Source organism: Thunnus albacares, chromosome 10 (genome assembly GCF_914725855.1).
Source record: "Thunnus albacares chromosome 10, fThuAlb1.1, whole genome shotgun sequence".
Lineage (NCBI taxonomy): Eukaryota > Metazoa > Chordata > Actinopteri > Scombriformes > Scombridae > Thunnus > Thunnus albacares.
The window spans coordinates 24,137,645-24,281,823 of record NC_058115.1 but is presented as its reverse complement, the minus strand read 5'-3'; the positions used below and the strand labels follow the sequence as shown (position 1 = coordinate 24,281,823).

The window sequence follows — 144,179 nt, the reverse complement described above, 5'->3', positions numbered from 1 at the left end:
TTATACATGTATATACTGTATATGTTTAAGGAAATTAGTTCTTGGTGATAGACCTATAGAGTAGGTGTCCCACCATGAATGTTTGTTTTATTGTGTGAGTTTTTATCAGAGTGTATATCATGTATTTTTAAGTCTATTAATTTCCTGCATGACCCACATCTGTTTCAATGCCATGCCAAAGTATTTCATTAAAATGAATTGGTGGTTGTGTAGATGTGCTTTCTTCTTAATTAAGAATTACACATTATGACAACAGATACCAAACTAATGATTAAATTAAGAACACAACGTTTAACCTTTACTGCACTATTCTTTCCCAAACACTTTTTTACATCTTTTTTACATTCTCATCTATCTTAATTTTAGCCATGATGTGTTTATTTTAAAAATCACAATCAGTGTAGTTTGCCTCTAGTTTAATAAAGTTTGACTGACTGACTGAATGTCTTGTTTAATGATGAACTAGTGCAGTGTCTGTTCAGAACGGGCTGATTGCTTGGCTTCCAGCTGCTAATTCAAAGCATAGAAAAATGAACACAGTTGATGTGAGGTGTGAATGAGTATATACACCAACAACATGAAAGAACTAACATTATATTATATACAGATGTTATAAATAATTAATACTCTGACAGTATCAGAGTATTATATATCGCTACATTCTTGGATCATATGAGACAAACTGGTTTTGAACTGCCCGTTGGAAGTATTTACTTTGTTTTAGGCACATAACTACAGTCATTATGTATTGTGTTCTGAGCGCTTCCAAAACGCGGGTGACCTACACTCCACCATGTACCTGAACGCCTCCTGTGTAGACACAACAGTTGACTCACTGCTGCTACTGCTGCTGCTAAATGTGCTGCTCACGCTGTGTTTGCTCAAAAGATTTGTACTTTGTCTGTAGAGGCACTTTACAATAGCCACGGTCTTGGAACATATGAGACAAACTGGTTTTGAACTGCCTGTGGAAGTATTTCCTTTGTTTTACGCGCGTAACAGTCATTGTGTATTAAGCAATTTAATGGTAATGATGATAATCCCTGATAATGTGAAGACCGCAAATATTTGGTTTCAATCACTGCTAAGTCTTATGGCTGTACCGGTTACTACCACTCCAAAATACTAAAATTGCCAACAACAGGATCTGGGCCTCACTCGGCTATGTGACCCTCTTCCTGTGTCGCTATTGATGCACTGAGTTCAGTGTTGGTTTCAGTTCATTTAGATTAACAAATAGATGCAGACAGAAACTAAACCAAAAGTTGCTTCAAACAGTAGCATGCTATTCTCATACGTCCATATCTCTACTCTCATCTCCTGGTGTCTGCTCTCTAATATGTGACAGACTTCACTAATCTTTTAAGCAGCCTGGATAGTTAGCATATCTGGATAGATAGCATCACAAACTTCTTTAACACATTATGACAGAATAATTAAAGTTATATGTTAACAGTAACCTGCTACATTGATGGTCAGTTGTCCATGTTGAAACATCCCAGCTCATACTGTTGATACTTGTCATAGGCCTATGTATATTTGGTTGTTGTTCAGGTGTGGGCGTGTTTATTTGTGCTTTAGAACTCACGGCTTTGTTCTTGTTACTGCCGCCCCCCTCTTCTCTAGCTCCCTCGACCACTGCTGCTCTCTGTTGCTCCCTCCCTCACTCTCTCTCTCTCTCTCTCTCTTTCTCTGTTGTTGCTGCTGTTTTTCCTGCTTTGCCAGATTTGGTGTGAATGCGGCCTAACCCCGTGTCTAGACAGCAAGTGTGTCAGACATGTTTTTCATGCGCATGTAATCTATGCAGCTGTCTGCACCAGCATTCATTTATGCTTCAAGTCTATTTTCCTCCATTTTACACGCATCACCTGAACGCCTCCATTGCACTCGCTGCTTCTGCTGCTCATGCTACGTTTACTGTGTAGACACAGGGTGAAGCTGGACCTCTGGTCTTTGGGGTTTTTGATAGGAACACCAGGTTGTGTCACAGTCCAGACTCAATGAGCTAGACAAAGACAGAGGAACAAAACACAGGATTATAAGTAATTTGACCCATATGTTTTTCATAACTAAAATAGTCCTCCTCCACTCAAAAATGTATTTTACTTATTGTTACAGTTGGATGTTTGAACTTCACTGTGCAAAATTATTTATGTGCAGAATTTGATACTAGAAAGTTTGATACTAGAAAGTTTGATACTAGAAAGCTGTCAGAGGGAGAGTTTCTCTGTGATTAATTAAGAGGAAAGTTTCTCTGTGCTCACCGAAAAAAAACTTTCCACTTTCAGTTGATGAATGTGAAAACAGCCACCGGTGAGTCAAACCAATCAGCTTCCTATGAGGATTCTTGCATGATTTCATGATCTGGCAAATCCAGCTGCCTTGCAAGGTAAGACAGTTATAAGCAGTGATAGACAGATGGTTCATCCTATCAACTGCCAAGTACTTTTTCAAAGTGCCTGCCCTTTTCCAAACAGTTTCCAGGGACGATGGTTCTGTGTACAAACCATCTGGCACGCAAGGTTATGTTCCTGTAAGTAGGGAGATGCATGTCTGTTGATTTGTATGTGAGTAACAGGACTTTGTAGTCAACCCTTAAGGAGACAGGGAGCCAGTGCGCTGAAAAAAGAATTGGTGTTATATGTTCGTGTATTCGCACTCTCATCTGGCAGCACTGTTCTGAATGTACTGGAGCCTCTGGATGCTCCTGCCAGGGATCCCTGTTAAGAGTGCAATGCTGTAGTGCAGTCTTGAGGAGATAAAGGTCAGGACAAGTTTCTCTGCATCTTACGGGGTTAGAGAGGGGCAGAGTTTAGAGAGATTTCTGAGATGGTAGAAATAAGTTTTGCACAGACGTCTTAAATGGTCATCAAAAGTCAGCTGAGGGTCAGACCTAACACCCAGATTAGTGACTGAGGAGGAAAGGGGGATGTCCTGGCTGTCAGGTGAGATGATGTATGGGGGATGACTGAATCTGGTGTGGAGAGCCAATAAGGAGAGCTGCAATTTTGCTGCTTTTTAACTGGAGGAAAATTCTGCTCATCCAGTCTTTATCTCCTTAAGACAGGTGCTGAGGCATTACATTGCTGCAGAGGGGCTTGGGGCTGTTTTGATGTACAGCTGGGTATCATCAGCATAGCAATGGAAAGACATCCTGTGTCTGATCATGAGTCGTCCAAGGGGGAGCATGTAGAGAGTAAACAGGATGGGGCCGAGAACCGATCTTTGTGGAACACCACAGGTGACAGGGAGCGGTCTAGACCTGCATCCTCCCTGTGAAACATACTCAGTCCTACCAGAAAGGTGACCAAACAAGTGTTGACAAGATATCTATCTTCTCCCTAAATGCCCTTGTTTGAGCGTCGTCTGTAGGTACTCTATTCATTATATGGTGATTTTGTGATTTGGTTTTTCCACAATTAGTTACTGCTAACCAAGCTACCCATTACACTAGCTGGAATTTTTAAATGTGGGAGTTGTAATCATCGTGATAATGTTGTGAAAACCAATCATTTTTAAGATGGGAGTGCATCTTACACATATCAAATGAGACGCTTTGCCAATTGCAACACTACACATGTTGTTTATTGACTGGAGTGCCCCTGTGGTTGTTTCTATGTAGGATGAACATAAAGAGGACTAAAAGACAGAATTGCTGAACAGAAAAATGCAGAAAATAAGCACAAAAAATGTTGATTATGCTATGGCTTCACATTATGTGCGAATGTGACATGGCAACCCCAATACACTGAGAGTCATGGTGTTAGAAGTCATTGAAAAAGACACTATAGGAGGCAACCCACCTAAAATACTACTCCAACACAAGACGTTTTGCACTGTACACCTGAAAGCAACTAAATACACTGGTCTCAATGATTTTTCTCATTTTTTGTGAATGTTACTTCAGGAATATATATATATATATATATATATATATATATATATATATAAATTCACACTCACACACACACACAGTGAATTTGTGTGTGAATTTTACATATATATATATATATATATATATATATGTACATAGAGAGAGAGAGAGAGAGAGAGACAGAGAGATTGGTGAATTTATCATGTGTACATATGGATTAAGTCAACTTTGACTTGGTAGCCACATATATATCTTCTTTTTAACATTTAGGTTTACCCTCCCACCCCACCCCTCTCCTCTCTCTCCCTCCTTCCCTTCCTTTCATCTCCCTTCCCTCCCCTTTCTGTTCCCTCCTTCCCTCTGCTGTCTATTGATCATGCATCACTTCCTTGTTTTTGGCTTGCACATTTATAGAGAACTATCCTCCCACTCAACTCATTACTGTAATACACTATAGGTGTGTAAGCTACTGCTGACAATGACCCTGATAAAGGTCGACCCTATGTGGGTCACAACACATATCCCAGACTATATCCCACCCATGTAATGAGCTCTTCACAAGATGGAATAAGCACAGTACACCTGAAGTATCCAAAGAGTACCTGTATGTGACCACCACAAAGACCCAGCAGAGCTTCTACTCCATTGTCTTCATGTGACAGGAAGTGCAATTTGAATCTAGATTCTGTGTTAACCAATCACATGCATTTCTCAATGTGACATTCAGTGTCGTGGCCAAGTTACATCACCTCCTTTACTCAGTGAAATACCAGAAAGGTTCCTAACAAGAGACAATGTGAAGATGATCGTGTTATGGGCAACACTGCTTGTTCTTCATCAAGGATGTAAGTGCCATCTAATTCTGTGCATTCTCTATACCATTAAGAATTTGCAGTTTGACAAGATGTTTGGAGGTTCATATATTGTCTTTTTGCATAATACATTGTGCACATTATACAGTAACTGTTATTTACAATGTGTATTGTATATTTTCATTTAATTCAGATACGCTGATTCCGGTGATCACGGTTCAACTTGGTGAACCTGCAAACTTGACATGTGCTATATCTCATGAGGATTTCAGCTTTAAAAATCTCTACTGGTACAAGCAGAGTGCCGGTGATACTCTGAAATTAATTGTGAAAGTGTTTAAATCTACAAAACCTGAGTATGGACCACATTTTTCTCACTCAAGAGTGGTGGTACATAAAGATAAGAATTTTAAAAGCCTGACCATTCTGAAGACAACCCGAGAAGACGAGGGAATGTACCATTGTTCTATCATGGAGTGGACCAACACAGAATGGAGTGGGACATATTTGTTAGTAAAAGGTAATAATGTGATTTATCTTATTTTAACTTTAAATTGTCACCAAACTTCACAATTTCATTACAATACTTAAATTTATATTTGAGATATACTTCAATACCAGTTTTCAAAATGTGTGTGGGGGTCTCAAGTTTTTAACATAGTTTTGCATTGCATAGGAAACACTGAAAGGACATCAAACTATACTGTTGTTCAGTGGCCGACAGTATCTGATCCAGTCCGTCCAGGAGTGTCTGTGACTTTCCAGTGTTCAGTCCTCTCTGAATACAAGAACAAGACGTGTCCAGGAGTACATAGTGTTTACTGGTTCAGAGCCGGATCAGATGCATCTCACCCAGACCTCATCTACACTGATGGAAGTAGCCGTGATGAATGTAGAAATAAATCTGACATGAATTTGTCTCCAAAGAGCTGTGTCTATCGCTTCTCTAAAAACGTCAGCTCCTCTGATGATGGGACTTATCACTGTGCTGTGGCCACATGTGGAGAGATATTATTTGGAAATGGAACTAAACTGGAACTTGGTATGATTTAGTGTTCAATAATGAAAGTAATGCTCAAAGTATGTTGATAACATCATGATTGATAAGTCTTTCCCGTTGGTTTGTTTTCTAGTGCAAACAACACATTCACTATTTATTGGAATAGTGATGTTAATAGTCTGTTTGGCCATTTCTGTTGTTGCAAATGTCGTCCTCATCTGCAACCGAAGTCTGAGAGTACGTGAACAATATAAAGGTAAGTGTTGTAACAAACTAAATGCTTCTGTTAGATTAAAAATATGTTCATTAGATGTGTAACATTTTTATTAATTTATGCATTTTATGTACAAGTTTGGACAAACCTTTACATTATAGGTTCTTGGGTAAAATCATGTCATATATATATATATATATATATATATATATATATATATATATTATTAATGAACTGTTGAACAATTGCAGCAACCTGCATTCAAAACATTTATATCTCCATAGAGAATGTTGATCATTAATTTAAGCCTGTGACTATATTTTATCGGAATTATTAAATACCCTTTGGATATTTTTTTTACAAAATTATTCTTTAAAAAGCCAGATTAAGTTCCTTTATCAACCAAAATATTTATTCTTATGATTTAATTTACCTTTAGGAATGGAAAACATGAATTCAGAAGCTCGACATGACAATTTGCGCCAACGTGATATTGTGAGTTATTACTCCATTAAAGACACTGTATGTTTATATCACATTATATATACATACATGTATATATACATATATATACATAACTATTTCATTTGTTGCACAGACTGAAGCTGATGACAAAATGAACTACGCTGCACTGAATTTCTCGGAAAGAAAAGCAACAAGAGGAAGAAAGAAGAAAGAGTTTTCAGAGGACAGTGTGTACTCTCAAGTTAAATGTTGATGATACTGAGCACTTGATTCTGTTTGTGATTGTTTTGTTGTATATTTTTTTATCTTAACGAATCACCAAATATTAGAGCTTACTCAGTTGCTTTATTATTGATAAAATTAGGACTATCACAGCCTATAATATCTTTTCGTTGCATTCTTCACATATAATTACATATTTGGTTTTATATTAATACAAAATTTTGTGTCTGAAAAATGTTTGTCTTAATCTGAAATGACTTGCAAATTGCTGCAATAAAAACATTCTTAAAATGGCTGAAACCTACTATAAAATGACTTAAAGATCATTTAATACAGGTACTAATACCACAACTCTATTAACATTATGTTTCTCTGCTGTTAAAAGGTTAGTGACCTCAGTAAATGTTGTAAACACAACACTAAAAATGACAGATAGTTTCAGTTATTATGAAACACAAAACACTGATTCATCTATAAGTCAAACTGCTGTCCTCACAAGTCAATTTTGTTATTTTGTCATATTACAAACATTTATATATTTTAAGGACCATATAAACTGTGTGAGAATTGAAATTTGTTTTTAAGATGGAGACTGATCCATCTATCCATCCATAAGACCGAGTGGCTGAGGTAAGGTAGGTTTTACCCAAGCTTTTATTTACCACTGCAGCCCTGCGTGTAATACACCCATTGGCTTGGATGTAGCGTGTGGTAGAATCCACTACGCAAGACCATGAGTATACAAACTGAATCACTATAGAGATGTGGAGATTTTTGACTGGGGCAAAAACCCCAAATTAGCAGAAGAGGAAGGTGGAGGATGAAAATGAAAATGAAGGACGAAAGAATAAAATGAAGACATTTAATGCCAAATGGCGATCAGGTCATGAGTGGCTTGTATTTAATCTAGAAAAAAACATAATGTACTGTCAGGACTGCCGGATCTACAGGACTGGAAATACAAGATGAACTATTTTGTGATTGGGACAAATGATTTCAAGTTGGAGGCTGTAAAAGAGATTTATTATGCTATATCTTTCATTTCTTATCTTACTGATACTTTTAAATTGTTTGAATTTATAACAGATATATATTTATAAATGGCTCTCGTAATCTGAAAATCAAGAAAAAACATTTTGGCTGGTAACTTTAAAGTCTAGTAGCCGTATTGGCTGGTGATCAAAAAGTTAATTTCAAGCTTTGGTTAGGGTTAGTTCTCTCATATTGCGGATCGGATTTCGTCTCGAACACAGAAAGATGTATCTGAATTGGCATTTCGAGTAAAGAACAAAAAAAAGTAGTGAAATCCTACAACTGTAGTTTGTTGACGTAGCCTCCAGAGCTGGCTGAAGTCTGCCATGAGGCAGCTTCCAGGGGCCTTAAAGAGACAGGAACTAAAACGGCCCGTTTCAGACAGAGTCTGAACTGAGGGGCTGCATAAAGAGCCACTATAAGATAAAAAAAAGAGTTTTTTTAAACTGTAAATCATGCAAAGATATTCCAGTGGAGCCTAGATTAAAAATATAAATGAAAATATATCCCTGTTTACCTCCACTGTAATTGCAACTTTAGTTTACAATCACATATGACATATAAATATTAAAATAGAGATTATAACTAAATACAGGTAAAAGAAATCACATTCCTTCAGGTCTTTATTTGAGTTCAGGTGGTCAGAGGTCAAAGGTCACTAAATCTGATATTAATTACATATCATTACATCTGCCATTTTGTCATCAACCAAATATTGACAAGTAGGTTTTATCCTCTCCTTAAAAGCCCTTGTAGGAGCATTATCTATAGGTACTCTTTTCACTATAGGGTGTGTTTATTTAGTTTATTTAGTTTTTCTACAATCAGTTTAATGCTAACCAAGCTAGCCATTAAGCTAGCTGTCTGAGGCTGTGTAACTAATACAACATTCAAAGCAACTGTTACCTGTTACTTTACTGACCAACTGTTACCTACTTTAGCTTCTCTTTCGACTCAAACCTGATTTTATTTTTATTTTTGGTCACTTGAGGGCAGTGGAAACATGTTGCAAACACAACATTGATGTATCATCAAATATTAAAGCTACTATGAGGAACTTTCATTTTGTGTTGATTTTAGCAGCCCCTGTGGACAAAAGTGGTAGTGTTTTCCCAGAATGAAGACTGCATTACCCATAAGCACCACCACCTTGTGTCGTAAAAACACGTGTATTTGTTTTGGAAGCGAGTGAAAGAAAAACGCTACTAAGTTTTAATACTATTTTACTTTTTTCAAACACTTCTGTTTGCGTGATGCATTATGATGAAATAATGTATCTATCTGTGGCCATGTAAGATTAATAATTTTAATATGAAGATGGTGAAGCAAGTAAACTTTGTTTGAGTACTGTTCATATGCCTACGATACATGTAAGGCTGCATTCATTCCTTCCCTTAGGGCTGTGTGTGGGTGTAGGTGTGTTTATTTGTGCTTTAGAACGTAACCCCTGTGAAACAATCAGAAAATACAATTTACAAGTTAAACTTTCATTTAGCAGACGCTTTTATCTAGTCAGGAGAGAACAACATGAGTAAGTGTTATAAAGCTAAGTTTGAGTCCAATAGGACGTAGGTGCCAACAGGCAGTACACAGAGCGCAGATCAAGCAGAGTTTGGTAACTCGTTCCAGCACCGGGGAACTACAGATGAGAAGAGTCTGGCTAATGACTTGTTGTGTTGGTGGGACCAAGTACCTTTTATTGGCAGAGCATAGTGAGCAGGAGGGAGTGTAGACCTGAATGAGGGAGCTCAGGTAGGCAGGAGCTGTTTTAGTTGCTGTTTTGTAAGTAAGTGTCAGGGTTTTGAATTTAATGCATGCAGCAACTTGGAGTCGGTGGATGGATATGAACAGCGGGGTGACGTGTTGTTTTGGGCTGGTTGAAGACCAGACATGCCACCGCATTCTGGATCATCTGCAGAGGTTTGAACGTGCATGCGGGAAGGCCTGCCAGTAAGGAGATGCATTAGTCAATGCGTGATATTACGAGAGCCTGTGCCAGAAGTCGTGCTGCATGCTCAGACAGATAGGATCTGATCTTCCTGATGTTGTACAGGGCAAATTAACACAACAGAGCAAGTAAGGCCATGTGGACCTTAAAGGTTAGTTCGTCATCGATCATGACACCCAAGTTTAGGGCAGACTTTGTGGGCATGAGTTGCGTTGATTTGAGCTGGATACTGATGTCTTGTTGTATAGAGGGACTGGCTGAGATGACAAGGAGCTCGGTCTTAGAGAGGTTAAGTTGAAGGTGGCATTCTTTCACTCATGCCGATATATCAGCAAGGCATGAGGAGATCTGAGCCAAGACTGTGTGGTCTTCTGGCGGGAATAACAGAAAGAGCTGGGTATCGTCAGCATAGCAATGGTATGAGAAACCATGGGAACAGATTATTGCACCAAGTGAGGTGGTGAATATTGAGGAGAAAAGGGGGCCGAGAAATGACCCTTGAGGAACCCCTGTTGATAAGCTGTGGACACTTCTCCCCTCCAAGATACTTTAAAGTATCTCCCTGAGAGGTAGGACATGAAAAAGCATAGGACAGATCCTGAAATACTAAGCTCAGGGAGTGCGCAGAGGAGGATTTGGTGGTTGACCACATCAAAGGCAGCTGACAGATCTAGCAGCAATAGAGCTGAGGACTGACCAGCAGCTCTAGCTGAACGCAGTGATTCCGTAACCGACAGGAATGCAGTCTTGGCAGAGTGACCCCGCTTTAAGCCAGACTGACTTGGATCGCACAGGTTGTTCTCAGGAAGGAAATCAGAGACTTGTTTAAAGACACTCAAGTATTTTTGATAGGAAGGGCAGGAGTGAAACCGGTCTGTAGTTTTCAACCTGGGATGGGTTGAATGTAGGTTTTTTGAGTAGTGGGGTGACCCAAGCTTGCTTAAATGCATCAGGGAACACACCAATTGTAATTGAGGAGTTGATGATATGTGTGAATGTGGAATTAAGTGTGGAGGAAATTGTCTGTAGAAGGTTGGATGGTATTGGGTCCAGTGGACAGGTAGTGGGACAGGAGTCCAGCAGACGTTTGGAGACTTCCTCCTCGGTCAGAGTGGAGAATGAGGAGAGTGTGTCCCTGTTAGCTGGCAGCTGCAGTTTGAGTTGGTCAGGCTCAGAGAACTGGTTACTGATGGCAGAGACCTTATCAGTAAAAAATCAGGCAAACATGTCTGCAGTGAGCAGAGTGGAGGGTGGAAGAGGAGGCGGATTGAGAAGTGAGTTAAAAGCAGAGAGCATTTTCCGAGTGTCTGTGGTGCCACAGATTTTATTCTGATAGTAAGTGGTCTTAGCAGTTTTTAAACTGGAGGAGAATGACGCTAGAAATAATGTTTTATTTCTCTCATTCACTGCTTTGTTCTCAATGCACCGCCGCTCGCTCTCTTCATTCACTCTCTAGCTCGCTCAATCACTGCCTCTCTCCCTCTCTCTCTCTCTCTCTCTCTCTCTCTCTCTCTCTCTCTCTCACTCTCACTCTGTCGTGCTCTCAGCTCACTGAGAGTCTGTTTGAGTGAGTGGAGGGGTTTCAGTGTTTCAGGCTTTTCTCCACATTTCAGCACACAGATTGGTCCATAATAAAAACCGCAGAGAGCACAAAAGCCTCAAATTGCACATCTTTAATTATCAGAAGTGCTCACACACAGAGTGCCCCACAATCACAAACCAACTTTCATGTATTTTGCTTCTTTTACTTCTATAGTATTTCGTGTCTATAACATAATCTGCTGAAATGTCCATCAAAATAGACTACAGCTATTAATATGACTCAGGTCTGAAATGTTTTAGATTAATGACTGAATCTAGCAATAATGTTGTTCAGGTTTTGCTGAAAGTATCCTGGGTTTCGCAGAAACATCAGCACTGATATTCTTTTTGTTGCCAACAGCTGGCTGTGTGTCACAGCTGGCTGCAGCATCACACAGCAGCTAAAACGATAAGTGCGTCTCCAAACTGAGAAAGAGGCTGTGAGCATTTACACATGTGGCACAGCAGTGGTAACTTCATTAACACCTCATTGGCCAGGATCTTACTGTAATTAATGGTCTATGTTCAAATTTCATTTCTCACTCCTGTCTTCAACCACTGTTGGAAGTGTGTTTAGCTCGCTGCAGAGCTGTGCACCTACATGCATAGTAAGGGCAGAGGCTGGACATGCCGACCAAAGATAAAAAGCACTACAAGATGAGAGCAGCAATAGAAGAGTCCCCAAAATTAATCAAAACAAAAATATTTGAGATTATTATTAAAATGACTGAGTGAATGGTGAAGAATGAGAGGTGAAATATGCTTCACAAAGAACAGGATAAGATCAATGTGACAGGAAGTTTGTCTTTGAATATAGATTCTGTGTTAACCAATCACATGTATTTCTCTGTGTGACATTCAGTGTCGTGGCCACGTTACATCACCTCCTTTACTCAGTGAAATACCAGAAAGGTTCCTAACAAGAGACAATGTCAAGATGATTGTGTTATGGGTATCACTGCTTGTTCTTCATCAAGTATGTAAGTGCCATCTAATTCTGTGCATTCTCTATACAATTAAGAATTTCCATTTCAACAAGATATTTGGAGGTTCATATATCATCTTTTTGCATAATGTATTTGGTACATTATACAATAATTGTTATTTACAATGTGTATTCTATATTTTCATTTCATTCAGATACGCTGGTTCCAGTGATCACAGTTCAACTTGGTGAACCTGCAAACTTGACATGTGCTTTCCCTAATGATGAGACCAGCAATAAAAAACTCCACTGGTACAAGCAGAGTGCTGGTGATACTCTGAAATTAATTGTGAAACTGTTTAAATCTGCAAAACCTGATTATGGATCAGAGTTTTCTCTCTCAAGAGTGGAGGTACATAAAGATAAGAATTTTCGTAAGCTGACCATTTTGAGGACAACCCAAGAAGACGAGGGAATGTACCATTGCGCTGTCATAGAGTGGATGAATATTGAATGGAGTGCGACATATTTGTTAGTAAAAGGTAATACTGTGATCTATTTTACTTTAATTTTAAAGTGTCACTAAATTTCCCATTTTCATTACAAAACTTTAATTTATGTTTCACATATACTTCAATACCAGTTTTCAAAATGTGTGTGGAGGTCTCTAATTTTTAACGTAGTTTTGCATTGCATAGGAAACACTGAAAGGACATCAAACTATACTGTTGTTCAGTGGCCGACAGTATCTGATCCAGTCCGTCCAGGAGACTCTGTGACTCTTCAGTGTTCAATCCTCTCTGACTCTGAGAACAAGACGTGTCCAGGAGTACACAGTGTTTACTGGTACAAAGCCAGGTCAGATGCATCTCATCCAGACTTCATCTACACTGATGGAAGTAGCCGTGATGAATGTAGAAATAAAACTGGCATTCACTCGTCTCCAAAGAGCTGTGTCTATCGCTTCTCTAAAAACATCAGCTCTTCTGATGATGGGACTTATTACTGTGCTGTGGCCACATGTGGAGAGATATTATTTGGAAATGGAACTAAACTGGAACTTGGTATGATTTAGTGTTCAATAATGAAAGTATTACTCAAATTATGTTGATAACATCATGATTGATAAGTCTCTTTAAGGAAAACTGATACATCTTTCTTTTTGTGTGTTTGTTTTCTAGTGCAAACAACACAGTCACTATTTATCGGAATAGTGATATTAATAGTCTGCTTGACCATTTCTGTTGCTGCAAATGTCGTCTTCATCTGCAATCGAAGTCTAAGAGTATGTGAACAATATAAAGGTAAGTGTTGTAACAAACTAAACGCTTATGTTACATTGAAATCATGTTCAGACAAATCTTTACAGTGTAGGTTCTTGGGTAAAATCATGTCATATTGTATATTATTAATAAACTTTTGAACAATAGCAGCAACATGCATTCAAAAGACAAACATTTAAGTCTTCATAGAGGTTGTTTTTCCTTTGTGTACCTCATTAAACTCTTTGACTATATTTTATCTGAATAATCAAAGAAAATGTCCACATTTACGATTTTTACTTTATGGCTATACTCTTACTAAAAAGTCAGATTGAGTTCCTTTATCTATCAAATACTTATTTTTATGATTTCATTCATCTTTAGGAATGGAAAGCACTATTTCAGAAGCTCGTTATGACAACTTGCGTCAACAGGTACATGATATTGTGAGTGGCAACACAAAATTAAATGTATTGTTATTCCATTAAAGGCACCGTATATACATCACTTTATATATATAACCATTTTATTTGCTACACAGACTGAAGCTGAAGACAAAATGAGCTACGCTGCACTGAATTTCTCAGAGAGAAAAGCAACAAGAGGAAGAAAGAAGAAAGAGTTTTCAGAGGACTGTGTGTACTCTCAAGTTAAATGATGATATTGTTGATAATATTGAGCACTTGCATCTGTTTGTGATTGTTTTGTTTTATTTTTTATCTTGGCTTAATATTAAATATTGAACCTTGCTCAGAAAATCACTTTATTGTTGACACAATCATTGTCTATAACATATTTTTGTCGCCTTTCTTACATATCATCTTTATTATATCAGTTTTATCTTTGGTCTTTAATTGTGTTAACACAAAATTTTGTGTTTGAAAACTGTTTGTTGTGTCAATCTGAAATTACTTACTGCTGCAATAAAAATTCTAAAACTAAATGGCTGAAATGCTTTTCATGTGCAATGCTTTACAAAACAGAAGACAATCTACTCTTTTCCCTTTAAAACATGTACCAGATCAAAAGTTAATGTTGAAATTAAGAACTCAGGGTTTCATATTTGAGTCAAATTAAGCAATTAATACTATTTGTACATTTCAGTTTAAGACATTTTAATACAGTTTATGGACCTGCAGACATCCTCCCTGCTTAATAGCCCTAAGAGTTTTCCATTTTAGCCTCTTAGCTAGTTGTTTTTGTTTTTGGCCCACAAATTCTTTGGAAAAAAGAATGAAGAGTGAAGTGTTTGAAGAGAGTTTTTAGCTTTTACTTTTTGTTTAAATAGTTTAATATTTTGTTATATTTTTATTTCTTAATCATGATAATACTTCAGTGAGTTACAGTCAGGGGTTACTTCTGCATTTAAGAGTTTCTCACATCAGATATATATGTGTGTGTATGTTAAAATATATGCTGATATGTTTCCCACACATGTTGAGGAACATAGTCGCCTCAGATCTGAGCAGCCACCTCTGGAGGTTTAGAAATGGCCCACTCAGACTTCATGTCCTCAAACTTTCCCACAACAGAAAAAAAAACTCAATATCAGGCTAACATCTTTTAGTCAGACATTCCTGTTTGACCGTCACAGCACATTTAGACTCATCGTGTCTGGATGAGGTGAATGCATCTGTCACTATTTCTCTTTTCCTGAATAAAGCCCTGCCTCCCACTCGCAGCCTCTTAAAGCACATCCCACATCACACCAATGGTCTATGCAACCATAGAGGCTGCAGTCTGTCCAGAATGTTCATACCATGACAAACCTCCTGTCTGGTTAACATGAAATTCTATTTTGGCCTCGAAGTATGAGGCTGATGAAATATTGCCTAACCTAAATGTTTGACCCCAGTCATCTATTGCTTTATTCCTCCTTTCTGTCAGTAAGCTGAAGCCTTGCTTTAGAAATGTTTAAAATTTCTGATTGACTTTACGCTGTAGTCCACTGATAGGCGATACAATTCTCTATGCTAACTTTATAAAATTCAGTTTCCTTTATGAAATCATCATCTTGGTCATGATGTATAGTTTTTACTCATTGTCATGCTGACAAAGCAAAAGTCGCCTGTTGGTTGCTTAGGTTTCCTAAGATGTTTACTCAGTTGCTTAGTTTTTCTGACCTACTGATCTGGTTCATCAGTAGTTCTCCTCCTTTGCTGTGAATAGCCTGGACAAAGTCTCTGCACATTAAAATTTAACAGGTCTATTACACTGTGGGACCTTAACGAGCCTGTAACCTGGAGCTTACCATAACCTGGACTTTTGAGAACCTGTAAGGACATGGTTCCTGATTTTGCCTTGCGTTCCCTCTGTGTTTTCTATGAAAAACTGAAAAGTCACTGAAACACTGTATTCTTATTGAATGCAACACAAGCGAGCGTCAGCAACAAAATCATTTTGATTGCTTTATTTTCTATTGGACTGTCCTGGCCGCGAGCGACGCAGTGCTGCGCAGCACGATGTGTCTCGCCATTTTGAGTTGAACTTTTGTCGGATGCCCTGTTTGTATTTACTACCTGTAGCTTGCGTTGAAAGCGTGTCATGGAGGGAGAACAGCTGATTCATTAGGTTGAAATGAGGAGTTATCTCTATGCTACCTCCTCATTTTACTACAAAAGCCTAAATAAGGTGGAAGCGGGCTCTCCACCACCATCATCAAAACATCAAATATCTTTTTGAAGAATGGTGTTCCTCAGCCTTGGCACTGATTCTACAAGTCTCTGAACTCTTCTGGAGGGATGAACGTCATTCTTCAAAAAGATATTCCCTCATTTGGTGTTTTGATGAAGGTGGTGGAGAGCGCTGTCTGACACATCTGTTCAAAATAAATCTCCCATAGGTGTTCAATTGGGTTGAGATCTGGTGACTGCAAAGGTCATAGCATGTGATTCACATCATTATCATACTCATCAAACCATTCAGTGACCCCTCGTGCCCTATGAGTTGGGACATTGTCATCCTGGAAGAGACCACTCCCATCAGGATAGAAATGTTTCATCATTGGACAAAGGTAATCACTCAGAACTTTGTATTGATTTGCAGTGACCCTTCCCTCCAAGGAGACAAGTGGACCCAAACCATGCCAGCAAAATGCCCCCCAAAGCATAACAGAGCCACCAGATCCGCTCACTGTAGGGGTCAAGCATTCAGGCCTGCACAGGTTTTTCCTTTAATTTGTCACCCATCTGTATGTGCATAACAGATAATTGTGAAAAATAAAGCAAGATTAAAATAGAAACAAGTTTAAACACAAATTAAAACCCAAGAAATCAGACAGAAATAAAAACAGGCCTTTTTTTCCATGAACAGGGCACAACCAACATGCCACAGAGGGAGGATCTGAGGGGCCTAGTGGTGCTGTAGGGGGTGAGTAGTTCTGATATATATATAGGGGCAAAACCATAGAGGGATTTATAGACAATAAAAAGAATTGTGAAGGTTATCCTGTAATGAACAGGAAGCCAATGTGAGGATGCAAGGATAGGGGTGATGTGGTCTTGTTTCTTGGACCTTGTTAATAACCGGGTAGCAGCGTTTTGGATTAGTTGTAAGTGGGAAATGGTAGCCTGAGAGATGCCTAGGTAGAGGGAATTATAGCAGTCCAGCCTGGATGATATTAGTGCATGAATGACTATCTAGGTCAAAGAGTGACAGGAAATGCCTAATTTTGGAGATGGTTCTAAATTGGAAGAAGTTGGACCTAACAAAGGAATATACCTGTTTGTTGAAATTTAGGTCACTATGAAGTGTAACACTCAGTTTTTTAGCATGTGGTCTGACGTAGCCGGAGAGGTGATTGAGGTTCTGGGCAATAACAGCGGTATGATGTGGGGGGCCAAAGAGGATGATCTCGGTCCTGTCCTCATTTAACTGAAGGAAGTTATGAGCCAACCAGTCATTAATGTCTTGGAGACAGTTTTGTAATTGAGTTACATCAGCCTGATTTTGGTAATTGAGGGGGAGGTAGATTTTAGTATCATCTGTGTGACAGTGAAAAGAGATGCTATGGTAAATGGACTGCACTTATATAGCGCTTTTCTAGTCTTCCAACCACTCAAAGCACTTTTACACTACAAGCCACATTCACCCATTCAAACATACATTTATACTCCAACCTGCACATCAGTAGGAAGTCTAATCATTCACACACACACTCACACACCAATGGTACAGCCATCGGGAGCGATCTGGGGGTCAGTATCTTGCCCAAGGACACTTTGACATGTGGACTGGAGGAGCCGGGAATCGACCTGCCAATCTTCCGATTGATGGACGACCTGCTCTACCTTCTGAGCCACATCCTATGATTCTTCCCAGTGGGAGCATGTCAAGACAGAAAAGAAATTGACCTGAAACTGAACCCTGTGGAACCCCCTATGAAATATTTGCAGGTGCGGAGGATGAGCTGCCAATGAAAACAGTGAATTGTCCAATCAAGGGCAGATCCAGAAATGGTGACCCAGCATATCAAGCGAGCCAGGAGAATCGTTTGGTCAACAGTGTCAAAAGCTGCACTGCAATCTAGAAGAATTAAGATTTACTGGCAACCGTGGCACAGAGGAGGTCAATTGTCACTCTTAGAAGACCTGTCTCTGTGCTGTGGTGTTTGTGGAATCCTGACTGGAATTTCTCAAAAATATTGTTTTGGTTTAAAAAGGACAGAATCTAATTAAAAACAATCTTTTCTAAAACCTTAGATTAAAAAGAAAGCTTAGAAATTGGCCTAAAATTATCAAGACCAAGCTTCTTAAGGAGTGGCTGAACTACGGCATGTTTAAAACAAGACAGGACTGTACCTGTGGCTAGAGAACTGTTAAAAATCATCTATGCTAGGACCAACTGCTGCAAATGACTGTTTTAGGAGCTATGCGACAAAGCAGGAGTAAAGAGACACGGTGGAAATTATTAAAAGCAGGAGGGTCCTCAATAGCCAGTGCAAAATCTTTGATAGCATTCGAAATATTTGACCTAATGCTGTCAATTTTGTTTAGAAAGAAGTCCTTAAACTGTTCACAGCTGATTTGAGAGGAATATGTAGTGCAGCAAGCAGAGGGGTTAACTACAGAGTTTATGATGATAAACATAATACTGGAGTTATGACTACTATTGGTGATAATATCTGAGAGGTATTTTGCCTTGGCATGTTTAACAGAGGACTGGTACTTGATGAGAAGCTCCTCATAGATTTCATAGGAGACATGCAATTAAGCAATATTACACAAGAGGGTGTGCTTTACCGTCATTGTTGGCAGGACAGTGATGCGGTCAGGAACGAGGCACTTGCGCAGAGTTCGAGGGAACTCATGAGTTGAGGATGTCATGGGTTGCAGGAGTATGATGCGGTCGCTGATCACAACACAGGGCTGGTGATGTGGCTCCGGATGTGATCGTGTAGAGCTGATGGGGGCTTTAGGTTTAGCCCCTAGCCAGAGCCAGGGATCCTCAGGGACGGTGACCGGAGCAGGAACAGCGGGAACGGCTGGAGCAGCAAAAGGCAGAGTAGAAGCTGTGGCCAGAGAAGTAGCAGCATTGGCAGGATAGGGAGTGGTGACAGTCAGCTCTTCAGCACTGGTGGTGGTGGCTTATGCAGGGCTCGGTTCAACTTCTGACCCTAATAACTTAAAGTCCAGGTGTCTGATGGGTAAAATCTTTTATCCAGTTAAAAGATGTTGTTAAAAATGACCAAGATCTAACAAGTGTATCATCAAAAAGTGTCTTAAAACTAGAATGTAGGTGCAATATTCACTCTCTTTTAGCTCTGTTTTTCATCTTCACCAACTCCTGAGGGAAATATCTGGCTCTTTTGCTGCTTAATGCTCCACTGTTCACCAGCTAGTCGCTAACTGTCTCTATTTGTCATTTGGTGCTGAGCATGTAGTCCACAGTGGGTTTTTAGTGCATTTTTGCAGAACACAGACACCTGCTGCTGCAGAAAATGGTGCTATGAGAACAGTGAGAGTGAACCAAAACTGAAAAGTTACAAGTCAGACAGTTAAACAATGACTTGAAACTCACTATAAAGCCCCAAGAAGCTGATGTTCAAAGAAGGTTCATCAGTACGAGTGACACCTCTCACATTACACATTGTTATTTGACACAAGATCGATTATAGCATCTTTAATGTTGATCTGTACTAATGATACTTGTTTCATCATATATGCGGGGCAACCTTACTACTTTAACATTTTACTCTTGTAAAAAAAAAAAAAGAATCCAGTTTCCTTGTTTCTTTACTACGTCATCTTTACAATATGTTTGGTTTGATGCTTGTTTATGGTATCTTGTCTTTTTCTGATTTGTAATCAATATCATGAAATATCTTTTCTGATACTGTTTTTTCACATTTTCACAGTTTGTTCCAGTAAAATCCTCACAGACCACTATTACCTTCAACCACTGTTGGAAGTGTGTTTAGCTCACTGCAGAGCTGTGCACCTACACGTAGAGTGAGGACAGAAGCTGGACATGCCGACCAAAGATGAAAAGCACTACAAGATGAGAGCAGTAATGGAAGAGTTCCCAAAATTCATAAAATCAAAAATCTTTGAGATTATTATTAAAATGACTAAGTGAATGGTGAAGAATGAGATGTGAAATATGCTTCACAAAGAACAGGATAAGATCAATGTGACAGGAAGTTTGTCTTTGAATCTAGATTCTGTGTTAACCAATCACATGCATTTCTCTGTGTGACATTCAGTATCGTGGCCACGTTACATCACCTCCTTTACTCAGTGAAATACCAGAAAGGTTCCTAACAAGAGACAATGTGAAGATGATCGTGTTATGGGTAACACTGCTTGTTCTTCATCAAGGATGTAAGTATCATCTAATTCTGTGCATTCTGTATACAACTAAGAATTTGCATGCCAACAAGATGTTTGGAGGTTCATATATCATCTTTTTGCCTAATACATTTTGTATATTATGCAATAATTGTTATTTACAATGTCATGTATTCTATATTTTCACTTAATTCAGATACGCTGATTCCAGTGATCACAGTTCAACTTGGTGAACCTGCAAACTTGACATGTGCTTTCCCTAATGATGAGTTCAGCTTAAAACATCTCTACTGGTACAAGCAGAGTGCCGGTGATACTCTGAAATTAATCCTGAAAGTGATTAAATCTAGAACACCTGAGTATGCACCAGAGTTTTCTTCCACAAAATTGGACACAAATATTGATAAGAATTTTAGTAACCTGACCATTTTGAGGACAACCCAAGAAGACGAGGGAATGTACCATTGTGGAATCACAGAGTGGACGAATACTACATGGAAAGGGACATATTTGTTAGTAAAAGGTAATAATGTGATCTATTTTACTTTAACTTTAAAGTGTCACTAAATTTCCCAATTTCATTACAAAACTTTAATTTATGTTTCACATATACTTCAATACCAGTTTTCAGTGTGTGTGAAGGTCTCTAATTATTAACGTAGTTTTGCATTGCATAGGAAACACTGAAAGGACATCAAACTATACTGTTGTTCAGTGGCCGACAGTATCTGATCCAGTCCGTCCAGGAGACTCTGTGACTCTCCAGTGTTCAGTCCTCTCTGACTCTGAGAACAAGACGTGTCCTGGCGTACACAGTGTTTACTGGTTCAGAGCCGGGTCAGATGCATCTCACCCAGACCTCATCTACACTGATGGAAGTAGCCGTGATGAATGTAGAAAGAAAACTGGCATTCACTCATCTCCAAAGAGCTGTGTCTATCGCTTCTCTAAAAACGTCATCTCCTCTGATGCTGGGACTTATTACTGTGCTGTGGCCACATGTGGAGAGATATTATTTGGAAATGGAACTAAACTGGAACTTGGTATGATTTAGTGCTCAATAATTAAAGTAATACTCAAATTATGTTGATAACATCAACATTGATAAGTCTTTCTTGTGTGTTTGTTTTCTAGTGCAAACAACACATTCACTATTTATTGGAATAGTGATATTAATAGTCTGCTTGGCCATTTCTGTTGTTGCAAATGTCGTCTTCATCTACAACCGGCGTCTAAGAGTATGTGAACAATATAAAGGTAAGCGTTGTAACAAACTAAATGCTCCTTTTATATTGAAAACATATATATGACATATTAATTTGTTTATGCATTTTATGGACAAGTTTGGACAAACCTTTATAGTATAGGTTCTTGGGTAAAATCATGTCATATTGTATATTATTAATAAACTTTTGAACAGTAGCAGCAACATGCATTCAAAAGACAAACATTTAAGTCTTCATAGAGGTTGTTTTTCCTTTGTGTACCTCATTAAATTCAGCATCTGTCTATATTTTATCTGAATAATCAAAGACAATGTCTACTTGTATGATTTTTATTTTATGATACTATACTCTTACTAAAAAGTCAGGTTAAGTTCCTTTATCTATCAAATACTTATTTTTATGATTTCATGCATTTTTAGGAATGGAAAGCACTATTTCAGAAGCTCGACATAACAACTTGCGCCAACAGGAACATGATATTGTGAGTGACAAAACAAAATGAAATGTATTGTTATTCCATTAAAGGCACCGTATATATCTCACTTTATATATAACCATTTTATTTGCTGCACAGACTGAAGCTGAAGACAAAATGAACTACGCTGCACTGAATTTCTCAGAAAGAAAAGCAACGAGAGGAAGAAAGAAGAAAGAGTTTTCAGAGGACAGTGTGTACTCTCAAGTTAAATGTTGATATCTTGCCTAAATATCATATATGAAACCTCAATAAATCACTTAATTGTTGACGCAATTAGGACTATCATAGTCTATAACATTTCTGTCGCCTTTCTTACATATCATCTTTATCATCTTTATTATATCAATATTATCTTTGGTCTTTAATCGTATTAACACAAAATTTTGTGTTTGAAAACTGCTTGTTGTCTCAATCTGAAATTATTTACTGTTGCAATAAAAATTCTTAAACTTAATGGCTCAAATGTTTTTCATGTATAATACTAACTTTTGAGTGTGAAACACATTCACTTTGGCAAAATGAAAAATTAAGTAAACTTATACATAGCAACATACAGAATATAATATAAATACTGTAGAATAAAATAGAGTATCACCTGGATCTTGATGTGTGTTTAAAAGAAGTAAACTTAACAAAACAGAACACAAACTACTCTTTTCCCATGTACCAGATCAAAAGTCATGGTTTCATATTTGAGTCAAATTAATCAATTAATACTATTTGTAAATTTCAGTTTAAGACATTTTAACACTGTTTATGGACCTGCAGACATCCTCCCTGCTTAACAGCTCTCAGAGAGTACTCCATTTTAGCCTCTTTAGGTAATTGTTCTCCAGAGATGATGAGCTACAAAAGGTCAAAAGATTGCTGTAGTGTTTTGTTGAAATTAGAGTAAAATCACCAGCATGAACCTCCTCCTCCTCCTACAGTCAACCAACTGGGCGTGGATCCAATGAGCAGTCAATCCATGTGCAGGTTAAAGGGAACATATTATGCTTTTTCAGATTTTATGTTATTTATATACTGTTATGATGTTGGATATCTGTGTTAACCATCGTCAAAGTTCCAAACTTGAGGTTAAATGAGGGGCTGCATAAAGAGCCAGTACTGGATAAAAAGGAGTTTTTTTGAACTGTAAATCATGCAAAGATGTTTTAGTGGAGCCCAGATTAAAAATATAGACCTGGAAATGTGTATAATATATCCCTGTTTGCCTCCACTGTAATTGCAACTTTAGTTTACAATCAGATATGACATATGAATATTAAAATAGAGTATAACTAAATACAAGTACAAGGAACCACATTCCTCTAGGTGTTTGTTTGAGTTCAGGTGGTCAGAGGTCAAAGGTCACTAAATCTGACATTAACTGTACTAAGGAAAATACACTGCAGGGTTAATGGTAAACAGGAAATAAACTTTAGCCTGGACATATATGTAGGTTCATTTACACATAATGACAGAATGATTAAAGTTACTTCTGTCCTTCTGTATTTACCAGTAACCTGCTACATTTTTGGTTAGTTGTCAAGTTGAAACATCCAGCATTCGGTCCATTAACACCACCTGGGGCTCATATGCTTGTACTCACATCTTTGCACTGACTTCATATGTAATTGCGCCGCTCAAAAAAAATTGCTTTGTGTTCTTACTAAACACACCATGATATCTGTCATTTTGTCATCAACCAAATATTGACAAGTATACTTCATCTTCTCCTTAAATGCCCTTGTGGGAGCATTATCTATAGTGTTTGCACCTACATCACGGTTTGGTCAGTAACCCAGATACATGGCTATGATGGAGGTACTGGGATGTAAACAACAGAATGGATGGCATGCTGAATGTTCAATTTAAGCCAATTTTAAGATGTCTAAACCACGGAAAAGTTCAGGAAGATGTGTGGAAGCTGCCAAAACTTACAGAGAAGGACTGAGTCAGCAGGAAAGGGGGAGATATTTCGAGAAACTAAGGTTAATAGGTGGTGAAGATCCGTACAAGCTGGCACCTTCATCTTGGAATGATGACTCGACAACTCTGCCTTCTATTTCTTACACTGACATAGTGAACTACCTCATTTTTTTGCCAAGCCCAACACAGCTGCAGACCTTAAATGTTACAAAGGTTTGAAGGCCTACAACCAGATGGTGTGTGAATGGGTGAGAGAGGCCAGTATCAGCGCATCAGTGACATGCATTGTGAGCCAAGGTAGTTGGTGCAATAACATTACTAGATAAACCGATCTTTACATTTTGGAAATTTAAATATCTAAGATTTTTAGGATTTCGAGTCTAATAGTCTACTAGTACAAATTTTTGGATCAAAATGCGAATCTGTCATAAATATATAACAAATTAAAACCTCCTTCTTCAACCAATTTATTAAATAAGTAAATTGATGAGAAAGTAGCTTGTTATTCTTAAGTTCATATTTGGTTGTCTTGTCTTTTATTCAGATACTCCATTCTCAACGAATACAAGAAAAACCCCTGAAACCCTGGATAATTGCTGAAAAGTCAGGTAGGATTCTTGGAGCCCACTGTACGTGTATGGCTGGCCGGGGGGAGATTGACTCCACTGCAGCCAAGAGTGACTGTGCTGCCAATGTCCAGTCACTGGAGAAAGAAAGTGCTAGCTGTTCTACTCTTAAAGTAAGAAAACCACAACATTCACACAGTGATGAATTAGCATCATTATTCAACACTCTTAGTGCAACTAGCTCAAAGTCTGCTATTTTGTCCCTGATTGAGCCTCATTCAGATCATTTTGTTCCCAAACCAATTGGTGAAAACTTTTGTCTGGTGTTGACTGAATTGCGAAACGAGGAAGCAGTTCACATGGACTATAACAATGTATTGTCTATTTACTACAAGGGATATCAAGCATCTTCTAAACTGTGGTTTCAATTTTGTACTGGTTGAATTACAGCATCTAAAATGAAAACTGCATGTTGCACTTATCCAAACCAGCCAGCCCAGAGCTTGATCAAAAGTGTATGCTCTCCCAAATCATACAAATTTACATCAAAAGCCACTACCTGGTGATATACTCATGAGAAATTTGCATTTGATATGTTTACCAACATAAAAAATCTCATAAAAATGTCAAAGTGCACAAAACAGGTTTGTTTATAAATCCAAGTGTGACATTCTTGAGTGCTTCCCCAGATGGCCTTGTTTCTTGTGATCGTTGTGGTGTCAGTGTACTTGAAATTAAATGTTCATTCTGTGTAAAAAGTGACAAGTTAGACAGTGTTACTGGATTTTACATGGAGAGGGATGGTGAAGGGAAACTGACACTAAATAGAAACCACCAGTATTTCTACCAGGTGCAAACTCAGTTTGGAGTGTGCAGAGTGAATCTGCCTATTCTGTTGTTTGGACAGAGAAAGATCTGCATGTTGAGAACATTTTATTGGATGAAGAGTTCTGGGACATGATATGTCAGAAAAGCAAGCACATTTTTGCCACAGCTATTATACCAGAGCTAGTTGGCAAAGTCTTCACCAGGCTTTAATCTACTGTGGCTAACGTGTCCCCACAACTTGACGTATCTGTCCCTGTTGATTCAGATGGTTCTGATGATGCCAGTGTGCAAGAAAAATAACTGTTACTGTGGCCAGGTTGAGTTTGGTCGGATGATTTTGTGTGACAATGCAAAATGTCATATTCAGTGGTTTCACTGTTCATGTTTTAATTTTGAGGTTGCACCAAAAGGAAAATGGTATGGTCCCAACTGCCATAGGCCCTCTCAGTTTCTGCCAAAAAAGGATCAAGAAACATATCGAGTAAAAAAACCTCAGTTATGCTATTTTCAGTAAACCAATGTGTAGCTTCATACATTTTTATTGACATGTCTTCATTTACATCTGTGGTGTACAGCCTAATTTGGTGCTGAAGTGCTTAGGGACAAGTTCCTGGACTGTGGTTGATTAATTGGCTTGGTGTAGCCAATCACAGTCCAGAAATTTGTCTTCAAGCACTTCAGGCACTTCATTTAAATTGGGCTGAAAGATTCATTTAAATATTTTATTTACTTCCAAATTTGTTCCTTTTGAAAATGTAATGTGTGTGTTTTTTAAAAACAATATTCATAACTGTTTTTGTTATAATTTTATCTCATAATTACCTGCATACATTTTTTTGGTACAGTTCAGAATGCTATTCTGACTCATCAAGATGGATACGAAACTATCTGTCGTTATTCAAGTGCTCTGGTATAGTATTCTCTTTTAATAAATTTGTGTTGTTCTGATGAGAATGGCATACTGTGTGTATTATACCACACAACAACACTATTTACAATGACTTTAAAATGATTTAGTTCATCTGCGTAGCCTAAAACATGACACTTCAGTTAAAATCAACAACTGATGGGCAAAGGTTCACCAGAGCAAAACAGACAAGTCCAATCTTGTCAATGGTACAAAAACTGCCATCCTTGCACATATTTCTGGCTCACACTACCAATCACACACTCCACATGAATCCTAACGTGAGCAATTTTTCTTGTGGTTTCTGAGTCAACTGGCGCCAACTGCGACTTCCCACGACTAAAAGCCTTTGATTTTTACCTGAGCCACTATACAACCTAAAGTGTCCTGAATATCAAAGCCACGGTCAACGAGAACTAAATTACCAGGAACAATGTTGTCCAAACAGCCACGGTTTTCTGTTATGTACTTATCATTGACTCTTCCTCACCATGCACTTGATATGTAAGAGACTGTGCCCTGTGGTGTAATACCAATCAAAAATTTAACTGTGCTGTAACTACGGTGCTTGGAGGAAGACCATGTTTCTGCTCTGGCTATAAGGTTAGATGGACAATCTATAAAAACCTCAAAGCAGTCAATAATAGCAACACATTTTTTCCCAAAATGTTTTCTGAATTGCATTGGCATGGCTTTTTGCAACTGTTCTCTCTCTGGCCATATAACAAGTGGCTTCATACAAATAAACATGACATCAATGACATCAGTGAATACTCTAGAAGCAATGGCTATTGACACGTTGAATGCATAAGACAGGAAAGTTGTAGAAACATTAAGCCTTAGTAACATCAGTGTCAACATCGGCACCTTCAATTTATCAAGTGACTTCTTCACAGGGAGGTAGGGACTAAGGTATGTAAAGAGTGCTAACAAAATCTGGTATATAGGTAGACCAGTGGAAAATGAAACCTTTTTATCTTTACCCACAAATACACTCTGGTCATAGGAAGAGGACAAATGTTCCACATCATTAACTGAATGTTACTCGTTCTCAGATTTTGAAGTTCACTGGTCATAGAATCAATAACATCACCAGTCATTTCAGTTTGAGTCCCTATACTGCACACATTGTCACTGATATAATATTTGTGGTAGAATCGCCAGCAGCTGGTACGTCCATATGAAGCAGGGACTAGGCAGCATCGGCCTTAATATTCTGCTGGTTTCGATTCACACAACGCTTGTAGCATGATGTCAGTGTTTCTTTAGGTGGTTGTGGATCTTGCTCTCATCAACAGTTAGCACCCAATCTCGGTCATTCTTCTCATACAAGTCAGACTTTTTACCTGGACTACTATAATGAGAAATATAGCAAGCTACATTTGATGAAAATTTTACAATAACTATAGAAGTCTCGTACTACTGTAGTAGGCTATGAAATGAGATCAGAATTGGACATTCAGCCAAGAACGCAAGAAACAGCAGCCTAATATCAATATGCTTGTATACTATTTCACCACAAAATTAGTTAAGAGTCGCTGTTATTAACATTTCACCCACCTGACAAGAAATGTGCAGAATAAACTCGAATGTCGTCAAGATTCTTGCCCTGAAAATCCTAGTTCAGTTTGGCTAACCACAAACACCTCCTTTGCTCTGACAATTTTTTGCACTTTTCTCCCTGATTTGTAATAACTTTTGGCAATCTGAAGTACTTCAAATGTTTTTCCCAGTCCAACCAATTAGTACAGCCAAAAACATGGTAATAATTGACTATTTTGAGCAACAATAATCAGGAACAGTTGTGATTTCAGTTGCATTGTTCACATTCAGTATCTCCAAAATGGCTGACTTCGGATTGATGATGTGCTGTGGAAGCGCCCTAGAGGTACTCTTTTCACTATAGGGTAATTTTGTGTGATTATGTATTTATTTAGTTTTTCTACGATCAATTTACTGTTAACCAAGCTAGCCATTAAGCTAGCTGTCTGAGGCTGTGTTGCTAATACAACATTCAAAGCAACTGTTTCTTTACGGACTAACTGTTACTTACTTTAGCTTCTCTTTCTACTCAGACCTTAAATAACTGATTTTATTTTTATTTTTGGCCACTTCAGGCCAGTGGAAACAAGTTGTGAACACAACAGTGACGTATCATCACGTATTAAAGTTACTACAAGGAACTTTCATTTTTGTTAATTTTAGCGGCCCCTGTGGACAAAAGCGGTAGTGTTTCCCCAGAATGAAGACTGCATTTCCCATCAGCAACACCACTTTGTGTCATAAAAACTCAGCTAGTGCGTGTATTTGTTTTGGAAGTGTGTGAAAGAGCGATGCTACTTATTTTTAATACTATTTTTCTTTCACAAACACTTCTGTTTGCAGGATGCATAGAGATGAGGTAATGTATGTATTTGTGGCTGTGTAACATGAATGATTGCAATATGATGATGGTGAAACAAAGTAAACTTCGTTTTAGTACCATTCATACACCTCAGTTACATGTAAGGCTGCATTCACCACCAAATCCAGCAATGAACCATCTTCCCAGCAGGATTGTGAGGACGTGTGGGCGTGTTTATTTGTGCTTTAGAACCTAACCTCTGTGAAACCAGTGGCAAGCATTTAGAATAACTGTATAGAAATAGCCAATCTTCTCGCTGATGGTCTCATTTGCTTATGTAGGTCATATAGAGGCATCAGAGGCATCATGAGACTGTTTCGTTACCAGTTAAAGGTGTCTTCGTAGTAACTTTAATTTGATATGATGAACTTGTTAGCTAGTTGCTTATTTACATTCTCATTATTATTCCTTTGGAGTCATGTTTCGGGACACCTGGTGAATGTAAATCCGATATTAACTCCCTTTTAGCTCTGTCTTTCATCTCGTCCAACTCCTGAGGGAAATACCTGGCTCTTTTGCTGCTAAATGCTCTACTATGTTCACCACATAGTCCCTAACTGTATCTGTTTATCATTTGGTGCTGAGCAGGTAGAATACAGGTTTTTTGGCGCTATGAGAATTGTGAGAATGAACCAAAACTGAAAAGTTGCAAGTCAGACAGCTAAACAACTCGTTATACAACCCCGTAAAGACGAGGTTCATCAATACGAGTGACGCCTCTCACATCACACGTTATTTGACACAGTATCGATTATAGCCTTTTTAATGTTGAACTGTACTGATGATACTTTGTTTCATCATATATGCGGGACAACGTGACTAGTATAACATTTTACTTTTGTGAATCCAGTTTCCTTGTTTCTGTACTAGTTTGTCTTTACAATATGTTTGGTCTGACACTTGTTTATGGTATCTTGTCTTTTTCTGATTTGTAATCAATATCATCAGATATCTTTTCTGATACTGTTTTTTCACATTTTCACAGTTTGTTCCAGTAAAATCCTCACATGCTACTCCTGTCTTCAACCACTGTTAGAAGTGTGTTTAGCTCGCTGCAGAGCTGTGCACCTACACGCAGAGAGAGGACAGAAGCTGGACATGCCGACCGAAGATAAAAAGCACTACATGATGAGAGCAGTAATGGAAGAGTTCCCAAAATTCATTAAATCAAAAATGTTTGAAATTATTATTAAAATGACTGAGTGAATAGTGAAGAATGAGAGGTGAAATATGCTTCACAAAGACCAAGATAAGACCAATGTGACAGGAAGTGCACTTTGAATCTGTGACAACCAATCACATGCATTTCTCTGTGTGACATTCAGTGTCGTGGCCACGTCACATCACCTCCTTTACTCAGTGAAATACCAGAAAGGTTCCTAACAAGAGACAATGTCAAGATGATCGTGTTATGGGTAACACTGCTTGTTCTTCATCAAGGATGTAAGTGCCATCTAATTCTGTGCATTCTCTATACAACTAAGAATTTGCATGCTGACAAGATGTTTGGAGGTTCATATATTATCTTTTTGCCTAATACATTTTGTACATCATACAATAATTGTTATTTACAATGTGTATTCTATATTTTCATTTCATTCAGATACGCTGATTTCAGTGATCACGGTTCAACATGGTCAACCTGCAACTTTGACATGTGCTTTAACTAATAATGAGTTCAGCAATAAAGAACTCTACTGGTACAAGCAGAGTGCCGGTGATACTCTGAAATTAATTGTGAAACTGATTAAATCTGCAACACCTGAGTATGCACCAGAGTTTAATTCCACAAGATTGAAAGTACGTAAAGATAAGAATTTTGTTAACCTGACCATTTTGAGGACAACCCAAGAAGACGAGGGAATGTACCATTGTGGAATCAAAGAGTGGACTAATCCTGAATGGAGTGGGACATATTTATTAGTTAAAGGTAATACATTGATCTATCTTACTATCTATCTTTAAAGTGTCACTAAATTTCCTAATTTCATTACAAAACTTATATATATATTTATATATATTTCAATGACTGTTTTCAAAATGTGTGTGGAGTTCTCTAATTTTTAACGTAGTTTTGCATTGCATAGGAAACACTGAAAGGACATCAAACTATACTGTTGTTCAGTGGCCGACAGTGTCTGATCCAGTCCGTCCAGGAGACTCTGTGACTCTCCAGTGTTCAATCCTCTCTGACTACAAGAACAAGACGTGTCCTGGAGTACACAGTGTTTACTGGTTCAGGGGAAATGCATCTCACCCAGACTTCATCTACACTGATGGAAGCCGTGATGAATGTAGAAATAAAACTGGCATTCACTCGTCTCCAAGGAGCTGTGTCTATCGCTTCTCTAAAAACGTCAGCTCCTCTGATGCTGGGACTTATTACTGTGCTGTGGCCACATGTGGAGAGATATTATTTGGAAATGGAACTAAACTGGAACTTGGTATGATTTAGTGGTCAATAATGAAAGTATTACTCAAATTATGTTGATAACATCATGATTGATCAGTCTCCTTAAGAAACATTTTATAAATCTTTCTTTGTGTGTGTTTGTTTTTCTAGTGCAAACAACACATTCACTATTTATTGGAATGGTGATATTAATAGTCTGCTTGACCATTTCTGTTGTTGCAAATGTCGTCTTCATCTGCAACCGAAGTCTAAGAGTACGTGAACAATATAAAGGTAAGTGTTGTAACAAACTAAATTCTTCTGTTACATTGAAAACACGTTCTGATGTATGACATATTAATTTTTTTTTTTTTTTTTTTTTGCATTTTATGTACAAGTTTGGACAAACCTTTACAGCATAGGTTTTTGGGTAAAATTATTAATGAACTGTTGAACAATAGCAGCAACATGCATTCAAAAGACAAACATTTAAGACTTCATAGAGGTTGTTTTTCCTTTGTGTACCTCATTTAACTCTCTGACTATATTTTATGTGAATCAAATCAAATTATTTTTTTTAATTTCATGATATTATACTCTCACTAAAAAGTCAGATTAAGTTCCTTTAACTATCATATACTTATTTTTATGATTTAATTCATTTGTAGGAATGGAAAGCACTATTTCAGAAGCTCGACATGCCAACTCACGTCAGCCGGTACACGATATTGTGAGTGGAAAAAAAAAGAAATGTATTGTTATTCCATTAGGGTTGCACTAGGGTTGTATGTCACTTTATATATATATAACTATTTTATTTGCTGCACAGACTGAAGTTGATGACAGAATGAACTACGCTGCACTGAATTTCTCAGAAAGAAAAGCAACAAGAGGAAGAAAGAAGAAAAAGTTTTCAGAGGACTGTGTGTACTCTCAAGTTAAATGATGATACTGTTGATAATATTGAGCACTTGCATCTGTTTGTGATTGTTTGGTTTTATTTTATATCTTGGCTAAATATTAAATATTAACCTTGCGCAAAAAAATCACTTTATTGTTGACACAATTAGGACTATCATAGTCTATAACATCTTTTTGCCTTTCTTACATATAATTTTTATCATCTTTATCGTATCAATTTTGTCTTTGGTCTTTAATTGTGTTAAGACAAAATTTTGTGTTTGAAAACTACTCGTGGTCTCAATCTGAAATTTTTACTGCTGCAATAAAAACTCTGAAACTAAATGGCTCAAATGCTTTTCATGTATAATATTAACTGCGTTTTGAGTCTGAAACACATTCACTTTGGCAACATGACCGAACCAACAGCATTGGCTCTGAGGCTCTATATGTACTACAGATATTGTCACATTTTAATAAAAATAAATGTAATAATATAAACAGATCAGTTTACTTAATTAAATGTCCTACTATCCTCTGAAGTTTGTACTCCTGAGTCAATGAGAGTGCTGTGACAAAATAATCTCAACTCAAAGCTCCACTAACACTTTTTTTCTCACAAAAAATAACATCATTGACAGACAGATGCAGTAAATTATGATATTCAGTCTGTAATGCAGCTATAATAAAAACCCAATCTGTTATGCAGTTTAATAAAATAAAACAGAATTTAAGACATACTGATCTGTTCATTTTAATACATTTGTATTTATTGAAATGTGGTGATATCTATAGCTACATATAGACCCAGCAGTGCTGGAGTGAGTTTTGAAGTGGGGGGGACATCCAGTTTTAAAAGATGAAATAGTCATGGTTGGACCAATGCTATCTCAGCCATATCTCTAATGTAGCCTTCTCACCTCGTAAATGGTCACATAGTTTAAAAATGAACGTTACACAACAGCACTGCAGTGTGTCTCAAGGATAAAACATGAGACGCTACTTCTTCTGAAAAGAAGTTGGAAAAGGGGCTGTGATGAGCCCTGCTAATCCGACGTGTCATTCATAAAAAGGCAATATCGAGTTATGACCGACTAGTCTGATGTGTGTAGAGGTGTGTGTGGTTATTCTGCAGAAGCCTGGGGCCTGATGCATAAAACTGTGTATATTCATGACTAAAACTGTGTGTATGCGCTAGGGTTGTGTGGAGAGCCAAGTATTTGTATTTGTATATATTTGTTGAGGCAGCAAATTTATATTTATATTTGCATTCGAATAAAAATGGAAATAAGTGTAAAAATCCAGTTTTTGTTTTTATTATGCTTTTAATTTTAGGATATTAAAGTGTAAAAATAAGTGTTTATGAATGAACTATCTTACTTAGGAGGTCCCCACCTCAGGTCTCGAACCAGAGCGTGCAAGATCATAGGCGACTGCTCTGACTACTGAGCTAAAACCAAGTGCATCACCAACATGCAGACAGACCTATACACCCATAACACAGAGACAGTATAGCATGTTATGTGTAGAGAACAACTTCAAAGGCAATTCTTGGTTTGCACTTTTCATTTATTGCCTATTTTTTACAGCCTAACTTTAAAGACAGGAGAAGGGGAACAACAGGTTATGGGGAGTCCCTTGGGAGCACTTCGCTTGTGTCAGTAGTTCAGCTTTATTTCTCGGGAACACCCCCAACTCTGGGAGCGATGTCCAAATAAGGAAATGTGCGTCATGTAGCAGGTGGATGTGACTCCCCTAGTTGAGACCTGCTGATAGACGTAACAGCAGAGCAGAGGAGAGAGACTGAGATAGTGATGTAACTGATCTGCACGCTGGTATTTGACATGGTTTTTTTCTTCTTCCTGAAAACTAATGATTTTTAAAATATTTGTACAAAATTAATGTTTGTGAAAAACCCACTATTTGCGCTTTGCTGAATAATGTATTTGTATTAGGGCACATCCTTAGTATGTATAAAGCAGAAATATGCATACGTATTATTTTCATCAGATTTAAAAAGCTGTGCATACACATGGTTTTGTTTTATTTATTCATTGAGGAGCTGGGCACACAAGCACAAGCCTCATTTCCACTCCCACAGTGAGCCATAAATGGATGAAGACGCGCACTGAACCAACTGTTTTCATATCAACACAATGCCTGCTTCAACAGTCTGTACAGCTGTCAGTGATACAAACAGGAAATGAAAAGTGCCGTTTCACCGATTGTGTTGCATCGGCAAGGTTTTCCAACAGCAGAACGGCTGTCATTATGTGCGACCACTGTTTTTACAGACTTTCCCCCAACAGAAAAGAAAAAAACTCTCAATGTCAGGCTAACATCTTTCAGTCATCTTTCCAATTTGAGTGTCACAGCAAATTTAGACTCATGGTGTCTGGATCAGGTGAACCCGTCTGTCTATTTCTTTTTTCCTGCTGTTAACAGCCCGAACAATGCCCTGCCTCCCACTCGTAGCTTCATCAATCACATCTCACTCCCCACCTTTGGCCTATGCAACCACAGTGGCTGCGCTCCTTCCAACCTGCTCACACCATAACAAACCTCCTGTTTGGTTTCCATGAAATTCTATTTTGGCCTCAAAGTGTAAGGCTGATGAAATATTGCGTAACGTAAATGTTCAACCCTAATCATCTATCGCTAACTTTAGAAATGTTAAAAATGTACTTAAACACCGTAGTCAACTGCTGGGCTATGCAATTCTCAATGCTAACTTTAGAAAATTCAGTTTACTGTAGGAAATTATCATCTTGGTCGTGACCTGGACTTTTAGGAACCTGTAAGGACATGGACAAAACCGAAAGGTCACGATGGGATTTTTTTTCAGTTAAAGTTACCGTAGCAGGTTGTGACCACAATGCAAGTGTACATTTTAAAATAACATTTTTAATATGTTTTTCTTACATTATTCAGAATTTGACAGATTATTCATGATCGATCTGACAAGAAATAATAATAATTAAAACTGCAAACAGTGACGAACAGGCCCTTGCACCCGTCGGAGTGAGTAGCAACCATGGTTTCAATACTGGAGGTCTATTGACTCAGCTCTGAATTTTCAGGATTATCGGACACTGTGTGAATTGGTAAAATATTATTTCTTGTGTGCAGTATGTGGTGCTTGAGATGACATATTGGTAACTGTGTATACATTTGAGGAACTATGTGTCACTTAGGCTTCACTTCCTGTTGCCCGTAGGCAATACTACATAAGTGAAATATTAATGAAGCAATGCATTTACCAGAGGACAACTGACATGGATATACATTTTAATGAATATCAGACATTGTATGTAAGAGATAACTATCAGTTTCTGTGTCCACTATGTGGTGCTAGAGAACACCCAATAATTATATGTCATGTTGTTGTATATCATGTGTATACCACACCATATAAATTTCCTGTAATGTACCGGCCCACCATACCAAGGGCAATCCATGAAAATGAAAAAACTTTGCAATTTAGCATCGTAAAGGTCTTTAGATATCACCTACCAAATTTGAAATTGCTCGGATTAATCTCTAGGAGGAGTTCATTAAAGTACAATGCCTGTAAATGGCTTCACTTTGCGGAAAAAATGTGAAGTAGATTCGAAATGTCTGACTTCCTGTTGGACTTAAGGTATGGCTCCAAGAGGCTGTTTTTAAGTCAGGAGATTGTACATCAGCGTGCGCAATTTCATACATCTATGTCAAATTTAAAGGTGGGAGCTTTGACTTTGAAATTTTCTAGGGGGCACCCTCAAGCCATTTTGCCACACACAACCCCAAGATCTGTATCAGATATCAAGTTACTCCACATCTGATGAATGTGCAAAGATTAGTGAGTTTTTGAGCACCCCTAAAACCACAAAAATCCTACAAGTAATTAGGGGGCACTATAGAACCAATGTGCCACGTGATACTAATTGAAATATTTACTAGTTCAAACATAGGTGCAAAGTTTCATGAGTTTTTGCAAATCCTAAGGCCTCAAACATGTTCAGTTGGGAGAAAAAAATTGAAAAAATATGTATTATGTCAGAACATTGAGAGCAATGAATCCACCAAATTTTATGAACATCAAAGAAACTTTGTTCCAAAACGGCCTAGCGCTTGGGGGTGGAGCCCACTGGCCACACCCAAGCCCAATCACTAGTGAACTTAGCAATGTCTCCCAGTTCTCTGGTGTGTGCCAATTTTCATGAGTTTTCAAGTATCCCAAGGCCCCCAAAAATGGTATGTGTGCCGTAAAGCGTTTCATCTGATTTCTTGAGGAATCTGACCTGGTGGCAGGCATTTAGAATAACTGTATAGAAATAGCCAGTCTTCTTGCTGATGGTCTCATTTGCTCATGTAGGTCATAAAGAAGAATCAGAGGCATCATGAGACTGTTTCATAACCAGTTAAAGGTTTCCTCGTAGTAACTTTAAGTTGATATGATGAACTTGTTAGCTAGTTGCTTATTTACAGATCCAGCAGTTATGGAGCAACATTATTATTCATTTGGAGTCATGTTTCTGGATATCTGGTGAATATAAGTCCAATATTGACTCTTTTAGCTCTATTTATCATTTCAACCAACTCTTGAGGGAAATATTTGGCTCTTTTGCTGCTAAATGCTCCACTATGTTCACCAGCTAGTTGCTAACTGTGCCTGTTTGTCATTTGGTGCTGAGCAGGTAGTACACAGTGGGTATTTAGCGCTTTTTTTGGCGCTATGAGAACAGTGAGATCGAACCAAAAGTTGCAAATCAGACAGCTAAACAATGACCTAAAACTTGTTATGAAGCCCCATAAAGCCAAGATTCACAGAAGGTTCATCAGTACGAGTGATGCCTCTCACATTACACATTGTTATTTGACACAGTATAAATTTTATATGTTGATGTGTAGATGCAGAGTAAGGGTCTCTGGCACAACTTCACTTCCAAGGTGCGCGGAGAAAGGAAAGAAGTCTAGAGGATGAGAATTCAAGCAACAGTTGTTCTTCATACTACATATGTTGATCTGTTCTAATGATACTTTGTTTCATCATATGTGCGGGACAATGTGACTTGTGTAACATTTTACTTTTGTGAATCCAGTTTCCTTGTTTCTGTACTAATTCGTCTTAACAATATGTTTGGTCTGACACTTGTTCATGGTGTCTTGTCTTTTTCTGATTTGTAATCAATATCATCAAATATCTTTTCTGATACTGTATTTTCACATTTTCACAGTTTGTTCCAGTAAAATCCTCACAGGCTACTCCTGTTTTCAACCACTGTTAAAAGTGTGTTTAGCTCGCTGCAGAGTTTTTCACCTACATGCAGAGAAAGGACAGAAGCTGGACATGCTGACCAAAGATGAAAAGCACTACAAGATGAGAGCATTAATAGAAGAGTTCCCAAAATTCATAAAATCAAAAATCTTTGAGATTATCATTAAAATGACTGAGTGAATAGTGAAGAATGAGAGGTGAAATATGCTTCACAAAGACCAGAATGAGACCAATGTGACAGGAAGTGCACTTTGAATCTGTAATAACCAATCACATGCATTTCTCAGTGTGACATTCAGTGTCGTGGCCACGTCACATCACCTCCTTTACTCAGTGAAATACCAGAAAGGTTCCTAACAACAGACATTGTGAAGATGATCGTGTTATGGGTAACACTGCTTGTTCTTCATCAAGGATGTAAGTACCATCTAATTCTGTGCATTCTCTATACAACTAAGAATTTGCATGCTGACAAGATGTTTGGAGGTTCATATATCAGCTTTTTGCATAGTACATTTTCTACATCATACAATAATTGTTATTTACAATGTGTATTCTATATTTTCATTTCATTCAGATACGCTGATTCCAGTGATCACGGTTCAACTTGGTCAACCTGCAAGCTTGACATGTTTATCTAATGATGGGCTCAGCAGTAAACAACTCTACTGGTACAAGCAGAGTGCCGGTGATACTCTGAAATTAATTGTGAAACTGATTAAATCTGCAACACCTGAGTATGCACCAGAGTTTAATTCCACAAGATTGAAAGTACGTAAAGATAAGAATTTTGTTAACCTGACCATTTTGAGGACAACCCAAGAAGACGAGGGAATGTACCATTGTGCAGTCATGGAGTGGATTGATCTTGAATGGAGCGGGACATATTTATTAGTTAAAGGTAATACTGTGATCTATCTTACTTTAACTTTAATGTGTCACTAAATTTCCTTATTTCATTACAAAACTTATATATATATATATTTCAATAACTGTTTTCAAAATGTGTGTGGAAGTCTCTCATTTTTAACGTAGTTTTGCATTGCATAGGAAACACTGAAAGGACATCAAACTATACTGTTGTTCAGTGGCCGACAGTATCTGATCCAGTCCGTCCAGGAGACTCTGTGACTCTCCAGTGTTCAGTCCTCTCTGACTACAAGAACAAGACGTGTCCAGGAGTACACAGTGTTTACTGGTTCAGAGCCGGATCAGATGCATCTCATCCAGACTTCATCTACACTGATGGAAGTCGTGATGAATGTAGAAAGAAAACTGGCATTCACTCGTCTCCAAAGAGCTGTGTCTATCGCTTCTCTAAAAACGTCAGCTCCTCTGATGATGGGACTTATTACTGTGCTGTGGCCACATGTGGAGAGATATTATTTGGAAATGGAACTAAACTGGAACATGGTATGATTTAGTGCTCAATAATGAAAGTAATACTCAAATTATGTTGATAACATCATGATTGATAAGTCTCTTTAATCTTTGATACATCTTTCTTTTTGTGTGTGTTTGTTTTCTAGTGCAAACAACACATTCACTATTTATTGGAATAGTGATAATAATAGTCTGCTTGGCCATTTCTGTTGTTGCAATTGTCGTCCTCGTCTGCAACCGAAGTCTAAGAGTACGTGAACAAAATAAAGGTAAGTGTTGTAACAAACTAAATGCTTCTTTTATACTGAAAACATGTTCTGATGTATGACATATTCATTTATTTATACATTTTATGTACAAGTTCAGACAAACTTTTACAATATATGTTCTTGGGTAAAATTACGTCTTATTGTATATTATTAATGAACTTTTGAACAACAGCAGCAACATGCATTCAAAAGACAAACATTTAAATCTTCATAGAGGTTGTTTTTCCTTTGTGTACCTCATTTAACTCTCTGACTATATTTTATATGAATAATCAAAGAAAATGTCCATCCTAACAATTTTTTTATCACATACTCTTACTAAGAAGTCCGATTAAGTTTCTTTATCTAATCAAATGTTTATTGTTATGATTTCATTCATTTTTAGGAATGGAAAGCACTATTTCAGAAGCTCGACATGACAACTTGCGCCAACAAAGACATGATATTGTGAGTGAAAAAACAAAATGAAATGTATTGTTATTCCATTAAAGGCATTATATATATATATGTCAATTTATATATATAACCATTGTATTTGCTGCACAGACTGAAGCTGAAGACAAAATGAACTACACTGCAATGAATTTCCCAGAAAGAAAAGCAACGAGAAGAAGAAAGAAGAAAGAGTTTTCAGACGACAGTGTGTACTCTACGGTTGAGTATCGTCTGAATTTTATCGATTCTGATGCCGTTTCTGCTTAACGATTCCCAGTTTCTATTCCAATGTGGTAAAAAACAAAAGAGGTCAAATGTTTAAATAACAAAAATATCTTCATTCTTTTAAGCGTTTACTATGACTTTTATTGTTTCATTAAAATAAGTAATTTCAAAGTCTTTTTAACTGAACTTTCTGCTTTTGTCCGGATGACGTTCTGTCTCATCTTTCCCTCAATGACATAGTGTGCTGTCACTTTTGTCGGAGGTCTGCAGACACAGACATGTCACATGTGCGCACTAGTGAACAGGGTTGCAGTGTGATAATTTTCCAGAGTTGTTAAATCCAGTCTGTGAGTATAACAAACCGCTGTGCAGTGTTTTTCTGATCAGCCTTTAAATGCAATAATCTGTTCCCCCCACTAGACTGCTGGATTGTATTTCATTGATCACACCAACACAGCACTGTTTTCAGTCTGAATGCAGCTGAGGACTTCCTTTATGTTGCTGAACAACAAGAAAAAGTTGAAAAAGAAAAGTGACACCTTATTGACAACAGGAAACAGAAACTTACAAACATACATAGACAGTGTGTCACAGCTTGGTATCCCTGGCTCTACTGGAGGTGCTGGCTGATGACACACTCAGGCTGGGAGACCGACGCCGTGCTGCCTTAAATATTTGGTCAGATATGATGTGCAACCTGACTTACGGCTAATTAGCTTCCCACATGCATTGTACTTTGCCTTTTCATTGAAGTGAAGACACACTTTACAGCGTTTACCGCGGTCCATCTTTCTCTCAATATTGTTGTGATGTTAGCCATGCATGCTCATATGTAAACAAACAAGCTGTTGCGTTGATGCATAACGGAGATAGGTCCTTGCAGATATGTAACGTGTTTGGGAACTGATAAGTAGAATCGAAATCGAAAATTTCTTAATGATTCATTGGGAATCTAAATTTTGGAACCAGTTCTCGATGCCCAACCCTAGTGTACTCATGAGTTAAATGTTGATACTGTTGATAATATTGAGCACTTGCATCTGTTTGTGGTTGTTTTGTTTTGTTTTGTTTTTATCTTGGCTAAATATTAAATATTAACCCTTACTTAAAAAAATCACTTAATTGTTGACAAACTTAGGACAGTCATAGTCTATCACATATTATTGTTGCCTTTCATACATATCAGCTATATCATGTCAATTTTATCTTTTTTCTTTAATTGTATTAACACAAAATTTTGTGTTTGAAAACTGTTTGTTGTCTCAATCTGAATTTATTTACTGTTGCAATAAAAATTCTTAAACTAAATGGCTCAAATTCTTTCTATGTGTAATACTAACTGTGTTTTGAGAATGAAACACATTCACTTTGGCAAAATGAAAAAATAAGTAAACTTGGCACCAAACAGAATAAAATAACATAAATACTGTGGAATGAAATAGCAGAGTCTCATCTGGATCCTGATGTCTGAAGAAAACTTAACAAAACAGAACACAAACTACTCTTTTCCCTTTAGAACATGTACCAGATCAAGTGTTACTGTGGAAATTAAGAAGTCATGGTTTCATATTTGAGTCAAATTGATCAATTCATACTATTTGGACATTTCAGTTTTAGACATTTTAATACAGTTCATGGACCTACAGACATCCTCCCTGCTTAATAGCCCTAAGAGAGTACTCCATTGTAGCTTCTTTAGCTCATTGTTTTGGTTTTTGGCCCACAAATTCTTTGGCAAACAGAATGAAGAGTAAAGTGTCTGAAGAGAATTTTTAGCTTTTACTTTTTGTTTAAGTAGTTGAATATTTTATTTTAGATTTTTATTTCTGAATCATGATAATACTCTACTTCAGTGATTTACAGCCAGGGCATACCTCTGCAGGTAAGTGTTTCTCACATCAGATACATGTGTATGTGTAGGTTCCCTATACATGTTGAGGAACCTGACCGCCTCAGATCTAAGCAGCCACCTCTGGAGGTTTAGAAATGGTCCACTCATACTTCATGTCCTCAAACTTTCCAACAATTGCAAGAAAAATACTCCGAATGTCAGGCTAACATCTTTCAGTCAGACATTCTTGTTTGGCCGCCCCGCCACATTTAGCTCTTCGTGTCTGAATGCACTGAACCTGTCTGTCACTATTTCTTCTTTCCTGCAGAGAACAGCCTGAACAAAGCCCTGCCTCCCACTCATAGCCTCGTCAAGCAGCTTATTCTGCCATTGACTCTTGTTTGGTGTTTGGTGGATTGGATGATTGAAGTTTGAAGAAACAAGACAATACTGGCAATTTCACAATTTATTCATTTAACAGACAGGAGCCTCAGTAGCGTGTGGAAGAACCATACACAGCCAAGACAGCCTGGCACCTCCTCCTCATGCTGGTCACCAGCCTGGTCACACACTGCTGTAGGATGGCATCCCATTCTTCTACCAGCATTTGTCGCAAGTCAGCCAACGTGGTTGTGTTGGTCACTCTGGCACGAACAGCACACCCAAGCTGATCCCACAAGTGTTCAATGGGGTTGAGGTCAAGACTGCTGGCAGGCCATTTCATCTTCTCCACTCCCAAAGTCTGGAGGTAGTCTCTGATAAATCTCGCTCTGTGGGGGCAAGCGTTGTCATCATGGAGGATAGAGTTTGGTCCCAGACTGTGGAGATATGGGATTGCCACTGGTTGCAGAATCTCATCTCGATATCTCTCTGCATTGAGATTGCCTCCAATGATGACAAGCCTCGTTTTGTCCATTGAGGGAAAGCCCCACACCATCACACTGCCTCCACCAAAAGATGTTACTTTATCACCTCAGAGCCGGATCAAATGCATCTCATCCAGACTTCATCTACACTGATGGAAGTCGTGATGAATGTAGAAATAAAACTGGCATTCACTCGTCTCCAAATGATGTTTGTCATGTAAGGCTGACTTCCTGTTGTCAGTAGGTGGCGCTATGATTATGACTCAATATTGACATGTAGTTGTGTTCAGGCCTGGACTCTTATCAAGCATGAGAAATCTGGGGCAGACTGGACAATGTAAAGTGGAGATACAACAACTTCCTTTTTAATGCCCCAAACATATTTTTGGCAAAATTTACCGGCCCACCACACCAAGGGCATTCCATGAAAATGAAAAAGCTTTGCAATTTAGCATCGTAAAGGTCTTTAGATATCACCTACCAAATTTGAAATTGCTCGGATTAATCTCTAGGAGGAGTTCATTAAAGTACAATGCCTGTAAATGGCTTCACTTTGCGGAAAAAATGTGAAGTAGATTTGAAATGTCTGACTTCCTGTTGGACTTAAGGTATGGCTCCAAGAGGCTGTTTTTAAGTCAGGAGATTGTACATCAGCGTGCGCAATTTCATACATCTATGTCAAATTTAAAGGTGGGAGCTTTGACTTTGAAATTTTCTAGGGGGCACCCTCAAGCCATTTTGTCACACCCAACCCCAAGATCTGTATCAGATATCAAGTTACTCCACATCTGATGAATGTGCAAAGATTAGTGAGTTTTTGAGTACGCCTAAAACCACAAAAATCCTAAAAGCAATTAGGGGACACTATAGAACCAACATGCCACGTGATACTAATTGAAATATTTACTAGTTCAAACATAGGTGCAAAGATTCATGAGTTTTTGCAAATCCTAAGGCCTCAAACGTGTTCAGTTGGGAGAAAAAAATTGAAAAAATATGTATCATGTCAGAGCATTGAGAGTAATGAACCCACCAAATTTTATGAACATCAAAGAAACTTTGTTCCAAAATGGCCTAGCGCTTGGGGGTGGAGCCCACTGGCCACACCCAAGCCCAATCACTAGAGAACTTTGCAATTTCTCCCAGTTCTGAGGTGTGTGCCAATTTTCATGAGTTTTCAAGAATCCCAAGGCCCCCAAAAATGGTATGTGTGCTGATTTCTTGAGGAATCTGACCTGGTGGCAGGCGTTTAGAATAACTGTATAGAAATAGCCAGTCTTCTTGTTGATGGTCTCATTTGCTCATGTAGGTCATAAAGAAGCATCAGAGGCATCATGAGACTGTTTCATAACCAGTTAAAGGTTTCCTCGTAGTAACTCTAAGTTGATATGATGAACTTCTTCGCTAGTTGCTTATTTACATTCTCATTATTGTTCATTTGGATTCATGTTTCTGGATATCTGGTGAATATAAGTCCAATATTGACTCTTTTAGCTCTATTTATCATTTCAACCAACTCCTGAGGGAAATATTTGGCTCTTTTGCTGCTAAATGCTCCACTATGTTCACCAGCTAGTTGCTAACTGTGTCTGTTTGACATTTGATGCTGAGCAGGTAGTACACAGTGGGTATTTAGCGCTTTTTTTTTTGGCGCTGTCAGAACAGTGAGATCAAACCAAAAGTTGCAAATCAGACAGCTAAACAATGACCTAAAACTTATTATGAAGCCCCATAAAACCAAGATTCACAGAAGGTTCATCAGTACGAGTGATGCCTCTCACATTACACATTGTTATTTGACACAGTATAAATTTTATATGTTGATCTGTAGATGCAGAGCAAGGGTCTGGCACAACTTCACTTACTTCCAAGGTTCGCGGAGAAAGGAAAGAAGTCTAGAGGATGAGAACTCAAGCAACACTTGTAGTATGAAGAACAACTTTATTAGATGACTGACGCGTCGGTCATCTAATAAAGTATACTAATAAAGTTGTTCTTCATACTACATATGTTGATGATGATGATACTTTGTTTCATCATACATGCGGGACAACGTGACTCGTGTAACATTTTACTTTTGTGAATCCAGTTTCCTTGTTTCTGTACTAGTTTGTCTTGACAATATGTTTGGTCTGACACTTGTTTATGGTATCTTGTCTTTTTCTGATTTGTAATCAATATCATCAAATATCTTCTCTGATACTGTATTTTCACATTTTCACAGTTTATTCCAGTAAAATTCTCACAGGCTACTCCTGTTTTCAACCACTGTTAAAAGTGTGTTTAGCTCACTGCAGAGCTGTGCACCTACACGCAGAGTGAGGACAGAAGCTGGACATGCTGACCAAAGATGAAAAGCACTACAAGATGAGAGCATTAATAGAAGAGTTCCCAAAATTCATAAAATCAAAAATCTTTGAGATTATCATTAAAATGACTGAGTGAATGGTGAAGAATGAGAGGTGAAATATGCTTCACAAAGACCAGAATGAGACCAATGTGACAGGAAGTGCACTTTGAATCTGTAATAACCAATCACATGCATTTCTCAGTGTGACATTCAGTGTCGTGGCCACGTCACATCACCTCCTTTACTCAGTGAAATACCAGAAAGGTTCCTAACAACAGACACTGTGAAAATGATCGTGTTATGGGTAACACTGCTTGTTCTTCATCAAGGATGTAAGTACCATCTAATTCTGTGTATTCTCTATACAACTAAGAATTTGCATGCTGACAAGATGTTTGGAGGTTCATATATCATCTTTTTGCATAATACATTTTCCACATCATACAATAATTGTTATTTACAATGTGTATTCTATATTTTCATTTCATTCAGATACGCTGATTCCAGTGATCACGGTTCAACATGGTCAACCTGCAAACTTGACATGTTTATCTAATGATGAGCTCAACAGTAAACAACTCTACTGGTACAAGCAGAGTGCCGGTGATACTCTGAAATTAATTGTGAAACTGATTAAATCTGCAACACCTGAGTATGCACCAGAGTTTAATTCCACAAGATTGAAGGTACGTAAAGATAAGAATTTTGTTAACCTGACCATTTTGAGGACAACCCAAGAAGACGAGGGAATGTACCATTGTGCAGTCATGGACTGGTTTGATCCTGAATGGAGCGGGACATATTTATTAGTTAAAGGTAATACTGTGATCTATCTTACTTTAACTTTAAAGTGTCACTAAATTTCCTAATTTCATTACAAAACTTATATACATATATATATTTATATATATTTCAATAACTGTTTTCAAAATGTGTGTGGAGGTCTCTAATTTTTAACGTAGTTTTGCATTGCATAGGAAACACTGAAAGGACATCAAACTATACTGTTGTTCAGTGGCCGACAGTGTCTGATCCAGTCCGTCCAGGAGACTCTGTGACTCTCCAGTGTTCAGTCCTCTCTGAATACAAGAACAAGACGTGTCCAGGAGTACACAGTGTTTACTGGTACAGAGCCGGATCAGATGCATCTCACCCAGACTTCATCTACACTGATGGAAGTCGTGATGAATGTAGAAAGAAAACTGGCATTCACTCGTCTCCAAAGAGCTGTGTCTATCGCTTCTCTAAAAACGTCAGCTCCTCTGATGATGGGACTTATTACTGTGCTGTGGCCACATGTGGAGAGATATTATTTGGAAATGGAACTAAACTGGAACTTGGTATGATTTAGTGTTCAATAATGAAAGTAATACTTAAATTATGTTGATAACATCATGATTGATAAGTCTCTTTAATCTTTGATACATCTTTCTTTTTGTGTGTGTTTGTTTTCTAGTGCAAACAACACATTCACTATTTATTGGAATAGTGATATTAATAGTCTGCTTGACCATTTCTGTTGTTGCAATTGTCGTCCTCATCTGCAACCGAAGTCTAAGAGTACGTGAACAAAATAAAGGTAAGTGTTGAAACAAACTAAATGCTACCTTTATGTTGAAAACATGTTCTGATGTATGACATATTCATTTATTTATACATTTTATGTACAAGTTTGGACAAACCTTTACAGTATATGTTCTTGGGTAGAATCACGTCTTATTGTATATTATTTATGAACTTTTGAACAACAGCAACATGCATTCAAAAGACAAACATTTAAGTCTTCATAGAGGTTGTTTTTCCTTTGTGTACCTCATTTAACTCTCTGACTATATTTTATATGAATAATCAAAGAAAATGTCCACTTTTACGATTTTTATTTTATGACATTATACTTAATATTATATATTAAGAAGTCAGATTAAGTTTCTTTATCTAATCAAATGTTTATTGTTATGATTTCATTAATTTTTAGGAATGGAAAGCACTATTTCAGAAGCTCGACATGACAACTTGCGCCAACAAAGACATGATATTGTGAGTGAAAAAACAAAATGAAATGTATTGTTATTTCATTAAAGGCACCGTATATATATCACTTTATATATATAACCATTGTATTTGCTGCACAGATTGAAGCTGAAGACAAAATGAACACTGCAACAAATTTCCCAGAAAGAAAAGCAACGAGAAGAAGAAAGAAGAAAGAGTTTTCAGACGACAGTGTGTACTCTACGGTTGAGTATCGTCTGAATTTTATCGATTCTGATTCCGTTTCTGATTAACGATTCCCAGTTTCTAGTCCAATGTGGTAAAAAAATGAAATGTTTAAATAACAAAAATATCTTCATTCTTTTAAGCGTTTACTATGACTTTTATTGTTTCATTAAAATAAGTCAGTTCAAAGACATGCCACATGTGCGCACTGCTGAATAGGGTTGCAGCGTGATAACTTTCCAGAGTTGTTAAATCCAGTCTGTGAGTATAACAAACCGCTGTGCAGTGTTTTTCTGATCAGCCTTTAAACGCAATAATCTGTTCCCCCCACTAGACTGCTGGATTGTATTTCATTGATCACACCAACACAGCACTGTTTTCAGTCTGAATGCAGCTGAGGACTTCCTTTATGTTGCTGAACAACAAGAAAAAGTTGAAAAAGAAAAGTGACACCTTAATGACAACAGGAAACAGAAACTTACATACATACATAGACAGTGTGTCGCAGCTTGGTATCCCTGGCTCTACTGGAGGTGCTGGCTGATGACACACTCGGGCTGGGAGACCGGTGCCATGCTGCCTTAAATATTTGGTCAGATTTGATGTGCAACCTGACTTACAGCTAATTAGCTTCCCACATGCATTGTACTTTGCCTTTTCATTTTCTTAAATAAAGTGAAGACACACTTTAGAGCGTTTACCGTGGTCCATCTTTCTCTCAATATTGTTGTGATGTTAGCCATGCATGCTCATATGTAAACAAACAAGCTGTTGCGTTGATGCATAACGGAGATAGGTCCTTGCAGATATGTAACGTGTTTGGGAACTGATAAGTGGAATCGAAATTAAAATTTCTTAATGATTCATTAGGAATCTAAATTTTGGAACCAGTTCTCGATGCCCAACCCTAGTGTACTCATGAGTTAAATGTTGATACTGTTGATAATATTGAGCACTTGCATCTGTTTGTGGTTGTTTTATTTTGTTTTGTTTTTATCTTGGCTAAATATTACATATTAATCCTTACTCAAAAAAATCACTTAATTGTTGACAAACTTAGGACAATCATAGTCTATCACATATTATTGTTGCCTTTCTTACATATCAGCTATTTCATGTCAATTTTATCTTTTTCTTTAATTGTATTAACACAACATTTTGTTTGAAAACTGCTTGTTGTCTCAATCTGAAATTATTTACTGTTGCAATAAAAATTCTTAAACTAAATGGCTCAAATTCTTTCTATGTGTAATACTAACTGTGTTTTGAGAATGAAACACATTCACTTTGGCAAAATGAAAAAATAAGTAAACTTGGCACCAAACAGAATAAAATAACATAAATACTGTAGAATGAAATAGCAGAGTCTCATCTGGATCCTGATGTCTGAAGAAAACTTAACAAAACAGAACACAAACTATTCTTTTCCCTTTAGAACATGTACCAGATCAAGTGTTACTGTGGAAATTAAGAAGTCATGGTTTCATATTTGAGTCAAATTGATCAATTCATACTATTTGGACATTTCAGTTTTAGACATTTTAATACAGTTTATGGACCTACAGACATCCTCCCCGCTTAATAGCCCTAAGAGAGTACTCCATTGTAGCTTCTTTAGCTCATTGTTTTGGTTTTTGGCCCACAAATTCTTTGGCAAACAGAATGAAGAGTAAAGTGTCTGAAGAGAGTTTTTAGCTTTTACTTTTTGTTTAAGTAGTTGAATATTTTATTTTAGATTTTTATTTCTGAATCATGATAATACTCTACTTCAGCGATTTACAGCCAGGGCATACCTCTGCAGGTAAGTGTTTCTCACATCAGATACATGTGTATGTGTAGGTTCCCTATACATGTTGAGGAACCTGACCACCTCAGATCTAAGCAGCCACCTCTGGAGGTTTAGAAATGGTCCACTCATACTTCATGTCCTCAAACTTTCCAACAACTGAAAAAAAAATACTCCGAATGTCAAGCTAACATCTTTCAGTCAGACATTCTTGTTTGACCGCCCCGCCACAGTTAGCTCTTCGTGTCTGAATGCACTGAACCTGTCTGTCACTATTTCTTCATTCCTGCAGAGAACAGCCTGAACAAAGCCCTGCCTCCCACTCATAGCCTCGTCAAGCAGCTTATTCTGCCATTGACTCTTGTTTGGTGTTTGGTGGATTGGATGATTGAAGTTTGAAGAAACAAGACAATACTGGCAATTTCACAGTTTATTCATTTAACAGACAGGAGCCTCAGTAGCGTGTGGAAGAACCATACACAGCCACGACAGCCTGGCACCTCCTCCTCATGCTGGTCACCAGCCTGGTCACACACTGCTGTGGGATGGCATCTCATTCTTCAACCATCATTTGTCGCAAGTCAGCCAACGTGGTTGTGTTGGTCACTCTGGCACGAACAGCACACCCAAGCTGATCCCACAAGTGTTCAATGGGGTTGAGGTCAAGACTGCTGGCAGGCCATTACATCTTCTCCACTCCCAAAGTCTGGAGGTAGTCTCTGATAAATCTCGCTCTGTGGGGGCAAGCGTTGTCATCATGGAGGATAGAGTTTGGTCCCAGACTGTGGAGATATGGGATTGCCACTGGTTGCGGAATCTCATCTCGATATACCTCTGCATTGAGATTGCCTCCAATGACGACAAGCCTCGTTTTTCCAGTGAGGGAGATGCCGCCCCACACCATCACACTGCCCCCACCAAAAGATGTTCCTCTATCACCTCAGAGCCGGATCAAATGCATCTCATCCAGACTTCATCTACACTGATGGAAGTCGTGATGAATGTAGAAATAAAACTGGCATTCACTCGTCTCCAAAGAGCTGTGTCTATCGCTTCTCTAAAAACATCAGCTCCTCTGATGATGGGACTTATCATTGTGCTGTGGCCACATGTGGAGAGATATTATTTGGAAATGGAACTAAACTGGAACTTGGTATGATTTAGTGGTCAATAATGAAAGTAATACTCAAATTGTGTTGATAACATCATGATTGATTAGTCTCTTTAAGAGACATTGATACATCTTCCTTTTTGTGTGTGTTTGTTTTCTAGTGCAAACAACACATTGACTATTAGAGAAATATGCATACGTATTATTTTCATCAGATTTAACAAGCTGTGCGTACATATGGTTTTGTTTTATTTATTCATTGAGGAGCTGAGCACACATGCACAAGCCTCATTTCCACTCCCACAGTGAGCCTTAAATGGATGAAGACGCACACTGAACCAACTGTTTTCATATCAACATGATGCCTGCTTCAACAGTCTGTACAGCTGTCAGTGATACAAACGGGAAAAGAAAAGTGCCGTTTCACCGATTGTGTTGCATCGGAGAGGTTTTCCAACAGCAGAACGGCTGTCATTACGTGCGAACACTGTTTTTACAGACTTTCCCCCAACAGAAAAAGAAAAAAACTCTCAATGTCAGGCTAACATCTTTCAGTCATCTTTCCTATTTGAGTGTCACAGCAAATTTAGACTCATGGTGTCTGGATCAGGTGAAAATGTTCAACCCTAATCATCTATCACTAACTTTAGAAATGTTAAAAATGTACTTAAACACCGTAGTCCACTGCTAGGCTATACAATTCTCAATGCTAACTTTAGAAGATTCAGTTTACTGTAGGAAATTATCATCTTGGTCGTGACCTGGACTTTTAGGAACCTGTAAGGACATGGACAAAACCGAAAGGTCACGGTGGGATTTTTTTTCAGTTAAAGTTACCGATTGTGACCACAATGCAAGTGTACATTTTAAAATAACATTTTTAATATGTTTTTCTTACATTATTCAGAATTTGACAGATTATTCATGATCAATCTGACAAGAAATAATAATAATTAAAACTGCAAGCAGTGACGAACGGGCCCTTGCACCCGTCAGAGTGAGTAGCAGCCATGGTTTCAATACTGGAGGTCTGTTGACTCAGCTCTGAATTTTCAGGATTATCGGACACTGTGTGAATTGGTAAAATATTATTTCTTTTGTGCAGTATGTGGTGCTTGAGTTGACATATTGGTAACTGTGTATACATTTGAGGAACAATGTGTCACTTAGGCTTCACTTCCTGTTGCCTGTAGGCAATACTACACAAGTGAAATATTAATGAAGTAATACATTTATCAGAGGACAACTGACATGGATATACATTTTCATGAATATCGGACATTGCATGTAAGAGATAACTATCAGTTTCTGTGTCCACTATGTGGTGCTAGAGAACACCCACTAATTATATGTCATGTTGTTGTATATCATGTGTAGACCACACCATATAAATTTCCTGTAAATCGGATGATGTTTGTCATGTAAGACTGACTTCCTGTTGTCAGTAGGTGGCGCTATGATTATGATTCAATATTGACATGTAGTTGTGTTCAGGCCTGGACTCTTATCAAGCATGAGAAATCTGGGGCAGACTGGACAATATAAAGTCCAGATACAACAACTTCCTTTTTAATGCCCCAAACATGTTTTTGGCAAAATTTACCGGCCCTCCACACTAAGGGCACTCCATGAAAGTTAAAAAGGCTTTGCAATTTAGCATCGTAAAGCTCTTTAGATATCACTTACCATTGCTCGGATTAATCTCTAGGAGGAGTTCATTAAAGTACAATGCCTGTAAATGGCTTCACTTTGCGGAAAAAATGTGAAGTAGATTCGAAATGTCTGACTTCCTGTTGGACTTAAGGTATGGCTCCAAGAGGCTGTTTTTAAGTCAGGAGATTTTACATCAGCGTGCGCAATTTCATACATCTATGTCAAATTTAAAGGTGGGAGCTTTGACTTTGAAATTTTCTAGGGGGCACCCTCAAGCCATTTTGCCACACCCAACCCCAAGATCTGTATCAGATATCAAGTTACACCACATCTGATGAATGTGCAAAGATTAGTGAGTTTTTGAGTACCCCTAAAACCACAAAAATCCTAAAAGTAATTAGGGGGCACTATAGAACCAACGTGCCACGTGATACTAATTGAAATATTTACTAGTTCAAACATAGGTGCAAAGATTCATGAGTTTTTGCAAATCCTAAGGCCTCAAACGTGTTCAGTTGGGAGAGAAAATTTGAAAAAATATGTATTATGTCAGAACATTGAGAACAATGAACCCACCAAATTTTATGAACATCGAAGAAACTTTGTTCCAAAATGGCCTAGCGCTTGGGGGTGGAGCCCACTGGCCACACCCAAGCCCAATCACTAGAGAACTTTCTGAGGTGTGTGCCAATTTTCATGAGTTTTAAAGTATCCAAGGCCCCCAAAAATGGTATGTGTGCCGTAAAGCGTTTCATCTGATTTCTTGAGGAACCTGACCTGGTGGCAGGCATTTAGAATAACTGTATAGAAATAGCCAGTCTTCTTGCTGATGGTCTCATTTGCTCATGTAGGTCATAAAGAAGCATCAGAGGCATCATGAGACTGTTTCATAACCAAAGGTTTCCTCGTAGTAACTTTAAGTTGATATGATGAACTTGTTAGCTAGTTGCTTATTTACAGATCCAGCAGTTATGGAGCAACATTATTATTCATTTGGAGTCATGTTTCTGGATATCTGGTGAATATAAGTCCAATATTGACTCTTTTAGCTCTATTTATCATTTCAACCAACTCTTGAGGGAAATATTTGGTTCTTTTGCTGCTAAATGCTCCACTATGTTCACCATATAGTTGCTAACTGTGCCTGTTTGTCATTTGGTGCTGAGCAGGTGGTACACAGTGGATATTACATACTACATATGTTGATCTGTTCCAATCATCATACATGTGGGACAACGTGACTTGTGTAACATTTTACTTTTGTGAATCCAGTTTCCTTGTTTCTGTACTAGTTCGTCTTTACAATATGTTTGGCCTGACACTTGTTTATGGTATCTTGTCTTTTTCTGATTTGTAATCAATATCATCAAATATCTTTTCTGATACTGTATTTTCACATCTTCACCGTTTGTTCCAGTAAAATCCTCACAGGCCACTCCTGTCTTCAACCACTGTTAAAAGTGTGTTTAGCTCACTGCAGAGCTGTGCACCTACACGCAGAGTGAGGACAGAAGCTGGACATGCTGACCAAAGATGAAAAGCACTACAAGATGAGAGCAGTATTAAAAGAGTTCCCAAAATTCATTAAAAAAAAAATCTTTGAGATTATCATTAAAATGACTGAGTGAATGGTGAAGAATGAGAGGTGAAATATGCTTCACAAAGACCAGAATGAGACCAATGTGACAGGAAGTGCACTTTGAATCTGTAATAACCAATCACATGCATTTCTCTGTGTGACATTCAGTGTCGTGACCACGTCACATCACCTCCTTTACTCAGTGAAATACCAGAAAGGTTCCTAACAAGAGACATTGTGAAGATGATCGTGTTATGGGTAACACTGCTTGTTCTTCATCAAGGATGTAAGTATCATCTAATTCTGTGCATTCTCTATACAACTAAGAATTTGCATGCCAACAAGATGTTTGGAGTTTCATATATCAGCTTTTTGCATAATACATTTTCTACATCATACAATAATTGTTATTTACAATGTGAATTCTATATTTTCATTTCATTCAGATACGCTGGTTCCAGTGATCACGGTTCAACATGGTCAACCTGCAACTTTGACATGTGCTTTATCTAATAATGAGTTCAGCAAAAAAGAACTCTACTGGTACAAGCAGAGTGCCGGTGATACTCTGAAATTAATTGTGAAAGTGATTAGATCTGCAAATCCTGAGTATGGATCAGAGTTTTCTTCCACAAGATTGAAGGTACGTAAAGATAAGAATTTTGTTAACCTGACCATTTTGAGGACAACCCAAGAAGACAAGGGAATGTACCATTGTGGAATCACAGAGTGGACTAATCCACTCATTCATTCATACTGGCTTGTACCAGTAGAGTTCTTTTTTGCTGAACTCATTATTAGATAAAGCACATGTCAAAGTTGCAGGTTGACCATGTTGAACCGTGATCACTGGAACCAGCGTATCTGAATGAAATGAAAATATAGAATTCACATTGTAAATAACAATTATTGTATGATGTAGAAAATGTATTATGCAAAAAGCTGATATGTGAAACTCCAAACATCTTGTTGGCATGCAAATTCTTAGTTGTATAGAGAATGCACAGAATTAGATGATACTTACATCCTTGATGAAGAACAAGCAGTGTTACCCATAACACGATCATCTTCCTTGTTTCTGTACTAGTTCGTCTTTACAGTATGTTTGGTCTGACACTTGTTTATGGTGTCTTGTCTTTTTCTGATTTGTAATCAATATCATCAAATATCTTTTCTGATACTGTATTTTCACAGTTTCACAGTTTGTTCCAGTAAAATCCTCACAGGCTACTCCTGTTTTCAACCACTGTTAAAAGTGTGTTTAGCTCGCTGCAGAGTTTTGCACCTACACGCAGAGTGAGGACAGAAGCTGGACATGCTGACCAAAGATGAAAAGCACTACAAGATGAGAGCATTAATAGAAGAGTTCCCAAAATTCATAAAATCAAAAATCTTTGAGATTATCATTAAAATGACTGAGTGAATGGTGAAGAATGAGAGGTGAAATATGCTTCACAAAGACCAGAATGAGACCAATGTGACAGGAAGTGCACTTTGAATCTGTGACAACCAATCACATGCATTTCTCAGTGTGACATTCAGTGTCGTGGCCACGTCACATCACCTCCTTTACTCAGTGAAATACCAGAAAGGTTCCTAACAAGAGACAATGTGAAGATGATCGTGTTATGGGTAACACTGCTTGTTCTTCATCAAGGATGTAAGTACCATCTAATTCTGTGCATTCTGTATACAACTAAGAATTTGCATGCTGACAAGATGTTTGGAGGTTCATATATCAGCTTTTTGCATAATGCATTTGGTACATCATACAATAATTGTTATTTACAATGTGTATTCTATATTTTCATTTCATTCAGATACGTTGATTCCAGTGATCACGGTTCAACATGGTCAACCTGCAAACTTGACATGTTTATCTAATGATGAGCTCAACAGTAAACAACTCTACTGGTACAAGCAGAGTGCCGGTGATACTCTGAAATTAATTGTGAAACTGATTAAATCTGCAACACCTGAGTATGCACCAGAGTTTAATTCCACAAGATTGAAGGTACGTAAAGATAAGAATTTTGTTAACCTGACCATTTTGAGGACAACCCAAGAAGACGACGGAATGTACCATTGTGCAGTCATGGAGTGGATTGATCTTGAATGGAGCGGGACATATTTAATGGTTAAAGGTAATACTGTGATCTATCTTACTTTAACTTCAATGTGTCACTAAATTTCCTAATTTCATTACAAAACTTATATATATATATATATATATATATATATATATATATATATATATATATATATATATATATTTCAATAACTGTTTTCAAAATGTGTGTGGAGGTCTCTAATTTTTTAACATAGTTTTGCATTGCATAGGAAACACTGAAAGGACGTCAAACTATACTGTTGTTCAGTGGCCGACAGTGTCTGATCCAGTCCGTCCAGGAGTGTCTGTGACTCTCCAGTGTTCAATCCTCTCTGACTACAAGAACAAGACGTGTCCAGGAGTACACAGTGTTTACTGGTTCAGAGCCGGATCAGATGCATCTCACCCAGACTTCATCTACACTGATGGAAGTCCTGATGAATGTAGAAATAAAACTGGCATTCACTCGTCTCCAAAGAGCTGTGTCTATCGCTTCTCTAAAAACGTCAGCTCCTCTGATGATGGGACTTATTACTGTGCTGTGGCCACATGTGGAGAGATATTATTTGGAAATGGAACTAAACTGGAACTTGGTATGATTTAGTGCTCAATAATGAAAGTAATACTTAAATTATGTTGATAACATCATGATTGATAAGTCTCTTTAATCTTTGATACATCTTTCTTTTTGTGTGTGTTTGTTTTCTAGTGCAAACAACACATTCACTATTTATTGGAATAGTGATATTAATAGTCTGCTTGACCATTTCTGTTGTTGCAATTGTCATCCTCGTCTGCAACCGAAGTCTAAGAGTACGTGAACAATATAAAGGTAAGTGTTGTAACAAATTAAATGCTTCTTTTATACTGAAAACATGCTCTGATGTATGACATCTTCATTTATTTATGCATTTTATGGACAAGTTCAGACAAACTTTTACAGTAGTAATGTTCTTGGGTAAAATTACGTCTTATTGTATATCATTAATGAACTTTTGAACAACAGCAGCGACATACATTCAAAAGACAAACATTTAAGTCTTCATAGAAGTTGTTTTTCCTTTGAGTACCTCATTTAACTCTCTGACTATATTTTATATGAATAATCATTTTTATGACATTATATTCTTACTAAGAAGTCAGTTAAGTTCCTTTATGTAATCAATTGTTTATTGTTATGATTTCATTCATTTTTAGGAATGGAAAGCACTATTTCAGAAGCTCGACATGACAACTTGCGCCAACAAACACATGATATTGTGAGTGAAAAAACAAAATGAAATGTATTGTTATTCCACTAAAGGCATTATATATATATGTCAGTTTATATATATAACCATTGTATTTGCTGCACAGACTGAAGCTGAAGACAAAATTAACTACACTGCAATGAATTTCCCAGAAAGAAAAGCAACGAGAAGAAGAAAGAAGAAAGAGTTTTCAGACAACAGTGTGTACTCTACGGTTGAGTATCGCCTGAATTTTATCGATTCTGATTCCATTTCTGCTTAACGATTCCCAGTTTCTATTCCAATGTGGTAAAAAAAAAGAGGTCAAATGTTTAAATAACAAAAATATCTTCATTCTTTTAAGCGTTTACTATGACTTTTATTGTTTCATTTAAATAAGTCATTTCAAGGTCTTTTTAACTGAACTTTCTGCTTTTGTCCGGAAGACGTTCCGTCTCATCTTTCCTTCAATGACATAGTGTGCTGTCACTTTTTTGGAGGTCTGCAGACACAGACATGCCACATGTGCGCACTAGTGAACAGGTTTGTGGTGTGATCATTTTCCAGAGTTGTTAAATCCAGTCTGTGAGTATAACAAACCGCTGTGCAGTGTTTTTCTGATCAGCCTTTAAACACAATAATCTGTTCCCCCCACTAGACTGCTGGATTGTATTTCATTGATCACACCAACACAGCACTGTTTTCAGTCTGAATGCAGCTGAGGACTTCCTTTATGTTGCTGAACAACAAGAAAAAGTTGAAAAAGAAAAGTGACACTTTATTGACAACAGGAAACAGAAACTTACAAACATACATAGACAGTGTGTCGCAGCTCGGTATCCCTGGCTCTACTGGAGGTGCTGGCTGATGTCACACTCGGGCTGGGAGACCGGCGCCATGCTGCCTTAAATATTTGGTCAGATTTGATGTGCAACCTGACTTACAGCTAATTAGCCTCCCACATGCATTGTACTTTGCCTTTTCATTTTCTTAAATAAAGTGAAGACACACTTTACAGCGTTTACTGCGGTCCATCTTTCTCTCAATATTGTTGTGATAGCCATGCATGCTCATATGTAAACAAACAAGCTGTTGCGTTGATGCATAACGGAGATAGGTCCTTGTAGATATGTAACGTGTTTGGGAACTGATAAGTGGAATCGAAATTAAAATTTCTTAATGATTCATTGGGAATCTAAATTTTGGAACCAGTTCTCGATGCCCAACCCTAGTGTACTCATGAGTTAAATGTTGATACTGTTGATAATATTGAGCACTTGCATCTGTTTGTGGTTGTTTTGTTTTGTTTTTATCTTGGCTAAATATTAAATATTAACCCTTACTTAAAAAAATCACTTAATTGTTGACAAACTTAGGACAGTCATAGTCTATCACATATTATTGTTGCCTTTCTTACATATCAGCTATATCGTGTCAATTTTATCTTTTTTCTTTAATTGTATTAACACAAAATTTTGTTTGAAAACTGCTTGTTGTCTCAATCTGAATTTATTTACTGTTGCAATAAAAATTCTTAAACTAAATGGCTCAAATTCTTTCTATGTGTAATACTAACTGTGTTTTGAGAATGAAAGAGATTCACTTTGGCAAAATGAAAAAATAAGTAAACTTGGCACCAAACAGAATAAAATAATATAAATACTGTAGAATGAAATAGCAGAGTCTCATCTGGATCCTGATGTCTGAAGAAAACTTAACAAAACAGAACACAAACTACTCTTTTCCCTTTAGAACATGTACCAGATCAAGTGTTACTGTGGAAATTAAGAAGTCATGGTTTCATATTTGAGTCAAATTGATCAATTCATACTATTTGGACATTTCAGTTTAAGACATTTTAATACAGTTTATGGACCTACAGACATCCTCCCTGCTTAATAGCCCTAAGAGAGTACTCCATTGTAGCTTCTTTAGCTCATTGTTTTGGTTTTTGGCCCACAAATTCTTTGGCAAACAGAATGAAGAGTAAAGTGTCTGAAGAGAGTTTTTAGCTATTACTTTTTGTTTAAGTAGTTGAATATTTTATTTTAGATTTTTATTTCTGAATCATGATAATACTCTACTTCAGTGATTTACAGCCAGGGCATACCTCTGCAGGTAAGTGTTTCTCACATCAGATACATGTGTATGTGTAGGTTCCCTATACATGTTGAGGAACCTGACCGCCTCAGATCTAAGCAGCCACCTCTGGAGGTTTAGAAATGGTCCACTCATACTTCATGTCCTCAAACTTTCCAACAATTGAAAAAAAATACTCCGAATGTCAAGCTAACATCTTTCAGTCAGACAGTCTTGTTTGACCGCCCCGCCAAATTTAGCTCTTCGTGTCTGAATTCACTGAACCTGTCTGTCACTATTTCTTCTTTCCTGCTGAGAACAGCCTGAACAAAGCCCTGCCTCCCACTCGTAGCCTCGTCAAGCAGCTTATTCTACCATTGACTCTTGTTTGGTGTTTGTTGGATTGGATGATTGAAGCTTGAAGAAACAAGACATATTGGCAATTTAACAATTTATTCATTTAACAGACAGGAGCCTCAGTAGCGTGTGGAAGAACCATACACAGCCACGACAGCCTGGCACTTCCTCCTCATGCTGGTCACCAGCCTGGTCACACACTGCTGTGGGATGGCATCTCATTCTTCAACCAGCATTTGTCGCAAGTCAGCCAACGTGGTTGTGTTGGTCACTCTGGCACGAACAGCACACCCAAGCTGATCCCACAAGTGTTCAATGGGGTTGAGGTCAAGACTGTTGGCAGGCCATTACATCTTCTCCACTCCCAAAGTCTGGAGGTAGTCTCTGATAAATCTCGCTCTGTGGGGGCAAGCGTTGTCATCATGGAGGATAGAGTTTGGTCCCAGACTGTGGAGATATGGGATTGCCACTGGTTGCAGAATCTCATCTCGATATCTCTCTGCATTGAGATTGCCTCCAATGATGACAAGCCTCGTTTTTCCAGTGAGGGAGATGCCGCCCCACACCATCACACTGCCTCCACCAAAAGATGTTACTCTATCACCTCAGAGCCGGATCAAATGCATCTCATCCAGACTTCATCTACACTGATGGAAGTCCTGATGAATGTAGAAATAAAACTGGCATTTACTCGTCTCCAAAGAGCTGTGTCTATCGCTTCTCTAAAAACATCAGCTCCTCTGATGCTGGGACTTATCACTGTGCTGTGGCCACATGTGGAGAGATATTACTTGGAAATGGAACTAAACTGGAACTTGGTATGATTTAGTGGTCAATAATGAAAGTAATACTCAAATTGTGTTGATAACATCATGATTGATTAGTCTCTTTAAGAGACATTGATACATCTTCCTTTTTGTGTGTGTTTGTTTTCTAGTGCAAACAACACATTCACTATTAGAGAAATATGCATACGTAATATTTTCATCAGATTTAAAAAGCTGTGCGTACACATGGTTTTGTTTTATTTATTCATTGAGGAGCTGAGCACACATGCACAAGCCTCATTTCCACTCCCACAGTGAGCCATAAATGGATGAAGACGCACACTGAACCAACTGTTTTCATATCAACATGATGACTGCTTCAACAGTCTGTACAGCTGTCAGTGATACAAACGGGAAATGAAAAGTGCCGTTATGAATCTTTAGTCATGAATCTACACAGAGTTTTATGCATCAGGCCCCAGTCTTCTGCAGAATAACCACACACACCTCTACACACATCAGACTAGTCGGTTATAACTCGATATTGCCTTTTCATGAATGACACGTCGGGTTAGCAGGGCTCATCACAGCCCCTTTTCCAACTTCTTTTCAGAAGAAGTAGCGTCTCATGTTTTATCCTTGAGACACACTGCAGTGCTGTTGTGTAACGTTCATTTTTACACTATGTGACCATTTACGAGGTGAGAAGGCTACATTAGAGTTATGGCCGAAATAGAATTGGTCCAACCATGACTTTTTCATCTTTTAAAACTGGATGTTCCCCCCACTTCAAAACTCACTCCAGCACTGCTGGGTCTATATGTAGCTATAGATATCACCACATTTCAATAAATACAAATGTATTAAAATAAACAGATCAGTATATCTTAAATTCTGTTTTATTTTATTAAACTGCATTACAGATTGGGTTTTTATTATAGCTGCATTACAGACTGAATATCATAATTTACTGCATCTGTCTGTCAATGATGTTATTTTTTGTGAGAAAAAAAATGTTAGTGGAGCTTTGAGTTGAGATTATTTTGTCACAGCACTCTCATTGACTCAGGAGTACAAACTTCAGAGGATAGTAGGACGTTTAATAAAGTAAACTGTTTATATATATATCTATATATATCTGTATCTGTATATTATTACAGTTATTTTTATTGAAATGTGACAATATCTGTAGTACATATAGAGCCTCGGAGCCAACACTGTTGGTGCAGTCATGCAAAGTGAATGTGTGTCAGACTCAAAACACAGTTAATATTATACATGAAAAGCATTTGAGCCATTTAGTTTCAGAGTTTTTATTGCAGCAGTAAAAATTTCAGATTGAGACAACGAGTAGTTTTCAAACACAAAATTTTGTCTTAACACAATTAAAGACCAAAGATAAAATTGATACGATAAAGATGATAAAAATTATATGTAAGAAAGGCAAAAATATGTTATAGACTATGATAGTCCTAATTGTGTCAACAATATAGTGATTTTTTTGCGCAAGATTAATATTTAATATTTAGCCAAGATAAAAAATAAAACCAAAAGATCACAAACAGATGCAAGTGCTCAATATTATCAACAGTATCATCATTTAACTTGAGAGTACACACAGTCCTCTGAAAACTCTTTCTTCTTTCTTCCTCTTGTTGCTTTTCTTTCTGAGAAATTCAGTGCAGCGTAGTTCATTCTGTCATCAACTTTAGTCTGTGCAGCAAATAAAATAGTTATATATATATAAAGTGACATACAACCCTAGTGCAACCCTAATGGAATAACAATACATTTCTTTTTTTTTTTACACTCACAATATCATGTACCGGCTGACGCGAGTTGGCATGTCGAGCTTCTGAAATAGTGCTTTCCATTCCTACAAATGAATTAAATCATAAAAATAAGTATTTGATAGTTAAAGGAACTTAAACTGACTTTTTAGTGAGAGTATAATATCATGAAATTAAAAAAAATAATTTTCTTTGATTCACATAAAATATAGTCAGAGAGTTAAATGAGGTACACAAAGGAAAAACAACCTCTATGAAGTCTTAAATGTTTGTCTTTTGAATGCATGTTGCTGCTATTGTTCAACAGTTCATTAATAATTTTACCCAAAAACCTATGCTGTAAAGGTTTGTCCAAACTTGTACATAAAATGCAAAAAAAAAAAAATAAATGAATTATGTCATACATCAGAACGTGTTTTCAATGTAACAGAAGCATTTAATTTGTTACAACACTTACCTTTATATTGTTCATGTACTCTTAGACTTCGGTTGCAGATGAAGACGACATTTGCAGCAACAGAAATGGTCAAGCAGACTGTTAATATCACTATTAAAATAAATAGTGAATGTGTTGTTTGCACTAGAAAACAAACACACACAAAGAAAGATGTATAAATGTTTCTTAAAGAGACTTATCAATCATGATGTTATTGACATAATTTGAGTAATACTTTCATTATTGAAAAATCATACCAAGTTCCAGTTTAGTTCCATTTCCAAATAATATCTCTCCACATGTGGCCACAGCACAGTAATAAGTCCCATCATCAGAGACGAGTGAATGCCAGTTTTCTTTCTACATTCATCACGACTTCCATCAGTGTAGATGAGGTCTGGATGAGATGCATCTGATCCGGCCCTGAACCAGTAAACACTGTGTCCTCCTGGACACGTCTTGTTCTTGTAATCAGAGAGGATTGAACACTGGAGAGTCACAGAGTCTCCTGGACGGACTGGATCAGATACTGTCGGCCACTGAACAACAGTATAGTTTGATGTCCTTTCAGTGTTTCCTATGCAATGCAAAACACTTTTAAAAATTAGAGACCTCCACACACATTTTGAAAACAGTTATTGAAATATATATATATATATATATATATATATATATATATAAGTTTTGTAATGAAATTAGGAAATTTAGTGACACATTGAAGTTAAAGTAAGATAGATCACAGTATTACCTTTAACCATTAAATATGTCCCGCTCCATTCAAGATCAATCCACTCCATGACTGCACAATGGTACATTCCGTCGTCTTCTTGGGTTGTCCTCAAAATGGTCAGGTTAACAAAATTCTTATCTTTACGTACCTGCAATCTTGTGGAATTAAACTCTGGTGCATACTCAGGTGTTGCAGATTTAATCAGTTTCACAATTAATTTCAGAGTATCACCGGCACTCTGCTTGTACCAGTAGAGTTGTTTACTGTTGAGCTCATCATTAGATAAACATGTCAAGTTTGCAGGTTGACCATGTTGAACCGTGATCACTGGAATCAACGTATCTGAATGAAATGAAAATATAGAATACACATTGTAAATAACAATTATTGTATGATGTACCAAATGCATTATGCAAAAAGCTGATATATGAACCTCCAAACATCTTGTCAGCATGCAAATTCTTAGTTGTATACAGAATGCACAGAATTAGATGGTACTTACATCCTTGATGAAGAACAAGCAGTGTTACCCATAACACGATCATCTTCACATTGTCTCTTGTTAGGAACCTTTCTGGTATTTCACTGAGTAAAGGAGGTGATGTGACGTGGCCACGACACTGAATGTCACACTGAGAAATGCATGTGATTGGTTGTCACAGATTCAAAGTGCACTTCCTGTCACATTGGTCTCATTCTGGTCTTTGTGAAGCATATTTCACCTCTCATTCTTCACCATTCACTCAGTCATTTTAATGATAATCTCAAAGATTTTTGATTTTATGAATTTTGGGAACTCTTCTATTAATGCTCTCATCTTGTAGTGCTTTTCATCTTTGGTCAGCATGTCCAGCTTCTGTCCTCACTCTGCGTGTAGGTGCAAAACTCTGCAGCGAGCTAAACACACTTTTAACAGTGGTTGAAAACAGGAGTAGCCTGTGAGGATTTTACTGGAACAAACTGTGAAACTGTGAAAATACAGTATCAGAAAAGATATTTGATGATATTGATTACAAATCAGAAAAAGACAAGACACCATAAACAAGTGTCAGACCAAACATACTGTAAAGACGAACTAGTACAGAAACAAGGAAACTGGATTCACAAAAGTAAAATGTTACACAAGTCACGTTGTCCCGCACGTATGATGAAACAAAGTATCATTAGAACAGATCAACATATGTAGTATGAAGAACAACCGTTGCTTGAGTTCTCATCTTCTAGACTTCTACTCTGACTATATGTATTATTTTCATCAGATTTAAAAAGCTGTGCGTACACATGGTTTTGTTTTATTTATTCATTGAGGAGCTGGGCACACATGCACAAGCCTCATTTCCACTCCCACAGTGAGCCATAAATGGTGAAGACGTGCACTGAACCAGCTGTTTTCATATCAACATGATGCCTGCTTCAACAGTCTGTACAGCTGTCAGTGATACAAACGGGAAATGAAAAGTGCCGTTTCACTGATTGTGTTGCATCGGCGAGGTTTTCCAACAGCAGAATGGCTGTCATTATGTGCGACCACTGTTTTTACAGACTTTCCCCCAACAGAAAAGAAAAAAACTCTCAATGTCAGGCTAACATCTTTCAGTCATCTTTCCTATTTGAGTGTCACAGCAAATTTAGACTCATGGTGTCTGGATCAGGTGAACCCGTCTGTCTATTTCTTTTTTCCTGCTGTTAACAGCCCGAACAAAGCCCTGCCTCCCTCTCTTAGCTTCATCAATCATATCTCACTCCCCACCTTTGGCCTATGCAACCACAGTGGCTGCGCTCCTTCCAACCTGCTCACACCATAACAAACCTCCTGTTTGGTTTCCATGAAATTCTATTTTGGCCTCAAAGTGTAAGGCTGATGAAATATTGCCTAACGTAAATGTTCAACCCTAATCATCTATCGCTAACTTTAGAAATGTTAAAAATGTACTTAAACACCGTAGTCCACTGCTAGGCTATACAATTCTCAATGCTAACTTTAGAAAATTCAGTTTACTGTAGGAAATTATCATCTTGGTCGTGACCTGGACTTTTAGGAACCTGTAAGGACATGGACAAAACAGAAAGGTCACGGTGGGATTTTTTTCAGTTAAAGTTACCGGTTGTGACCACAATGCAAGTGTACATTTTAAAATAACATTTTTAATATGTTTTTCTTACATTATTCAGAATTTGACAGATTATTCATGATCGATCTGACAAGAAATAATAATAATTAAAACTGCAAGCAGTCACGAACAGTCCCTTGCACCCGTCGGAGTGAGTAGCAGCCATGGTTTCAATACTGGAGGTCTGTTGACTCAGCTCTGAATTTTCAGGATTATCGGACACTGTGTGAATTGGTAAAATATTATTTCTTTTGTACAGTATGTGGTGCTTGAGATGACATATTGGTAACTGTGTATACATTTGAGGAACAATGTGTCACTTAGGCTTCACTTCCTGTTGCCTGTAGACAATACTACATAAGTGAAATATTAAAGAAGCAATACATTTATCAGAGGACAACTGACATGGATATACATTTTCATGAATATCGGACATTGCATGTAAGAGATAACTATCAGTTTCTGTGTCCACTATGTGGTGCTAGAGAACACCCACTAATTATATGTCATGTTGTTGTACATCATGTTTAGACCACACCATATAAATTTCCTGTAAATCGGATGATGTTTGTCATGTAAGGCTGACTTCCTGTTGTCAGTAGGTGGTGCTATGACTATGATTCAATATTGACATGCAGTTGTGTTCAGGCCTGGACTCTTATCAAGTATGAGAAATCTGGGGCAGACTGGACAACGTAAAGTCCAGATACAACAACTTCCTTTTTAATGCCCCAAACATGTTTTTGGCAAAATGTACCGGCCCACCACACCAAGGGCACTCCATGAAAATGAAAAAACTTTGCAATTTAGCATCGTAAAGGTCTTTAGATATCACCTACCAAATTTGAAATTGCTCGGATTAATCTCTAGGAGGAGTTGATTAAAGCACAATGCCTGTAAATGGCTTCACTTTGCGGAAAAAATGTGAAGTAGATTCGAAATGTCTGACTTCCTGTTGGACTTAAGGTATGGCTCCAAGAGGCTGTTTTTAAGTCAGGAGATTTTACATCAGCGTGCGCAATTTCATACATCTATGTCAAATTTAAAGGTGGGAGCTTTGACTTTGAAATTTTCTAGGGGGCACCCTCAAGCCATTTTGCCACACACAACCCCAAGATCTGTATCAGATATCAAGTTACACCACATCTGATGAATGTGCAAAGATTAGTGAGTTTTTGAGCACCCCTAAAACCACAAAAATCCTACAAGTAATTAGGGGGCACTATAGAACCAATGTGCCACGTGATACTAATTGAAATATTTACTAGTTCAAACATAGGTGCAAAGTTTCATGAGTTTTTGCAAATCCTAAGGCCTCAAACATGTTCAGTTGGGAGAAAAAATTTGAAAAAATATGTATTATGTCAGAACATTGAGAGCAATGAACCCACCAAATTTTATGAACATCAAAGAAACTTTGTTCCAAAATGGCCTAGTGCTTGGGGGTGGAGCCCACTGGCCACACCCAAGCCCAATCACAAGAAAACTTTGCAATGTCTCCCAGTTCTGAGGTGTGTGCCAATTTTCATGAGTTTTCAAGTATCCCAAGGCCCCCAAAAATGGTATGTGTGCCATAAAGCGTTTCATCTGATTTCTTGAGGAATCTGACCTGGTGGCAGGCATTTAGAATAACTGTATAGAAATAGCCAGTCTTCTTGCTGATGGTCTCATTTGCTCATGTAGGTCATAAAGAGGCATCAGAGGCATCATGAGACTGTTTCATAACCAGTTAAAGGATATCTGGTGAATATAAGTCCAATATCGACTCTTTTAGCTCTATTTATCATTTCAACCAACTCCTGAAGGAAATATTTGGCTCTTTTGCTGCTAAATGCTCCACTATGTTCACCAGCTAGTTGCTAACTGTGCCTGTTTGTCATTTGGTGCTGAGCAGGTAGTACACAGTGGGTATTTAGCGCTTTTTTTTGGCGCTGTGAGAACAGTGAGATTGAACCAAAAGTTGCAAATCAGACAGCTAAACAATGACCTAAAACTTGTTATGAAGCCTCATAAAGCCAAGATTCACAGAAGGTTCATCAGTACGCGTGATGCCTCTCACATTACACATTGTTATTTGACACAGTATAAATTTTATATGTTGATCTGTAGATTCAGAGTAAGGGTCTCTGGCACAACTTCACTTACTTCCAAGGTGCGCAGAGAAAGGAAAGAGGTCTAGAGGATGAGAACTCAAGCAACACTTGTAGTATGAAGAACAACTTTATTAGTTGACCGACGCGTCAGTCAATTAATAAAGTTGTTCTTCATACTACATATGTTGATCTGTTCTAATGATACTTTGTTTCATCATACATGCGGGACAACGTGACTTGTGTAACATTTTACTTTTGTGAATCCAGTTTCCTTGTTTCTGTACTAGTTCGTCTTGACAATATGTTTGGCCTGACACTTGTTTATGGTATCTTGTCTTTTTCTGATTTGTAATCAATATCATCAAATATCTTTTTTGATACTGTATTTTCACATCTTCACAGTTTGTTCCAGTAAAATCCTCACAGGCTACTCCTGTTTTCAACCACTGTTGGAAGAGTGTTTAGCTCACTGCAGAGCTGTGCACCTACACGCAGAGTGAGGACAGAAGCTGGAAATGCTGACCAAAGATGAAAAGCACTACAAGATGAGAGCAGTAATAAAAGAGTTCCCAAAATTCATTAAATCAAAAATCTTTGAGATAATAATTAAAATGACTGAGTGAATGGTGAAGAATGAGAGGTGAAATATGCTTCACAAAGACCAGAATGAGACCAATGTGACAGGAAGTGCACTTTGAATCTGTAATAACCAATCACATGCATTTCTCTGTGTGACATTCAGTGTCGTGGCCACGTCACATCACCTCCTTTACTCAGTGAAATACCAGAAAGGTTCCTAACAAGAGACATTGTGAAGATGATCGTGTTATGGGTAACACTGCTTGTTCTTCATCAAGGATGTAAGTACCATCTAATTCTGTGCATTCTCTATACAACTAAGAATTTCCATGCTGACAAGATGTTTGGAGGTTGATATATCAGCTTTTTGCATAATACATTTTCTACATTATACAATAATTGTTATTTACAATGTGTTTTCTATATTTTCATTTCATTCAGATACGCTGGTTCCAGTGATCACGGTTCAACTTGGTCAACCTGCAACTTTGACATGTGCTTTATCTAATAATGAGTTCAGCCATAAAGAACTCTACTGGTACAAGCAGAGTGCCAGTGATACTCTGAAATTAATTGTGAAAGTGATTAGATCTGCAAATCCTGAGTATGGATCAGAGTTTTCTTCCACAAGATTGAAGGTACGTAAAGATAAGAATATTGTTAACCTGACCATTTTGAAGACAACCCAAGAAGACGAGGGAATGTACCATTGTGGAATCACAGAGTGGACTAATCCTGAATGGAGCGGAACATATTTATTAGTTAAAGGTAATACTGTGATCTATCTTACTTTAACTTTAAAGTGTCACTAAATTTCCTAATTTCATTACAAAACTTATCTATATAGATTTCAATAACTGTTTTCAAAATGTGTGTGAAGGTCTCTCATTTTTAACGTAGTTTTGCATTGCGTAGGAAACACTGAAAGGACATCAAACTATACTGTTGTTCAGTGGCCGACAGTATCTGATCCAGTCCGTCCAGGAGACTCTGTGACTCTCCAGTGTTCAGTCCTCTCTGACTACAAGAACAAGACATCCTCTGATGCTGGGACTTATTACTGTGCTGTGGCCACATGTGGAGAGATATTATTTGGAAATGGAACTAAACTGGAACTTGGTATGATTTAGTGTTCAATAATGAAAGTATTACTCAAATTATGTTGATACCATCATGACTGATAAGTCTCCTTAAGAAACATTTATACATCTTTCTTTGTGTGTGTTTGTTTTTCTACTGCAAACAACGCATTCACTATTTATTGGAATAGTGATATTAATAGTCTGCTTGGCCATTTCTGTTGTTGCAATTGTCGTCCTCGTCTGCAGCCGAAGTCTAAGAGTACATGAACAATATAAAGGTAAGTGTTGTAACAAATTAAATGCTTCTTTTATACTGAAAACATGTTCTGATGTATGACATATTAATTTATTTATGCATTTTATGGACAAGTTCAGACAAACTTTTACAATATATGTTCTTGGGTAAAATTACGTCTTATTGTATATTATAAATGAACTTTTGAACAACAGCAGCAACATGCATTCAAAAGACAAACATTTAAGTCTTCATAGAGGTTGTTTTTCCTTTGTGTACCTCATTTAACTCTCTGACTATATTTTATATGAATAATCAAAGAAAATGTCCATCCTAACAATTTTTTTATGACATACTCTTACTAAGAAGTCAGATTAAGTTTCTTTATCTAATCAAAGGTTTATTGTTATGAATTCATTCATTTTTAGGAATGGAAAGCACTATTTCAGAAGCTCGACATGACAACTTGCGCCAACAAACACATGATATTGTGAGTGAAAAAACAAAATGAAATGTATTGTTATTCCATTAAAGGCATTATATATATATGTCAATTTATATATATAACCATTGTATTTGCTGCACAGACTGAAGCTGAAGACAAAATGAACTACACTGCAATGAATTTCCCAGAAAGAAAAGCAACGAGAAGAAGAAAGAAGAAAGAGTTTTCAGACGACAGTGTGTACTCTATGGTTGAGTATCGTCTGAATTTTATTGATTCTGATTCTGTTTCTGCTTAACGATTCCCAGTTTCTATTCCAATGTGGTAAAAAAAAAGAGGTCAAATGTTTAAATAACAAAAATATCTTCATTCTTTTAAGCGTTTATTATGACTTTTATTGTTTCATTAAAATAAGTCATTTCAAAGTCTTTTTAACTGAACTTTCTGCTTTTGTCCGGAAGACGTTCTGTCTCATCTTTCCCTCAATGACATAGTGTGCTGTCACTTTTTCGGAGGTCTGCAGAAACAGACATGCCACATGTGCGCACTAGTGAACAGGGTTGTGGTGTGATAATTTTCTAGAGTTGTTAAATCCAGCCTGTGAGTATAACAAACCGCTGTGCAGTGTTTTTCTGATCAGCCTTTAAACACAATAATCTGTTCCCCCCACTAGACTGCTGGATTGTATTTCATTGATCACACCAACACAGCACTGTTTTCAGTCTGAATGCAGCTGAGGACTTCCTTTATGTTGCTGAACAACAAGAAAAACTTGAAAAAGAAAAGTGACACCTTAATGACAACAGGAAACAGAAACTTACAAACATACATAGACACTGTGTCACAGCCTTGTATCCCTGGCTCTACTGGAGGTGCTGGCTGATGACACACTCGGGCTGGGAGACCGACGCCGTGCTGCCTTAAATATTTGGTCAGATTTGATGTGCAATCTGACTTACAGCTAATTAGCTTCTCACATGCATTGTACTTTGCCTTTTCATTTTCTTAAATAAAGTGAAGACACACTTTAGAGCGTTTACCGCGGTCCATCTTTCTCTCAATATTGTTGTGATGTTAGCCATGCATGCTCATATGTAAACAAAAAAGCTGTTGCGTTGATGCATAATGGAGATAGGTCCTTGTAGATATGTAAAGTGTTTGGGAACTGATAAGAGGAATCAAAATTAAAATTTCTTAATGATTCATTGGGAATCTAAATTTTGAAAACCAGTTCTCGATGCCCAACCTTAGTGTACTCATGAGTTAAATGTTGATACTGTTGATAATATTGAGCACTTGCATCTGTTTATCTGTTTGTGGTTGTTTTGTTTTGTTTTGTTTTTATCTTGGCTAAATATTAAATATTAACCCTTACTTAAAAAAATCACTTAATTGTTGACAAACTTAGGACAGTCATAGTCTATCACATATTATTGTTGCCTTTCTTACATATCAGCTATATCGTGTCAATTTTATCTTTTTTCTTTAATTGTATTAACACAAAATTTTGTTTGAAAACTGCTTGTTGTCTCAATCTGAAATTATTTACTGTTGCAATAAAAATTCTTAAACTAAATGGCTCAAATTCTGTCTATGTGTAATACTAACTGTGTTTTGAGAATGAAAGAGATTCACTTTGGCAAAATGAAAAAATAAGTAAACTTGGCACCAAACAGAATAAAATAACATAAATACTGTAGAATGAAATAGCAGAGTCTCATCTGGATCCTGATGTCTGAAGAAAACTTAACAAAACAGAACACAAACTACTCTTTTCCCTTTAGAACATGTACCAGATCAAGTGTTACTGTGGAAATTAAGAAGTCATGGTTTCATATTTGAGTCAAATTGATCAATTCATACTATTTGGACATTTCAGTTTAAGACATTTTAATACAGTTTATGGACCTACAGACATCCTCCCTGCTTAATAGCCCTAAGAGAGTACTCCATTGTAGCTTCTTTAGCTCATTGTTTTGGTTTTTGGCCCACAAATTCTTTGGCAAACAGAATGAAGAGTAAAGTGTCTGAAGAGAGTTTTTAGCTTTTACTTTTTGTTTAAGTAGTTGAATATTTTATTTTAGATTTTTATTTCTGAATCATGATAATACTCTACCTCAGTGATTTACAGCCAGGGCATACCTCTGCAGGTAAGTGTTTCTCACATCAGATATATGTGTATGTGTAGGTTCCCTATACATGTTGAGGAACCTGACCGCCTCAGATCTAAGCAGCCACCTCTGGAGGTTTAGAAATGGTCCACTCATACTTCATGTCCTCAAACTTTCCAACAATTGAAAAAAAAATACTCTGAATGTCAAGCTAACATCTTTCAGTCAGACATTCTTGTTTGACCGCCCCGCCACATTTAGCTCTTCGTGTCTGAATGCACTGAACCTGTCTGTCACTATTTCTTCTTTCCTGCTGAGAACAGCCTGAACAAAGCCCTGCCTCCCACTCATAGCCTCGTCAAGCAGCTTATTCTACCATTGACTCTTGTTTGGTGTTTGGTGGATTGGATGATTGAAGCTTGAAGAAACAAGACATATTGGCAATTTAACAATTTATTCATTTAACAGACAGGAGCCTCAGTAGCGTGTGGAAGAACCATACACAGCCACGAAAGCCTGGCACTTCCTCCTCATGCTGGTCACCAGCCTGGTCACACACTGCTGTGGGATGGCATCTCATTCTTCAACCAGCATTTGTCGCAAGTCAGCCAACGTGGTTGTGTTGGTCACTCTGGCACAAACAGCACACCCAAGTTGATCCCACAAGTGTTCAATGGGGTTGAGGTCAAGACTGCTGGCAGGCCATTCCATCCTCTCCACTCCCAAATTCTGGAGGTAGTCTCTGATAAATCTCGCTCTGTGGGGGCAAGCGTTGTCATCATGGAGGATAGAGTTTGGTCCGAGACTGTGGAGATATGGGATTGCCACTGGTTGCAGAATCTCATCTCGATATCTCTCTGCATTGAGATTGCCTCCAATGACGACAAGCCTTGTTTTTCCAGTGAGGGAGATGCCGCCCCACACCATCACACTGCCTCCACCAAAAGATGTTACTCTATCACCTCAGAGCCGGATCAAATGCATCTCATCCAGACTTCATCTACACTGATGGAAGTCGTGATGAATGTAGAAAGAAAACTGGCATTCACTCGTCTCCAAAGAGCTGTGTCTATCGCTTCTCTAAAAACATCAGCTCCTCTGATGATGGGACTTATCACTGTGCTGTGGCCACATGTGGAGAGATATTATTTGGAAATGGAAATAAACTGGAACTTGGTATGATTTAGTGGTCAATAATGAAAGTAATACTCAAATTGTGTTGATAACATCACGATTGATTAGTCCCCTTAAGAGACATTGATACATCTTCCTTTTTGTGTGTGTTTGTTTTCTAGTGCAAACAACACATTGACTATTAGAGAAATATGCATACGTATTATTTTCATCAGATTTAAAAAGCTGTGCGTACACATGGTTTTGTTTTATTTATTCATTGAGGAGCTGAGCACACATGCACAAGCCTCATTTCCACTCCCACAGTGAGCCATAAATGGATGAAGACGCACACTGAACCAACTGTTTTCATATCAACATGATGCCTGCTTCAACAGTCTGTACAGCTGTCAGTGATACAAATGAAAAGTGCCGTTTCACCGATTGTGTTGCATCGGCGAGGTTTTCCAACAGCAGAACGGCTGTCATTACGTGCGACCACTGTTTTTACAGACTTTCCCCCAACAGAGAAAGAAAAAAACTCTCAATGTCAGGCTAACATCTTTCAGTCATCGTTCCAATTTGAGTGTCCCAGCAAATTTAGACTCATGGTGTCTGGATCAGGTGAACCCGTCTGTCTATTTCTTTTTTCCTGCTGTTAACAGCCCGAACAAAGCCCTGCCTCCCACTCGTAGCTTCATCAATCACATCTCACTCCCCACCTTTGGCATATGCAACCACAGTGGCTGCACTCCTTCCAACCTGCTCACACCATAACAAACCTCCTGTTTGGTTTCCATGAAATTCTATTTTGGCCTAAAAGTGTAAGGCTGATGAAATATTGCCTAACGTAAATGTTCAACCCTAATCATCTATCGCTAACTTTAGAAATGTTAAAAATGTACTTAAACACCGTAGTCCACTGCTAGGCTATACAATTCTCAATGCTAACTTTAGAAAATTCAGTTTACTGTATGAAATTATCATCTTGGTCATGACCTGGACTTTTAGGAACCTGTAAGGACATGGACAAAACCGAAAGGTCACGATGGGATTTTTTTTCAGTTAAAGTTACCGTAACGGGTTGTGACCACAATGCAAGTGTACATTTTAAAATAACATTTTTAATATGTTTTTCTTACATTATTCAGAATTTGACAGATTATTCATGATCGATCTGACAAGAAATAATAATAATTAAAACTGCAAGCAGTGACGAATGGGCCCTTGCACCCGTCGGAGTGAGTAGCAGCCATGGTTTCAATACTGGAGGTCTGTCGACTCAGCTCTGAATTTTCAGGATTATCAGACACTGTGTGAATTGGTAAAATATTATTTCTTGTGTGCAGTATGTGGTGCTTGAGATGACATATTGGTAACTGGGTATACATTTGAGGAACATTACATTGTACATTTGTGTCACTTAGGCTTCACTTCCTGTTGCCCGTAGGCAATACTACACAAGTGAAATATTAATGAAGCAATACATTTATCAGAGGGCAACTGGCATGGATATACATTTTCATGAATATTGGACATTGCATGTAAGAGATAAATATAAGTTTCTGTGTCCTCTATGTGGTGCTAGAGAACACCCACTAATTATATGTCATGTTGTTGTATATCATGTGTAGACCACACCATATACATTTCCTGTAAATCGGATGATGTTTGTCATGTAAGGCTGACTTCCTGTTGTCAGTAGGTGGCGCTATGATTATGACTCAATATTGACATGTAGTTGTGTTCAGGCCTGGACTCTTATCAAGCATGAGAAATCTGGAGCAGACTGGACAATGTAAAGTCGAGATACAACAACTTCCTTTTTGATGCCCCAAACACGTTTTTGGCAAAATGTACCGGCCCACCACACCAAGGGCACTCCATGAAAATGAAAAAGCTTTGCAATTTAGCATCGTAAAGGTCTTTAGATATCACCTACCAAATTTGAAATTGCTCGGATTAATCTCTAGGAGGAGTTGATTAAAGTACAATGCCTGTAAATGGCTTCACTTTGCGGAAAAAATGTGAAGTAGATTCGAAATGTCTGACTTCCTGTTGGACTTAAGGTATGGCTCCAAGAGGCTGTTTTTAAGTCAGGAGATTTTACATCAGCGTGCGCAATTTCATACATCTATGTCAAATTTAAAGGTGGGAGCTTTGACTTTGAAATTTTCTAGGGGGCACCCTCAAGCCATTTTGCCACACCCAACCCCAAGATCTGTATCAGATATCAAGTTACTCCACATCTGATGAATGTGCAAAGATTAGTGAGTTTTTGAGTACCCCTAAAACCACAAAAATCCTAAAAGCAATTAGGGGACACTATAGAACCAACATGCCACGTGATACTAATTGAAATATTTACTAGTTCAAACATAGGTGCAAAGATTCATGAGTTTTTGCAAATCCTAAGGCCTCAAACGTGTTCAGTTGGGAGAAAAAAATTGAAAAAATATGTATTATGTCAGAACATTGAGAGCAATGAACCCACCAAATTTTATAAACATCAAAGAAACTTTGTTCCAAAATGGCCTAGCGCTTGGGGGTGGAGCCCACTGGCCACACCCAAGCCCAATCACAAGAAAACTTTGCAATTTCTCCCAGTTCTGAGGTGTGTGCCAATTTTCATGAGTTTTCAAGTATCCCAAGGCCCCCAAAAATGGTATGTGTGCCGTAAAGCGTTTCATCTGATTTCTTGAGGAATCTGACCTGGTGACAGGCATTTAGAATAACTGTATAGAAATAGCCAGTCTTCTTGCTGATGGTCTCATTTGCTCATGTAGGTCATAAAGAAGCATCAGAGGCATCATGAGACTGTTTCATAACCAGTTAAAGGTTTCCTCGTAGTAACTTTAAGTTGATATGATGAACTTGTTAGCTAGTTGCTTATTTACAGATCCAGCAGTTATAGAGCAACATTATTATTCATTTGGAGTCATGTTTCTGGATATCTGGTGAATATAAGTCCAATATCGACTCTTTAAGCTCTATTTATCATTTCAACCAACTCCTGAGGGAAATATTTGGCTCTTTTGCTGCTAAATGCTCCACTATGTTCACCAGCTAGTTGCTAACTGTGCCTGTTTGTCATTTGGTGCTGAGCAGGTAGTACACAGTGGGTATTTAGCGCTTTTTTTTGGCGCTGTGAGAACAGTGAGATTGAACCAAAAGTTGCAAATCAGACAGCTAAACAATGACCTAAAACTTGTTATGAAGCCCCATAAAGCCAAGATTCACAGAAGGTTCATCAGTACGAGTGATGCCTCTCACGTTACACATTGTTATTTGACACAGTATAAATTTTATATGTTGATCTGTAGATGCAGAGTAAGGGTCTCTGGCACAACTTCACTTCCAAGGTGCGCGGAGAAAGGAAAGAGGTCTAGAGGATGAGAACTCAAGCAACACTTGTAGTATGAAGAACAACTTTATTAGATGGCCGACGCGTCGGTCATCTAATAAAGTATACTAATAAAGTTGTTCTTCATACTACATATGTTGATGATGATGATACTTTGTTTCATCATACATGCGGGACAACGTGACTCGTGTAACATTTTAATTTTGTGAATCCAGTTTCCTTGTTTCTGTACTAGTTCATCTTGACAATATGTTTGGTCTGACACTTGTTTATGGTATCTTGTCTTTTTCTGATTTGTAATCAATATCATCAAATATCTTTTCTGATACTGTATTTTCACAGTTTCACAGTTTGTTCCAGTAAAATCCTCACAGGCTACTCCTGTTTTCAACCACTGTTAAAAGTGTGTTTAGCTCGCCGCAGAGTTTTGCACCTACACGCAGAGTGAGGACAGAAGCTGGACATGCTGACCAAAGGTGAAAAGCACTACAAGATGAGAGCATTAATAGAAGAGTTCCCAAAATTCATTAAATCAAAAATCTTTGAGATTATCACTAAAATGACTGAGTGAATGGTGAAGAATGAGAGGTGAAATATGCTTCACAAAGACCAGAATGAGACCAATGTGACAGGAAGTGCACTTTGAATCTGTAATAACCAATCACATGCATTTCTCAGTGTGACATTCAGTGTCGTGGCCACGTCACATCACCTCCTTTACTCAGTGAAATACCAGAAAGGTTCCTAACAACAGACACTGTGAAAATGATCGTGTTATGGGTAACACTGCTTGTTCTTCATCAAGGATGTAAGTACCATCTAATTCTGTGTATTCTCTATACAACTAAGAATTTGCATGCTGACAAGATGTTTGGAGGTTCATATATCATCTTTTTGCATAATACATTTTCCACATCATACAATAATTGTTATTTACAATGTGTATTCTATATTTTCATTTCATTCAGATACGCTGATTCCAGTGATCACGGTTCAACTTGGTGAACCTGCAACTTTGACATGTTTATCTAATGATGAGCTCAACAATAAACAACTCTACTGGTACAAGCAGAGTGCCGGTGATACTCTGAAATTAATTGTGAAACTGATTAAATCTGCAACACCAGAGTATGCACCAGAGTTTAATTCCACAAGATTGAAGATACGTAAAGATAAGAATTTTGTTAACCTGACCATTTTGAGGACAACCCAAGAAGACGAGGGAATGTACCATTGTTCTATCATGGACTGGTTTGATCCTGAATGGAGCGGGACATATTTATTAGTTAAAGGTAATACTGTGATCTATCTTACTTTAACTTTAAAGTGTCACTAAATTTCCTAATTTCATTACAAAACTTATATATATATATATTTATATATATTTCAATAACTGTTTTCAAAATGTGTGTGAAGGTCTCTAATTTTTAACATAGTTTTGCATTGCATAGGAAACACTGAAAGGACATCAAACTATACTGTTGTTCAGTGGCCGACAGTGTCTGATCCAGTCCGTCCAGGAGACTCTGTGACTCTCCAGTGTTCAATCCTCTCTGACTACAAGAACAAGACGTGTCCAGGAGTACACAGTGTTTACTGGTTCAGAGCCGGATCAGATGCATCTCACCCAGACTTCATCTACACTGATGGAAGTCGTGATGAATGTAGAAAGAAAACTGGCATTCACTCGTCTCCAAAGAGCTGTGTCTATCGCTTCTCTAAAAACGTCAGCTCCTCTGATGATGGGACTTATTACTGTGCTGTGGCCACATGTGGAGAGATATTATTTGGAAATGGAACTAAACTGGAACTTGGTATGATTTAGTGCTCAATAATGAAAGTAATACTCAAATTATGTTGATAACATCAACATTGATAAGTCTCTTTAATCTTTGATACATCTTTCTTTTTGTGTGTGTTTGTTTTCTAGTGCAAACAACACATTCACTATTTATTGGAATAGTGATATTAATAGTCTGCTTGGCCATTTCTGTTGTTGCAATTGTCGTCCTCATCTGCAACCGAAGTCTAAGAGTACGTGAACAATATAAAGGTAAGTGTTGAAACAAACTAAATGCTTCCTTTATGTTGAAAACATGTTCTGATGTATGACATATTCATTTATTTATACATTTTATGTACAAGTTTGGACAAACCTTTACAGTATATGTTCTTGGGTAAAATCACGTCTTATTGTATATTATTAATGAACTTTTGAACAATAGCAGCAACATGCATTCAAAAGACAAACATTTAAGTCTTCATAGAGGTTGTTTTTCCTTTGTGTACCTCATTTAACTCTCTGACTATATTTTATATGAATAATCAAAGAAAATGTCCATCCTAACGATTTTTTTTATGACATTATACTCTTATTAAGAAGTCAGATTAAGTTTCTTTATCTAATCAAATGTTTATTGTTATGATTTCATTCATTTGTAGGAATGGAAAGCACTATTTCAGAAGCCCGACATGACAACTTGCGCCAACAAACATATGATATTGTGAGTGAAAAAACAAAATGAAATGTATTGTTATTTCATTAAAGGCACCGTATATATATCACTTTATATATATAACCATTGTATTTGCTGCACAGACTGAAGCTGAAGACAAAATGAACACTGCAACGAATTTCCCAGAAAGAAAAGCAACGAGAAGAAGAAAGAAGAAAGAGTTTTCAGACGACAGTGTGTACTCTACGGTTGAGTATCGTCTGAATTTTATCGATTCTGATGCCGTTTCTGCTTAACGATTCCCAGTTTCTATTCCAATGTGGTGAGAAAAAAAGAGGTCAAATGTTTAAATAACAAAAATATCTTCATTCTTTTAAGCGTTTATTATGACTTTTATTGTTTCATTAAAATAAGTCATTTCAAAGTCTTTTTAACTGAACTTTCTGCTTTTGTCCGGAAGACGTTCTGTCTCATCTTCCTCTCAATGACATAGTGTGCTGTCACTTTTTTGGAGGTCTGCAGACACAGACATGTCACATGTGCACACTAGTGAACAGGGTTGCAGCGTGATAACTTTCCAGAGTTGTTAAATCCAGTCTGTGAGTATAACAAACCGCTGTGCAGTGTTTTTCTGATCAGCCTTTAAACACAATAATCTGTTCCCCCCACTAGACTGCTGGATTGTATTTCATTGATCACACCAACACAGCATTGTTTTCAGTCTGAATGCAGCTGAGGACTTCCTTTATGTTGCTGAACAACAAGAAAAAGTTGAAAAAGAAAAGTGACACCTTAATGACAACAGGAAACAGAAACTTACAAACATACATAGACAGTGTGTCGCAGCTTGGTATCCCTGGCTCTACTGGAGGTGCTGGCTGATGACACACTCGGGCTGGGAGACCGGCGCCGTGCTGCCTTAAATATTTGGTCAGATTTGATGTGCAATCTGATTTACACCTAATTAGCCTCCCACATGCATTGTACTTTGCCTTTTCATTGAAGTGAAGACACACTTTACAGCGTTTACCGCGGTCCATCTTTCTCTCAATATTGTTGTGATGTTAGCCATGCATGCTCATATGTAAACAAACAAGCTGTTGCATTGATGCATAACGGAGACAGGTCCTTGTAGATATGTAACGTGTTTGGGAACTGATAAGTGGAATCGAAATTAAAATTTCTTAATGATTCACTGGGAATCTAAATTTTGGAACCAGTTCTCAATGCCCAACCCTAGTGTACTCATGAGTTAAATGTTGATACTGTTGATAATATTGAGCACTTGCATCTGTTTATCTGTTTGTGGTTGTTTTGTTTTGTTTTGTTTTTATCTTGGCTAAATATTAAATATTAACCCTTACTTAAAAAAATCACTTAATTGTTGACAAACTTAGGACAGTCATAGTCTATCACATATTATTGTTGCCTTTCTTACATATCAGCTATATCCTGTCAATTTTATCTTTTTTCTTTAATTGTATTAACACAAAAATTTTGTGTTTGAAAACTGCTTGTTGTCTCAATCTGAAATTATTTACTGTTGCAATAAAAATTCTTAAACTAAATGGCTCAAATTCTGTCTATGTGTAATACTAACTGTGTTTTGAGAATGAAAGAGATTCACTTTGGCAAAATGAAAAAATAAGTAAACTTGGCACCAAACAGAATAAAATAACATAAATACTGTAGAATGAAATAGCAGAGTCTCATCTGGATCCTGATGTCTGAAGAAAACGTAACAAAACAGAACACAAACTACTCTTTTCCCTTTAAAACATGTACCAGATCAAGTGTTAATGTGGAAATTAAGAAGTCATGGTTTCATATTTGAGTCAAATTGATCAATTCATACTATTTGGACATTTCAGTTTAAGACATTTTAATACAGTTTATGGACCTACAGACATCCTCCCTGCTTAATAGCCCTAAGAGAGTACTCCATTGTAGCTTCTTTAGCTCATTGTTTTGGTTTTTGGCTCACAAATTCTTTGGCAAACAGAATGAAGAGTAAAGTGTCTGAAGAGAATTTTTAGCTTTTACTTTTTGTTTAAGTAGTTGAATATTTTATTTTAGATTTTTATTTCTGAATCATGATAATACTCTACTTCAGCGATTTACAGCCAGGGCATACCTCTGCAGGTAAGTGTTTCTCACATCAGATATATGTGTATGTGTAGGTTCCCTATACATGTTGAGGAACCTGACCGCCTCAGATCTAAGCAGCCACCTCTGGAGGTTTAGAAATGGTCCACTCATACTTCATGTCCTCAAACTTTCCAACAATTGAAAAAAAAAACTCTGAATGTGAACATCTTTCAGTCAGACATTCTTGTTTGACCGCCCCGCCACATTTAGCTCTTCGTGTCTGAATTCACTGAACCTGTCTGTCACTATTTCTTCTTTCCTGCAGAGAACAGCCTGAACAAAGCCCTGCCTCCCACTCGTAGCCTCGTCAAGCAGCTTATTCTACCATTGACTCTTGTTTGGTGTTTGGTGGATTGGATGATTGAAGCTTGAAGAAACAAGACATATTGGCAATTTAACAATTTATTCATTTAACAGACAGGAGCCTCAGTAGCGTGTGGAAGAACCATACACAGCCACAACAGCCTGGCACCCCCTCCTCATGCTGGTCACCAGCCTGGTCACACACTGCTGTGGGATGGCATCTCATTCTTCAACCAGCATTTGTCGCAAGTCAGCCAACGTGGTTGTGTTGGTCACTCTGGCACGAACAGCACACTCAAGCTGATCCCACAAGTGTTCAATGGGGTTGAGGTCAAGACTGCTGGCAGGCCATTCCATCCTCTCCACTCCCAAAGTCTGGAGGTAGTCTCTGATAAATCTCGCTCTGTGGGGGCAAGCGTTGTCATCATGGAGGATAGAGTTTGGTCCCAGACTGTGGAGATATGGGATTGCCACTGGTTGCAGAATCTCATCTTGATATATCTCTGCATTGAGATTGCCTCCAATGACGACAAGCCTCGTTTTTCCAGTGAGGGAGATGCCGCCCTACACCATCACACTGCCTCCACCAAAAGATGTTACTCTATCACCTCAGAGCCGGATCAAATGCATCTCATCCAGACTTCATCTACACTGATGGAAGTCGTGATGAATGTAGAAAGAAAACTGGCATTCACTCGTCTCCAAAGAGCTGTGTCTATCGCTTCTCTAAAAACGTCAGCTCCTCTGATGATGGGACTTATTACTGTGCTGTGGCCACATGTGGAGAGATATTATTTGGAAATGGAACTAAACTGGAACTTGGTATGATTTAGTGGTCAATAATGAAAGTAATACTCAAATTGTGTTGATAACATCATGATTGATAAGTCTCTTTAAGAGACATTGATACATCTTCCTTTTTGTGTGTGTTTGTTTTCTAGTGCAAACAACACATTCACTATTAGAGAAATATGCATACGTATTATTTTCATCAAAGTGCCGTTTCACCGATTGTGTTGCATCGGCGAGGTTTTCCAACAGCAAAACGGCTGTCATTACGTGCAACCACTGTTTTTAAAGACTTTCCCCATACAGAAAAAGAAAAAAACTCTCAATGTCAGGCTAACATCTTTCAGTCATCTTTCCTATTTGAGTGTCACAGCAAATTTAGACTCATGGTGTCTGGATCAGGTGAAAATGTTCAACCCTAATCATCTATCGCTAACTTTAGAAATGTTAAAAATGTACTTAAACACCATAGTCCACTGCTAGGCTATACAGTTCTCAATGCTAACTTTAGAAGATTCAGTTTACTGTAGGAAATTATCATCTTGGTCATGACCTGGACTTTTAGGAACCTGTAAGGACATGGACAAAACCGAAAGGTCACGGTGGGATTTTTTTTCAGTTAAAGTTACCGGTTGTGACCACAATGCAAGTGTACATTTTAAAATAACATTTTTAATATGTTTTTCTTACATTATTCAGAATTTGACAGATTGTTCATGATCAATCTGACAAGAAATAGTAATAATTAAAACTGCAAGCAGTGACAAACGGGCCCTTGCACCCGTCAGAGTGAGTAGCAGCCATGGTTTCAATACTGGAGTTCTGTTGACTCAGCTCTGAATTTTCAGGATTATCGGACACTGTGTGAATTGGTAAAATATTATTTCTTTTGTGCAGTACGTGGTGCTTGAGATGACATATTGGTAACTGTGTATACATTTGAGGAACATTACATTATACATTTGTGTCACTTAGGCTTCACTTCCTGTTGCCTGTAGACAATACTACATAAGTGAAATATTAATGAAGCAATGCATTTATCAGAGGACAACTGACATGAATATACATTTTCATGAATATCGGACATTGCATGTAAGAGATAACTATCAGTTTCTGTGTCCACTATGTGGCGCTAGAGAACACCCACTAATTATATGTCATGTTGTTGTATATCATGTGTATACCACACCATATAAATTTCCTGTAAATCAGATGATGTTTGTCATGTAAGGCTGACTTACTGTTGTCAGTAGGTGGTGCTATGACTATGATTCAATATTGACATGTAGTTGTGTTCAGGCCTGGACTCTTATCAAGCATGAGAAATCTGGGGCAGACTGGACAATGTAAAGTCGAGATACAACAACTTCCTTTTTAATGCCCCAAACATGTTTTTGGCTAAATGTACCGGCCCACCACACTAAGGGCACTCCATGAAAATGAAGGCAATGACTTTGAAATTTCCTAGGGGGCACCCTCAAGCCATTTTGCCACACCCAACCCCAAGATCTGTATCAGATATCAAGTTACACCACATCTGATGAATGTGCAAAGATAAGTGAGTTTTTGAGTACCCCTAAAACCACAAAAATCCTAAAAGTAATTAGGGGGCACTATAGAACCAACGTGCCACGTGATACTAATTGAAATATTTACTAGTTCAAACATAGGTGCAAAGTTTCATGAGTTTTTGCAAATCCTAAGGCCTCAAACATGTTAAGTTGGGAGAAAAAAATTGAAAAAATATGTATTATGTCAGAACATTGAGAGCAATGAACCCACCAAATTTTATGAACATCAAAGAAACTTTGTTCCAAAATGGCCTAGCGCTTGGGGGTGGAGCCCACTGGCCACACCCAAGCCCAATCACAAGAAAACTTTGCAATGTCTCCCAGTTCTGAGGTGTGTGCCAATTTTCATGAGTTTTCAAGTATCCCAAGGCCCCCAAAAATGGTATGTGTGCCATAAAGAGTTTCATCTGATTTCTTGAGGAATCTGACCTGGTGGCAGGCATTTAGAATAACTGTATAGAAATAGCCAGTCTTCTTGCTGATGGTCTCATTTGCTCATGTAGGTCATAAAGAAGCATCAGAGGCATCATGAGACTGTTTCATAACCAGTTAAAGGTTTCCTCGTAGTAACTTTAAGTTGATATGATGAACTTGTTAGCTAGTTGCTTATTTACAGATCCAGCAGTTATAGAGCAACATTATTATTCATTTGGAGTCATGTTTCTGGATATCTGGTGAATATAAGTCCAATATCGACTCTTTAAGCTCTATTTATCATTTCAACCAACTCCTGAGGGAAATATTTGGCTCTTTTGCTGCTAAATGCTCCACTATGTTCACCAGCTAGTTGCTAACTGTGCCTGTTTGTCATTTGGTGCTGAGCAGGTAGTACACAGTGGGTATTTAGCGCTTTTTTTTGGCGCTGTGAGAACAGTGAGATTGAACCAAAAGTTGCAAATCAGACAGCTAAACAATGACCTAAAACTTGTTATGAAGCCCCATAAAGCCAAGATTCACAGAAGGTTCATCAGTACGAGTGATGCCTCTCACATTACACATTGTTATTTGACACAGTATAAATTTTATATGTTGATCTGTAGATGCAGAGTAAGGGTCTCTGGCACAACTTCACTTACTTCCAAGGTGCGCAGAGAAAGGAAAGAGGTCTAGAGGATGAGAACTCAAGCAACACTTGTAGTATGAAGAACAACTTTATTAGTTGACCAACGCGTCAGTCAATTAATAAAGTTGTTCTTCATACTACATATGTTGATCTGTTCTAATGATACTTTGTTTCATCATACATGCGGGACAACGTGACTTGTGTAACATTTTACTTTTGTGAATCCAGTTTCCTTGTTTCTGTACTAGTTCGTCTTGACAATATGTTTGGCCTGACACTTGTTTATGGTATCTTGTCTTTTTCTGATTTGTAATCAATATCATCAAATATCTTTTCTGATACTGTATTTTCACATCTTCACAGTTTGTTCCAGTAAAATCCTCACAGGCTACTCCTGTCTTCAACCACTGTTGGAAGAGTGTTTAGCTCACTGCAGAGCTGTGCACCTACACGCAGAGTGAGGACAGAAGCTGGAAATGCTGACCAAAGATGAAAAGCACTACAAGATGAGAGCAGTAATAAAAGAGTTCCCAAAATTCATTAAATCAAAAATCTTTGAGATAATAATTAAAATGACTGAGTGAATGGTGAAGAATGAGAGGTGAAATATGCTTCACAAAGACCAGAATGAGACCAATGTGACAGGAAGTGCACTTTGAATCTGTAATAACCAATCACATGCATTTCTCTGTGTGACATTCAGTGTCGTGGCCACGTCACATCACCTCCTTTACTCAGTGAAATACCAGAAAGGTTCCTAACAAGAGACATTGTGAAGATGATCGTGTTATGGGTAACACTGCTTGTTCTTCATCAAGGATGTAAGTACCATCTAATTCTGTGCATTCTCTATACAACTAAGAATTTCCATGCTGACAAGATGTTTGGAGGTTGATATATCAGCTTTTTGCATAATACATTTTCTACATTATACAATAATTGTTATTTACAATGTGTTTTCTATATTTTCATTTCATTCAGATACGCTGGTTCCAGTGATCACGGTTCAACTTGGTCAACCTGCAACTTTGACATGTGCTTTATCTAATAATGAGTTCAGCAATAAAGAACTCTACTGGTACAAGCAGAGTGCCAGTGATACTCTGAAATTAATTGTGAAAGTGATTAGATCTGCAAATCCTGAGTATGGATCAGAGTTTTCTTCCACAAGATTGAAGGTACGTAAAGATAAGAATATTGTTAACCTGACCATTTTGAAGACAACCCAAGAAGACGAGGGAATGTACCATTGTGGAATCACAGAGTGGACTAATCCTGAATGGAGCGGAACATATTTATTAGTTAAAGGTAATACTGTGATCTATCTTACTTTAACTTTAAAGTGTCACTAAATTTCCTAATTTCATTACAAAACTTATCTATATAGATTTCAATAACTGTTTTCAAAATGTGTGTGAAGGTCTCTCATTTTTAACGTAGTTTTGCATTGCATAGGAAACACTGAAAGGACATCAAACTATACTGTTGTTCAGTGGCCGACAGTATCTGATCCAGTCCGTCCAGGAGACTCTGTGACTCTCCAGTGTTCAGTCCTCTCTGACTACAAGAACAAGACATCCTCTGATGCTGGGACTTATTACTGTGCTGTGGCCACATGTGGAGAGATATTATTTGGAAATGGAACTAAACTGGAACTTGGTATGATTTAGTGTTCAATAATGAAAGTATTACTCAAATTATGTTGATACCATCATGACTGATAAGTCTCCTTAAGAAACATTTATACATCTTTCTTTGTGTGTGTTTGTTTTTCTACTGCAAACAACGCATTCACTATTTATTGGAATAGTGATATTAATAGTCTGTTTGGCCATTTCTGTTGTTGTAAATGTCGTCTTCATCTGCAACCGAAGTCTAAGAGTACATAAACAATATAAAGGTAAGTGTTGTAACAAACTAAATGCTTCTGTTACATTGAAAACACGTTCTGATGTATGACATATTAATTAATTTATTTATTTATTTTTGCATTTTATGTACAAGTTTGGACAAACCTTCACAGCATAGGTTTTTGGGTAAAATTATTAAGGAACTGTTGAACAACAGCAGCAACATGCATTCAAAAGACAAACATTTAAGACTTCGTGGAGGTTGTTTTTCCTTTGTGTACCGCATTTAACTCTCTGACTATATTTTATGTGAATAATCATCTTTTTTTTTTTCTTTCATGATATTATACTCTCACTAAAAGTCAGATTAAGTTCCTTTAACTATCAAATACTTATTTTTATGATTTAATTCATTTGTAGGAATGGAAAGCACTATTTCAGAAGCTCGACATGCCAACTCACGTCAGCCGGTACACGATATTGTGAGTGGAAAAAAAAAAGAAATGTATTGTTATTCCATTAGGGTTGCACTAGGGTTGTATGTCACTTTATATATATAACTATTTTATTTGCTGCACAGACTGAAGTTGATGACAGAATGAACTACGCTGCACTGAATTTCTCAGAAAGAAAAGCAACAAAAGGAAGAAAGAAGAAAGAGTTTTCAGAGGATTGTGTGTACTCTCAAGTTAAATGATGATACTGTTGATAATATTGAGCACTTGCATCGGTTTGTGATTGTTTGGTTTTATTTTTTATCTTGGCTAAATATTAAATATTACCCTGGCGCAAAAAAATCACTTTATTGTTGACACAATTAGGACTATCATAGTCTATAACATCTTTTTGCCTTTCTTACATGTAATTTGTATCATCTTTATCGTATCAATGTTGTCTTTGGTCTTTAATTGTGTTAAGACAAAATTTTGTGTTTGAAAACTACTTGTTGTCTCAATCTGAAATTTTTACTGCTGCAATAAAAACTCTGAAACTAAATGGCTCAAATGCTTTTCATGTATAATATTAACTGTGTTTTGAGTCTGAAACACATTCACTTTGGCAACATGACCGAACCAACAGCGTTGGCTCTGAGGCTCTATGTGTACTACAGATATTGTCACATTTTAATAAAAATAAATGTAATAATATAAACAGATCAGTTTACTTAATTAAATGTCCTACTATCCTCTGAAGTTTGTACTCCTGAGTCAATGAGAGTGCTGTGACAAAATAATCTCAACTCAAAGCTCCACTAATACTTTTTTTCTCACAAAACATAACATCATTGACAGACAGATGCAGTAAATTATGATATTCAGTCTGTAATGCAGCTATAATAAAAACCCAATCTGTTATGCAGTTTAATAAAATAAAACAGAATTTAAGATATACTGATCTGTTCATTTTAATACATTTGTATTTATTGAAATGTGGTGATATCTATAGCTACATATAGATCCAGCAGTGCTGGAGTGAGTTTTGAAGTGGGGGGGACATCCAGTTTTAAAAGATGAAATAGTCATGGTTGGACCAATGCTATCTCAGCCATATCTCTAATGTAGCCTTCTCACCTCGTAAATGGTCACACAGTTTAAAAATGAACGTTACACAACAGCACTGCAGTGTGTCTCAAGGATAAAACATGAGACGCTACTTCTTCTGAAAAGAAGTTGGAAAAGGGGCTGTGATGAGCCCTGCTAACCCGACGTGTCATTCATAAAAAGGCAATATCGAGTTATAACCAACTAGTCTGATGTGTGTAGAGGTGTGTGTGGTTATTCTGCAGAAGCCTGATGCATAAAACTCTGTGTAGATTCATGACTAAAACTGTGTGTATGCACTAGGGTTGTGCGGAGAGCCAAGTATTTGTGTTTGTATATATTTGTTGAGGCAGCAAATTTATATTTATATTTGTATTCGAATAAAAATGGAAATAAGTGTAAAAATCCAGTTTTTGTTTTTATTATGCTTTTAATTTTAGGATATTAAAGTGTAAAAATAAGTGTTTATGAATGAACTATCTTACGTAGGAGGTCCCCACCCCAGGTCTCGAACCAGAGCGTGCAAGATCATAGCCGACTGCTCTGACTACTGAGCTAAAACCAAGTGCATCACCAACATGCAGACAGACCTCTTATTTATACACCCATAACACAGAGACAGCATAGCATGTAATGTGTAGAGAACAACTTCAAAGGCGATTCTTGGTTTGCACTTTTCATTTATTGCCTATTTTTTACAACCTAACTTTTAAGAGAAGAGAAGGGGAACAACACGTTATGGGGAGTCCCTTGGGAGCACTTCGCTTGTGTCAGTAGTTCAGCTTTATCTCTGGGGAACACCCCCAAGTCTGGGAGTGATGTCCAAATAAGGAAATGTGCGTCATGTAGCAGGTGGATGTGACTCCCCTAGTTGAGACCTGCTGATAGACGTAACAGCAGAGCAGAGGAGAGAGACTGAGATAGTGATGTAACTGATCTGCACGCTGGTATTTGACATGGTTTTTTTCTTCTTCCTGAAAACTAATGATTTTTAAAATATTTGTACAAAATTAATGTTTGTGAAAAACCCACTATTTGCGCTTTGCTGAATAATGTATTTGTATTAGGGCACATCCTTAGTATGTATAAAGCAGAAATATGCATAATTATTATTTTCATCAGATTTAAAAAGCTGTGCGTACACATGGTTTTGTTTTATTTATTCATTGAGGAGCTGAGCACACATGCACAAGCCTCATTTCCACTCCCACAGTGAGCACATGGATGAAGACGCACACTGAACTAACTGTTTTCATATAAACACAATGCCTGCTTCAATAGCCTGTACAGCTGTCAGTGATACAAACGGGAAATGAAAAGTGCCGTTTCACCGATTGTGTTGCATCAGCGAGGTTTTCCAACAGCAGAATGGCTGTCATTACATGCGAAAACTGTTTTTACAAACTTCCCCCAACATAAAAGAAAAAAACTCTCAATGTCAGGCTAACATCTTTCAGTCATCTTTCCTATTTGAGTGTCACAGCAAATTTAGACTCATGGTGTCTGGATCAGGTGAACCCGTCTGTCTATTTCTTTTTTCCTTCTGTTAACAGCCCGAACAAAGCCCTGCCTCCCACTCATAGCTTCATCAATCACATCTCACTCCCCACCTTTGGCCTATGCAACCACAGTGGCTGCACTCCTTCCAACCTGCTCACACCATAATAAACCTCCTGTTTGGTTTCCATGAAATTCTATTTTGGCCTCAAAGTGTAAGGCTGATGAAATATTGCCTAACGTAAATGTTCAACCCTAATCATCTATCGCTAACTTTAGAAATGTTAAAAATGTACTTAAACACCGTAGTCCACTGCTAGGCTATACAATTCTCAATGCTAACTTTAGAAAATTCAGTTTACTGTATGAAATTATCATCTTGGTCATGACCTGGACTTTTAGGAACCTGTAAGGACATGGACAAAACCGAAAGGTCACGGTGGGATTTTTTTTCAGTTAAAGTTACCGTAGTGGGTTGTGACCACAATGCAAGTGTACATTTTAAAATAACATTTTTAATGTTTTTCTTACATTATTCAGAATTTGACAGATTATTCATGATCGATCTGACAAGAAATAATAATAATTAAAACTGCAAGCAGTGACGAACAGGCCCTTGCACCCGTCGGAGTGAGTAGCAGCCATGGTTTCAATACTGGAGGTCTATTGACTCAGCTCTGAATTTTCAGGATTATCGGACACTGTGTGAATTGGTAAAATATTATTTCTTGTGTGCAGTATGTGGTGCTTGAAATGACATATTGGTAACTGTGTATACATTTGAGGAACTATATGTCACTTAGGCTTCACTTGCTGTTGCCCATAGGCAATACTTAACAAGTGAAATATTAACGAAGCAATACATCAGAGGGCAACTGGCATGGATATACATTTTCATGAATATTGGACATTGTATGTAAGAGATAAATATCAGTTTCTGTGTCCACTATGTGGCGCTAGAGAACACCCACTAATTATATGTCATGTTGTTGTATATCATGTTTAGACCACACCATATAAATTTCCTGTAAATCGGATGATGTTTGTCATGTAAGGCTGACTTCCTGTTGTCAGTAGGTGGTGCTATGACTATGATTCAATATTGACATGTAGTTCTGTTCAGGCCTGGACTCTTATCAAGCATGAGAAATCTGGGGCAGACTGGACAATGTAAAGTGGAGATACAACTTCCTTTTTAATGCCCCAAACATGTTTTTTGCAAAATTTACCGGCCCACCACACCAAGGGCACTCCATGAAAATGAAAAATCTTTGCAATTTAGCATCGTAAAGGTCTTTAGATATCACGTACCAAATTTGAAATTGCTCGGATTAATCTCTAGGAGGAGTTCATTAAAGTACAATGCCTGTAAATGGCTTCACTTTGCGGAAAAAATGTGAAGTAGATTCGAAATGTCTGACTTCCTATTGGACTTAAGGTATGGCTCCAAGAGGCTGTTTTTAAGTCAGGAGATTTTACATCAGCATGCGCAATTTCATACATCTATGTCAAATTTAAAGGTGGGAGCTTTGACTTTGAAATTTTCTAGGGGGCACCCTGGTGGCAGGCATTTAGAATAACTGTATAGAAATAGCCAGTCTTCTTGCTGATGGTCTCATTTGCTCATGTAGGTCATAAAGAGGCATCAGAGGCATCATGAGACTGTTTCATAACCAAAGGTTTCCTCGTAGTAACTTTAAGTTGATATGATGAACTTGTTAGCTAGTTGCTTATTTACAGATCCAGCAGTTATGGAGCAACATTATTATTCATTTGGAATCATGTTTCTGGATATCTGGTGAATATAAGTCCAATATTGACTCTCTTTTAGCTCTGTTTTTCATTTCAACCAACTCCTGAGGGAAATATTTGTCTCTTTTGCTGCTAAATGTTCCACTATGTTCACCAGCTAGTTGCTAACTGTATCTGTTTGACATTTGGTGCTGAGCAGGTAGTACACAGTGGGTATTTGGTGCTTTTTTTTTGGCGCTGTGAGAACAGTGAGATCGAACCAAAAGTTGCAAATCAGACAGCTAAACAATGACCTAAAACTTGTTATGAAGCCCCATAAAGCCAAGATTCACAGAAGGTTCATCAGTACGAGTGATGCCTCTCACATTACACATTGTTATTTGACACAGTATAAATTTTATATGTTGATCTGTAGATGCAGAGTAAGGGTCTCTGGCACAACTTCACTTACTTCCAAGGTGCACGGAGAAAGGAAAGAAGTCTAGAGGATGAGAACTCAAGCAACACTTGTAGTATGAAGAACAACTTTATTAGTTGACCTACGCGTCGGTCAATTAATAAAGTTGTTCTTCATACTACATATGTTGATCTGTTCTAATGATACTTTGTTTCATCATACATGCGGGACAACGTGACTTGTGTAACATTTTACTTTTGTGAATCCAGTTTTCTTGTTTCTGTACTAGTTCGTCTTTACAATATGTTTGGCCTGACACTTGTTTATGGTATCTTGTCTTTTTCTGATTTGTAATCAATATCATCAAATATCTTTTCTGACACTGTATTTTCACATTTTCACACTTTGTTCCAGTAAAATCTTCAACCACTGTTGGAAGCGTGTTTAGCTTGCTGCAGAGTTTTGCACCTACATGCAGAGTGAGGACAGAAGCTGGACATACCAACCAAAGATGAAAAGCACTACAAGATGAGAGCAGTAATAGAAGAGTTCCCAAAATTCATAAAATCAAAAATCTTTGAGATTATCATTAAAATGACTGAGTGAATGGTGAAGAATGAGAGGTGAAATATGCTTCACAAAGACCAGAATGAGACTAATGTGACAGGAAGTGCACTTTGAATCTGTAATAACCAATCACATGCATTTCTCAGTGTGACATTCAGTGTCGTGACCACGTCACATCACCTCCTTTACTCAGTGAAATACCAGAAAGGTTCCTAACAAGAGACATTGTGAAGATGATCATGTTATGGGTAACACTGCTTGTTCTTCATCAAGGATGTAAGTACCATCTAATTCTGTGCATTCTGTATACAACTAAGAATTTGCAACAAAATGTTTGGTTGGTTCATATATCATCTTTTTGCATAATACATTTTCTTGATCATACAATAATTGTTATTTACAATGTCATGTATTTTATATTTTAATTTCATTCAGATGCGCTGGTTCCAGTGATCACAGTTCAACTTGGTGAACCTGCAAACTTGACATGTGCTTTCCCTAATGATGAGTTCAGCTTAAAACATATCTACTGGTACAAGCAGAGTGCCGGTGATACTCTGAAATTAATCCTGAAAGTGATTAAATCTAGAACACCTGAATATGCACCAGAGTTTTCTTCCACAAAATTGGACACAAATATTGATAAAAATTTTTGTAACCTGACCATTTTGAAGACAACCCAAGAAGACGAGGGAATGTACCATTGTGGAATCACAGAGTGGACGAATACTACATGGAACGGGACATATTTGTTAGTAAAAGGTAATAATGTGATCTATTTTACTTTAACTTTAAAGTGTCACTAAATTTCCCAATTTCATTACAAAACTTGAATTTATGTTTGAGATATACTTCAATACCAGTTTTCAGTGTGTGTGAAGGTCTCTAATTATTAACATAGTTTTGCATTGCATAGGAAACACTGAAAGGACATCAAACTATACTGTTGTTCAGTGGCCGACAGTGTCTGATCCAGTCCGTCCAGGAGACTCTGTGACTCTCCAGTGTTCAGTCCTCTCTGAATACAAGAACAAGACGTGTCCTGGAGTACACAGTGTTTACTGGTTCAGAGCCGGGTCAGATGCATCTCATCCAGACCTCATCTACACTGATGGAAGTAGCCGTGATGAATGTAGAAAGAAAACTGGCATTCACTCGTCTCCAAAGAGCTGTGTCTATCGCTTCTCTAAAAACGTCAGCTCCTCTGATGCTGGGACTTATTACTGTGCTGTGGCCACATGTGGAGAGATATTATTTGGAAATGGAACTAAATTGGAACTTGGTATGATTTAGTGGTCAATAATTAAAGTAATACTCAAATTATGTTGATAACATCATGATTGATAAGTCTCTTTAATCTTTGATACATCTTTCTTTTTGTGTGTGTTTGTTTTCTAGTGCAAACAACACAGTCACTATTTATCGGAATAGTGATATTAATAGTCTGCTTGACCATTTCTGTTGTTGCAATTGTCGTCTTCATCTGCAACCGAAGTCTAAGAGTACGTGAACAATATAAAGGTAAGTGTTGTAACAAACTAAATGCTTCTTTTATATTGAAAACATGTTCTGATGTATGACATATTCATTTATTTATACATTTTATGTACAAGTTTGGACAAACCTTTACAGTATATGTTCTTGGGTAAAATCATGTCATATTGTATATTATTAATGAACTTTTGAACAACAGCAGCAACATGCATTCAAAAGACAAACATTTAAGTCTTCATAGAGGTTGTTTTTCCTTTGTGTACCTCATTTAACTCTCTGACTATATTTTATATGAATAATCAAAGAAAATGTCCATCCTAATGATTTATTTTATGACCTTATACTCTTATTAAGAAGTCAGATTATGTTCCTTTATCTAATCAAATGTTTATTGATATGGTTTCATTCATTTTTAGGAATGGAAAGCACTATTTCAGAAGCCCGACATGACAACTCGCGCCAACAGGGACATGATATTGTGAGTGCAAAAATAAAATGAAATGTATTGTTATTCCATTAAAGGCACCGTATATATATCACTTTATATATATAACCATTGTATTTGCTGCACAGACTGAAGCTGAAGACAAAATGAACTACACTGCAATGAATTTCCCAGAAAGAAAAGCAACAAGAAGAAGAAAGAAGAAAGAGTTTTCAGACGACAGTGTGTACTCTACGGTTGAGTATCGTCTGAATTTTATCGATTCTGATTCTGTTTCTGCTTAACAATTCCCAGTTTCTATTCCAATGTGGTAAAAAAAAAGAGATCAAACGTTTAAATAACAAAAATATCTTCATTCTTTTAAGTGTTTACCATGACTTTTATTGTTTCATTAAAATAAGTCAATTCAAGGTCTTTTTAACTGAACTTTCTGCTTTTGTCCGGAAGACTTTCTGTCTCATCTTTCCCTCGATGACATAGTGTGCTGTCACTTTTTTCGGAGGTCTGCAGACACAGACATGTCACATGTGCGCACTAGTGAACAGGGTTGCAGCGTGATAACTTTCCAGAGTTGTTAAATCCAGTCTGTGAGTATAACAAAGCGCTGTGCAGTGTTTTTCTGATCAGCCTTTAAACGCAATAATCTGTTCCCCCCACTAGTCTGCTGGATTGTATTTCATTGATCACACCAACACAGCACTGTTTTCAGTCTGAATGCAGCTGAGGACTTCCTTTATGTTGCTGAACAACAAGAAAAAATTGAAAAAGAAAAGTGACACCTTAATGACAACAGGAAACAGAAACTTACAAACATACATAGACAGTGTGTCGCAGCTTGGTATCCCTGGCTCTACTGGAGGTGCTGGCTGATGACACACTCGGGCTGGGAGACCGGCGCCGTGCTGCCTTAAATATTTGGTCAGATTTGATGTGCAACCTGACTTACAGCTAATTAGCCTCCCACATGCATTGTACTTTGTACTGTACGGAGACAGGTCCTTGCAGATATGTAACGTGTTTGGGAACTGATAAGTGGAAGCGAAATTAAAATTTCTTAATGATTCATTGGGAATCTAAATTTTGGAACCAGTTCTCGATGCCCAACCTTAGTGTACTCATGAGTTAAATGTTGATACTGTTATATAATTTCGAGCACTTGCATCTGTTTATCTGTTTGTGATTTTGTTTGGTTTTGTTTTTATCTGGGCTAAATATTAAATATTAACCCTTACTCAAAAAAATCACTTAATTGTTGACAAACTTAGGACAATCATAGTCTATCACATATTATTGTTGCCTTTCTTACATATCAGCTATATCATGTCAATTTTATCTTTTTTCTTTAATTGTATTAACAAAAAAAATTATGTTTGTTGTCTCAATCTGAAATTATTTACTGTTGCAATAAAAATTCTTAAACTAAATGGCTCAAATTCTTTCTATGTGTAATACTAACTGTGTTTTGAGAATGAAACACATTCACTTTGGCAAAATGAAAAAATAAGTAAACTTGGCACCAAACAGAATAAAATAACATAAATACTGTAGAATGAAATAGCAGAGTCTCATCTGGATCCTGATGTCTGAAGAAAACGTAACAAAACAGAACACAAACTACTCTTTTCCCTTTAGAACATGTACCAGATCAAGTGTTAATGTGGAAATTAAGAAGTCATGGTTTCATATTTGAGTCAAATTAATCAATTCATACTATTTGGACATTTCAGTTTAAGACATTTTAATACAGTTTATGGACCTACAGACATCCTCCCTGCTTAATAGCCCTAAGAGAGTACTCCATTGTAGCTTCTTTAGCTCATTGTTTTGGTTTTTGGCAAACAGAATGAAGAGTAAAGTGTCTGAAGAGAGTTTTTAGCTTTTACTTTTTGTTTAAGTAGTTGAATATTTTACTTTAGATTTTTATATCTGAATCATGATAATACTCTACTTCAGTGATTTACAGCCAGGGGTTACCTCTGCGGTTAAGTGTTTCTCACATCACATACATGTGTATGTGTAGGTTCCCTATACATGTTGAGGAACCTGACCGCCTCAGATCTAAGCAGCCACCTCTGGAGGTTTAGAAATGGTCCACTCATACTTCATGTCCTCAAACTTTCAAACAATTAAAAAAAAAAACTATGAATGTAAGGCTAACATCTTTCAGTCAGACATTCCTGTTTGACCGCCCCGCCACATTTAGCTCTTCGTGTCTGAATTCACTGAACCCGTCTGTCACTATTTCTTCTTTCCTGATGAGAACAGCCTGAACAAAGCCCTGCCTCCCACTCGTAGCCTCATCAAGCACATCCCCACCTTTGGCCTATGCAACCACAGAGGCTGCAGTCCTTCCAACCTGCTCAGACCATAACAAACCATGACAAATAATATTATGCATCAATTACAGTCAGTGGTTGTGATAACAATGCAGGTGGGCACACTCTCACTGACGCTGACTGAGTTGCCAAGTCTGTATCATTATAGTTAATAGTAAGATAACTAGAGGAGGCTAGTTAATGTGTAGTTCTCTAAACTGTGTTCTGACTGAGACCAGCATCCGCTGCACTGAGCAGCTCTCTAGAACCAGCTGCTTTAATATGTTTTTCTTACATTATTCAGAATTTGACTGATTATTCATGATCAAGCTGAGAAGCATGGGGAAAAAGAAAATAAACATGTCAAATACCAACACGCTCCATAACCTGTTGTTCCCCACAAAGTTAGGTTGTAAAAAATAGGCAGTAAATAAAAAGTGAAAAGCAATAATCACCTTTGAAGTTCTTCCCTACATGTTACATGCTGTGCTGTCTCAGTGTTATGGGTGTATAAATAGGTAGAGGTCTGTCTGCACAATAGTGATGCATTTGGTTTAGCTCAGTAGTCAGTGCAGTCATCTATGATCTGGGAAAATCAAGTTCAAGACCCAGTGTGAGGAACTCCTATGTAACACTACTTTTAACACTTTAATATCCTAAAAGTAAAAGCGTACTAAAAATAAAAACTGGATTTTTACGCGTATTTCCACTGTTGAATACAAATACAAATATAGTTAATTTTGCTGCCTCAACAAATATAGATACAAATACAAATGCACATCCCTAGATTGTCATTTGGTGCTGGGCAAATAGTACACAGTGGGCATTTAGTGCTTTCTTTTTGCACTATGTGAATGGTGAGAGTGAATCAAAATTGAAAAGTTGCCAGTCAGACAGTTAAACAATAACCTTAAACTCGTTATAAAGCCCCGTAAAGCCGAGGTTCACAGAAAACCAGTACAAGTGATGCCTCTCACATTACACATTGTTATTTGGCACAGTATCACAGTCTCTTTAGTGTTGATCTGTACTAATGATACTTTGCTTCATCATACATACAGGACAACATAACTAAACATAGCACAAAAAGTAAGGAAATTTTTGTTTGGTAGATTATTTCTTTATTGTAACAATGCTCATTGGCAAAAAATCTTACACTGTTGGAAAGCCTGTTCATTTCCCTTTTAAATGGTATCACATTTGTAAGGAACCTGCATTTGTGGGATGAGCAGCAGAGCTGAGTATGTGGGTTGCACTCATGAAAAATATGCCAAATCTTCTCTGCCAATGCCAAACAGCTTATTCTGCCATTGACTCTTGTTTGGTGTTTGGTGGATTGGATGATTGAAGTTTGAAGAAACAAGACATATTGGCAATTTAACAATTTATTCATTTAACAGGCAGGAGCCTCAGTAGCGTGTGGAAGAACCATACACAGCCACAACAGCCTGGCACCTCCTCCTCATGCTTGTCACCAGCCTTGTCACACACTGCTGTGGGATGGCATCTCATTCAACCGGCATTTGTCACAAGTCAGCCAACGTGGTTGTGTTAGTCACTCTGGCACGAACAGCACGCCCAAGCTGATCCCACAAGTGTCCAATGGGGTTGAGGTCAGGACTGCTGGCAGGCCATTCCATCCTCTCCACTCCCAAATTCTGGAGGTAGTCTCTGATAAACCCCGCTCTGTGGGGGCAAGCGTTGTCATCGTAGAGGATAGAGCTCGGTCCCAGACTGTGGAGATATGGGATTGCCACTGGTTGCAGAATCTCATCTCGATATCTCTCTGCATTGAGATTGCCTCCAATGATGACAAGCCTCGTTTTTCCAGTGAGGGAGATGCCGCCCCACACCATCACACTGCCTCCACCAGAAGATGTTACTCTATCACCTGACTGGCAGCACCTGGGGGTACTAGAAGCTCAAAACAAGAGTCAATAGCAACAGCAAAATAAGCTGTTTGGCATTGGCAGAGAAGATTTGGCATATTTTTCATGGGCGCAACCCACATACTCAGCTCTGCTGCTCATCCCACAAATTCCTTACAAATGTGGCACCATTTAAAACAGAAATAAACAGGCTTTCCAACGGTATAAGATTTATAGCCAAGCCGCATTGTTACAACAAAGAAATAATCTACTAAACACAAATTTCCTTACTTTTTGTGCTATGTTTAGTTTAACAGTTTACTTTTGTGAATCCAGTTTCCTTGTTTCTGTACTAGTTTGTCTTTACAATATGTTTGGTCAGACACTTGTTTATGGTGTCTTGTCTTTTTCTGATTTGTAATCAATATCATCAAATTTCTTTTATGATACTGTATTTTCACAGTTTCACTGTTTGTTCCAGTGAAATCCTCACAGGCCACTCCTGCCTTCAATCACTGTTAAAAGTGTGTTTAGCTCACTGCAGAGTTTTGCACCTACATGCAGAGTGAGGACAGAAGCTGGACATGCCGACCAAACATGAAAAGCACTACAAGATGAGAGCATTAATAGAAGAGGTCCCAAAATTCATTAAATCAAAATCTTTGAGATTATCATTAAAACGAATGTGAATGGTAAAGAATGAGAGGTGAAATATGCTTCACAAAAACCAAGATAAGACCAATGTGACAGGAAGTGCACTTTGAATCTGTAATAACCAATCACATGCATTTCTCAGTGTGACATTCAGTGTTGTGGCCACGTTACATCACCTCCTTTACTCAGTGAAATACCAGAAAGGTTCCTAACAAGAGACAATGTCAAGATGATCGTGTTATGGGTAACACTGCTTGTTCTTCATCAAGGATGTAAGTACCATCTAATTCTGTGCATTCTCTATACAACTAAGAATTTGCATGCTGACAAGATGTTTGGGGGTTCATATATCATCTTTTTGCATAATACATTTTCTACATCATACAGTGATTGTTATTTACAATATGTATTCTATATTTTCACTTAATTCAGATACGCTGGTTCCGGTGATCACGGTTCAACATGGTGAACCTGCAACTTTGACATGTGCTTTCCCTAATGATGTGGTCAGCTTTAAACAACTCTACTGGTACAAGCAGAGTGCTGGTGACACTCTGAAATTAATTGTCATACTGCATCAAAATGCACCACCTGAGTATGGATCAGAGTTTCCCCGCTCAAGATTGGACATAAATACCCATAAGAATTTTAGTAACCTGACCATTTTGAGGACAACCCAAGAAGACGAGGGAATGTACCATTGTGCAATCACGGAGTGGATTATTCCTGTATGGAGAGGAACATATTTGTTAGTAAAAGGTAATAATTGATCTATTTAACTTTAAAGCGTCACTAAATTTCCCATTTTCATTACAATACTTAAATTTATATTTGAAATATACTTCAATACCGTTTTCAAAATGTGTGTGGAGGTCTCAAGTTTTTAACATAGTTTTGCATTGCATAGGAAACACTGAAAGGACATCAAACTATACTGTTGTTCAGTGGCCGACAGCATCTGATCCAGTCCCTCCAGGAGACTCTGTGACTCTCCAGTGTTCAATCCTCTCTGACTACAAGAACAAGACGTGTCCAGGAGGACACAGTGTTTACTGGTTCAGAGCCAGATCAGATGCATCTCATCCAGACCTCATCTACACTGATGGAAGTAGCCGTGATGAATGTAGAAAGAAAACTGGCATTCACTCGTCTCCAAAGAGCTGTGTCTATCGCTTCTCTAAAAACATCAGCTCCTCTGATGATGGGACTTATTACTGTGCGGTGGCCACATGTGGAGAGATATTATTTGGAAATGGAACTAAACTGGAACTTGGTATGAAATGGTGTTCATAGTGAAAGTATTACTCAAATTATGTTGATAACATCAACATTGATAAGTCTTTCTTGTGTGTTTGTTTTCTAGTGCAAACAACGCATTCACTATTTATTGGAATAGTGATATTAACAGTCTGCTTGGCCATTTCTGTTGTTGCAATTGTCGTCTTCATCTGCAACCGAAGTCTAAGAGTATGTGAACAATATAAAGGTAAGTGTTGTAACAAACTAAATGCTTATGTTACATTGAAATCATGTTCAGACAAAGCTTTACAGTATAGGTTCTTGGGTAAAATCATGTCATATTGTATATTATTAATGAACTTTTGAACAACAGCAGCAACATGCATTCAAAAGACAAACATTTAAGTCTTCATAGAAGTTGTTTTTCCTTTGTGTACCTCATTTAACTATATTTTATATGAATAATCAAAGAAAATGTACATCCTAACGATTTTTTTAATGACATTATATTCTTACTAAGAAGTCAGATTAAGTTCCTTTATGTAATCAAATGTTTATTGTTATGATTTCATTCATTTTTAGGAATGGAAAGCACTATTTCAGAAGCTCGACATGACAACTTGCGCCAACAAAGACATGATATTGTGAGTGAAAGAACAAAATGAAATGTATTGTTATTCCATTAAAGGCATTATATATATATATATATATATATATATATATATATATATATATGTCAATTTATATATATAACTGTTTTTTTGCTGCACAGACTGAAGCTGAAGACAAAATGAACTACACTGCAATGAATTTCCCAGAAAGAAAAGCAACGAGAAGAAGAAAGAAGAAAGAGTTTTCAGATGACAGTGTGTACTCTACGGTTGAGTATCGTCTGAATTTTATCAATTCTGATTCTGTTTCTGCTTAACGATTCCCAGTTTCTATTCCAATGTGGTAAGAAAAAAGAGATCAAATGTTTAAATAACAAAAATATCTTCATTCTTTTAAGCGTTTACTATGACTTTTATTGTTTCATTAAAATAAGTCATTTCAAAGTCTTTTTAACTGAACTTTCTGCTTTTGTCCGGAAGACGTTCTGTCTCATCTTTCCCTCAATGATATAGTGTGCTGTCACTTTTTCGGAGGTCTGTAGACACAGACATGTCACATGTGTGCACTAGTGAACAGGGTTGTGGTGTGATAATTTTCCAGAGTTGTTAAATCCAGTCTGTGAGTATAACAAACTGCTGTGCAGTGTTTTTCTGATCAGCCTTTAAACGCAATAATCTGTTCCCCCCACTAGACTGCTGGATTGTATTTCATTGATCACACCAACACAGCACTGTTTTCAGTCTGAATGCAGCTGAGGACTTCCTTTATGTTGCTGAACAACAAGAAAAAGTTGAAAAAGAAAAGTGACACCTTAATGACAACAGGAAACAGAAACTTACAAACATACATAGACAGTGTGTAGCAGCTTGGTATCCCTGGCTCTACTGGGGGTGCTGGCTGATGACACACTCGGGCTGGGAGACCGGCGCCGTGCTGCCTTAAATATTTGGTCAGATTTGATGTGCAATCTGATTTACACCTAATTAGCCTCCCACATGCATTGTACTTTGCCTTTTCATTGAAGTGAAGACACACTTTAGAGCGTTTACCGCGGTCCATCTTTCTCTCAATATTGTTGTGATGTTAGCCATGCATGCTCATATGGAAACAAACAAGCTGTTGCATTGATGCATAATGGAGACAGGTCCTTGCAGATATGTAACGTGTTTGGGAACTGATAAGTGGAATCGAAATAAGAATTTCTTAATGATTCACTGGGAATCTAAATTTTGGAACCAGTTCTCGATGCCCAACCTTAGTGTACTCATGAGTTAAATGTTGATACTGTTGATAATATTGAGCACTTGCATCTGTTTGTGATTGTTTTGTTTTGTTTTGTTTTTATCTTAGCTAAATATTAAATATTAACCCTTACTCAAAAAAATCACTTAATTGTTGACAAACTTAGAACAATCATAGTCTATCACATATTATTGTTGCCTTTCTTACATATCAGCTATTTCATGTCAGTTTTATCTTTTTTCTTTAATTGTATTAACACAAAATTTTGTGTTTGTTGTCTCAATATGAAATTATTTACTGTTGCAATAAAAATTCTTTAACTAAATGGCTCAAATTCTTTCTATGTGTAATACTAACTGTGTTTTGAGAATGAAACACATTCACTTTGGCAAAATGGAAAAATAAGTAAACTTGGCACCAAACAGAATAAAATAACATAAATACTGTAGAATGAAATAGCAGAGTCTCATCTGGATCCTGATGTCTGAAGAAAACGTAACAAAACAGAACACAAACTACTCTTTTCCCTTTAGAACATGTACCAGATCAAGTGTTAATGTGAAAATTAAGAAGTCATGGTTTCATATTTGAGTCAAATTGATCAATTCATACTATTTGGACATTTCAGTTTAAGACATTTTAATACAGTTTATGGACCTACAGACATCCTCCCTGCTTAATAGCCCTAAGAGAGTACTCCATTGTAGCTTCTTTAGCTAATTGTTTTGGTTTTGGCCCACAAATTCTTTGGCAAACAGAATGAAGAGTAAAGTGTCTGAAGAGAGTTTTTAGCTTTTACTTTTTGTTTAAGTAGTTGAATATTTTATTTTAGATTTTTATTTCTGAATCATGATAATACTCTACTTCAGTGATTTACAGCCAGGGGTTACCTCTGCGGTTAAGTGTTTCTCACATCACATACATGTGTATGTGTAGGTTCCCTATACATGTTGAGGAACCTGACTGCCTCAGATCTAAGCAGCCACCTCTGGAGGTTTAGAAATGGTCCACTCATACTTCATGTCCTCAAACTTTCCAACAATTTAAAAAAAAATACTATGAATGTCAAGCTAACATCTTTCAGTCAGACATTCCTGTTTGACCGACATGCCACATTTAGCTCTTAGTATCTGAATTCACTGAACCCGTCTGTCACTATTTCCTCTTTCCTGCTTGAGAACTGCCTGAACAAAGCCCTGCCTCCCACTCGTAGCCTTGTCAAGCACATCCCCACCTTTGGCCTATGCAACCACGGAGGCTGCAGTCCTTCCAACCTGCTCAGACCATAACAAACCATAAAAATAATATTACGCATCAGTTACAGTCAGTGGTTGTGATAACAATGCAGGTGGGCACACTCTCACTGATGCTGACTGAGTTGCCAAGTCTGTATCATTGTAGTTAATAGTAAGATAACTAGAGGAGGCTAGTTAATGTGTAGTTCTCTAAACTGTGTTCTGACTGAGACCAGCATCCGCTGCACTGAGCAGCTCTCTAGAACCAGCTGCTTTAATATGTTTTTCTTACATTATTCAGAATTGGACTGATTATTCATGATCAAGCTGAGAAGCAATAGTAATAATAATGAAAATTAAAGCTGCAAGCAGCGTTGAATGGGCCTTCGCACCCTTGCGCATTCTCGTGAAGAAGAAAATAAACATGTCAAATACCAGCACGCAGGTCGGTTACATCGCTATCTCAGTCTCTCTCCTCTGCTCCCCTGTCAGGTCTATCCGCAGATCTCAATGAGGGAGTCACATCCACCTGCTACATGATGCACATTTCCTCATTTGGACATCACTCCTTGAGTTGGAGGTGTTCCCCAGAGATAAACCTGAGCTACTGACACAAGCAAAGTGCATACAAGGGACTCTCCATAACCTGTTGTTCCCCACAAAGTTAGGTTGTAAAAAATAGGCAGTAAATAAAAAGTGAAAAGCAATAATCGCCTTTGAAGTTCTTCCCTACATGTTACATGCTGTGCTGTCTCAGTGTTATGGGTGTATAAATAGGTAGAGGTCTGTCTGCACAACAGTGAAGCATTTGATTTAGCTCAGTAGTCACTGCAGTCATCTATGATCTGGGAAAATCAAATTCAAGACCCAGTGTGGGGAACTCCTATGTAACACTGCTTTTAACACTTTAATATCCTAAAAGTAAAAGCGTACTAAAAATAAAAACTGGATTTTTACGCATATTTCCACTTTTATTTGAATACAAATACAAATATAGTTAATTTTGCTGCCTCAACAAATATAGATACAAATACAAATGCACATCCCTAGTTTGTCATTTGGTGCTGAGCAGGTAGTACACAGTGGGTATTTAGTGCTTTCTTTTTGCACTATGTGAATGGTGAGAGTGAACCAAAATTGAAAAGTTGCCAGTCAGACAGTTAAACAATAACCTTAAACTCGTTATAAAGCCCCGTAAAGCCGAGGTTCACAGAAGGTTCATCAGTACGAGTGATGCCTCTCACATTACACATTGTTATTTGGCACAGTATCACAGTCTCTTTAGTGTTGATCTGTACTAATGATACGTTGCTTCATCATACATACAAGACAACATAACTAAACATAGCACAAAAAGTAAGGAAATTTGTGTTTAGTAGATTATTTCTTTGTTGTAACAATGCTCCTTATACCATTGGAAAGCCTGTTTATTTCCATTTTAAATGATACCACATTTGTAAGGAACATGCATTTGTGGGATGAGCAGCAGAGCTGAGTATGTGGGTTGCACTCATGAAAAATATGCCAAATCTTCTCTGCCAATGCCAAACAGCTTATTCTGCCATTGACTCTTGTTTGGTGTTTGGTGGATTGGATTATTGAAGTCTGAAGACACAAGACATATTGGCAATTTAACAATTTATTCATTTAACAGACAGTAGCCTCAGTAGTGTGTGGAAGAACCATACACAGCCACAACAGCCTGGCACCTCCTCCTCATGCTCGTCACCAGCCTGGTCACACACTGCTGTGGAATGGCATCCCAATCTTCAACCAGCATTTGTCGCAAGTCAGCCAACATAGTCGTGTTGGTCACTCTGGCACGAACAGCACGCCCAAGCTGATCCCACAAGTGTCCAATGGGGTTGAGGTCAGGACTGCTGGCAGGCCATTCCATCCTCTCCACTCCCAAATTCTGGAGGTAGTCTCTGATAAACCCCACTCTGTGGGGGCAAGCGTTGTCATCGTGGAGGATAGAGTTCAGTCCCAGACTGTGGAGATATGGGATTGCCACTGTTTGCAGAATCTCATCTCGATATCTCTCTGCATTGAGATTGCCTCCAATGATGACAAGCCTTGTTTTTCCAGTGAGGGAGATGCTGCCCCACACCATCACACTGCCTCCACCAGAAGATGTTACTCTATCACCTGATTGGCAGCACCTGGGGGTACCAGAAGCTCAAAACAAGAGTCAATAGCAACAGTAAAGTAAGCTGTTTGGCATTGGCAGAGAAGATTTGGCATATTTTTCATGGGCGCAACCCACATACTCAGCTCTGCTGCTCATCCCACAAATGCATGTTCCTTACAAATGTGGTACCATTTAAAATGGAAATAAACAGGCTTTCCAATGGTATAAGATTTATTGCCAAGGAGCATTGTTACAACAAAGAAATAATCTACTAAACACAAATTTCCTTACTTTTTGTGCTATGTTTAGTTTAACAGTTTACTTTTGTGAATCCAGTTTCCTTGTTTCTGTGCTAGTTTGTCTTTACAATATGTTTGGTCTGACACTTGTTTATGGTATCTTGTCTTTTTCTGATTTGTAATCAATATCATCAAATTTCTTTTATGATACTATTTTTTCACAGTTTCTCACCGGCCACTCCTGCCTTCAATCACTGTTAAAAGTGTGTTTAGCTCACTGCAGAGTTTTGCACCTACATGCAGAGTGAGGACAGAAGCTGGACATGCCGACCAAACATGAAAAGCACTACAAGATGAGAGCATTAATAGAAGAGGTCCCAAAATTCATTAAATCAAAATCTTTGAGATTATCATTAAAACGAATGTGAATGGTAAAGAATGAGAGGTGAAATATGCTTCACAAAAACCAAGATAAGACCAATGTGACAGGAAGTGCACTTTGAATCTGTAATAACCAATCACATGCATTTCTCTGTGTGACATTCAGTGTTGTGGCGACGTTACATCACCTCCTTTACTCAGTGAAATACCAGAAAGGTTCCTAACAAGAGACAATGTCAAGATGATTGTGTTATGGGTAACACTGCTTGTTCTTCATCAAGGATGTAAGTACCATCTAATTCTGTGCATTCTCTATACAATTAAGAATTTGCATGCTGACAAGATGTTTGGAGGTTCATATATCATCTTTTTGCATAATACATTTTCTACATCATACAGTGATTGTTATTTACAATGTGTATTCTATATTTTCATTTCATTCAGATACGCTGGTTCCGGTGATCACGGTTCAACATGGTGAACCTGCAACTTTGACATGTGCTTTCCCTAATGATGTGGTCAGCTTTAAACAACTCTACTGGTACAAGCAGAGTGCTGGTGACACTCTGAAATTAATTGTGATACTGCATCAAAATGCACCACCTGAGTACGGATCAGAGTTTCCCCGCTCAAGATTGGACATAAATACTGATAAGAATTTTGTTAACCTGACCATTTTGAGGACAACCCAAGAAGACGAGGGAATGTACCATTGTGCAATCACGGAGTGGATTATTCCTGTATGGAGAGGAACATATTTGTTAGTAAAAGGTAATAATTGATCTATTTAACTTTAAAGCGTCACTAAATTTCCCATTTTCATTACAATACTTAAATTTATATTTGAAATATACTTCAATACCGTTTTCAAAATGTGTGTGGAGGTCTCAAGTTTTTAACGTAGTTTTGTATTGCATAGGAAACACTGAAAGGACATCAAACTATACTGTTGTTCAGTGGCCGACAGCATCTGATCCAGTCCGTCCAGGAGACTCTGTGACTCTCCAGTGTTCAGTCCTCTCTGACTACAAGAACAAGACGTGTCCAGGAGGACACAGTGTTTACTGGTTCAGAGCCGGATCAAATGCATCTCGCCCGGACTTCATCTACACTGATGGAAGTAGCCGTGATGAATGTAGAAAGAAAACTGGCATTCACTCGTCTCCAAAGAGCTGTGTCTATCGCTTCTCTAAAAACATCAGCTCCTCTGATGATGGGACTTATTACTGTGCTGTGGCCACATGTGGAGAGATATTATTTGGAGATGGAACTAAACTGGAACTTGGTATGAAATGGTGTTCATAATGAGAGTAATACTCAAATTATGCTGATAACATCAACATTGATAAGTCTATCTTGTGTGTTTGTTTTCTAGAGCAAACAACGCATTCACTATTTATTGGAATAGTGATATTAACAGTCTGCTTGGCCATTTCTGTTGTTGCAATTGTCGTCTTCATCTGCAACCGAAGTCTAAGAGTATGTGAACAATATAAAGGTAAGTGTTATAACAAACTAAATGCTTATGTTACATTGAAATCATGTTCAGACAAACCTTTACAGTATAGGTTCTTGGGTAAAATCATGTCATATTGTATATTATTAATGAACTTTTGAACAACAGCAGCAACATGCATTCAAAAGACAAACATTTAAGTCTTCATAGAAGTTGTTTTTCCTTTGTGTACCTCATTTAACTATATTTTATATGAATAATCAAAGAAAATGTACATCCTAACGATTTTTTTTATGACATTATATTCTTACTAAGAAGTCAGATTAAGTTCCTTTATGTAATCAAATGTTTATTGTTATGATTTCATTCATTTTTAGGAATGGAAAGCACTATTTCAGAAGCTCAACATGACAACTTGCGCCAACAAAGACATGATATTGTGAGTGAAAGAACAAAATGAAATGTATTGTTATTCCATTAAAGGCATTATATATATATATATATATATATATATATGTCAATTTATATATATAACTGTTTTATTTGCTGCACAGACTGAAGCTGAAGACAAAATGAACTACACTGCAATGAATTTCCCAGAAAGAAAAGCAACGAGAAGAAGAAAGAAGAAAGAGTTTTCAGACGACAGTGTGTACTCTACGGTTGAGTATCGTCTGAATTTTATCAATTCTGATTCTGTTTCTGCTTAACGATTCCCAGTTTCTATTCCAATGTGGTAAGAAAAAAGAGATCAAATGTTTAAATAACAAAAATATCTTCATTCTTTTAAGTGTTTACTATGACTTTTATTGTTTCATTAAAATAAGTCATTTCAAAGTCTTTTAAACTGAACTTTCTGCTTTTGTCCGGAAGACGTTCTGTCTCATCTTTCCCTCAATGACATAGTGTGCTGTCACTTTTTTCGGAGGTCTGTAGACACAGACATGTCACATGTGTGCACTAGTGAACAGGGTTGCAGTGTGACAATTTTCCAGAGTTGTTAAATCCAGTCTGTGAGTATAACAAACTGCTGTGCAGTGTTTTTCTGATCAGAAACGCAATAATCTGTTCCCCCCACTAGACTGCTGGATTGTATTTCATTGATCACACCAGCACAGCACTGTTTTCAGTCTGAATGCAGCTGAGGACTTCCTTTATGTTGCTGAACAACAAGAAAAACTTGAAAAAGAAAAGTGACACCTTAATGACAACAGGAAACAGAAACTTACAAACATACATAGACAGTGTGTCGCAGCTTGGTATCCCTGGCTCTACTGGAGGTGCTGGCTGATGACACCCTCAGGCTGGGAGACCGGCGCCGTGCTGCCTTAAATATTTGGTCAGATTTGATGTGCAATCTGACTTACACCTAATTAGCCTCCCACATGCATTGTACTTTGCCTTTTCATTTTCTTAAATAAAGTGAAGACACACTTTAGAGCGTTTACCGCGGTCCATCTTTCTCTCAATATTGTTGTGATGTTAGCCATGCATGCTCATATGTAAACAAACAAGCTGTTGCATTGATGCATAATGGAGACAGGTCCTTGCAGATATGTAACGTGTTTGGGAACTGATAAGTGGAATCGAAATAAGAATGTCTTAATGATTCACTGGGAATCTAAATTTTGGAACCAGTTCTCGATGCCCAACCCTAGTGTACTCATGAGTTAAATGTTGATACTGTTGATAATATTGAGCACTTGCATCTGTTTGTGATTGTTTTGTTTTGTTTTGTTTTTATCTTGGCTAAATATTAAATATTAACCCTTACTCAAAAAAATCACTTAATTGTTGACAAACTTAGAACAATCATAGTCTATCACATATTATTGTTGCCTTTCTTACATATCAGCTATTTCATGTCAGTTTTATCTTTTTTCTTTAATTGTATTAACACAAAATTTTGTGTTTGTTGTCTCAATCTGAAATTGTTTACTGTTGCAATAAAAATTCTTAAACTAAATGGCTCAAATTCTTTCTATGTGTAATACTAACTGTGTTTTGAGAATGAAACACATTCACTTTGGCAAAATGGAAAAATAAGTAAACTTGGCACCAAACAGAATAAAATAACATAAATACTGTAGAATGAAATAGCAGAGTCTCATCTGGATCCTGATGTCTGAAGAAAACGTAACAAAACAGAACACAAACTACTCTTTTCCCTTTAGAACATGTACCAGATCAAGTGTTAATGTGGAAATTAAGAAGTCATGGTTTCATATTTGAGTCAAATTGATCAATTCATACTATTTGGACATTTCAGTTTAAGACATTTTAATACAGTTTATGGACCTACAGACATCCTCCCTGCTTAATAGCCCTAAGAGAGTACTCCATTGTAGCTTCTTTAGCTCATTGTTTTGGTTTTGGCCCACAAATTCTTTGGCAAACAGAATGAAGAGTAAAGTGTCTGAAGAAAGTTTTTAGCTTTTACTTTTTGTTTAAGTAGTTGAATATTTTATTTTAGATTTTTATTTCTGAATCATGATAATACTCTACTTCAGTGATTTACAGCCAGGGGTTACTTCTGCAGGTAAGTGTCTCTCACATCAGATACATGTTTATGAGTAGGTTCCCTATACATGTTAAGGAACCTGACCGCCTCAGATCTAAACAGCCACCTCTGGAGGTTTAGAAATGGTCCACTCATACTTCATGTCCTCAAACTTTCCAACAATTTAAAAGAAAAAGTACTCAGAATGTCAGGCTAACATCTTTCAGTCAGACATTCCTGTTTGACCGCCCCGCCACATTTAGCTCTTCGTGTCTGAATTCACTGAACCCGTCTGTCACTATTTCTGCTTTCCTGCTGAGAACAGCCTGAACAAAGCCCTGCCTCCCACTCGTAGCCTCGTCAAGCACATCCCTACCTTTGGCCTATGCAACCACAGAGGCTGCAGTCCTTCCAACCTGCTCAGACCATAACAAACCATAACAAATAATATTATGCATCAGTTACAATCAGTGGTTGTGATAACAATGCAGGTGGGCACACTCTCACTGACGCTGACTGAGTTGCCAAGTATGTATCATTGTAGTTAATAGTAAGATAACTAGAGGAGGCTAGTTAATGTGTAGTTCTCTAAACTGTGTTCTGACTGAGACCAGCATCCGCTGCACTGAGCAGCTCTCTAGAACCAGCTGCTTTAATATGTTTTTCTTACATTATTCAGAATTTGACTGATTATTCATGATCAAGCTGAGAAGCAATAGTAATAATAATGAAAATTAAAGCTGCAAGCAGCGTTGAATGGGCCTTCGCACCCTTGCGCATTCTTGGGAAGAAGAAAATAAACATGTCAAATACCAGCACGCAGGTCGGTTACATCGCTATCTCAGTCTCTCTCCTCTGCTCCCTTGTCAGATCTATCAGCAGATCTCAATGAGGGAGTCACATCCACCTGCTACATGATGCACATTTCCTCATTTGGACATCACTCCTTGAGTTGGAGGTGTTCCCACGAGATAAAGCTGAGCTACTGACACAAGCAAAGTGCTTACAAGGGACTCCATAACCTGTTGTTCCCCACAAAGTTAGGTTGTAAAAAATAGGCAGTAAATAAAAAGTGAAAAGCAATAATCGCCTTTGAAGCTCTTCCCTACATGTTACATGCTGTGCTGTCTCAGTGTTATGGGTGTATAAATAGGTAGAGGTCTGTCTGCACAATAGCGATGCATTTGGTTTAGCTCAGTAGTCAGTGCAGTCATCTATGATCTGGGAAAATCAAGTTCAAGACCCAGTGTGGGGAACTCCTATGTAACACTGCTTTTAACACTTTAATATCCTAAAAGTAAAAGTGTACTAAAAACAAAAACTGGATTTTATATTTCCACTTTTATTTGAATACAAATACAAATATAAATAATTTTGCTGCCTCAACAAATATAGATACAAATACAAATGCACATCCCTAGTTTGTCATTTGGTGCTGAGCAGGTAGTACACAGTGGGTATTTAGTGCTTTCTTTTTGCACTATGTGAATGGTGAGAGTGAACCAAAATTGAAAAGTTGCCAGTCAGACAGTTAAACAATAACCTTAAACTCGTTATAAAGCCCCGTAAAGCCGAGGTTCACAGAAGGTTCATCAGTACGAGTGATGCCTCTCACATTACACATTGTTATTTGGCACAGTATCATAGTCTCTTTAGTGTTGATCTGTACTAATGATACTATGCTTCATCATACATACAGGACAACATAACTAAACATAGCACAAAAAGTAAGGAAATTTTTGTTTGGTAGATTATTTCTTTGTTGTAACAATGCTCCTTGGCAAAAAGTCTTACACTGTTGGAAAGCCTGTTTATTTCCATTTTAAATGATACCACATTTGTAAGGAACATGCATTTGTGGGATGAGCAGCAGAGCTGAGTATGTGGGTTGCACTCATGAAAAATATGCCAAATCTTCTCTGCCAATGCCAAACAGCTTGTTCTGCCATTGACTCTTGTTTGGTGTTTGGTGGATTGGATGATTGAAGTTTGAAGAAACAAGACATATTGGCAATTTAACAGTTTATTCATTTAACAGACAGGAGCCTCAGTAGTGTGTGGAAGAACCATACACAGCCACAACAGCCTGGCACCTCCTCCTCATGCTCGTCACCAGCCTGGTCACACACTGCTGTGGGATGGCATCCCATTCTTCTACCAGCATTTGTCGCAAGTCAGCCAACGTAGTCGTGTTGGTCACTCTGGCACGAACAGCACGCCCAAGCTGATCCCACAAGTGTCCAATGGGGTTGAGGTCAAGACTGCTGGCAGGCCATTCCATCCTCTCCACTCCCAAATTCTGGAGGTAGTCTCTGATAAACCCCACTCTGTGGGGGCAAGCATTGTCATCATGGAGGATAGAGTTCAGTCCCAGACTGTGGAGATATGGGATTGCCACTGGTTGCAGAATCTCATCTCGATATCTCTCTGCATTGAGATTGCCTCCAATGATGACAAGCCTTGTTTTTCCAGTGAGGGAGATGCCGCCCCACACCATCACACTGCCTCCACCAGAAGATGTTACTCTATCACCTGATTGGCAGCACCTGGGGGTACCAGAAGCTCAAAACAAGAGTCAATAGCAACAGCAAAATAAGCTGTTTGGCATTGGCAGAGAAGATTTGGCATATTTTTCATGGACACAACCCACATACTCAGCTCTTCTGCTCATCCCACAAATGCATGTTCCTTACAAATGTGGTACCATTTAAAATGGAAATAAACAGGCTTTCCAATGGTATAAGATTTATTGCCAAGGAGCATTGTTACAACAAAGAAATAATCTACCAAACAAAAATTTCCTTACTTTTTGTGCTATGTTTAGTTATGTTGTCCTGTATGTATGATGAAGCAAAGTATCATTAGTACAGATCAACACTAAAGAGACTGATACTGTGCCAAATAACAATGTGTAATGTGAGAGGCATCACTCGTACTGATGAACCTTCCTACAGTTTACTTTTGTGAATCCAGTTTCCTTGTTTCTGTACTAGTTTGTCTTTACAGTATGTTTGGTCTGACACTTGTTTATGGTATCTTGACTTTTTCTGATTTGTAATCAATATCATCAAATTTCTTTTCTGATACTATTTTTTCACAGTTTCACTGTTTGTTCCAGTAAAATCCTCACAGGCCACTCCTGTTTTCAACCACTGTTAGAAGTGTGTTTAGCACTTGATGAAGATGAAAGATGAAAAGCACTACAGAATGAGAGCAGTAATGGAAGAGTTCCCAAAATTCATAAAATCAAAAATCTTTGAGATTGTCATTAAAATGACGAAGTGAATGGTGAAGAATGAGAGGTGAAATATGCTTCACAAAGAACAGGATAGGATCAGTGTGACAGGAAGTGCACTTTGAATGTAGATTCTGTGTTAACCAATCAAATGCATTTCTCTGTGTGACATTCAGTGTCGTGGCCACGTTACATCACCTCCTTTACTCAGTGAAATACCAGAAAGGTTCCTAACAAGAGACAATGTCAAGATGATTGTGTTATGGGTAACACTGCTTGTTCTTCATCAAGGATGTAAGTATCATCTAATTCTGTGCATTCTGTATACAATTAAGAATTTGCATGCTGACAAGATGTTTGGAGGTTCATATATCATCTTTTTGCATTATTTTCATAATTTAGTTTTCATAATTTTCTACATCATACAATAATTGTTATTTACAATGTGTATTCTATGTTTTCATTTCATTCAGATACGCTGATTCCAGTGATCACGGTTCAACTTGGTGAACCTGCAAACTTGACATGCGCTTTATCTCATGATGAGCTCAGCAGTAAAAGACTCTACTGGTACAAGCAGAGTGCCGGTGATACTCTGAAATTGATTGTGAAACTGATTAAATCTTTAACACCTGAGTATGGATCAGAGTTTTCTCCCTCAAGATTGGGCGTAAATACTGATAAGAGTTTTAGTAACCTGACTATTTTGACGACAACCCAAGAAGACGAGGGAATGTACCATTGTGCAATCATGGACTGGATTAATCCTGAATGGAGTGGGACATATTTGTTAGTTAAAGGTAATACTGTGATCTATTTTACTTTAACTTTTCAGCGTCATTACCAATTTCATTACAAAATTTGAATTTATGTTTGAGATATACTTCAATACCAGTTTTCAAAATGTGTGTGGAGGTCTCAAGTTTTTAACGTAGTTTTGCATTGCATAGGAAACACTGAAAGGACATCAAACTATACTGTTGTTCAGTGGCCGACAGTATCTGATCCAGTCCGTCCAGGAGACTCTGTGACTCTCCAGTGTTCAATCCTCTCTGACTACGAGAACAAGACGTGTCCAGGAGTACACAGTGTTTACTGGTTCAGAGCCGGGTCAGATGCATCTCATCCAGACTTCATCTACACTGATGGAAGTAGCCGTGATGAATGTAGAAATAAAACTGGCATTCACTCGTCTCCAAAGAGCTGTGTCTATCGCTTCTCTAAAAACGTCATCTCCTCTGATGATGGGACTTATTACTGTGCTGTGGCCACATGTGGGGAGATATTATTCGGAAATGGAACTAAACTGGAACTTGGTATGATTTAGTGTTCAATAATGAAAGTAATACTCAAATTATGTTGATAACATCATGATTTATAAGTCTCTTTAAGAAACATTTATACATCTTTCTTTGTGTGTGTTTGTTTTCTAGTGCAAACAACGCATTCATTATTTATCGGAATAGTGATATTAATAGTCTGCTTGGCCATTTCTGTTGTTGCAAATGTCGTTTTCATCTGCAACCGAAGTCTAAGAGTACATGAACAATATAAAGGTAAGTGTTGTAACAAACTAAATGCTTCTGTTACATCGAAAACATTTTCTGATGTATGATATATTCATTTATTTATACATTTGATGTACACGTTTGGACAAACCTTTACATTATAGGTTCTTGGATAAAATCATGTCATATTGTATATTATTAATGAACTGTTGAACAACAGCAGCAACATGCATTCAAAAGGCAAACATTTAAGTCTCCATAGAGAATGTTGATCATTAAATTCAGCCTGTAACTATATTTTATCAGAATTTTTAAATACAATTATACATTTTTTTACAAAATTATTCTTTAAAAAGCCAGATTAAGTTCCTTTATCAACCAAAATATTTATTCTTATGATTTAATTTACCTTTAGGAATGGAAAACACGAATTCAGAAGCTCGACATGACAATTTGCACCAACGTGATATTGTGAGTTATTACTCCATTAAAGACACTGTATGTTTATATCACATTATATATACATACATGTATATATACATATATATACATAACTATTTCATTTGCTGCACAGACTGAAGCTGATGACAGAATGAACTACGCTGCACTGAATTTCTCGGAAAGAAAAGCAACAAGAGGAAGAAAGAAGAAAGAGTTTTCAGAGGACAGTGTGTACTCTCAAGTTAAATGTTGATGATACTGAGCACTTGCTTCTGTTTGTGATTGTTTTGTTGTATTTTTTTTTTATCTTAACTAAGCACCAAATATTAGAGCTTACTCAGTTGCTTTATTATTGATAAAATTAGGACTATCACAGCCTATAATATTTTGTCGTTGCATTATTCACATATAATTACATATTTGGTTTTTAATTGTAATAACACAAAATTTAGTGTCTGAAAAATGATTGTCTTAATCTGAAATGATTTGTAAATTGCTGCAATAAAAAAATTCTTAAAATGGTTCAAATGCTTTCCATGTGTAATACTAAAAACAAGGAGAAAGTAAAGAACTGATTCAAGAAGGAAGAAGATGCAATTCACTCAAGATTTAAAAGAAAAGTTAAAGGTTCAAAGCCAAACACAAAGAAGCAGCCCAGGCATCAGGTGATGGAGAGACATGAACAAATTCAAAGCAGGAGGCTGGTAAGGGATTTACACCTGTATCTAGATGAATTACTGTTGTGGTAATTATTTTTATAGGCACAATCTGTTATCCAAATGTAAACTTTAGGACATCCCAACAAACAAAAGTCAAAGCATAAGATTGAAACCCACTATAAAATGACTTAAAGATCATTTAATACAGGTACTAATACTACACAACAACTCTATTAATATTTTGTTTCTCTGCTGTTAAAAGGTTAATGGCCTCATTAAATGTTGTAAACACAACACTAAAAGAGACAGATAGTGTCAGTTATTATGAAACACAAAACACTGATCCATAATTCATCCGACTGATACATCTGTAAGTCAAACTGTTGTGATTTTGATTGGGAGTTTGAGCAAATTAATTCCCCAATTTGTTATTTGTTAGTCAATTTTGTTATTTTGTCATATTACAAACATTGATCTATATTAAGAACCATATAGACTGTGTGAAAATTGAGATTTGTTTTTAAGATGGAGACTGATCTATCTATCCATACATAAGGCCTCGCAACTGCGATAGAGTGGCTGACGTAAGGTAGGGTTTACCCAAGCTTTTATTTACCACTGCAGCCCAACCTGTAATACACATTGGCTTGGATGTAGCGTATGGTAGAATCCACTACGCAAGACCATGAGTATACAAACTGAATCACTATACTTGATCTTGATTTATCAATGAGTTTCATAGGTCAGTTAGCTAAAGATGTGAAGATTTTTAACTGGGGTAAAAACCCCAAATTAGCAGAAGAGGAAGGTGGAGGATGAAAATGAAAATGAAGGAGGAGAGAAGAATAAAATGAAGACATTTAATGCCAAATGGTGATCAAGTCGTGAGCGTCTTGTATTTGATCTAAAAAAATCATAACATACTGTCAGGATCTATATGTCTGGAAATACAAGATGAACCAATTTGTGATTGGGACAAATGATTTCAAATTGGAGGCTGCAAAAGAGATTTATTATGCTATATCTTTTATATCTTATCTTACTGATACTTACATTTAAAAAATATTTTGGCTGGTGGAAATTCTGATTGGCTGGTAACTTTAAAAACAGTAGTGGACCACTGGGCCTTCAATGGTCACACACAAACACACACACACACACAAGCCTCTTTTATACAGAGAACTCGCATTATAGCCATGAAGAGGATCCGCCTTTGCTTTTTACAGTGAACGACACAAAGCCAGCATGAAGCCACCTCCATGTGTGTCAGCGTTCCGGATTCAGTGGCGTGATGGAGATAAGACTGATCAGAGCTGTAAACCCTGCCATGAGCAAGTACAAAGATGTTACTAGGACAAGGGAAGGACATTTCTCTTCGTTTGACAACGTTAAAAGTTAAATTCGACTTTTCTGTCGACTTCCTGACTCATTTTCAAAAAGATGAGAGAAAAAGAGAGAGAGAGAGTGAGAGAGCAGCTGTGGTCGAGTGAGCTAGAGAGTGAATGAAGAGAGGGAGTGCTAGTAACTTTAGTGAGGAAGCTGATGAATAAGATCAATAAAACGTTATTTTCTGATTGTTTCACAGTGTTTACGCTCTAAAGCACAAACACACCTGCATCCCCACACAGCTCCGCTCAACCCCGCAGCTGTATGCCACACCGCCTGATTTGGTCTGAATACGGGCTAACACAACAGCATCAGCTCCCAGTCCCACGGACCCAGCTGTCCCTTTTACAGCGAGGCGGATTACAGGTGCAGTATTCCCGCTTTGAACGGGCTGTGTAAAAGGAGCTAAAGTGCAATCATCACCAACAACTAAAATCAAAACAATATGCGAACTACGTCATTAAAAATAAGTCCATTGCAAAATCGCCTTCCGACACCTGTTAACTCATGTACTCAAACCACCACCTCAACAAGCTGAAAATATGCTAACCTCTTTATTTCTCCCACACATGCATTAGCAAAACTGCCAACCCAGTCTTCCGATAGTAGATGTTCACTCATGTTGCTCAACAATCAGCCAACAATAAAGGAAAGATTTTCTGAAAGATAGATATTAAGCCACATGTCTCACAGCAGCAAAGTCGAGCATTGCCAACAACAATCTTAATCAACTCTGTAGATAATTAATACAGCAGGACTCACCAGTCACTTGAAAACAAAATCCATCCTTCATTCCTTTCTACAATGCCTGTCTGCATGAGCCCTGCGTGCCCCGCGGCACAAAGACATACCTGCGCTTATTGGTTGATATGATGACATCACCTGCTCTTCATATCGGTGTGAATGTGACAGTTTAACAACCAAAGCAGGGGGATTAAAATCAGTTTTTATGACAGTTTTATGAGCTGATGAGTGTTGAGTGAATCAGGCTAATTAATGTTAGCAGCTTTATTTCCAGCCTGTCTGCGATGATGCACCAGCTGGTTTTGTTCAGTTTCTTAGAGAGGATCCCTGATTCATTTTTACACAGCTTCGTAGATACAGATTTAATTGGCTAGCAAGCTGCTTTGCATATTTTCCTTTGTAACGTCGGCGGTATTAGCAGTCAGTGGCTTTGCACTAGCAGCAGTCCGGATGGAGGAGCTGCTAACCAGCCTGAGAAAACTACAACTGTGGGTCCGTGTAATGATGAAAATGAAGTTCAAGCAATCATCTCGCCGTTGTCACATGGGCTTAACCATAGAAACATTTATGACGAAAGTGATATTATTTTCTCCTCCAGCACACCGACAGGCGGGCACTGTCCCATGCGGCTACTATAATACTGTATGCAGCTATTATAGTAAAAAGTACGGGTGCTTGTGTATAAATTAACCGTCCTTTTATTCCAAAAGTCGTAAAGAAAGCAAAGGAAGTACATTTAATAAAGCCCTGGAGGGCAGGAGAGGATGAACCCAGTTAAAGAGTTTGAGTAGAAACAGAGTAAATCTAAGCACAAGCAGAGGCTATTTGAGTGCAATGGCAGGGTTTTGAGGGACAATATTACAAAATTTGAACGCGAAATCAATAAATCATGCTCTCAATTGATATACCACGCTCTTGAATAAACATAGGAAAAAAGCTCCACAAAATCAACACGACCGAGCAATTGAGGCCATGTGAACCTTAAAGGTTAATTCGTCATCAATCATGACACCCAAGTTTAGGGCAGACTTTGTGGACATGAGTTGCGTTGATTCGAGCTGGATACTGATGTCTTGTTGTACAGAGGGACTGGCTGGGATGACAAGGAGCTCAGTCTTAGAGAGTTTATGTTGAAGGCGGCATTCTTTCACCCATGCCGATATATCAGCAAGGCATGAGGAGATCTGAGCCAAGACTATGTGGTCTTCTGGCGGGAACGACAGGGTATCATCAGCATAGCAATGGTATGAGAAACCATGGGAGCGGATTATTGCGCCAAGTGAGTCAGTGAATATTGAGGAGAAAAGGGGGCTGAGAACTGACCCTTGAGGAACCCCTGTTGATAAGCTGTGGACACATCTCCCCTCCAAGATACTCTAAACTATCTCCCTGAGAGGTAGGACATGAACCTGAGCGGATCCTGAGATACCAAGCTCAGTGAGTGTGCAGAGGAGGATTTGGTGATTAACCATGTTAAAGGCAGCTGACAGATGTAGCAGCAATAGAGCTGAGGACTGACCAGCAGCTCTAGCTGAATGTAGTGATTCTATAACTGACAGGATTGCAGTCTCAGTAGAGTCACCCCACTTTAAGCCAGACTGACTCGGATTGTACAGGTTGTTCTAAGAAAGGAATTCAGAGACTTGTTTAAAGACTGTGCACTACGTTTTTGATAGGAAGGGCAGGAGTGAAACCGGTCTGTAGTTTACAATCTGGGCTGGGTTGAATGTAGGTTTTTTGAGTAGTGGGGTGACCCAAGCTTGTTTAAATGTGTTAGGGAACACACCTGTCGTAAGTGAGGAGTTGATGATATGTGTGAATGTGGGATTAAGTGTGGAGGAAATTGTCTGTAGAAGGTTGGATAGTATTGGGTCCAGTGGACAGGTAGTGGGACAGGAGTCCAGCAGAAGTTTGGAGACCTCCTCCTCAGTCAGAGTGGAGAATGAGGAGAATGTGTCCCTGTTAGCTGGCAGCTGCAGTTTGAGTTGGTCAGGCTCAGGGAACTGGTTACTGATGGCAGAGGCCTTATCAGTAAAAAATGAGGCAAACATGTCTGCAGTGAGCAGAGTGGAGGGTGGAAGAGGAGGCGGATTGAGGAGTGAGTTTCCGAACCTCTGTGGCACCACAGATCTTGTTCTGATAGAAAGTGATCTTAGCAGTTTTTAAACTGGTGGAGAATGACGCTAGAAATAATGTTTTATTTCTCTAATGTCTCTAATGTGCTTTGCTCTCGCTGCCCCGCCGCTCGCTCTCTTCATTTACTCTTTCTCTCTCTCTCTCACTCTCTGACTGTTCATGCTCTCAGCTCACTGAGAGTCTGTTTGAGTAAGCAGAGTGGTTTCCAGTATTCCAGGATTTTCCCCACATTTCAGCACACAGATTGGTCCATAATGAAAACTGCAGAGAGCACAAAAGCCTCAAATTGCGCATCTTTAATCAGAAGTGCTCACACACAGAGCTCTCCACAATCACAAACCAACTTTCATGAGTTTTGTTTCTTTTACTTCTATAGTATTTCGTGTCTATAACATAATCTGCTGACACATCCATCAAAATAGGCTATAGCTATTAATATGACTCAGGCAGGTCTGAGATGTTAATTAATGACTGAATCTTACAATGATGTTGTTCAGGTGTCGCTGAATGTATGTGGGATTTCACAGAAACATCAGGACTGATGCTCTGTTTGTTGCCCACAGCTGGCTGTGTGTCACAGCTGGCTGCAGCATCACACAGCAGCTGAAACGATAAGTGCGTCTCCAAACTGAGAAAGAGGCTGTGAGCATTTACATATGTGGCACAGCAGTCGTAACTTCATTAACATCACGTTGGTCAGGATCTGATGGTAATTAATGTTCTGTGTTCTGCTACACACCTACAGCACAGCTGTTACACACAGATTCCAGGTTTATATGGTGGGTTTGTTTGTAATTAAGAAGCCCTTGTGGATGAATCCTGGGCTGTCAAGACATTTTTATTTTTATGCAAGTGAAAGTGCAAAACAAGCCTACTCCTCTGTACTCACTTGATCCCCCCAAATGTCTGACTGAAGATTTTGCCATTGATATCATTCAATATCATTCAAGCCTCACAAGCTTGAAGATTTGAGGAGACAGAGAGAGAATGAGTGAGGAGTGAGTATGTGAGCAGTTAATACCAACTATCTGAAGACACTAATAAGTCCACTCTAATTGTGTGTGGCAATTAGCGCTGGTCTTTGTGAGTTATAATGTTTTTGCAACAAGGCTTATTTGCATAGAAAGGGGCCAGTTTTGCATTGAATGTATAAATATTGCCTAATTTACATACATGCAGATGAAACAGGTGCACCATGACACTATTTCCTGGGCAGTGCAGTTTGCAGTGCATTTCACCCTTTGCGAGTGCTTTGTGAATTACACACAATATTTTTGTCTCATTTGCACAGGTTTAGCAGCCACACAAAATAACTAGTTTAACATTTTACTTTTATGAATCCAGTTTTCTTGTTTCTGTACTACTTCGTCTTTACAATATGTTTGGTCTGACACTTGTTTATGGTATCTTGACTTTTTCTGATATATAATCGATATCAAATTTCTTTTCTGATACTATTTTTTTCACAGTTTCACAGTTTATTCCAGTAAAGTCCTCACAGGCCACTCCTGTCTTCAACTACTGTTAGAAGTGTGTTTAGCTCACTGCAGAGCTGTGCACCTACATGCAGAGTGATGACAGAAGCTGGACATGCCGACCAAAGATGAAAAGCACTACAAGATGAGAGCATTAATAGAAGAGTTCCCAAAATTCATTAAATCAAAAATCTTTGAGATCATTTAAATGACTGAGTGAATGCTTCACAAAGAACTGGATAAGATCAGTGTGACAGGAAGTGCACTTTGAATGTAGATTCTGTGACAACCAGTCACATGCATTTCTCTGTGTGACATTCAGTGTCGTGGCCACGTCACATCACCTCCTTTACTCAGTGAAATACCAGAAAGGTTCCTAACAAGAGACAATGTCAAGATGATCGTGTTATGGGTAACACTGCTTGTTCTTCATCAAGGATGTAAGTATCATCTAATTCTGTGCATTCTCTATACAATTAAGAATTTGCATGCTGACAAGATGTTTGGAGGTTCATATATCATCTTTTTGCGTAATACATTTTCTACATCATACAGTGATTGTTATTTACAATATGTATTCTATATTTTCACTTAATTCAGATACGCTGGTTCCAGTGATCACAGTTCAACTTGGTGAACCTGCAAACTTGACATGTGCTTTCCCTAATGATGTGTTCAGCTTTAAACAACTCTACTGGTACAAGCAGAGTGCTGGTGACACTCTGAAATTAATTGTCATACTGCATCAAAATGCACCACCTGAGTATGGATCAGAGTTTCCGCGCTCAAGATTGGACATAAATACCCATAAGAATTCTAGTAACCTGAACATTTTGAGGACAACCCAAGAAGACGAGGGAATGTACCATTGTGCAATCACGGAGTGGATTATCCCTGTATGGAGAGGAACATATTTGTTAGTAAAAGGTAATAACTTCATCTATTTAACTTTAAAGCATGACTAAATTTCCCATTTTCATTACAATACTTAAATTTATATTTGAAATATACACCAATACCGTTTTCAAAATGTGTGTGGAGGTCTCAAGTTTTTAACGTAGTTTTGCATTGCATAGGAAACACTGAAAGGACATCAAACTATACTGTTGCTCGGTGGCCGACAGTATCTGATCCAGTCCCTCCAGGACACTCTGTGACTCTCCGGTGTTCAATCCTCTCTGAATACAAGAACAAGACATGTCCAGGAGGACACAGTGTTTACTGGTTCAGAGCCGGATCAGATGCATCTCACCCAGACCTCATCTACACTGATGGAAGTAGCCGTGATGAATGTAGAAAGAAAACTGAAATTCACTCGTCTCCAAAGAGCTGTGTCTATCGCTTCTCTAAAAACATCAGCTCCTCTGATGATGGGACTTATTACTGTGCTGTGGCCACATGTGGAGAGATATTATTTGGAGATGGAACTAAACTGGATCTTGGTATGAAATGGTGTTCATAATGAGAGTAATACTCATATTATGTTGATAACATCAACATTGATAAGTCTGTCTTGTTGGTTTGTTTTCTAGTGCAAACAACACATTCACTATTTATTGGAATAGTGATATTAATAGTCTGCTTGGCCATTTCTGTTGTTGCAATTGTCGTCTTCATCTGCAACCGAAGTCTGAGAGTACGTGAACAATATAAAGGTAAGTGTTGTAACAAACTTAATGCTTCTTTTATATTGAAACATGTTCTGATATATGACATATTAATTTATTTATACATTTTATGTTCAAGTTTGGACAAACCTTTACAGTATAGGTTCTTGAGAAAAATCATGTCTTATTGTATATTATTATTGAACTTTTGAACAATAGCAGTAACGTGCATTCAAAAGACAAACATTTATCTCTCAATAGAGGTTGTTTTTCCTTTGTGTACCTCATTAAACTCTCTGACTATATTTTATATGAATAATCAAAGAAAATGGCCACCTTTACGACTTTTATTATATGACATTATACTCTTACTAAAAAGTCAGATTAAGTTCCTTTATCTATCAAATACTTATTTTTATGATTTCATTCATCTGTAGGAATGGAAAGCACTATTTCAGAAGCTCGACATGACAACTTGCGTCAACCAGTAAATGATATTGTGAGTGAAAAAACAAAATTTAATGTATTGTTATTCCATTAAAGGCACCGTATATATCACTTTATATATATAACCATTTTATTTGCTGCACAGACTGAAGTTGATGACAGAATGAACTACGCTGCACTGAATTTCTCAGAGAGAAAAGCAACAAGAGGAAGAAAGAAGAAAGAGTTTTCAGAGGATTGTGTGTACTCTCAAGTTAAATGATGATACTGTTGATAATATTGAGCATTTGCATCTGTTTGTGATTATTTTGTTGTATTTTTTTTTTATCTTGGCTAAATATTAAATATTAACCTTTACTCAAAAAAATCACTTTATTGTTGACACAATTAGGACTATCATAGTCTATAACACAGTATTGTTGCCTTTCTTACATATCATCTTTATCATCTTTATCATATCAATGTTATCTTTGGTCTTTAATTGTATTAACACAAATTTTATGTTTGAAAACTGTTTGTTGTCTCAATCTGAAATTACTACTGCAATAAAAATTCTTAAACTAAATGGCTCAAATGCTTTTCATGTGTAATACTAACTGTGTTTTGAGTCTGAAACACATTCACTATAGCAACATGAAAATATTAAGTACACTTATAAATGGCAACATACAGAATAAAATAACATAAATACTGTAGAATGAAATAGAGTATCATCTGGATCCTGGTGTCTGTTTAAAAGAAGAAAACTTAACAAAACAGAACACAAACTACTCTTTTCTCTTTAAAACATGTACCAGATCAAGTGTTAATGTTGAAATTAAGAAGTCATGGTTTCCTATTTGAATCAAATTAATCAATTAATGCTATTTGAACATTTCAGTTGAAGAAATGTTAATACTGTTTATGGACTTGCAGACATCCTCCCTGCTTAAGGCCGTATTCAGACCAAATCAGTTGGTGCAGCATACAGCCGCAGGGTTGAGCAGAGGTGTGTGGGCGTGTTTATTTGTCCTTTAGAACGTAACCGCTGTGAAACAATTAGAAAATAACATTTTATTGATCTGGTTCTTGCTACCAGTGCTCTCTCTCTTTACTCACTCTCCAGCTCGCTCGACTACAGATACTCTCTCTCTCTCTCTCTCTTTCTCTCATCTTTTTTAAAATGAGTCGGACAGACGAAAGCAAAGTCTGACTTTACTTTTAGCTGTTATCAAACAAATAGAAATGTCCTCCCCTCCTCCTAGTAACATCTTTGTACCCCCTCATGGCAGAGTTTACAGCTGTGATCAGTCTGATCTCTGGCTGTGATTGGCCAGGGTAGCCGCAGTTATGTCTGGTTGTGTTTCTCCAAAAGCTGACTTAGGCTCAACTTTCCGGCCACAGTCCGGTGCAACGCCACTGCAGCCAAAACACCCACAGCCGAAATACACCACCCCTTTTCAAATGAATGAGGGGACTGGCATTTTTGCCGCACCGCCTGATTTGGTCTGAATACAGCTTAATAGGTCCAATGTTGTGTTCACACCAAACATGAAGTGAATTTTTCAAACTCGCACAAGTAATGCAAGGCGAAAATTCTCTTTGTGTTTGGTGTGAACACAACATAAGAGAGTACTCCATTGTAGCTTCTTCAGCTAATTGTTTTTGTTTTTGACCCACAAATTATTTGGCAAACAGAATGAAGAGTGAAGTGTGTGAAGATAGTTTTAGCTTTTACTCTTTGTTTAAGTAGTTGAATATTATGTTAGATTTTTATTTCTGAATCATGATAATACTCTACTTCAGTGATTTACAGCCAGGGGTTACTTCTGCAGTTAAGAGTTTCTCACATCAGATATATGTGTGTGTATGTTGAACTATATATTGAAATGTTCCCTATATATGCTGAGATACTTGGTCGCCTCAGATCTGAGCAGCCACCTCTGCAGGTTTAGAAATGGCCCACTCAGACTTCAAAAAGGTGTTTTTCTTACATTATTCAGAATTTGAGTGAACTTGACATGGAGCTCCAAAACACCTGAATAGCACTTTTCACATTGAAAAAAATTCCCTGATTGACTATAAAGTTGTTCAACAAAACAAGTTTTTTCACTGGGCGTTTTTCTCTTTTTTTCTAAATATGATATTCTCACACAAAGGTAATGCATGATGGTGACTTCACACTGCACCAGAAAGAAAGGGTAGGTTCCCCTGAATCATATGATGTATAACACTTGATACTCACTGAAAGAATAAGCTCAGAGTTGGGGAAAAAAATATGTCCAGGCGCTTCTTTGTCTGTGTAGGTTTTAGAGGGTTAATGGATGTAGAAATGCTCCCTGCAAGTCAAAAACCCAGGACTCAACCAGCTCTGAACCCTTCTGGAGTTGAGTTGTTATCAAAATCAGCTAAATATTCAGCCATGACCCTGAAAATCTTTTAGATAACACTAAGTTTTGCTTTCTGTACTCCAACACAACAAATTCTTCCCAGCACTCCTCTCTCCAACTCTTTCATGACTGAATATTTAGTTGATTTCGACAACAACTCAACTCTTGCAAGATTTCAGAACAAGACTTCTCCTTGAGTGAGACTTGGTTTGACACAATAACAAACAGACTGGATCAAGCAAAGGGTAAATAAAAACGTTTTATTTCTATGTGTGGCCCTTTCCATAATGTTGTCACACTTATAATAACAATCTGAGCCTCTAAGTGACAAAAACAAGCACTTTTAGTGGACATGCATTGACGGGGCGCAATCACCCCGTTGGATCACATTACAGCTGCTGGCTGCAGCGTTCTCGGTCAATACTGGACCAGTTTCAAAAATTGTTGTCCCAATCAGTCACTTACACACAAAAATTTGGGAAAATAGTGTCCAGGTTTAATATAGATCAATGTTTGTAACATGGCAAAATATATAAACAGACTTAAAAACTATAGACTGTGTGAGAATCAAGATTTGTTTTTAAGATAGAGACCAAATGGTCCATTTATTCATCTATAAGGCCTTGCGGCCACAATACCATGACAATGGTAAGATAGGGTTTACCCAAGCTTTTATTTACCACAACAGCCCTGCGTGTAATACAACCATTGGCTTGGACATAGCGTGTGGTAGAACCCACTGCACAAGACCATGAGTATGCAAACTGTACCACTGATGTTGATTTATCCATGAGTTTCATAGGTCAGTTAGCTAAAGATGTGGAGATTTTTGAATGGGGCAAAAAAACAAAATTAGCAGAAGAGGAAGGCTGATGATAAAAATGAAAACAAAGGAGGGGTGAAGAATAAAATGAGGACATTTAATGGCAAATGGCAATCAGGTCGTAAGGAGCTTGTATTTGACCTTGATAAAAACATAATGTACTGTCAGGATTGCCAGATCTACACGACTGGAAAATACAAGACAAAGCATTTTGTGGCTGGGACAACTAATTTCAAGATGGAGGCTGTAAAACAGATTTATTATGCTGTATTTGTTATATCTTACCTTAGTGATACTTATTTTTAAATTGATATTTAGACTCAAAACACAGTTAGTATTACACATGAAAAACATTTGAGCCATTTCATTTAAGAATTTTTATTGCAGCAGTAAGTAATTTCAGATTGAGACGAGCAATTTTCAAACACAAAATTTTGTGTTAATACAATTAATCGAAGATAATATTGATATGATAAAGATGGTGTGTAAGAAAGGTGACAATACTATGTTATACACAATGATAGTCCCAGCTGTGTCAACAATAAAGTGATTTTTTTGAGTAAGGGTTAATATTTAATATTTAGCCAAGATAAAAAAAACACAATAAAACAATCACAAACAGATGCAAGTGCTCAATATTATCAACAGTATCATCATTTAACTTGAGAGTACACACTGTCCTCTGAAAACTCTTTCTTCTTTCTTCCTCTTGTTGCTTTTCTTTCTGAGAAATTCAGTGCAGCGTAGTTCATTTTGTCTTCAGCTTCAGTCTGTGCAGCAAATAAAATGGTTATATATATAAAGTGATATATATATGGTGTCTTTAATAGAACAACAACACATTTTGTTTTTTCACCCACAATATCATGTACCGATTGGTGCAAGTTGTCATGTCGAGCTTCTGAAATAGTGCTTTCCATTCCTAAAGATGAATGAAATCATAAGAATAAATATTTGATAGATAAAGGAACTTAATCTGACTTTTTAGTAAGAGTATAATGTCATAAAATAAAAATTGTTAGGGTGGACATTTTCTTTGATTATTCAGATAAAATATAGTCAATGTTCAATCTACAAAGCATTTAGTTTGTTACAACACTTACCTTTATATTGTTCACGTACTCTTAGACTTCGGTTGCAGATGAAGATGACATTTGCAGCAACAGAAATGGTCAAGCAGACTGTTAATATCACTATTCCAATAAATAGTGAATGTGTTGTTTGCACTAGAAAACAAACCAACAAGAAAGACTTATCAATCATGATGTTATCAACATAATTTGAGTATTACTTTCATTATTGACCACTAAATCATACCAAGTTCCAGTTTAGTTCCATTTCCAAATAATATCTCTCCACATGTGGCCACAGCACAGTAATAAGTCCCATCATCAGAGGAGCTGATGTTTTTAGAGAAGCGATAGACACAGCTCTTTGGAGATGAGTGAATGCCAGTTTTATTTCTACATTCATCACGGCTACTTCCGTCAGTGTAGATGAGGTCTGGATGAGATGCATTTGATCTGGCTCTGAACCAGTAAACACTGTGTACTCCTGGACACGTCTTGTTCTTGTATTCAGAGAGGATTGAACACTGGAGAGTCACAGAGTCTCCTGGACGGACTGGATCAGATACTGTCGGCCACTGAACAACAGTATAGTCTGATGTCCTTTCAGTGTTTCCTATGCAATGTAAAACTATGTTAAAAATTAGAGACCTCCACACACATTTTGAAAATTATATATTATATAAATATTGAAGTATATTTCAAATATAAATTTAAATATTGTAATGACAATGAGAAATTTAGTGACACTTTAAAGTTAAAGTTAAAAAATAGATCACATTATTACCTTTTACTAACAAATATGTCCCACTCCATTCAGGATTCGTCCACTCTACAACTCCACAATGGTACATTCCCTCGTCTTCTTGGGTTGTCTTCAAAATGGTCAGGTTACTAAAATTCTTATCTCTATGTATGTCAAATCTTGAGGGAGAAAAATCTGGTTCATACACAGGTGTTGTAGATCCATACAGTTTCACAATTAATTTCAGAGTATCACCAGCACTCTGCTTGTACCAGTAGAGTTTTTTACTGCTGAGCTCATCATGAGATAAAGCACATGTCAAAGTTGCAGGTTCACCAAGTTGAACCATGATCACTGGAATCAGCGTATCTGAATGAAATGAAATGATAGAATACACATTGTAAAGAACAATTATTGTATGATGTAGAAAATATATATTGCAAAAAGATGCTATATGAACCTCCAAACATCTTGTTGGCATGCAAATTCTTAATTGTATGGAGAATACACAGAATTAGATGATACTTACATCCTTGATGAAGAACAAGCAGTGTTACCCATAACACGATCATCTTGACATTGTCTCTTGTTAGGAACCTTTCTGGTATTTCACTGAGTAAAGGTGATGTGACGTGGTCACGACACTGAATGTCACACAGAGAAATGCATTTGATTGGTTAACACAGAATCTACATTCAAAGTGCACTTCCTGTCACACTGATCCTATCCTGTTCTTTGTGAAGCATATTTCACCTCTCATTCTTCACCATCCACTCAGTTATTTTAATTATAATCTCAAAGATTTTTTATTTTATGAATTTTGGGAACTCTTCTATTAATGCTCTCATCTTGTAGTGCTTTTCATCTTTGGTCGGCATGTCCAGCTTCTGTCCTCACTCTGCGTGTAGGTGCACAGCTCTGCAGTGAGCTAAACACTCTTCCAACAGTGGTTGAAAACAGGAGTGGCCTGTGAGGATTTTACTGAAACAATCAGTTAAAGTGTGAAAAACTAGTATCAGAAATTATATTTGATGATATTGATTACAAATCAGAAAAAGACAAGATACCATAAACAAGTGTCATACCAAACATACTGTAAGATCAATGTGACAGGAAGTGCACTTTGAATGTAGATTCTGTGACAACCAATCACATGCATTTACACACTGTAAAGAACTAGTACAGAAACAAGGAAACTGGATTCACAAAAATAAAATGTTGAACTAGTTACGTCGTCTTACATGAATGATTAAACCAAGTATCACTAGTACAGATCAACATTTAAGAGGTGTAATAACCCAACCCATAGGCCATGCCAAAAACAGGAAATGACACCAAATGCCAATAAATACCAAATAATTTATTGTAGAGTAAGTAAGTAAATAAACTGCAAAGTAACTTCAGGATGTGAGGTGTGTTAGTCAGTGGCATCTGTAGTGTTCACATGGATGGGTGTGGAGGAGGGTGTTGTGTAATAAAAGTAAAACAAAAGGCTAAGCAAAACAAAACATTCACTAGCGGGGAGAGAGAGAGCAAGCCATGCTGGAAGCTGGGCCTTTTATGTCCTGTGGAGCACTGGGCTCAGGTGCTCCAAATCTGGTTGATAGCCTCCTGCAATCAGCTCCTGTAGCACCTCAAAGACACAGTAACTGACAGTGCACACAATGGAATCCACCTGCTGCTTCCCCCACCCCTCCTCAGCAACCCCAGTACCTGGGAAGCAGATTAAGACAACAGGCACTTGCAGGAGGAAGTCAAAAGGGCAGAAAGAAATGGCGTTACAGTAGGCTCAGAGGTCACACGGGCAAGAACTCAGAGCAAAGGGGCACGTGACAACACATCTGCTATGATGTTGTCTATTCCTTTAATGTGTCTAATGTCCAGGTCATAGGCCTGCAAAAACCAAGACCACCTCATTAGTCTCTGGTTTGGGCTCCTGAGAGACTGTAAAAAAGTCAGAAGATTATAATCCGTATAAACCACAAGAGGTGCTACACCTGCTCCTACATACACTTCAAAATGCTGCAAAGCCCAAATGAGTGCCAACGCTTCCTTCTCTATCACTCTATCTATCAGTAATTAAACTGGTAACGGTTTAAGTTTTTGGAAAAGAAGCTTACTGGCCTCACCACCCCCTGGTCATCCTCCTACAGCAAGACGGCACCTGCTCCCACCTGGCTGGCATCCACCCAGAGCATAAATGCCCGATCAAACTGCGGCCTCCCCAGTGTCACCCAGACAGAGTGTAACCACAGTTGATGAAGGAGTTTCAGCCCAAACCTGGCTACCAGCCAAGCCATTGCTCAAAATAAAGTGAACCCCTTCAATGGGCAACTCTGGCTGTACCACCGCAGCCCCTCACCCTGCACAAGCTCACAGCTAAGGATCATTTTGTGCAAGGGCATAGGCAAAATGGTTAAACCCATCCCACAACTGATCACCAGTGTCAGTTTCTGCTGATAAACGCAACACAGAGTCCACTATGTAAGAGTCATATGCACCTGTGTCCCTCAGGATTTTCCACCAGTGACACAAAACCATCTCTAATGAAAGGAGCATGCGCAGCCAAAACATCAGGCTCACAACCATTAGAGGAAGGCACTTCAGAGGTGCGACCAGTACCAGCAGATGCAGCTGCCACAGAAGGCTTCACATTAGGTTTTACTCCCTTATTTTTTGTCTGTAAAGCAGGACACTCAGCCTTCCAGGGAGTTATTCCCTCTCCATCCAGAGTCATCACGTGCAGCAGTGTGCTTCCTAAAACTGCTTTTATGGAGCAGCACATATTCATCTACTGATGCAGCAGCCTCAGCAGCAGTGGTGACCTTTTTCTCGTTAATGTAGGTCATAATACGGCCTGGAAGCATATTTTTGAACTACTCCAAAATAACCAAATCACACAAGTCATTAAAATTAGCAACCTCGAGTGCAGTAAACCAGCATTTAAAATGGTTTGTCAGATCAAATTCAACATATGTTTGACCATTTCTCTTCTCCCAAGACCTGAACCGATGGCGGTACACCTCTGGCACAAACTCATAGGCCTTAAGCACGGTAGATTTTACTTTGTGGTAGCTAGAGCTATCTTCTAGGCACAAGGATGAATAAGCTTTCTGTACCTTTCCAGTGAGAACACACTGGAACATTAAAACACAGTCCGCATCAAGCCAGTTCCTCACCTTACTAACATGCTCAAACAACACAAAAAAACATTTAGGTCCCTCTCATTTAACTTTGGCAACGCAAATCACTAATATCAAAGGGATGCACACCAGACCTTGGCACTTGCCCACCCTGATCCTCACTGCTTGCACCACTTGCTGTCTTAACTCAGAGATAGACGATGTCCCTCCAGCTCTAACCTTGCTCTCTGTGTCTGCTGGCAAATCATCTACACCTCTATTTGCTTTTTAACTTCCAACTCTTGTTTACATTTCTCTTGTTCCATTTGGATCAAGAGAGGCTCTTTTTGTTGCTCAAAAGTCAGCCCTTGCATCTGAACAAGTATAGTAGTGACAACTGGAGAAAGCACCTCTGGGTCTGCTGTCATAACCCCCATTTCAACTAGTTTTGATTTCAAAGCCACTTTAATATTTTCTTTGAGACATTTTGAGACATGTAACCCCCACCACCACTGAATAACAATCTAAGCAACTGCTCTTTTGTGCACCTCTCCAAGGCCTCCTCGGACGGAGCAGCAATAAACGCCTCACTTTCTGCCATTTCAACTCCAAATTCCTCCAATTACAACCAGCCAACCAAAAAACTTTATGCTGACGCAGGCCCAGCAAGACACAGCAAAGTCTCCCCATGCACACTAAGAAGCTTACGCCCCAGCCGGTTTGGACTTTCCCCACTATCTGAACACCAAGTTCCCCTACCTAAGCTCCCCCCTAATTTCATTCAGCTTGTGGTTGGTATTTATGTGCTAAAGCCCAATGGGTCAGGGGGGCAACTAGCAAACTAGCAACCCTCCAGAAGCCATGGATGTGCTCCCAAGCAACACTTCAACCCCGCTGGCCACAACACTACAAAGATCACCCAACGAACTCAAAAGGGGAACACTGCTACAGCCTACCAGGGACTTTACCAGTTCTATGCAGACAAGGACCGACACCTATCACCCAGCCCACCTGTTAACAGCACAAACTATGACTTGGTCCTAGCACTAAAACTCTCTGATAACAAAGCAACCTACAAATTCATATTTCAAACCAAAGCCATGGCCAAACTTCCAAGCAGATCCTCCAACTTACCCTGTTCAGCCAGCCAAAATGCACTGTGTCCTTTCCCTCAGTCACGACAGACACTCATACGAGCAGACAAATGTTTACCGCCAAAGTAAACAAAGGAACCAGGGTGCGCCACAGCAGCTTTACGTGCATGTGCACGCCCCCCTCAAAAATCTTTGAGGGGGGCCTTGAAGAGACAGGAGCTAAAACGGCCTGCCTCTGATAGAGGCTGAACTGAGGGGCTGCATAAAGAGCCGCTATAAGATAAATAGGGAGTTTTTTTTAACTGTAAATCATGCAGAGATATTCCAGTGGAGCCTAGATTAAAAATATAAATGAAAATATGTCCCTGTTTGCCTCCACTGTTATTGCAAATTTAATTTACAATTACATATGACATATACATATTAAAATAGAGAGTATAACTAAATACAGGTAAAATGAACCACATTGAGCTAGTTGTCTGAGGCTGTGTTAAGCAACTGTTACTTTACTGACTAAAGGGCATCGTTGGCATCACTTTCAGAGCAATTTCATGAACAATAGAAACCCTGACAGCCCATCAAAATCCATCCCCTAAACCATAAGGCATGACAAAATCTCCATCTAGCCTGAATTTTACAGTTAAATGTCAAAACCTGCATATATCATCTTAATTCTGGAAACTGACTGATGAGTTTATTCATTTATTTTTATGTATTTTAATGTGGTTTTGCTCCTTTCTCACCACAGACTGATGCACTGTAAATTGGAGCAGAATGAGGGGATTTCTTAAAATAGGCTTGTCTCTCTTTATTATACTATACTATACTATACTATATTATGTATTATAATATTATTACATTATTATATAGAGGCATCATAAGACTGTTTCATAACCAGTTAAAAGTTCCTGTAGTAACTTTAAGTTAATATGGTGAACTTGTTAGCCAGTTGCTTATTTACACATCCAGCAGTTACAGAGCAACATTATCATTCATCTGGATTCATGTTTCTGGACACATGGTGAATGTAAGTCCAATATTCAATCTCTTTTAGCTCAGTTTGTCATTCTCTTTTGCTGATAAATGCTCCACTATGTTCACCAGCTAGTCACTAACTGTGTCTGTTTATCATTTAGTGCTGAGCAGGTAGTACACAGCAGCGTTTTAGTGCTTTTTTGCAGAAAACTGCAGCTGAAAATGGCGCTATAAGAATGGTGAAAGTGAACCAAAACTGAAAAGTTCCAAGTCAGAGATTTAAACAATGACCTGAAACTCTTTACAAAGCCCCATAAAGCCAAGGTTCACAGAAGGTTCGAGTGACGCCTCTTACATAACACATTGTTATCACAGTATTGATTACACCCTCTTTGATGTTGATCTGTACTAATGATGCTTTGTTTCATCATACATCCAGTCCATCCAGTCCAGTTTTCTTGTTTCTGTACCAGTTCGTCTTGACAGTAGGTTCAGTCAGACACTTGTTTATGCTATCTTGTCTTTTACTGATTTGTAATCAATATCATTAGGGCCCGAGCATGAAAGTGCCTCAATACTTTTAGCATTTTTGAGGTGCTAGGGTTGTTCAAAAACTCACCAACTTTGCACATGCATCAGAAGTGGCGAAACTTGATATCTGATATAGGTCTTGGGTCTGGGTTTGGCAAAATGGCTCGAGGACACCCCCACCTTTAAATTTGACATACATGTCCGAAATTTGGTGAACAGATGTACCATCTCCAGACTTTAAAAAAAGCCTCTTGAAGCCATAACCTAAGTCCAACAGGAAGTCAGACATTTGAATTTACTGTGCAATTTTTTTGCAAAGTGAAGCCATTTACAGGGGTTGTACTTTAATGAAATCTTCTGAGAGAATTAATCTGAACGACTTCAAATTTGGTAGGTGACATCTAAAGAACTTTGTGATGCTAAATTGCAAAGCTTTTGAATTTTCATGGAAAATTTTTGGTGTGGCGTGCCAGTCAATTTTGCCCAAAATATGAAACAGGAAGTTGTTTTAACTCCACTTTACATTGTCCAATCTGCCACAAAGTCCAGACCTGAACACATCTACATGTCAATATTGAATCATAGTCATAGCACCACCTACTGACAACAGTAAGTCAACCTTATGTGACTGATATCATCCATTTTACATGAAATTTACATGGTGTGGTCTACACATGATATACAATAACATGACATATAATTAGTGGGTGTTCTCTAGCACTACATAGTGGACACAGAAACTGATAGTTATCTCTTACATACAATGTCCGATATTCATGAAAATGTATATACATGTCAGTTTTCATCAGGTAAATGTATTGATGCATTAATATTTCACTTATGTAGTATTGTCTACGGTCAACAGGAAGTGAAGCCTAAGTGACACATAGTTCCTCAACTGTATACACAATTTACAATATGTCATTTCCAGCACCAAATACTGCACACAGGAAATAATATTTTACCCATTCACAAAGTGTCCGATTATCCTGAATTCAGAGCTGTATCAACTGTCCTCCAGTAGTGATACAATGGCTGCCACTCCCTCTGATGCACATGAGGTACAAGGACCCGTTCATCGCTGCTTGCAGCTTTAATTGAATTTTCTTTCTGATACTGTTTTTTCACAGTTTGTTCCAGTAAAACCCTCACCGGCCACTCCTGTCTTCAACCACTGTTGGAAGTGTGTTTAGCTCGCTGCAGAGCTGTGCACCTACATGCAGAGTGAGGGCAGAAGCTGGACATGCCAACCAAAGATGAAAAGCACTACAAGATGAGAGCAGTAATGGAAAAGTTCCCAAAATTCATAAAATCAAAAATCTTTGAGATTATAATTAAAATGACTGAGTGAATGGTGAACAATGAGAGGTGAAATGTGCTTCACAAAGACCAGGATAAGATCAATGTGACAGGAAGTGCACTTTGAATCTTGTTTCTGTGTTAACCAATCAAATGCATTTCTCAGTGTGACATTCAGTGTCGTGGCCACGTCACATCACCTCCTTTACTCAGTGAAATACCAGAAAGGTTCCTAACAAGAGACAATGTCAAGATGATCGTGTTATGGGTAACACTGCTTGTTCTTCATCAAGGATGTAAGTACCATCTAATTCTGTGCATTCTCTATACAACTAAGAATTTGCCAACAAGATGTTTGGAGGTTCATATATCATCTTATTGCATAATACATTTTCTACATCATACAATAATTGTTCTTTACAATGTGTATTCAATATTTTCATTTCATTCAGATGCACTGATTCCAGTGATCACAGTTCAATCTGGTGAACCTGCAACCTTGAGATGTACTTTGCATAATTATGATTTAAACACTAAACAACTCTACTGGTACAAGCAGAGTGCCGGTGATACTCTGAAATTAATCCTGAAACTGTATGGATCTGGAACACCTCAGTATGGACCAGAGTTTTCTCACTCAAGATTGAACGTACATACTGAAAAGAATTTTAGTAACCTGACCATTTTGAGGACAACCCAAGAAGACGAGGGAATGTACCATTGTGCAGCCATGGAGTGGATTAATCCTGAATGGAACGGGATATATTTATTAGTAAAGGGTAATAATGTGATCTATTTTACTTTAACTTTTAAGTGTCGCTAAATTTCCCAATTTCATTACAAAATTTGAATTTATGTTTGAGATATACTTCAATACCAGTTTACAAAATGTGTGAAGGTCTCTAATTTTTAACATAGTTTTGCATTGCATAGGAAACACTGAAAGGACATCAAACTATACTGTTGTTCAGCGGCCGCCAGTATCTGATCCAGTCTGTCCAGGAGACTCTGTGACTCTCCAGTGTTCAATCCTGTCTGACTACAAGAACAAGACGTGTCCAGGAGTACACAGTGTTTACTGGTTCAGAGCTGGATCAAATGCATCTCGCCCAGACTTCATCTACACTGATGGAAGTAGTCGTGATGAATGTAGCAATAACACTGGCATTCACTCATCTCCAAAGAGCTGTGTCTATCGCTTCTCTAAAAACATCAGCTCCTCTGATGCTGGGACTTATTACTGTGCTGTGGCCACATGTGGAGAGATATTATTTGGAAATGGAACTAAACTGGAACTTGGTATGATTTAGTGTTCAATAATTAAAGTATTACTCAAATTACGTTGATAACATCATGATTGATAAGTCTCTTTAAGAGACATTGATACATCTTTCTTTTTGTGTGTTTTTTTCTAGTGCAAACAACACATTCACTATTTATTGGAATAGTGATATCAACAGTCTGCTTGGCCATTTCTGTTGTTGCAAATGTCGTCTTCATCTGCAACCGAAGTCTAAGAGTATGTGAACAATATAAAGGTAAGTGTTGTACAAACTAAATGCTTCTTTTAGATTGAAAACATGTTCTGATGTATGACATATTAATTTATTTATACAATTTATGTACAAGTTTGGACAAACCTTTACAGTATAGGTTCTTGGGTAAAATCATGTCATATTGTATATTATCAATGAATTTTTGAACAATAGCAGCAACATGCATTCAAAAGACAAACATTTAAGTCTTCATAGAGGTTGTTTTTCCTTTGTGTACCTTGTTAAACTCTCTGACTATATTTTATATGAATAATCAAAGAAAATGTCCACTTTTACGATTTTTATTTTATGACATAATACTCTTACTAAAAAGTCAGATTAAGTTCCTTTATCTATCAAATACTTATTTTTATGATTTCATTCATCTTTAGGAATGGAAAGCACTATTTCAGAAGCTCGACATGACAACTTGCGCCAACCGGTAAATGATATTGTGAGTGAAAAAACAAAATTTAATGTATTGTTGTTCCATTAAAGACACCGTATATATATCACTTTATATATGTAACCATTTTATTTCCTGGACAGACTGAAGTTGATGACAGAATGAACTACGCTGCACTGAATTTCTCAGAAAGAAAAGCAACGAGAGGAAGAAAGAAGAAAGAGTTTTCAGAGGACTGTGTGTATTCTACGGTTGAGTATCGTCTGAATTTTATCAATTCTGATTCCGTTTCTGCTTAACGATTCCCAGTTTACTTGTACTCTCAAGTTAAATGATGATACTGTTGATAATATTGAGCACTTGCATCCGTTTGTGATTGTTTTGTAGTATTTTTTTTTTTTATCTTGGCTAAATATTAAATATTAACCCTTACTCAAAAAAATTACTTTATTGTTGACACAGTTAGGACTATCATAGTCTATAACACATTATTGTTGCCTTTCTTACATATCATCTTTATCATCTTCATCATATCAATGTTTTCTTTGGTCCTTAATTGTATTAACACAAAATTTTGTGTTTGAAAACTGATCGTTGTGTTACTGTGAAATTACTGCTGCAATAAAAATTCTTAAAGTAAATGGCTCAAATGCTTTCCATTTGTAATATTAACTGTGTTTTGAGTCTGAAACACATTCACTATTGCAACATGAAAATATTAAGTAAACTTGTTTCCCATTAAAACATGTACCAGATCAAGTGCTAATGTTAAATTTAAGAAGTCATGGTTTCATATTTAAGTCAAATTAATAAATTAATACTATTTTTACATTTCAGTTTAAGACATTTTAATAATTTATGGAAATGCAGACATCCTCCCTGCGTAATAACTCTAAGAGAGTACTCCATTTTAGCCTCTTTAGCTCATTGTTTTTGTTTTTGGCCCACAAATTCTTTGGCAAACAGAATGAATAGTGAAGTGGAAGTGAGGAACTTGGTCGCCTCAGATCTGAGCAGCCATCTCTGCAGGTTTAGAAATGGCCCACTCAGACTTCATGTCATCAAACTTTCCAACAACAGAACAAAAACTCAATGTCAGGCTAACATCTTTCAGTCAGACATTCCTGTTTGACCGTCACATCACAGTTAGACTCATCGTGTCTGGATCAGATGAATCCGTCCGTCACTACGTCTTCCTTCCCGCTGGGAACAGCCTGAAAAAGCTCTGCCTCCCACTCCCACCCATCCCCACCTTTAATCTATGCAACCACAGAGGCTGTAGTCCTTCCAGCCTACTCGTGCCATAACAAACCTCCCATCTGCTTTACATGAAATTCTATTTTGGCCTTGAAGTATAAGGCTGATGAAATATTGCCTAACCCAAATGTTTGACCCCAGTCATCTATTGCTCTATTCCTCCTTTCTGTCAGTAAGCTGAAGTCTCACTTTAATAATGTTAAAATTTTCTGATTTATTTTACACTGTAGTCCACACGATAAGCTATACAATTCTCCATGCTAACTTTAGAGAATTCAGTTTCCCATATGAAATCATCATCTTGGTCATGATGTATAGTTTTTCCTAATTGTCATGCTGACAACGCAAAAGTTGCCTTTTAGTTGTTTGGGTTTATCCAAATTTTAACCAGTTGCTTAGTTTTTCTGACCTGCTGTTCAGGTCCACCAGTAGTTCTCCTCCTTTGATGGGTATAGCCTTGACAAAGTCTCAAGATATGAAAATCTAACAGGTGTATTATATTGTGGGACCTTAACACCCCATAACCTGGACTTTCCCATAACCTGGACTTTTAAGAACCTGTAAGGACATGGTTCCTGATAATGCCTTGTGTTTTCTTTCCTCTGTACTTTCTATGAAGCCCCCGAAGGGTGTTTTTCTTACATTATTCAGAATTTGAGTGAACTTGACATGAAGCTCCAAAACACCTAAATAGCACTTTTCACATTGAAAAAAATTCCCTGATTGACTATAAAGTTGTTCAACAAAACAAGTTTTTTCACTGGGCGTTTTTCTTTTTTTGCTATATATGATATTCTCACACAAAGGTAATGCATGATGGTGACTTTATACTGCACCAGAAAGAAAGGGTAGGTTCCCCTGAATCATATGATGTATAATACTTGATACTCACTGAAAGAATAAGCTCAGAGTTGGAAAAAAAAATATGTCCAGGAGCTTCTTTGTCTGTGTAGGTTTTAGAGGGTTAACGGATATAGAAATGCTCCCTGCAAGTCAAAAGCCCAGGACTCAACCAGCTCTGAACCCTTCTGGAGTTGAGTTGTTATCAAAATCAGCTAAATATTCAGCCATGACTATGAAAATCTTTTAGATAACACTAAGCTTTGCTTTCTGTACTCCAATACAACAAATTCTTCCCAGCACTCCTCTCTCCAACTCCGTCATGACTGAATATTTAGTTGATTTCGACAACAACTCAACTCTTGCAAGATTTCAGAACAAGACTTCTCCTTGAGTGAGACTTGGTTTGACACAATAACAAATAGACTGGATCAAGCAAACAGTAAATAAAAACGTTTTATTTCTCTGTGTGGTCCTTTCCATAATGTTGTCACACTTATAATAACAATCTGAGCCTGTCAGTGACAAAAACAAGCACTTTTAGTGGATGCACATTCACGGGCCGCTATTGCCCTGTCGGATCACATTACAGCCCATTTCAAGGCTGCCAGCTGCAGTGCTCTCAGTCAATACTGAACCAGCTTCAAAAATTGTGGCCTCATTAGTCACTTAGACACAAAAATATGGGAAAATAGGGTCAAAATTGAAAAATACAGCAGTTTCCCTTTAATATAAATCAATGTCTGTTATATGACAAAATAACAGAATGGACTTAAAAACTATAGACTGTGTGAGAATCGAGATTTGTTTTTAAGATAGAGACTGATCGGTCCATTTATCCATCCATAAGGCCTCGCAGCCGCAATTCCACGGCACAGGTAAGGTAGAATTTCCCCAAGCTTTTATTTACCACTACAGCTCTGCATGTAATACAACCATTGGCTTGGACGTAGCATGTGGTAGAATCAAGCGGCAACCTCTGGGGCTGTAAAATGAAGCCAATGCAGAAGTGCCAAAAACTGCAGTTCCTTGAATGGCCACTTCAGGTTGGCTCCAAAAGCGAGTCAATCCCCATAGACCCCCATGTTAAAATGCCCAACTTTACAGCAGAAATAAACATGTTTACAGCCTGGTATAAAAAGAAGGTTTTGGTCTCTATAGCTAATTTCTGCTTTCATGACAACTGTACGGGAGGTGAATTTTTCTATAACTCACCCGTTTAAATTTTATTAAGCCGTAAAGTTATGCATAATGAAGGACATGGCTGCTTTGAGTGACAGGTCCGTCAGCCGCTAGGTGGCTTGTTTCAGCCATTCAGCCCCTCTCTTTGCCACACACTGCCAAGATGGCGATGGCCGGAGCAGCTCACTTTGAGCTTCAAAACCACTCTTCAGAAACCAACGGGTGACGTCACGGTAACTGCGTCCATATTTTTATACAGTATAGGGGTAGAATCCACTGCACAAGACTATGGGCCCTATCTTACAGCTGGCATAAAGCGGCGCCAAGCACCAAGTGTCTTTGCTAGTTTAAGACCGACACAGTTGTCATTTTCCCATCCAGTGCCCACGTTGGTTAAATAGCAAATGCACTTGCACCCATCTGAGCACCCATGGGCATGTTGGTCTTAAAATGAGGTGTGGTCAGGCACATTGTTGGCACATTGCTATATTGAGGCAGCAGACAGCAATACACATAGGTATTTAAACAGACCCGTCAGTTTGAGGGTGTCTGTCAAAACCCAGCAAACGGATATCAACAATGGATCAGACACAGATCAACTTTCCTACTACATCAGTACATGAGGACATGAGAACACTGGTCTTGCCTCCACTGTAATTGCAACTTTAGTTTACAATCACATATCACATATAAATATTAAAATAGAGAGTATAACTAAATACAGGTAAAAGGAACCACATTCCTCCAGGTGTATGTTTGAGTTCAGGTGGTCATAGGTCAGGGGTCACTAAATCTGATATTAATTGTACTAAAGAAAATACCCTGCAGGGTTAATGATGAACAGAAATAAACTCTATTACTCTAGCCTGGACATATATGTAAGTTCTTTCACATATAATGACAGAATAATTAAAGTTATGTACTTCTGTATTTACCAGTAACCTCCTACATTTCTAGCTGTCTGAGGCTGTGCTACTAATACAACATTCAAAGCAACTGTTACTTTACTGACTAAAACGCTGTCCACGCAAAGAATGATAACTATAACGATAACCATAAATATGTAGTTTTAGAAATCATTCTACCTCAAGTAGATTGTGGAGTCCACACCACTATTGTAACGACAATGACAGTTGTAAACGATATCATTGGGATCACTTTCAGAGCAATTTCATGAACAATAGAAACCCTGACAGCCCATCAAAATCCATCCCCTAAACCATAAGGCATGACAAAATCTCCATCTAGCCTGAAATTTACAGTTAAACCTCAAAACCTGCATATATCATCTTAATTCTGGAAACTGACTGATGACTTTATTGGTTTTTGCACCTTTCTCACTACAAACTGATGCACTGTAAATTGGAGCAGAATGACACACACAGCTGATTTCTTAAGATGGGTTTCTCTCTCTTTATTATACAGTGATGCTGGAACTTTGATCTCCATTATAATGTAAAAAAAACATAAAGTTAGCGACCCTTTTAGGCTTTAGATCTGTGCTCATGCCGCGTGTCCCTGCCACAGCGCAAGAAAAGCTGGTCATATGTGTGCTTTTGAGCATCACACTTCAGCATCTGCTGCCACCAGTCAGTGCAGTTTGGTCTGTAAATACTGGAACATCACAGCAACTAGTGTCCTGAAATACTTCTGAGCAACACATTGAATCACCACTCGCCAGTGGACCCATACCTTTCTGATCCTCTGTTTCTTTCTCTGTGCAACATACAGCAGTAACAAGTCATTAATATCCATTTTCCTCAGCTGCCAACACAGCTGGAGTGAACAGCTCGTGCATGGCGCCACTGTTTACAGAGCGTTATCATTAATAAGTGCGGGGATGCTCACATCATTATCGTTATAGTTACTGTTAGGGTTATATTTCTTGGTGTGGACAACCCTTAACTGTCTACCTACTCCAGTTTCTTTTTCTACTCAAACCTGCAATAATTTTGATTATTTTATTTCTATTTTGGCCACTTGAGGGCAGTGGAAACAAGCTATGAGCACAACATTGACATATCATCATATTTTAAAGTTTCTACAATGAACTTTCATTTTTGTTTTCAATTTTGTGTTGATTTTAGCGGCCCTGTAGACAAAAGCGGTAGTGTTCTCCTGGAATGAAGACTTTCCCATGAGCACCATCTCCTTGTGTCATAAGAACTTGATTAGTGCATGTATTTGTTTTGGATGCGAGTGAAAGAAAGATGCTACTTATTTTTAATACTATTTTTCGTTCTTAAACACTTCTGTTTACAGGATGCATAGCGATGAGGTAATGTATCTATTTGTGGCTATGTAAGATCAATAATTGTAATATGAAGATGGTGAAACAAAGTAAACTTTGTTTTAGTACCATTCATACACCTAGGTTACACGTAAGGCTGCATTCACCACCAAATCCAGCAATGCAGCACCTTCCCACAGGGTTGTGTTGAGGTGTCAGTACGTTTATTTGTGCTTTATAACATTAAAATTCTCATGCTTGATAAGAGTCCAGACCTGAACACATCTACATGTCAATATTGAATCATAGTCATAGCACCACCTACTGACAACAGTAAGTCAACCTTATGTGACTAACATCATCCATTTTACATGAAATTTACATGGTGTGGTCTACACATGATAACAACATGACATATAATTAGTGGGTGTTCTCTAGCACTACATAGAGGACACAGAAACTCATAGTTATCTCTTACATACAATGTTCGATATTCATGAAAATGTATATCCATGACAGTTGCCCTCTGGCAAATGTATTGGTGCATTAATATTTCACTTATGTAGAATTGTCTATCTCGTCCGATAATCCTGACAATTCAGAGATGTGTCAACCGTCCTCCAGTAGTGATACAACGGCTGCCGCTCCCTCCAATGCACATGAGGTGCGAAGACCCGTTCATCGCTGCTAGTAGCTTTAATTGAATTTTCTTTCTGATACTGTTTTTTCACAGTTTGTTCCAGTAAAATCCTCACAGGCCACTCCTGTCTTCAACCACTGTTGGAGGTGTGTTTAGCTCACTGAAGAGCTGTGCACCTACACGCAGAGTGTAAAATTTTTCTTTGGTCTTTAATTGTGTTAACACAAATTTTATGTCTGAAAACTAATCGTTGTCTCAATCTGAAATTACTGCTGCAATAAAAATTCTTAAAGTAAATGGCTAAAATGCTTTTCATGTGTAATACTAACTGTGTTTAGAGTCTGAAACACATTCACTATTGCAACATGAAAATAAGTAAACTTGTTTCCTATTAAAACATGTACCAGATCAAGTGCTAATGTTAAAATATAGAAGTCATGGTTTCATATTTAAGTCAAATTAATCAATTCATACTATTCTTACATTTCAGTTTAATACATTTTAATAGTTTATGGACCTGCAGACATCCTCCCTGCTTCATAACTCTAAAAGAGTTTTCCATTTTAGCCTCTTTAGCTAATTGTTTTTGTTTTTGGCCCACAAATTCTTTGGCAAACAGAATGAATAGTGAAGTGGAAGTGAGGAACTTGGTCGCCTCAGATCTGAGCAGCCATCTCTGCAGGTTTAGAAATGGCCCATTCAGACTTCATGTCCTCAAATGTTCCCACAACACAAAAAAAACTCAATGTCAGGCTAACATCTTTCAGTCAGACATTCCTGTTTGACCGTCATGTCACAGTTAGACTCATCGTCTCTGGGTCAGATGAATCTGTCCGTCACTACGTCTTCCTTCCTGCTGATAACAGCCTGAACAAAGCTCTGCCTCCCACTCGTAGCCTCATCAAGCACATCCCCACCTTTAATCTACGCAACCACAGAGGCTGTAGTCCTTCCAGCCTACTCGTGCCATAACAAACCTCCCATCTGCTTTATGTCTATTTTGGCCTCAAAGTATAAGGCTGATGAAATATTGTCTAACCCAAATGTTCAACCCTAATCATCTATTGCTCTATTCCTCCTTTCTGTCAGTAAACTGAAGCTTCACTTTAGTAATGTCAAAATTTTCTGATTTATTTTACACTGTAGTCCACATGATAAGCTATACAATTCTCCATGCTAACTTTAGAAAATTCAGTTTCCCATATGAAATCATCATCTTGGTCATGATGTATAGTTTTTCCTAATTGTCGTGCTGACAACGCAAAAGTTGCCTTTTAGTTGTTTGGGTTTACCTACACGCAGAGTGAGGGCAGAAGCTGGACATGCCGACCAATGATGAAAAGCACTACA

General features: G+C 37.8%; 10 protein-coding genes, 3 long non-coding RNA genes and 1 pseudogene across 15 annotated transcripts; 11 read left to right on the top strand and 3 right to left on the bottom strand.

Annotated features, from left to right (window-relative positions):
* The first annotated feature begins 4,298 nt into the window (after positions 1 to 4,298).
* On the top strand, positions 4,299 to 6,876 carry LOC122989805. 2 transcript variants are annotated; one of them, XM_044362811.1, is made up of 6 exons: positions 4,299 to 4,719; positions 4,880 to 5,206; positions 5,363 to 5,728; positions 5,820 to 5,942; positions 6,340 to 6,422; positions 6,499 to 6,876. In XM_044362811.1, the coding sequence occupies exons 1-6, from the start codon at positions 4,677 to 4,679 to the stop codon at positions 6,616 to 6,618; spliced, it is 1,062 nt and encodes a 353-aa protein (XP_044218746.1). In that variant the 5' UTR covers positions 4,299 to 4,676; the 3' UTR covers positions 6,619 to 6,876. The 2 variants fall into 2 exon arrangements, 1 of the variants encoding a protein (XP_044218746.1); XR_006405166.1 differs by lacking the exons at positions 4,299 to 4,719; positions 4,880 to 5,206; positions 5,363 to 5,728 and having other exon boundaries at positions 5,912 to 5,942; positions 6,340 to 6,395; positions 6,499 to 6,586.
* Positions 6,877 to 11,110: 4,234 nt separating this feature from the next.
* Positions 11,111 to 13,148, top strand: LOC122990102. Its single transcript, XM_044363223.1, has 3 exons — positions 11,111 to 12,128; positions 12,289 to 12,615; positions 12,772 to 13,148. Exons 1-3 carry the CDS (start codon positions 12,086 to 12,088, stop codon positions 13,146 to 13,148), a joined length of 747 nt encoding a protein of 248 aa, XP_044219158.1. The 5' UTR covers positions 11,111 to 12,085.
* Positions 13,149 to 13,287: 139 nt separating this feature from the next.
* LOC122989806 lies at positions 13,288 to 14,166 on the top strand. Of its 2 annotated transcripts, none has more exons than XR_006405168.1 (3): positions 13,288 to 13,377; positions 13,720 to 13,769; positions 13,877 to 14,166. It is a non-coding gene; the product is annotated as an uncharacterized LOC122989806 (long non-coding RNA). The 2 variants fall into 2 exon arrangements; XR_006405167.1 differs by having other exon boundaries at positions 13,720 to 13,781.
* Positions 14,167 to 20,124: 5,958 nt separating this feature from the next.
* Positions 20,125 to 21,650, top strand: LOC122990101. Its single transcript, XM_044363222.1, has 5 exons — positions 20,125 to 20,128; positions 20,320 to 20,646; positions 20,801 to 21,166; positions 21,258 to 21,380; positions 21,625 to 21,650. The coding sequence occupies exons 1-5, from the start codon at positions 20,125 to 20,127 to the stop codon at positions 21,648 to 21,650; spliced, it is 846 nt and encodes a 281-aa protein (XP_044219157.1).
* Positions 21,651 to 29,540: 7,890 nt separating this feature from the next.
* On the top strand, positions 29,541 to 39,721 carry LOC122989804 (signal-regulatory protein beta-2-like). Its single transcript, XM_044362809.1, has 6 exons — positions 29,541 to 29,886; positions 30,047 to 30,373; positions 30,531 to 30,887; positions 31,007 to 31,129; positions 39,033 to 39,094; positions 39,194 to 39,721. The coding sequence occupies exons 1-6, from the start codon at positions 29,844 to 29,846 to the stop codon at positions 39,347 to 39,349; spliced, it is 1,068 nt and encodes a 355-aa protein (XP_044218744.1). The 5' UTR covers positions 29,541 to 29,843; the 3' UTR covers positions 39,350 to 39,721.
* A 5,400-nt stretch (positions 39,722 to 45,121) lies between these two features.
* On the top strand, positions 45,122 to 49,653 carry LOC122990100. The gene is made up of 5 exons (XM_044363221.1): positions 45,122 to 45,129; positions 45,297 to 45,694; positions 45,811 to 45,933; positions 46,330 to 46,391; positions 49,630 to 49,653. Exons 1-5 carry the CDS (start codon positions 45,122 to 45,124, stop codon positions 49,651 to 49,653), a joined length of 615 nt encoding a protein of 204 aa, XP_044219156.1.
* A 4,664-nt stretch (positions 49,654 to 54,317) lies between these two features.
* Positions 54,318 to 58,305, top strand: LOC122990099. Its single transcript, XM_044363220.1, has 5 exons — positions 54,318 to 54,360; positions 54,521 to 54,844; positions 55,041 to 55,403; positions 55,520 to 55,642; positions 58,196 to 58,305. Exons 1-5 carry the CDS (start codon positions 54,318 to 54,320, stop codon positions 58,303 to 58,305), a joined length of 963 nt encoding a protein of 320 aa, XP_044219155.1.
* Positions 58,306 to 61,708: 3,403 nt separating this feature from the next.
* Positions 61,709 to 62,823, bottom strand: LOC122990098 (annotated as a pseudogene).
* Positions 62,824 to 76,096: 13,273 nt separating this feature from the next.
* LOC122990579 (signal-regulatory protein beta-2-like) lies at positions 76,097 to 86,283 on the top strand. The gene is made up of 6 exons (XM_044363959.1): positions 76,097 to 76,139; positions 76,300 to 76,623; positions 76,783 to 77,145; positions 77,262 to 77,384; positions 85,932 to 85,993; positions 86,092 to 86,283. Exons 1-6 carry the CDS (start codon positions 76,097 to 76,099, stop codon positions 86,206 to 86,208), a joined length of 1,032 nt encoding a protein of 343 aa, XP_044219894.1. The 3' UTR covers positions 86,209 to 86,283.
* A 5,215-nt stretch (positions 86,284 to 91,498) lies between these two features.
* Positions 91,499 to 123,246, top strand: LOC122990440 (signal-regulatory protein beta-2-like). The gene is made up of 6 exons (XM_044363806.1): positions 91,499 to 91,541; positions 91,701 to 92,027; positions 92,182 to 92,547; positions 92,664 to 92,786; positions 122,705 to 122,766; positions 122,860 to 123,246. Exons 1-6 carry the CDS (start codon positions 91,499 to 91,501, stop codon positions 122,974 to 122,976), a joined length of 1,038 nt encoding a protein of 345 aa, XP_044219741.1. The 3' UTR covers positions 122,977 to 123,246.
* LOC122990441 lies at positions 106,505 to 107,498 on the top strand. The gene is made up of 3 exons (XR_006405361.1): positions 106,505 to 106,618; positions 106,954 to 107,015; positions 107,131 to 107,498. It is a non-coding gene; the product is annotated as an uncharacterized LOC122990441 (long non-coding RNA).
* Positions 123,247 to 126,359: 3,113 nt separating the features above from the next.
* On the bottom strand, positions 126,360 to 128,067 carry LOC122990097. The gene is made up of 5 exons (XM_044363218.1): positions 127,974 to 128,067; positions 127,224 to 127,589; positions 127,010 to 127,132; positions 126,767 to 126,828; positions 126,360 to 126,676 (listed from the first exon to the last, which is right to left on the bottom strand). Exons 1-5 carry the CDS (start codon positions 128,065 to 128,067, stop codon positions 126,560 to 126,562), a joined length of 762 nt encoding a protein of 253 aa, XP_044219153.1. The 3' UTR covers positions 126,360 to 126,559.
* A 6,859-nt stretch (positions 128,068 to 134,926) lies between these two features.
* Positions 134,927 to 137,292, top strand: LOC122990743 (prostaglandin F2 receptor negative regulator-like). The gene is made up of 6 exons (XM_044364211.1): positions 134,927 to 135,035; positions 135,192 to 135,518; positions 135,673 to 136,038; positions 136,155 to 136,277; positions 136,667 to 136,728; positions 136,824 to 137,292. Exons 1-6 carry the CDS (start codon positions 134,993 to 134,995, stop codon positions 136,977 to 136,979), a joined length of 1,077 nt encoding a protein of 358 aa, XP_044220146.1. The 5' UTR covers positions 134,927 to 134,992; the 3' UTR covers positions 136,980 to 137,292.
* Positions 137,293 to 138,973: 1,681 nt separating this feature from the next.
* LOC122989965 lies at positions 138,974 to 140,645 on the bottom strand. The gene is made up of 3 exons (XR_006405227.1): positions 140,634 to 140,645; positions 139,162 to 139,166; positions 138,974 to 139,092 (listed from the first exon to the last, which is right to left on the bottom strand). It is a non-coding gene; the product is annotated as an uncharacterized LOC122989965 (long non-coding RNA).
* Between the last annotated feature and the right edge of the window lie 3,534 nt (positions 140,646 to 144,179).

Excerpts from the sequence above, each read along its gene's own strand:
- LOC122990440 (XM_044363806.1), top strand. The coding sequence starts at position 91,499 with ATGATCATGTTATGGGTAACACTGCTTGTTCTTCATCAAGGAT. Across the intron at positions 91,542-91,700 it reads GCTTGTTCTTCATCAAGGAT|ATGCGCTGGTTCCAGTGATC; the intron begins GTAAGTACCATC and ends AATTTCATTCAG. Across the intron at positions 92,787-122,704 it reads AGTACGTGAACAATATAAAG|GAATGGAAAGCACTATTTCA; the intron begins GTAAGTGTTGTA and ends ATTCATCTGTAG.
- LOC122989805 (XM_044362811.1), top strand. The coding sequence starts at position 4,677 with ATGATCGTGTTATGGGCAACACTGCTTGTTCTTCATCAAGGAT. Across the intron at positions 4,720-4,879 it reads GCTTGTTCTTCATCAAGGAT|ATACGCTGATTCCGGTGATC; the intron begins GTAAGTGCCATC and ends CATTTAATTCAG. Across the intron at positions 5,207-5,362 it reads GACATATTTGTTAGTAAAAG|GAAACACTGAAAGGACATCA; the intron begins GTAATAATGTGA and ends TGCATTGCATAG.
- LOC122990100 (XM_044363221.1), top strand. Across the intron at positions 45,695-45,810 it reads TGGAACTAAACTGGAACTTG|TGCAAACAACACATTCACTA; the intron begins GTATGATTTAGT and ends TTTGTTTTCTAG. Across the intron at positions 45,934-46,329 it reads AGTACGTGAACAAAATAAAG|GAATGGAAAGCACTATTTCA; the intron begins GTAAGTGTTGAA and ends ATTAATTTTTAG.
- LOC122990101 (XM_044363222.1), top strand. Across the intron at positions 21,167-21,257 it reads TGGAACTAAACTGGAACTTG|TGCAAACAACACATTCACTA; the intron begins GTATGATTTAGT and ends TTTGTTTTCTAG. Across the intron at positions 21,381-21,624 it reads AGTATGTGAACAATATAAAG|CATCTGTCTATATTTTATCT; the intron begins GTAAGCGTTGTA and ends CATTAAATTCAG.
- LOC122990743 (XM_044364211.1), top strand. The coding sequence starts at position 134,993 with ATGATCGTGTTATGGGTAACACTGCTTGTTCTTCATCAAGGAT. Across the intron at positions 135,036-135,191 it reads GCTTGTTCTTCATCAAGGAT|ATGCACTGATTCCAGTGATC; the intron begins GTAAGTACCATC and ends CATTTCATTCAG. Across the intron at positions 135,519-135,672 it reads GATATATTTATTAGTAAAGG|GAAACACTGAAAGGACATCA; the intron begins GTAATAATGTGA and ends TGCATTGCATAG.
- LOC122990099 (XM_044363220.1), top strand. The coding sequence starts at position 54,318 with ATGATCGTGTTATGGGTAACACTGCTTGTTCTTCATCAAGGAT. Across the intron at positions 54,361-54,520 it reads GCTTGTTCTTCATCAAGGAT|ATACGTTGATTCCAGTGATC; the intron begins GTAAGTACCATC and ends CATTTCATTCAG. Across the intron at positions 55,643-58,195 it reads AGTACGTGAACAATATAAAG|GTTCCCTATACATGTTGAGG; the intron begins GTAAGTGTTGTA and ends GTGTATGTGTAG.
- LOC122990579 (XM_044363959.1), top strand. The coding sequence starts at position 76,097 with ATGATCGTGTTATGGGTAACACTGCTTGTTCTTCATCAAGGAT. Across the intron at positions 76,140-76,299 it reads GCTTGTTCTTCATCAAGGAT|ATACGCTGATTCCAGTGATC; the intron begins GTAAGTACCATC and ends CATTTCATTCAG. Across the intron at positions 77,385-85,931 it reads AGTACGTGAACAATATAAAG|GAATGGAAAGCACTATTTCA; the intron begins GTAAGTGTTGAA and ends ATTCATTTGTAG.
- LOC122990102 (XM_044363223.1), top strand. The coding sequence starts at position 12,086 with ATGATTGTGTTATGGGTATCACTGCTTGTTCTTCATCAAGTAT. Across the intron at positions 12,129-12,288 it reads GCTTGTTCTTCATCAAGTAT|ATACGCTGGTTCCAGTGATC; the intron begins GTAAGTGCCATC and ends CATTTCATTCAG. Across the intron at positions 12,616-12,771 it reads GACATATTTGTTAGTAAAAG|GAAACACTGAAAGGACATCA; the intron begins GTAATACTGTGA and ends TGCATTGCATAG.
- LOC122989804 (XM_044362809.1), top strand. The coding sequence starts at position 29,844 with ATGATCGTGTTATGGGTAACACTGCTTGTTCTTCATCAAGGAT. Across the intron at positions 30,374-30,530 it reads GACATATTTATTAGTTAAAG|GAAACACTGAAAGGACATCA; the intron begins GTAATACATTGA and ends TGCATTGCATAG. Across the intron at positions 30,888-31,006 it reads TGGAACTAAACTGGAACTTG|TGCAAACAACACATTCACTA; the intron begins GTATGATTTAGT and ends TTGTTTTTCTAG.
- LOC122990097 (XM_044363218.1), bottom strand. The coding sequence starts at position 128,067 with ATGGTTCAACTTGGTGAACCTGCAACTTTGACATGTGCTTTATCTCAT. Across the intron at positions 127,590-127,973 it reads CTGGTACAAGCAGAGTGCTG|GAAACACTGAAAGGACATCA; the intron begins GTGATACTCTGA and ends TACATTGCATAG. Across the intron at positions 126,829-127,009 it reads AGTACGTGAACAATATAAAG|GAATGGAAAGCACTATTTCA; the intron begins GTAAGTGTTGTA and ends ATTCATCTTTAG.